The sequence below is a fragment of the Cetorhinus maximus genome, chromosome 17 (genome assembly GCF_964194155.1).
Source record: "Cetorhinus maximus chromosome 17, sCetMax3.hap1.1, whole genome shotgun sequence".
NCBI classification, from domain to species: Eukaryota; Metazoa; Chordata; class Chondrichthyes; order Lamniformes; family Cetorhinidae; genus Cetorhinus; species Cetorhinus maximus.
In genome coordinates this window covers 156,417-300,595 of record NC_135895.1, presented here as the reverse complement: position 1 = coordinate 300,595, position 144,179 = coordinate 156,417, and the positions used below count along the sequence as shown (strand labels likewise).

General features: G+C 43.8%; 1 protein-coding gene across 1 annotated transcript; it reads right to left on the bottom strand.

Moving 5' to 3' along the window:
- Positions 1–31,440: 31,440 nt before the first annotated feature.
- Positions 31,441–136,270, bottom strand: henmt1 (HEN methyltransferase 1). Its single transcript, XM_078560632.1, has 7 exons — positions 136,224–136,270; positions 127,357–127,475; positions 103,488–103,600; positions 100,562–100,696; positions 83,381–83,563; positions 38,305–38,476; positions 31,441–32,192 (listed from the first exon to the last, which is right to left on the bottom strand). The coding sequence occupies exons 2-7, from the start codon at positions 127,441–127,443 to the stop codon at positions 31,773–31,775; spliced, it is 1,110 nt and encodes a 369-aa protein (XP_078416758.1). The 5' UTR covers positions 127,444–127,475; positions 136,224–136,270; the 3' UTR covers positions 31,441–31,772.
- Between the last annotated feature and the right edge of the window lie 7,909 nt (positions 136,271–144,179).

The window sequence follows — 144,179 nt, the reverse complement described above, 5'->3', positions numbered from 1 at the left end:
CAGTGCATCTTGTAGATGGTATGCAGTCACGCGATAATGCCAAAAATTAAAAGGCCTGTTCGGGTCATTAAATAATCAATCAAGTTAAATTTTTCACTGCCTGTCCAACAACACATTCGGTGGGCAGGAAAAAATGTTAAACCGCCTTTGCATTTTTTTGGAAACCTCATCCACGGATGAACTCCTGCAATGGCAGCTCTGTACCTCAGGGAGATTCTAAAGCGCACATTCACCCTGCTCGCCTTCCTCCTCCCACCCCCACAGGCAGCGCTCAGCGCTGCCACTCTCGTTTCACACTGAGTAGGCCTGGATTGGCCCAGCCAACATGAAATCGCCTTCTGGCCTCGGTCACCTACCCGACTGCCCCACCGAGCCCGCCCAACATGATCTAAATTCTGCCCGAGGTCAGGAGCTGAGTGGCCCTGGCAGAACCCAAACTGGGCATCAGTGAGCAGGTTATTACTAAGCAAGTGCCGCTTGATAGCACTGTTGATGACCCCTTCCATTACTTTACTGACGACGGAGAGTAGACTGATGGGGCGGTAATTGGCTGGGTTGGATTTGTCCTGCTTTTTGTGCACAGGACAAACCTGGGCAATTTTCCACATAGCCGGATAGATGCCAGTGTTGTAGCTGTACTGGAACAGCTTGACTAGGGGTGGGGCAAGTTCTGGGGCACAAGTCTTCTGTACTATTGCTGGAATATTGTCAGGGCCCATAGCCTTTGCAGTATCCAGTGCCTTCAGCAGTTTCTTGATATAATGGGGAGTGAATCAAATTCATTGAAGGCTGCCATGTGTGATGCTGGGGACCTCCGGAAGAGGCCGAGATGGGTCATCCACTCATTACTTCTGGCTGAAGATTGTTACAAATGCTTCAGCCTTATCTTTTGCACTGATGTGCTGGGATCCCCCATCATATGACCGTAAGACATAGGAGCAGAAATTAGGCCAATCGGCCCATCGAGTCTGCTCCGCCATTCAATCATGGCTGATAAGTTTCTCAACCCCATTCTCCGCCTTCTCCCCGTAACCTTTGAAGATGATTGAGGATGGGGATATTTGTGCAGCCACCTGCTCCAGTGAGATGTTTAATTGTCCACCACCATTCACAACTGGATGTGGCAGGACTGCAGAGCTTAGATCTGATCTGATCCATTGGTCGTTGGATCATTCAGCTCTGTATATCACTTGCTGCTTATGCTGTTTGACACACAAGTAGTCCTGTGATATAGCTTCACCAGGTTGACACCTCATTTTTAGGTATGCCTGGTGCTGCTCCTGGCATGCCCTCCTTCACTTTTCATTGAACCAGGGTTGATCCCCTGGCTTGATGGTAATGGTAGAGTGGGGGATATGCTGGGCCATGAGGTTACAGATTGTGTTTGAGTTCAATTCTGCTGCTGCTGATGGCCCACAGCACCTCATAGATGCCCAGTCTTGAGTTGCTAGATCTGTTTGAAATCTATGCCATTTAGCACGGTGGTAGTGCCACACAACACAATGGAGGGTATCCTCAATGTGAAGATGGGATTTTGCCTCCACAATGACTGTGCGGTGGTCACTCCTACCGATACTGTCATGGACAGATGCATTTGTGGCAGGCAGGTTGGTGAGGATGAGGTCAAGTTTGTTTTTTCCTCTTATTGGTTCCCTCACCACCTGCCACAGACCCAGTCTAGCAGCTATGTCCTTTAGGACTCGGCCAGCTCGGTCAGTAGTGGTGCTACTGAGCCACTCTTGGTGATGGACATTGAAGTCCCCCACCCAGAGTACATTCTGTGCCCTTTGCCACCCTCAATGCTTCCTCCAAGTGGTGTTCAACATGGAGGGGCACTGATTCACCAGCTGAGGGAGGGCAGCACATGGTAATCAGCAGGAGGTTTCCTTACCCATGTTTGACCTGATGCTATGAGACTTCATGGGGTCTGGAGTCGATGTTGAGGACTCCCAGAGCAACTCCCTCCCGACTGTATACCACTGTGCTGCCAGCTCTGTCCTGCCGATGGGACAGGACATACCCAGGGATGGTGATGGTGGTGTCTGGGACATTATCTGTAAGGTATGATTCTGTGAGGATGATTACGTCAGTCTGTTGCTTGACTAGTCTGTGCGACAGCTCTCCCAATTTTGGCACTAGCCCCCAGATGTTAGTAAGGAGGACTTTGCAGGGTCGACAGGGCTGAGATTTCCATTGTCGTTTCTGATGCCTAGGTCGATGCCGGGTGGTCCGTCTGGTTTCATTCCTTCTTTGTGACTTTTTAGCAGTTTGTTACGACTGAGTGGCCTTGCTGGGTCATTTCAGAGTCAACCACATTCCTACATCTGCAAAAAGTGTCACCAGTTGCAGAAAGTTGAGCTCTGGGTTGTGGGGCTTGAGCAGTGGCTGGAATCACTGGACACAGCGCGTTTAGGGAGGTGGTCACACTACAGCTAAGAAGTACACAGGCAGAGAGGGAATGGGTGACTGCCAGAGTATCTAAGAGAAACAAGCAGGTCGTGCAGGAATCCCCTGAGGCTATCTCGCTCTCTAACCACTTATCCATTTTGGATACTGGTGAGCAAGATGGTTCCTTAGAGAACTGTAGCAAGAGCCAAGCTTGTGGAACCACAGGTGGCTCAGCTACACAGGAGGGGTGGAGGAAATGTGGAAGTGCTATACTGGTAGGGCTGGACTGGGTGTTAAATATTCCTAGATACAAGGTGTTTAGGAGAGACAGGAAAGCAAAAAAAGGTGGGGGGAGTGGCAGCATTGATTCAAGATGGCATTACAGAGAGGATGTTCCAGAGGGGTCATGGACAAAATCTCTCTGGCTATAGGTAAGGAATGAAAAAGGTGCAATAACATTGATAGGTGTTGTATCTGGACCAACAGCTAGCTGAAGGGACTCAAGAAGCTCGATACTGTCCTGGACAAAGCAACTGCTTGATTGTCCCCCCCATCCACAAACATTCACTCTCTCCACCACTGACGCACAGTAGCGGCACTGTGTGTACCATCTACAAGATGCACTGCATGAATTCACCAAGACTCCTTAGGCAGCACCTTCCAAACCCACAACCACTACCACCTAGAAGGACAAGGGCAGCAGATAGACAGGAACACCACCACCTGGAAGTTCCCCTTCGAGTCACTCAGCTTCCTGACTTGGAAATATATCGCCGTTCCTTCACTGTCGCTGGGTCAAAATCCTGGAGCTCTCTTCCTAACAGCACTGTGGGTGTACCTACACCACATGGACTGCAGCGGTTCAAGAAGGCAGCTCACCACCACCTTCTCAAGGGCAACTAGGGATGGGCAAAAAATGCTGGCCCAGCCAGTGACACCCACATCCTGTGAATGAATTAAAAAAAACAAATTTGCAAAGAAATTAGAGAAGTGCAAGAATTATAATCATGATGGGGGACTTCAATTATCCAGATATAGACAGGGATAGAAATAGTAGAAAGGGACAAGAGGGGTGAGAGTTCCTGGAATGTGTTTAAGATAATTTTCTGCAGCAGTGTTTCCAGTCCAACGAGAGGGCAGGCACTGATGGACCTGGTTCTGGGGAATGCATTGGCCCAAGTGGGTCAAATATTAATGGGAGAGCATTTATGGGTCAATGGTCATTGTATCTTAAGGTTTAGGTTGGCCATGCAAAAGGACAGGGACAATGCAGAACAGGGATAATTAATTGGGGGAAAGCCAACTTCGATGGGATGAGAATGCATCCGAGTCGAGTGAGTTGGAATCAAATGTTGGCAGAAAATATGGCGGCTGAACAATGGGCCACCTTCAAAGAGAAAGCATTGCAGGCAATGCCAAGGTACATTCCCTTGAAGAGGAAAGTTAAGACAAATAAATCCAGAGCACCCTGGATGACGAGAGAGATGGAGGTAAAGATGAAAAGGAAGAAGTGTGCATATGACAGATGTCAGGTAGAAAATACAATGGAGAATCAGGCTGAATATAGAAGGACCAGAGGGGAAGTGAAGAAACTAATAAGGAAAGCAAGGAGGCAGCATGAAAAGAGACTGGCAGCGAACATAAAAGGGAATCCCCAGGTCTTCTATAAGCATGTAAATAATAAAAGGGTGGTAAAAGAAAGAGTAGGGCCAATTTGAGATTTAAAAAGGGGGCTTGCATATGGAGGAGAAACAATGGAGGTATTAAACAGGTACTTTGCATCTGACTTTACAAAGGAAAAAAAGATGCTCCCAGGCCAAAGTGAGAGAGGGGGTAACTGGTACACGAGAAGGGAGAGGGAGGATCCAGTAGTCGTGGTCCATGAAGGTACCAACGACATAGGCAGGATGAGGAAGGATGCTCTGCATAGTCAATATAAGGAGCTAGGCAGCAAATTAAGAAGCAGAACCTCAAAGGTCATAATTTCTTGACAATTACCTGAGCCATGTGAAAATTGGCATAGGACAAATAAGATTAGAGAAATGAATGCGTGGCTCAAAGACTGGTGTGGAAGAAGTGGGCTCTGGTTTGTGGGGCACTGGCACCAGTAACTGGGGAAAGTGGGATCTGTACCATTGGGACAGTCTGCACCTGAGCTGTGATGGAGCTGATGTCCTTGCGAGCCACCTAACTAGGAAAGTAGAGAGGATTTTAAACTGAATATTGGGGCAAGGGATCAAATTTGGGAAGATGTGGTAAACCAAAGAGTAGAGACAAGACAAGAGAGACAGGTATTAATATGGGAAATGGTAAACAGACTGTGACACGAAGGGACAGAGAGTATAATTCTAAGAGTAAATCAGCAGATAAGGCTAAATGCTACAAAAATAATAAAAAGATAAAACTAAAGACTCTGTATCTAAACACATGTAGCACTTGAAACAAAACAGATGAATTGATTGTGGAAATAGAAATAAATAAGTATGATCTGATAGCCATTACAGAGACATGGATAGAGGATGACATAGATTGGGACCTGAATATTGAAGGGTATGTGACATTTAGGAAGGACAGGAAGTTAGGAAAAGGTGGAGGGGTGGCTCTGTTAATTAATGATGGTATTAGCACATTAGAGAGGGTGACCTAAGTTCAGGAAGCCAGGAGGTAGAAACACTTTGGGTTGAGATGAGGAATGATAAAGGCGAGAAGTCACTTGTGGGAGTGGTGCACAGGCCCCCTAATCTTAACTACACAATAGGACAGAGGACAAAAAAAGAGATAATGGGAGTTTGCCAGAAAAATACAGCAATAATCATGGGGGATTGTAATCTACATATAGACTGGAAAAATCAGATAGGCAAAGGTAGCGTAGATGAGAAGTTCATAGAATATTTTCGGGATAGCTTCTTAGAACAGCACATTCTGGAGCCAACCAGAGGGCAGGCTATACTAGGCCTGGTATTGAGCAACAAGATAGGGTTAATTTATAACCTCCTAGTGAAGGCACCACCAGGTAGCAGTGATCATAATGTGATGAATTTTACATTTGTTTTGAGGGAGAAACAAGTCCGTCCAAGGCTAGTATTTTAAACTCAAATTAGGGCAATTGTATGGGCATGAAAGCAGAGCCAGCTAAAGTGAACTGGCAAATGGGGTTAGGGGATATGTCAATAGAAGTTTAATGACAGACATTTATAGGGATATTTCAGAATACATAGAATATATACATTCCACTGAGAAAGAAAAATTCCAAGGGGAGGGCCCACCATCCATGGTTAACTAAAAAAAGTTAAAGACAGTATCAAACTTAAAGAAAAAGCACAAAGACTGGTGGCAGGTCAGAAGATTGGGAAGAACATAAAGAACAGCAAAGAATGACGAAAAGATTAATAAGGAGGGAAAAATTAGAGAATGAGAGAAAGCTAGCTAGTAACATAAAGGCAGGTAGTAAGAGTTTCAATAGATATTTAAACAAGAAGAGAGTTAACAAAGTGAGCATTGGTCCTATAGAGAGTGCGTCTAGGGAATTGATAATGGAAACTAGGGAGATGACAGATGAATTAAACAGGTATTTTGCTTCGGTCTTCACTATAGAGGGACACAAATAACATCCCGGAAATAGCTGTAAATCAGGAAATGGAAGGGAGGGAGGAACTAGAGAAAATTACAATCACCAGGGAAGTAAATGGTATTGAGCAAATTGTTGGGGCTGTGAGCTGACAAATCCCCAGGTCTGGATGAACTTCATCCCAGGATCTTAAAAGAAGCGGCTGGTGAGATACTTGACGCATTGGTTTTAATTTTCCAAAATTCCCTAGATTTGGGGAAGGTTCCATTAGATTGGAAATAACAAATGTAAATCCATTATTCAAAAAGGGAGAGAGACAGAAACCAGGAAACTATAGGCCAGTTAGCCTAATATCTGTCATAGGAAAATGTTAGCAGCTATTATTAAAGATGTTATAACAGGGCACTTAGAAAAATTCAAGGCAATCAGGTGAAGTCAACATGGTTTTTTAAAAGGGAAATCATGTTTAACCAGTTTATTGGAGTTCTTTGAAGGAGTCACATGTGCTGTGGATAAAGGGGAACTGGTGGATGTTCTGAACTTAGATTTCCAGAAGGTATTTGATAAAGTGCCACATCAAAGATTATTGCGGAAAATAAAAGCTCCTGGTATAGGGGGTAACATATTGGCATGGATAGAGGATTGGCTGGCTAACAGGAAACAGAGAGTAGGCATAAATGGGTCTTTTTCTGGTTGGCAGGATGTGATGAGTGGTGTGCCAAAGGGGTCAGCGCTGGGGTCTCAACTTTTTATAATTTATATAAATGATTTGGATGGAGGGACCGAAGGAATGGTGGCTAAAAATGGTACAAAGATAAGTAGGAAAGCAAATTGTGAAGAGGACGTAAAGAGGCTACAGAGTGACATAGATAGGTGAAGGGTAGATAGGTGAAGGGTAGATAGGTGAAGTGTAGATAGGTGAAGGGTAGATAGGTGAAGTGTAGATAGGTGAAGGGTAGATAGGTGAAGTGTAGATAGGTGAAGGGTAGATAGGTGAAGTGTAGATAGGTGAAGTGTAGATAGGTGAAGTGTAGATAGGTGAAGGGTAGATAGGTGAAGTGTAGATAGGTGAAGTGTAGATAGGTTAAGTGAGTGGGTAAAGATCTGGCAAATGGAGTATAATGTGGGTAAATATGAAATTGTTCATTTTGACAGAAAGAATAAAAAGTATATTATCTAAATGGTGAGAGATTGCAGAGCTCTGAGATTCAGAGGGATCGGGTGTCCTAGTGCACGAATCTCAAAAGGTTAGTATGCAGGTACAGCAGGTAATTAGGAAAGCTAATAGAATATTATCATTTATTGGGAGGGGAATTGATTACAAAAGTCGGGAGTTTATGCTTCAGTTGTATAGACATTGGTGAGATGACATCTGGAGTATTGTGTACAGTGCTGGTCTCCTTATTTAAATAAAGATGTAAATGCATAAGAAGTAGTTCAGAGAGGGTTTACCAGACTAATACCAGGAATGGGTGGGTTGTCTTATGGGGAAAGGTTGGACAGGTTAGGCTTGTGTCCACTTCAGTTTAGAAGAGTAAGAGGCACATTAATTGAAACCTTTAAGATCCTGAGGGGTCTTGACAGGGTGAATGTGGCAAGGAAATTTCCTCTTGTGCGAGAATCTAGAACTAGGGGCCACTGTTTAAAAATAAGGTATCGCTCACTTAAGACAGAGATGAGGAGAATTTTTTCTCTCAAAGGGTCGTGAGCCTTAGGAACTCTCTCCCTCAAAAGGCGGTGGAAGCAGAGTCTTTGAATATTTTTAAGGCAGAGCTAAATAGATTCTTGATTAACAAGGGGGTGAAAGGCAGGATTGTGGGGTTGAGGTTACATTCAGATCAGCCATGATCTTATTGAATGGCAGAGCAGGCTCAAGGGGGCCAAGTGGCCACTCCTGCTCCTAATTCATATGTATGTTTGTATGTTAGAAGAATTTACAATTGAGAAGGAGGAGGTGTTAGAAAGGCTATCCTCACTTAAAATAGAGAAGGTAGCAGGGCCAGGTGAGAAGCATCAAAGGGTACAGAAGAAACTGAGAGTGGAAATTGCAGAGGCAATAGTGATAATCTTTCAGTCTTCCTTAGACACAGGGGTGGTACCTGAGGACAGGAGAGTTGTGGGTGTTATACTCCTGTTCAAAAAGGGCTCCCAAGGATAAATCCGGCTTCAGTTTGACTTCAGTCGTAGGGAAACGTCTGGAAACTATAGTCTGAGCCAAAATCAAGTCATTTAGACAAGTGCAGGATAATTAATGAAAGCCAGCATGGATTCATTAAGGGAAAATCATGGTTAACTAACTTGCTGGAGTTTTTTCAGAATGTAATAGAGAAGGTTAATAAGGGGAAAGCTGTTGATGTGGTGTATATGGATTTTCAAAAGGAATTTGATACAGTGCCACACAACAGACTTGTGAGCAAAATTCTAGCTCATGTAATAAAAGGGAAAGTAGGCACTTGGATAAGAAATTGGTCGAGTGACAGGAAATGGACAGTGGTGATAAATGGGTGTTTTTAGATTGGAGTTTTTAGATTGGAGTAGGTTTGTAGTGGAGGTCCCAAGGGGTCAGTGTTGGGACACTTGCTCTTCCTGATTGATATCAATGGCCTAGACTGTGGTCTTCAGGACATGATTTCAAAATTCACAGATGATATGAAGATTGGAAACGTTGTCAACTGTGATGAGGATAGTCTTGAACTTCAAATGGACGTAGAAGTGTAGGTGGATTGGGCAGACAAGTTCAATGTAGAGAATTATGAGGTGATTCATTTTGGCAGGAAGACAGTATAAAAAAAGGGAGAAACTCTAAAGGAGGTGCAGGAACAGAGGGACCTCGGTGTATATGTTCATAAGTCATTGAAGATGGCAGGGCATGTTGAGAGAGCAGTTGATAAAGCATATAGTATCTTAAGCTTTAGTAATAGGGGCATTGAGTACAAGAGTAAGAAGGTCAAGTTGAACTTTTATGAGACACTAATTAGGCCTCATCTGGTGTACTGCGTCCAGTTATGGGTGTCATACATGAGGAAGCATTTGAGAGAGTACAGAGGAGATTCACAAGAATAATTCCCGGGATAAAGAACTGCAGTTATGAGGATAGATTGGAGAGATCAGGACTGTTTTCCTTGGAGAAAAGGAGGTTGAGAGGAGCCTTGATAGAGGTATTCAAAATCGCAAGGGGTATGGACAGGGTAAATAGTGATAAACTGTTCCCATTCAAGAGACCATCAAGGACTAGAAGCAACAGACTCAAAATAATTGGCAAAAGGAGTAGAAGTGAGGTGAGTAAAAAATGTTTCACTCAGAGGAGTGCGCAAAAGGAGGATCCTGGGACAGGCAGTAAACTGCACCTTGAGGATCTAGTCTGTCTAGAGGATCTAGTATCTAATCTATGCTAAAGTAGGAGTAAGGGTAAAATAAAAGCAAGGGTCCATATTCTATTTAATTCAGATATGTCTGGGGAGCTCAGTCCCATTATTTGCACATCCTGTGCTATGTGGGAAATCCTAGACACTCCTGATGGTCTGGGTGACCATGTGCGCAGGAGGTGCCTCCGACTGGAGCAACTCGAGCTCCAGGGTTTGGAGCTGAGCGACAGTTGGGGGCACCACAGAGCATTCACGAGGCTGAGAGGTTTGTGGATAACACCTTTCAGGATGTGGTCACCCCGCAGCTTAAGGAAGTGAAAGCAGAGAGGGAATGGGTGACCGCCAGACAGGAGAAGGGGACCAGGCAGGTAGTGAGGGAATCCCCCGAGTGCATCTCACTCGCAAATCGTTCTTTGGCCTTGGAAAACAGTGAGTGTGACGGTTCCTCTGTGGAGGCCAATCAGAGCCAAGGCCATGGCACTGTGGGTGGTCCAGCTGCTCAGTGGGGAGAGGAAGAAGTGTGGAAGGGCAATAGTGGTAGGGGAATTAGTGAGGGGAATAGACAGGTGCTTCTGTGCTGCAGACGTGACTCCTGGATGGTGAGTTGCCTCCTGGGTGCCAGGGTCAAGGGTGTCACGGAACAGCTGCAGGACATTCTGAAGGGGGAGGGTGAACAGTCAGAGGTCGGGGTCCATGTTGGGACCAATGACATAGGCAGAAAGAGAAATGAGGTCCTGCAAGCAGACTTTACAGAGTTAGACAGGAAATTGAAAAGCAGGACTTCAAAGGTAGTAATTTCCGGATTATTCCCGGTGCCAAGCAGTAGTGAGTATAGGAACAGAAGGATAAAGCAGATGAATGAGTGGCTGGAGAGATGGTGCAGGAGGGAGGGCTTTAGATTCCTGGGGCATTAGGACCATTTCTAGGGGAGGTGGGGTCTGTACAAGTTGGACGGGTTAGATCTGAACAGGAGCGAGACCAACATCCTCGCGGGGAGGTTTGCTAATGCTGCTGGGGCGGATTTAAACTAAATTGGCGGGGGGATGGGATCCTGAAAAGTAGTTCAGAGGGGAGAAAAGCTGAGATGAAATTAGAAATTAAAGCGCTAGTAAGTGAGTCTGGAAGGCAGAGGAAACATAGGTTAGATAGGAAAGAAGTGAGTTTAGCAAGGCTGAATGAAATATATTTTAATGTAAGGAGCCTGAGGAATAAGACAGACTCGCTGAGGGCACAGATAGGCATGTGGGAGCTTGATATCATAGGTATGACCGAGACTTGGCTAAAAGAAGGGCAGGATTTTTTGTTTTTATTCATTCATGGGCATGTGGGCATCTCTGGCTAGGCCAGCATTTATTGCCCATCCCTAATTGGCCTTGCTCAGAGGGCAGTTAAGAGTCAATCCCATTGCTGTGGGTCTGGTGTCACATGTAGGCCAGACCAGGTAAGGACAGCAGATTTCCTTCCCTAAAGGACATTAATGAACCAGATGGGTTCTTACAACAATGGACAATGGTTTCATGGTCATCATCAGACTTTTAATTCCAGATTTTTTTATTGAATTCAAATTTCACCATTTGCTGTGGTGGGATTCAAACCCCAGGTCCCCAGTGCATCACCCTGGGTCTCTGGAATACCAGTCCAGTGACAATATCTCTATGCCACTGCCTCCCCCAGCAGCTCAACATTCCTGGTTTTAGGGTATTCAGACGAGGTAGAGAGGGAGATAGAAGATGAGGGGGGGTCACAATATTGATCAAGGAATCAATTATAGCAGTGAGGAGGGATGATATCTTGGAAGGATCATCAAATGAGGCCATTTGGGTAGAAGTAAAAAAATACAAAAGGGGAAAACACGCTGTTGGGTGTGTACTGTAGGCCCCCAAATAGTCAGGGAGAGATAGAGGATCAAATATATAATCAAATTTCAGAGAAGTGTAACAATAATAAGGCAGTAATGGTAGGGGATTTTAACTACCCAAATATTAGCTGGGATAGTTTTAGTGTGCAAGGTAGGGAAGGAGTAAAATTCTTAAGTTGCATCCGGGATAATTTTTTTAGCCAGTACATAGAAAGCCTAACAAGGGAGGGGACAGATCTGGACCTAATATTCAGAAATGAGGCCGGGCAGGTGGAAGGTGTATCAGTAGGGGAGCATTTTGGAGATAGTGACCATAACTCAGTTAGATTTAGGATAGTTATGGAAAAGGATAAGGTTGGGCCAGGAATAAAAATTCTAAACTGGGGAAAGGCTAATTTTACTAAGATGAGATACAATTTGGCCCAAGTGGACTGGGGACAGCTACTTGCAGATAAAACTCTGTCAAAGCAGTGGGAGACATTCAAGGAGGAAATAGTGAGAGTACAGGGCAAATATGTTCCCATAAAGACAAAGGGGGGACTAAGTCCAGGGAACCCTGGGTGTCAAGGGACAAAAAGGTTAGGATTAAGTAAAAAAGAGAAGCTTATGGCAGATACTGAGGGTTCAATACAGCAGAATCCTTATAAGAGTATAAAAAATGCAGAGGGGAACTTAAAAAGGAAATTAGGAAAGCGAAGAGAGTGCATGAGGAAGCACTGGTGGGTAGAATAAAGGAAAACCCAAAGAGGTTTTCAAAAATATATAAAATGCAAAAGAATAACTCGGGAAAGAGTAGGGCCAGTTAGGGACTATAGAGGTAATCTGTGTTTGGATCCGGAAGACGTGGGTCCAGTCCCCAGTCCTCAATGAATACTTAGCGTCAGTCTTCACAAGGGAAAAGGATGACACAGATATAGACGTCAGGGTGGAGGACTGTGAAATATTAGAGGAAATTAACATAGAGAGAGAGGAGGTACTAGTGGGTTTAGCGGCCTTAAAAGTGGATAAATCCACAGGCCCGGATGAGATGTATCCCAGGCTGTTGAGAGAGGCAAGGGAAGAGATATCAGGGGCCCTGGCTGTAATTTTTAATTCCTCTTTGGCTACAGGTGAGGTGCCAGAGGACTGGAGGACTGCTAATATTGTCCTATTATTAAAAAAGGGAGGAAGGGGTAGACCAGGAAATTACAGACCAGTCAGTCTAACCTTGGTGGTGGGAAAGTTACTAGAAAGAATTCTGAGGGACCAAGACTGGCTCTGGCTGGTAAAAGTAGGGAAAATCCCAAGATATTCTATAAGTATATCAATGGGAAGAGGATAACCAGGGAAGGAGTAGAGCCTATAAGGGACCAAGGGGACAATCTATGGGTGGAGCCAGAGGACATCGCTAGACTGTTGAATGAATACTTCACATCTGTCTTCACCCAAAAGAATGAGGATGAAAGTATCGAACTCGGGGAGAGAGACTGCGAGGTTCTTGAGCAAATTGATAGAGGGAGTGACAAGGTATTGGAGGTGTTGGCAGGCTTAAAAGTGGACAAATCTCCAGGTCCAGATGATTTGTGTCCCAGACTGCTGAGGGAGGCAAAGGAGGAGATCGCAGGGGCTCTGACCCAAATTTTTAATTCCTCTCTGGCCACGGGGGAGGTGCCAGAGGACTGCAGAACAGCTAATGTGGTTCCGCTATTTAAGAAGGGTTGTAGAGATAAGCCCGGGAACTACAGGCCAGTGAGTCGCATGTCAGTGGTAGGGAAACTATTGGAGGAAGTTCTGAAGAAGAGAATCTAACTCCAGTTGGAGAGGCAAGGTTTGATCAGGGATAGTCAGCATGGCTTTGTTAGAGGGAGGTCATACCTATCAAATTTGATTGAATTTTTTGAGGAGGTGACCAGGTGTGTGAATGAGGGTAGTGCAGTTGATGTAGTTTATATGGATTTCAGCAAAGCCTTTGACAAGGTCCCACATGGGAGACTTATAAAGAAGGCAGATGCACATGGGATACAGGGTAATTTGATAAGGTGGATTCAAAATTGGCTTAGTTGTAGGAGACAGAGGGTGATGACAGACGGATAATTTAGTGACTGGAAGCCAGTGTCCAGTGGTGTACCACAGGGATCTGTGCTGGGTCCCCTATTATTCATCATTTATATAAACGACATAGATGACGATGTGGGGGGTAGGATTAGTAAGTTTGCGGAAGACACAAAGATTGACCGGGTGGTTAACAGTGAGGTTGAGTGTCTTGGGCTATAGGAAGATATAGACGGGATGGTCAAATGGGCAGATAAGTGGCAGATGGAATTTAACCCTGAAAAGTGTGAGGTGATACACTTTGGAAGGAGTAATTTGACAAGGAAGTATTCAATGAATGGCATAACACTAGGAAGTTCTGAGGAACAAAGGGACCTTGGCGTGTGTGTCCATAGATCTCTGAAGGCAGAGGGGCATGTTGGTGGGGTGGTGAAAAAGGCAAATGGGACACTTGCCTTTATCAATCGAGGCATAGATTACAAAAGTAGGGAGATCATGTTGGCGTTGTATAGAACCTTGGTGAGGCCACAGCTGGAGTACTGTGTGCAGTTCTGGTCGCCACATTATAGGAAGGATGTGATTGCACTGGATGGGGTGCAGAGGAGATTCACCAGGGATGAAACATTTAAGTTATGAAGAGAGGTTGGATAGACTTGGGTCGTTTTCGTTGGAGCAGAGAAGACTGAGGGGCCACCTGATCGAGGTGTACAAGATTATGAGGGGCATAGACAGGGTGGATAGGGAGCAGCTGTTCCCTTTAGTTGAAGGGTCAGTCACAAGGGGACATAAGTTCAAGGTGAGGGGCAGGAGGTTTAGGGGGGATGTGAGGAAAAACTTTTTTACCCAGAGGGTAGTGACAATCTGGAATGCACTGCCTGGGAGGGTGGTGGAGGCGGGTTGCCTCACATCCTTTAAAAAGTACCTGGATGAGCACTTGGCATGTCATAACATTCAAGGCTATGGGCCAAGTGCTGGTAAATGGGATTAGGTAGGTAGGTCAGGTGTTTCTCACGTGTTGGTGCAGACTCGATGGGCCAAAGGGCCTCTTCTGCACTGTGACATTCTGTGATTCTCTGTGATTCTGAGACACAGATTAATCGGGGATAGTCAGTATGGATTTCTTAAGGGAAGGTCGTGTTAGACAAACTTGATCGAATTATTTGAGGAGGTAACCAGGAGTGTTGATGAGGGTAATGCATTTGATGTGGTCCACATGGACTTTACCAAGGTTTTTGATCAGGTCCCTCATGGCAGACTGGTCAAGAAAGTAAGAGCCCATTGGATCCAAGGCAAAGTGACATGTTGGATCTAAAATTGGCTGAGAGGCAGGAAGCAGAGGGTGATGTTAGAGGGATGTTTCTGTGACTGGAAGTCTGTTTCCAATGGGGTTCCACAGGGCTCGGTGCTGGGGCCCTTGCTGTTTGTGGTGTACATAAATGATTTGGATTTAAATGTAGGGGGTATGATCAAGAAGTTCACAGATGACATGAAAATTGGTGGGTGGTAAATAGTGAGGAGGATAGCCGTAAACTGCAGGAGGATATTAGTGGACTGGTCAGGTGGGCAGAGCAGTGGCAAATGGAATTCAACTCGGATAAGTGTGAGGTAATGCACCTGGGGAGGGCTAACAAGGCAAGGGATTACACTAAAGGATAGGATCCTGGAAAATGCTGAAGATCAGAAGGACCTTGGTGTGCTTATCCACAGATCCCTGAAGGTAACAGGACAGGTAGATAAGTGGTTAAGAAGGAATATGGGATACTTGCCTTTATTAGCTGAGGCATAGAGTACAAGAGCATAGAGGTTATGCTGGAACTGTATAAAACACTGGTTAGGCCACAACTGGAGTACTGTATGCAGTTCTGGTCACAACATTATAGGAAGGATGTGATTGCACTGGAGAGGGTGCAGAGGAGATTTACCAGGATGCTGCCTGGGCTGGAGGGTCTGAGCTATGAGGAAAGATTGGATAGACTGGGGTTGTTTTCCTTGGAGCAGCGAAGGTTGAGAGGGGACCTGATTGAGGTGTATAAGATTATGAGGGGCATAGATAGGGTGGATAGGAAGGTGCTTTTTCCAATAGTAGAGGGGTCAATAATCAGGGGGCATAGATTTAAGGTAAGAGGTACTAGGCTAAGAGGGGAGTTGAGGAGAAATTTTTTCACTCAGAGGGTGTTGGGAGTCTGGAACTCACTGCCTGAAAGGGTGGTTGAGTTAGGAACTCTCATAACATTTAAGAAGTATTTAGATATTCACTTGCGTTGCCATGACCTCAACAGCTATGGGCCAAGCGATGAAAAATGGAATTAATGATCAGATCTTTGTTGACGATGGGCCGAATGCCTTCCTTCTGTGCTGTAGACATCTATGAGTCTATGGAGGTGGTTGGAATCTGGAGTAAACTTCCTGAAAGGGTGGTGGAGGCAGGTTTAATCAAGGTATTCAAAAGGGAGTTGGATTGCTACCTGAAAAGAAAGAATGTGCAAGGTTACTAGGATAAGACCGGGGCCTGGGACTAGATAGAATGCTCTTTCAGAGAGCCAGTGCAGCCTCGATGGGCTGAATGGCCTCCTTCTGCACTGTAAAGTTTCTGTGATTCTGTTAACTAATTAGGAAGGGAAATGACATCTGACATTTAATGCAAGGGAACTGGAATACAAGAATAAGGAAGTCATGTTTCAATTGAAAAAAGAACAAAGAAAAGTACAGCACAGGAACAGGCCCTTCGGCCCTCCAAGCCTGTGCCGATCATATTGCCCGTCAACTAAAACATTTTGCACTTTCAGGGTCCGTATCCCTCTATTCCCATCCTATTCATGTATTTGTCAAGCTGCCTCTTAAACACCACTATCATACCTGTTTCCACCACCTCCTCTGGCAGCGAATTCCAGACACTCACTACCCTCTGCGTAAAAAACTTGCCCCGCACATCTCCTCTATAGTTTTCTCCTCTCACCTTAAATCTATGTCCCCTAGTAACTGACTTTTTCACCCTGGGAAAAAGCTTCTGACTATCTACTCTGTCCATGCCACTCATAATTTTGTAAACTTCTATCAAGTCACCCCTCAATCTCCATCGCTCTAGTGAGAACAATCCGAGTTTCTCCAACCTCTCCTCATAGCTAATAACCTCCAGAGCAGGCAGCATCCTGGTAAACTTCCTTTGCATCCTCTCCAATGCCTCCATATCCTTCTGGTAATGTGACGACCAGAATTGCATGCAATATTCCAAGTGTGGCCTAACCAAGGTTCTATACAGCTGCAGCATGACTTCCCAGCTTTAATACTCAATACCCCTGCCAATGAAGGCAAGCATGCCATATGCCTTCCTGACTACCTTATCCACCTGTGTTGCCACTTTCAGTGACCTGTGGACCTGTACACCCAGATCCCTCTACCCATCAATGCACTTAAGGGTTCTGCCATTTATTGTATAATTCCTGCCTGTATTAGACCTTCCAAAATGCATTACCTCACATTTGTCCGGATTAAACTCCATCTGCCATTTCTCCGCCCAAGTCTCCAACCGATCTATATCCCGTTGTATCCTTTGACAATCCTCTTCACTATCTGCAACTCCTCCAACCTTAGTGTCGTCTGCAAACTTACTAATTAGCCCAGTTACATTTTCCTCCAAATCATTTATGTATACTACAAACAACAAAGGTCCCAGCACTGATCCCTGCAGAACTCCACTAGTCACAGCTCTCCATTCTAAAAAGCACCCTTCCACTGCTACCCTCTGTCTTCTATGACCAAGCCAATTCTGTATCCATCTTGCCAGCTCACCTCTAATCCCGTGCGACTTTACCTTCTGTACCAGTCTGTCATGAGGGACCTTGTCAAAGGCCTTACTGAAATCCATGTATATAACATCCACTGCCCTTCCATCGTCGATCATCTTTGTTACTTCCTCGAAAAACTCGATCAAGTTAGTGAGACACGACCTCCCTTTCACAAAACCATGCTGCCTCTCACTAATATGCCCATTTGCTTCCAAATGTAATAAATCCTGTCACGAAGAATCTTCTCCAATAATTTCCCTACCACTGACGTAAGGCTCACCGGCCTGTAATTTCCTGGATTATCCCTGCTACCCTTCTTAAACAATGGAACAACATTGGCCATTCTCCAGTCCTCTGGGACCTCACCCGTAGCCAGTGAGGATACAAAGATTTCTGTCAAAGACCCAGCAATCTCCTCCCTTGCCTCCCTCAGTACTCTGGGGTAGATCCCATCTGGCCCTGGGGACTTATCCACCTTAATAGTCTTCAAGACGCCTAACAACTCCTCTTTTTTGATCTCAACATGATCCAGGCTATCTACACACTCTTCCCTAGACAAATCGACCACTAAGTCCTTCTTTTTGGTGAATACTGATGAGAAGTATTCATTTAGTATCTCTCCCATTTCTTCTGGCTCCACACACAGATTCCCACCTCTGTCCCTGAGTGGGTCTACCCTTTCCCTGGCTACCCTCTTGCTTTTTACATATGTATAAAAGGCCTTGGGATTTTCCTTCATCCTGGTTGCCAGTGACTTTTCATGACCCCTTTTAGCCCTCCTGACTCCTTGCTTAAGTTTCTTTCTACTTTCTTTGTATCCTCCACGGGCTTCATCTGTTCCCAGCCTTCTAGCCCTTATGAATGCTTCCTTTTTCTTTTTGACTAATCTCACAATATCCTTCCTTATCCAAGGTTCCTGAAACTTGCCATGCTTATCCTTCATCCTAGCAGGAACATGCCGGTCCTGAATTCTTATCAACTGACGTTTGAAAGCCCCAAACATGTCAGTTGTTGATTTGCCCTCAAACATCCTCCTCCAGTCTAGATTCCTCAGTTCCTGCCTAATATTGTTATAATTAGCCTTCCCCCAATTAAGCACCTTAACCCGAGGACTCCTGTTATCCTTATCCACCAGTACCTTGAAACTTACTGAACTATGGTCATTTTTCCCGAAATGCTCCCCTACTGAAACTTTGACCACCTGGCCGGGTTCATTCCCTGATACCAGGTCCAGTATTGCCCCTTCCCTAGTTGGACTATCTACATATTGTCTCAGGAAGCCCTCCTGGATGTACCTTACAAATTCTGCACCATCCAGACCACTGGCACTAAGTGATTCCCAGTCAATATAGGGAAAGTTAAAATCACCCACTACAACAACCCTATTGCTTTTACATCTTTCCAAAATCTGCCTACATAACTCTTCCTCAATCTCCCGCCGGCAATTGGGAGGCCTACAGTAAACCCCCAACACTGTGACTGCACCCTTCCTATTCCGGAGCTCTACCCATATTGTCTCGCTGCATGAGCCCACCGAGGTGTCTTCCTGTCGTACAGCTGTGATATTCCCCTTAACCAGCAGTGCAACTCCCCCACCTCTTACTACATCCCTCTCTATCCTGCCTGAAACATCTAAATCCTGGAACGTTTATCTGCCAATCCTGTCCATCCTTCAACCAAGTCTCTATAATAGCAATAACATCACAGTCCCAAGTACTAATCCAAGCTCTAAGCTCATCTGCCTTGCCTGTTATACTCCTCGCATTGAAACAAATGCATTTCAGACCCCCAGTCCCACTGTGTTCAGTAATTTCTCCCTGTCTGCCCTTCCTCTTAGTCCTACTGGCCATATTCACTAGCTCCCAGTCCTTTATTTCACCTGCTAACCTAGTGCTCTGGTTCCCACCCCCTGCCATACTAGTTTAAACCCTCCCGAGTGACACTAGCAAACCTCGCAGCCAGGATATTGGTGCCCCTCCAGTTTAGATGCAACCCGTCATTCTTGTACAGGTCCCACCTGCCCCGGAAGAGATCCCAAGGATCCAGATATCAGAAACCCTCCCTCCTACACCACCTGTTCAGCCACGTGTTCAGCTGCACTATCTTCCTATTTCTAGCCTCACTGGCACGTGGCATAGGGAGTAATCCTGAGATTACAACCCTAGAGGTCCTGTTTTTTAACTTTCTGCCTAACTCCCTGAACTCCCGCTGCAGGACTTCGTCACTCTTCCTGCCTATGTCGTTAGTACCAATGTTACCACGACCTCTGGCTGTTCTCCCTCCCCCTTCAGAATGTCCCGTACCCGATCAGAGACATCCTGGACCCTGGCACCAGGAGGTAACATACCATCCTGGTGTCTCTTTCACAACCACAGAAGCGCCTATCTGAGCCCCTGACTATAGAGTCCCCCCTATGACAATTGCTCTTCTGTGCTTTGACCCCCCTGCTGAACAACAGAGACAGCCGTGCTGCCACTGCTCTGGCTACTGCTGTTGTTTTCCCCTGATAGGCCATCCCCCCCCAACAGTATCCAAAATGATATACCTGTTAGAGAGGGGGACAGCCACAGGGGATTTCTGCACTGACTACCTGCCCCTTCTATTGGGCACCCATCTATCTGTCTGTACCTTGGGTGTGACCATGTCTCCAAAACTCCTGTCAATGACGCTTTCCACCACCTGAACGCTCCTAAGTGCATCCAACTGCTGCTCAAACCGATCCATGCGGGTCTGTGAGGAGCTGCAATTGGGTACACTTCCTGCAGATGTAGTTGTCCGGGACACTTGAAGCGTCACAGATTTCCCACATCCCACAGGTGAAGCACTTCACCCCAGCAACTACCATTTCTAGAATTATTTAGTAAATTAATTTAAATCTAATAACTGCTTATTGACTCCTTATTAACTATACGTTCCCCAGGGCTAGATTTCTACTATAAATGCTAAATTCTAAGAACAGTAATCCCCTGATTCTGGTCTAGATACCTTCTACTTATTAATTAAGTGATTAATTTATTTGGTTTAATTAGTTTAACAATGTTTTAGTTTCAAATTCAGTGTAGATTCTCTACCAGCCAATCAGGTCCCAGATTTACCATGACGCCACTTTTAATTTTTTTTTAAGACCCGAGGTCCGCGAATCCCCGAGGTAAGGTTTTTATACTCACCTCTCTGGAACTCCGCCCTCCGACTCTGCTCCCCGGAACTCTGCCCCCTGGAACTCCGCCCTCCGACTCTGCTCCCTGGAACTAGCAATTGTATAAAGCTTTGGTAAGATCACATCTGGAGAATTGTGTAAATTTGGGTTTTGTATCTAAGGAAGGATACACTTCCCTTGGTGAGGGTGCACAAAAGGTTCACTAGACTGATTCCTGTGATGATAGGGATATCTTATAAGGAAAGGTTGAGTAGGATGGCCACATTCTATTGCGTTTAGAAGAATGAGAAGTAAAAATATTGAAACATATAAAATTTTGAGGTCTTGACAAGGTGGATGCTAAGAGATTGTCCCTGGCAATAGATTCGAGATGATGTCTGTGATCAGGGGCAGGAGGATGTGACTGCAGGTGAAGCAGGTTTGCGGACCCAGGGGTCAGCATTCGAGGAGCGTCGGACCCTGCAACAGGTTCTTGTGTGGATGAGAGCAGGGACTGCAGGGAGGATGAGTGAACTGACCACGACACCATGGTACAGGGAGTGATTCAAGTGAGTGGAGAATTGGGAGCGTAGTAGTGGTAGGGGACAGTATAATTAGGGGGATAGATACTGTTCTCTGCAGCCGTGAGCGTGAGTCCCGAAGGCTGTGTTGCCTGCTTAGTGCCAGGGTTAAGGGCATCTCCTCAGGGCTGGAGAGGAACCTGGGAGTGGGAGAGGAGGGATCCAGTTGCCGACTTCCACGTTGGTACCAGCGACATTGATAGGACTGGAAAGGAGGTTCTGCTGAGAGAATTTGAACAGTTGGGAGCTAAATTAAAAAGCAGGACCTCCAAGGTAATAATCTCAGGATTACTACCTGAGCCACGGGCAAACTGGCTTAGGGTAAATAAAGTCAAAGAGTTAAATGCATGGCTCAGAGATTAATGTGAGAGGAATGGGTTTCAGTTCATGGGGCACTGACACGAGTGCTGGGTGCTGGGGTAGAAGGGAGCTGTTCCAGTGGGACAGGCATCCCTTGAACCGAGCTGGGGCCAGTTTCCTGGTGAACCGAATAACTAAGGCTGTAGAGAGGGCTCTAAATAGAGGGGGGAGGGTTCTGGAGAGGGGATATGTAAGCTTACAAAGCAAAAGGACATGGCAGCCTTACAGAGCAGCTATTTAGGTAACAACACCCAGAGTGTGACAGGAAGGGACAGAGTGTACAAACATAAAAAAACAGCAAATAGAGTCAAAAGGGGAAAAAGGCAAAATTAATGGCTCTTTACTTAAATGCAAGTAGTATTCAGAACAAAATAAATGAATTAACAGCACAAATACAGGTTAATGGGTATGATCTTAAAGCCATTATGGAGACATGGTTACAAGGAGATCAAAGCTGGGAACTAAATATTCAGGGGTATGTGACTTTATGAAAGGACAGGCGGGAAGGAAAGGTGGTGGGGTAGCTTTGTTCGTACAAGATGGGATAACTACGATAGATGGATAGATCAGAAGATGTAGAATCCTTTGGGTGGAGGTAAAAAAATAACAAGGGGAAGAAGACACTGGTGGGAGTAGTCTATAGGCCCCCTGACAGTAGCTGTACTGTAGGACAGAGAATAAATCAGGACATAATGAAGGCATGTAAAAAGGCAGTACATTAATCATGGATGACTTTAATCTTCATGTAGTTTGGGAAAATCAAATTGTCAGAGGTAGACACGAGCAAGAATTCATAGAGTGTATTCGGGTCAGTTTCTTAGAACAATATGTTGTGAATCCAACCAGGGATCAGGCTATTTTGGATCTGGTAATGTGTAATGAGGCAGGTTTAACAAATGATCTCAGAGTAAAGGATTCCCTAGGAAACAGTGACCATAATATGGTGGAATTTAGCATTCAGTTTGAGAGTGAGAAACAACTGTGCTAAACTTAAATAAGGGTAATTCCAAAGGAATGAGGGCAGAGTTGGCTGGAGTCAACTGGGAAAGGAGTTCAGCAGAAAAGACAGTTGATGAACAATGGCAGATGTTTAACAAAATCGTTCATGACTCTCAACAAAGATATATCCCTGTGAGGAAGAAGGATTCAAGAAAGGGGCTAAACCAGCCATGGTTAAGCAAGGGAGTTAAGAACAGTATCAAATTGAAAGAGAAAACATGTGGCAAAGATTAGTAAGCCAGAGGATTGGGACAGTTTTAAAACCCATCAAATGATGACCAAAAAACAAAATAAAGCGGGATGAAATAAACTTTGAGGGTAAACTAGCAAATAATATAAAAACAGACAGTAAGAGCTTCTTTAAATATATAAAAAGGAAGAGAGAGAGCAAAGTGAACATAGGCCTCTTAGAGAATAAAGCTGGGGAAATACTAATGGGGAACCAAGAAATGGCAGAGGAGTTAAATAAATACTTTGCTTCAGTCTTCTGGAGAGTGATGTAGTTGATTCAGAGACTAGAGTCCTGAATCTTAATAAAGGAAACTACGATGGTATGAGGCGCGAGTTGGCTATGATGGATTGGGAAACGTTACTTAAAGGAATGACGGTGGATAGGCAATGGTAAACATTCAAAGAGCACATGGGTGAACTACAACAATTGTTTATTCCTGTCTGGCACAAAATTAAAACAGGAAAGATGGCCAAACCATGGCTTACAAGGGAAATTAGAGATAATATTAGATCCAAGGAAGAGGCATACAAATTGGCCAGAAAAAAATAACAGACCTGAGGATTGGGAGCTGTTTAGAATTCAGCAAAGGAGGACCAAGGGATTGATTAAGAAGGGGAAAATAGAGTACGAGAGTAAGCTTGCAGAGAACATAAAAACTGACTGTAATAGTTTCTATCGGTATGTGAAGAGAAAAAGATTGGTGAAGACAAATGTAGGTCCCTTACAGTCAGAAACAGGGGAATTTATAATGGGGAACAAAGAAATGGCTGACCAACTAAATACATACTTTGGTTCTGTCTTCACAAAGGAGGACACTAATAACTTACCAGAAATGTTGGGGAACACAGGGTTCAGTGAGAGGAAGGAACTGAAAGAAATCAGTATTAGTAGGGAAATGGTGTTGGGGAAATTGACAGGATTGAAGGCTGATAAATCCCCAGGGCCTGATAATCTACAGCCCAGAGTACTTAAGGAAGTGGCCCTAGAAATAGTGGATGCATTGGTGGTCATCTCCTGAGATTCTATAGACTCTGGAACAGTTCCTACAGATTGGAGGGTAGCTAATGTAACCCCACTATTTCAAAAGGGAGGTAGAGAGAAAATGGAATTATAGACCAGTCAGCCTGACGTCGGTAGTGGGGAAAATGCTAGAGTCCATTATAAAAGGTTTAATAGCTGAGCACTTGGAAAACAGTGGCAGAATCGGACAGAGTCAGCACGGAGAGCGTGGGGGAGGTCATTTGAAAAAGAGCGCAGAGATTGAAGGGAGGTCAGTGGAAAAAGAGCGCGGAGATTGAAAATAAAAGGAGGGGAAGCTGAAGAGGAGTGCCCAGTGTGTGAGCGGCCAGTGTGTGAGTAGCCCAGTGAAGGAGTGGAGCTTTGAGGCTTTGGCTCGAGAGGCTTAGGCGAGCAGAGGCTGAGGACGAGCTTGCTACCAGTGGGGTAGGGCCGGGTAAAGTCCTTGAAGTAAATGAGGAGTAGGTAATGGAGGCAGCAGTTGGGGCAGTCGAGTGCTCCGAATGCAGCATGTGGGAAGTCTGGGACAGCACAATTGTCCCTGGTGACTACACCTGCAAAAGGTGCATCCAGCTGCAGCTCCTGAGAAGCCGAGTTAGGGAGCTGGAGCAGGAGCTGGATGAACTTCGGATCATACGGGAGGCAGAGGCAGTAATAGACAGGAGTTTCAGGGAGACAGTCACCCCTAAAAGTCAGGAGGCAGGTAGCTGGGTGAATGTCAGGAGAGGGAAGGGGAATAGACAGAAAGAGCAGAGCACCCCTGTGGCCGTTCCCATCAACAATAGATTTACCGTTTTGGATACTGCCGGTGGGGACGACCTACCAGGGACAAGTTGTATTGGTCGCGTCTCTGGCACCGAGACTGGACCCTCAACTCAGAAAGGAGGGAGGGAAAAGAGGAGAGCAGTAGTGATAGGGGATTCGATAGTTAGGGGGACAGATAGGAGGTTCTGTGGGAGAGATGGAGAATCCCGGATGGTCTGTTGCCTCCCTGGTGCCAGGGTCCGCGATATCTCGGATCGAGTTCTCAGTATTCTCAGGAGGGAGGGTGAGCAGCCAGATGTCGTGGTCCATGTAGGGACCAATGACGTGGATAGGAAGGAGGAAGAGGTTCTGCAAAGGGAGTTTAGGGAGTTAGGTGCAAAGTTGAAGGACAGGACCTCCAGGGTTATGATCTCAGGAGTGCTACCCGTGCCACGTGCTGGTGAGGCTAGAAATAGGAGGATAATGCAGTTAAATACGTGGCTAAGGAGATGGTGCAGGAAGGAGGGCTTCATGTTTCTGGACAATTGGGCTTTGTTCCAGGGAAGGTGGGACCTGTTCCGACGGGACGGTTTGCACCTGAACTGGAGGGGGACTAACATCCTTGCGGGTAGGTTTGCTAGTGCTGCTCCGGGGCGTTTAAACTAGATTTGCAGGGGGAGGGTAACCAGAGTGTTAGAGCAGATAGTGAGGTGGAGGAGGATAAAGGTCAAGCGAGGAATGCACGTATAGACAGAAATCAAGGGTCCGTACGTGATAGAAATGTTCTCAGGTGCATCTATTTCAATGCAAGGAGTATTGTTGGAAAGGCAGATGAGCTGAGGGCGTGGATTGGCACGTGGGATTACGACATTATTGCTATTAGTGAGACTTGGTTGCAGGAGGGGCAGGACTGGCAGCTCAATGTTCCAGGGTTCCGTTGTTTCAGACGTGATAGAGGGGGAGGGATGAAAGGGGGAGGAGTGGCATTACTAGTCAGGGAAAATATCACAGCTGTGTGTAGACAGGACAGCCTGGAGGGCTCGTCTACAGAGGCCATGTGGGTGGAGCTGAGGAATGGAAAAGATGTGACCACACTAATAAGGTTGTATTATAGACCACCCAATAGTCAGAGAGAATTGGAGGAGCAAATCTGTAGAGAGATAGCAGACCGATGGAAGAAACAGAAAGTTATGATAGTAGGAGATTTTAACTTTCCGCAGTTTGACTGGGACTCCCATACTGTAAAAGGGCTGGATGGCTTGGAGTTTGTCAAATGTATTCAGGAAAGTTTTCTAAATCAATATATAGAGGTACCAACAAGAGAGGATGCAATACTTGATCTCCTATTAGGGAACCAGACAGGTCAGGTGACAGAAGTATGTGTAGGCGAACATTTTGGGTCCAGTGACCACAATGTCATTAGTTTTAAGCTAATTGTGGATAAGGATAGGTCTGGTCCTCGAGTTGAGATTCTAAATTGGAGAAAGGCCAATTTTGTGGAAATGAGAAAGGATCTAGGAAGAGTGGATTGGGATAAGTTGTTTTCTGGCAAGGATGTGTTCAGTAAGTGGAAGGCATTCAAAGGCGAAATTTTGAGAGTGCAGAGTTTGCACGTTTCTGTCAGGATTAAAGGCAAAGTTAACAGGCATAGGGAACCTTGGTTTTCAAGGGATATTGGCGATCTGGTTAAGAAGAAGAGAGAGGTGTATAGCAGGTATAGGCAACAAGGAGCAAATGAGATACTTGTAGAGTATAGAAAATGTAAGAAAATACTAAAGAAGGAAATCAGGAAGGCAAAAAGAAGACATGAGGTTGCTTTGGCAGATAATGTGAAGGTAAACCCGAAGGGTTTCTACAAGTATATTAAAAGTAAAAGGATAGTAAGGGACACAATTGCTCCCCTTGAAGATCAGAGTGGTCGTCTACGTGTGGAGCCTCACGAGATGGGGGAGATCTTAAACAGTTTTTTTGCATCAGTATTTACTCAGGAAACTGGCATAGTGTATAAGGAAGGAAGGGAAACAAGCAGTAGTGTCATGGAACATATAGAGATTAAAGAGGAGGAGGTGCTTGCTGCCTTACAGCGAATAAAGGTAGATAAATCCCCCGGGCCTGACATGATATTCCCTCGGACCTTGAGGGAGACTAGTGTAGAAATTGCAGGGGCCCTGGCAGAAATATTTAAAATGTCCTTAGCCACGGGTGAGGTGCCGGAGGATTGGAGGGTAGCTCATTTTCCGTTGTTTAAAAAAGGCTCCAAAAGTAAACCAGGTAATTACAGGCCAGTGAACCTGACGTCAGTAGTAGGTAAATTATTGGAAGGTGTTCTGAGAGATCGGATATGTAATTATTTGGACAGCCAAGGGCTGATTAAGGATAGTCAGCATGGCTTTGTGTGTGGCAGGTCGTATTTAACGAACCTTGTAGAGTTTTTCGAGGAGGTTACCAAGGAAGTAGATGAAGGAAAGGCTGTGGATGTTGTCTACGTGGACTTTAGTAAGGCCTTTGACAAGGTCCCACATGGGAGGTTAGTTCAGAAGGTTCAGACACTTGGTATCCATGGAGAGGTTGTAAACTGGATTCGAAATTGGCTGTGTGGGAGAAGACAGAGAGTGGTAGTGGATGATTGCTTCTCAGACTGGAGGTCTGTGACTAGTGGTGTGCCTCAGGGATCTGTGCTGGGACCATTGTTGTTTGTTGTCTATATCAATGATTTGGATGATAATGTGGTGAATTGGATCAGCAAGTTTGCTGATGACACTAAGATTGGAGGCGTTGTGGACAGCGAGGAAGGTTTTCAAAGCTTGCAGAGATCTGGACCAACTGAAAAAATGGGCCAGAAAATGGCAGATGGAATTTAATGCGGAAAAGTGTGAGGTGTTACATTTTGGAAGGTCAAACCAAGGTAGGACATACACAGTAAATGGTAGGGCACTGTGTTGTGCAGAGGAACAAAGGGATCTGGGAGTTCAGATACATAATTCCCTGAAAGTGGCGTCACAGGTAGTCAAGGTTGTAAAGAAAGCTTTTGGCATACTGGCCTTCATAAATCAAAGTATTGAGTATAGGAGTTGGGATGTTATGGTGAGGTTGTATAAGACATTGGTGAGGCCAACTTTGGAGTATTGTGGGCAGTTCTGGTCGCCTAACTACAGGAAGGATATCAGTAAGATTGAGAGAGTGCAGAGAAGATTTACTAGGATGTGGCCGGGTCTTAAGGAGTTGAGTTACAGGGAAAGATTAAACAGGTTAGGACTTTATTCCTTGGAGCGTAGAAGAATGAGGGGAGATTTGATAGAAGTTTACAAAATTGTGAGGGGTATAGACAGAGTAAATGCGAGTAGGCTCTTTCCACTTAGATTAGGAGAGATAAACATGAGAGGACATGGCTTTAGGGTGAAAGGGGAAAGGTTTAGGGGGAACATTAGGGGGAACTTCTTCACTCAGAGAGTGGTGAGAGTGTGGAACGAGCTACCATCTGACGTGGTAAATGCGGGCTCACTCTTAAGTTTTAAGAATTAATTGTATAGATACATGGATGGGAGAGGTCTGGAGGGTTATGGACTAGGTGCAGGTCAATGGGACGAGCGGAATAATATTTCGGCACAGACTAGAAGGGCTGAATGGCCTGTTTTCTGTGCTGTAGTGTTCTATGGTTCCATGGATTTATGAAAGGGAAACCATGCTTGACAAATTTACTGGAATTTTTCGAGACTGTAACTAGTCGAGTTGATGAGGGGGAGCCAGTGGATGTGGTTTATTTGGACTTTCAGAAGGCTTTCGACAAAGTCCCACATAAGAGATTGGTGCGTAAAATTAAAGTGCATGGGACTGGGGGTAGTGTATTGAGATGGATAGAAAACTGGCTGGCAGACAGGAAACAAAGAGTAGGAATAAACGGGTCTTTTTTCCGAATGGCAGGCAGTGACTAGTGGGGTACCGCAGGGATCGGTGCTGGGACCCCAGTTATTCACAATATATATCAATGATTTAGATGAGGGAGCTAAATGTAATATCTCCAAATTTGCAGATGACACAAAGCTGAGTGGGAGGGTGAGTTGTGAGGAGGATGCAGAGATGCTTCAGTGTGATTTGGACAAGCTGAGTGAGTGGGCAAATGCATGGCAGATGCAGTGTAATGTGGATAAATGTGAGGTTATCCATTTTGGTAGCAAAAACAGGAAGGCAGATTGTTATCTGAATGGCTATAAATTGAGAGAGGGGAATGTGCAACGAGACCTGGGTGTCCTCGTACACCAGTCGCTGAAGGTAAGCATGCAGGTGCAGCAGGCGGTAAAGAAGGCAAATGGTATGTTGGCCTTCATAACCAGAGGATTCGAGTACAGGAGCAGGGATGTCTTGCTGCAATTGTACAGGGCCTTGGTGAGACCACACCCGGAATATTGTGTACTGTTTTGGTCTCCTCATCCGAGGAAGGATGTACTTGCTATAGAGGGAGTGCAGCGAAGGTTTACCCGACTGATTCCTGGGATGGCGGGACTGACATATGAGGAGAGATTGAGTCGATTAGGATTATGTTCGCTGGAGTTCAAAAGGATGAGGGGGGATCTCATAGAAACCTATAAAATTCTAACAGGACTAGACAGGGTAGATGCAGGAGGGATGTTCCCGATGGTTGGGGAGTCCAGAACCAGGGGTCACAGTCTGAGGATACAGGGTAGATCATCTAGGACTGAGATGAGGAGAAATTTCTTCACCCAGAGAGTGGTGAACCTGTGAAATTCGCTACCACTGAAAGCAGTTGAGGCCAAAACATTGTATATTTTCAAGAAGGAGTTAGATATAGCTATTGGGGCAAAAGGGATCAAAGGATATCGGGAGAAAGCGTGAGCAGGCTATTGAGTTGGATGATCAGCCATGATCATAATGAATGGCGGAGCAGGCTCGAAGGGCCGAATGGCCTACTCCTGCTCCTAGTTTCTATGTTTCAAGATGGAAGATACTAATAGTATTCCAAAAATACTAAACAATCAAGGGGCCAAAGGAAGGGGGGGCGGGGGTGAAGAAATAAATACAATAACTATCACTAGAGAGAAAGTGCTCAGGAAACTAATGGGGCTAAAGGCTGAGAAGCCCCCTGGACCATATGGGTTGCATCCTAGGATAGTAAAGGAAGTAGCTACAGAAATAGTGGATGCACTGGCAGTAATCTTCCAAGAATCCTTAGATTCTGGAAATGTCCCAGAGGATTGGAGAATGGCCAATGTAATACCCTTATCAAAAAGGGAGGGAGACAAAAAACAGGTAACTACACGCCAGTTGGCTTAACTTCTGTCATTGGGAAAATGTTGGAGTCTATTATAAAGGATGTAATAGCAGAGCATTTAGAAATGCATAATATAATCAAGCAGAGTCAACATGGCTTCATGAAGGGGATATCATGGCTGACAAATTTATTAGGATTCTTTGAGGAGGTAACAAGCAGGATAGATAAAGGGGAACCAGTTGGCGTAATATATTTGGATTTCCAAATGGCGTTTGATAAGGTACCACACATAAGGCTACTTAATAAGATGAGCCCATGGTGTTGGGGGTAGTATATTAGCATGGATAGAGGATTGGCTAACTAATAGAAGACAGAGAGTTGGGATAAAGGGGGCATTTTCAGGATGGCAACCTGTAACTAGTGGAGAGACACAGGGATCAGTGCTGGGGCCACAATTATTTACAATATATATTAATGACTTAGATGAGGGAAGTGAATGTACTATCGCCAAGTTTGCGGGTGACACAAAAATAGGTGGGAAGACAAGTGGTGAGGATGACACACGGAGTCTACAGAGGGATATAGACAGGTTAAGTGAATGGGAAAAAACTTGGAGATGGAATATAATGTGGGAAAATTTGAGGTTATGCACTTTGGCAGGAAGAATAGAGGAGCTGAATATTATTTAAATGGAGAAAGACTGCAGAAAGCTGCAGCACAGAGGGATTTGGGGGTCCTTAAGCATGAACTCCAAAAAGCTAACATACAAGTTCAACAGATAATAGGGAAGACAAATGGAATGTTGGCCTTTATTTCAAAGGGAATGGAGTATAAAAATAGGGAAGTCTTGCTAAAAATATACAAGGCATTAATTAGTCCACACCTAGAATACTGTGAATAGTTTTGGTCCCATTATCTAAGGAAATATATACTGGCATTGGAGGCAGTCCAGAGAAGGTTCACTAGGTTGATTCCGGGTATGGAGGGATTTTCTTATGAGGACAGGTTGAGTAGGTTGGGCCTGTACTCATTGGAGTTTAGAAGAATGAGAGGCGACCTTATTGAAACATATAAGATTTTTAGAGGGCTTGACAGGGTAGATGCTGAGAGGTTGTTTCCCCTTGTGGGAGAGTCTAGGACCAGAGGGCATAATCTCAGAGTAAGGGAGCGCTCATTTAAAGCAGAGGTAAGGAGGAATTTCTTCTGTCAGAGGGCGGTCAATCTGTGGAATTCTTTACCGCAGAGGGCTGTAAAGGCTGGGTCATTAAGTATATTCAAGGCTGAGGTAGACATTTTTAATCAGTAAGAGAGTCAAGGGTTATGGGGAAAAGGCAGGAAAGTGGAGTTGAGGATTATCAGATCAGTCATGATCTCGTTGAATGGCGGAGCAGACTCGATGGGCTAAATGGCCTAATTCTGCTCCTTCATCTTATGGTCTTATAGAGAGCAAAGGTTATTTAGGACCATGGGATAAAATGAGAAACTTCTTCACTCAGAGAGTAGTGAATCTTTGGAATTCTCTACACCAGTCATTGAGTATTTTCATGGCTGAAATCAATAGATTTTTGGTCTCAGGAAATCAAGTGATATGGGGATTGGGTGGGAAAATGGAGTTAAGGATGAGCCATGATCGTACTGAATGAAAGAGCAGACTAGATGGGCCATATGCTCGTGCTCCTATTTCTTATGTTCTTAATCCACTGAGATCTCTATGCTCATCTAATTCTGACCTCTTGTGAATCCCCGACTGTCACTGCTCCATCACTGGTAGCCGTGCCTTCAGTTGTCTTAGCCCTAAATCTCTCCACCTCTTTCATCTTTTAAGACATTCCTTAAAACCTATCTTTTTAGCCAAACATTTGCCCATCTAATATGGTCTTTTGCTGCTTAGTGTCAAAGTTAGCTTTACAGCAATCCTGTGAAGCACCTGGGGACATTTTATTACATTAAAGACACTACAGAAATACTATTCTTGTTCAACCAATCCTGTCCCTGCCACTATAACCTTCCTCCAATCCCATCCCTGTTACTGTAACGCTCAACCAATCCAGTCCGTCTGTAACCTTCACCCAAACCACTTTTATTACTTTCCAAAGATATACATTTGAGAAAATGCATGTGGCTAAATTGGGACGGGTTTAGTTGCATCAACAGTGAGGTATCATTGCTGTTTTACTTTACTAGTTAACACAGTGAACCTTCATTGAAATAGTATTGGATAGACACAAACAAATCTTATCTCCAGGTTCCTTTAGAACAAACAAGTAATGGACAGATTTTACAAGAAGCCTATTTCGACAGAAAGTTATAAACTGAATAACTTGTTAATGTTTTTAATGACTGTCCAGATCCTTTGTTCAGCTGCTGTAACTGAGTATGTTCCTGCACTCTGCACATGCTCTGCACTTTGATTTGAATACGTTTATCATTTATTTTCATGATATCATTGACCTCTATTCACTGATAGTGAGACTCCATCAATTAGTCGTCATTGCCGTTGTCAAAGGCAGGATATAAGACTGAGGACCCACAGGCACTGAGCACCACTCGGTCAGTTGCCTGTAGGATCTCCTGCAGCCGCTGGAGGGAGCCACTGAGTTGCTGCACTTTGGGGACGGAGAATAAATTGATCACGGGAATATGAAGTTTACCATCAATTCTGCAAACTTTCAGTCTCTCATTATTTTTTGACTTAAAACGGGTTTCTGCAGGTTTGCCATCCTCAGTTTGCACAGATTTATTTTCATTCTGGCTGCAATTCTCAGCTTCCTGCCCCTTTTCATCACAATGACTGTTGATCAGATGCCTTCTGACACATTCTGCTGCGTAGATCACTTCATTAAGTACAATATCCTGTAAGATTTTCTTATCTTTCAGGCTTGGGTAAACAACTTCATATACCTTGGAAACAAAGGAAGGAAATTTATAAATGGGCACAGAATCTATAGCAGAATTATGCACAGTGTATTTCTATAAAGGCAGTTCTCAGGATCATTAATCTGAGGTTAAGGAAATTACTGTTTCTTCTGAACAGTTGGATTAATGAAGGATTTCGGAAACAGACCATAAATGAACAGTGGGAACAGTGTGTTGACTCTTCATTCATCTGAACCTCCCTGTTCTGGAATCCAGGTTGTTCTTGCTCGGGACTGATTAACTGAGCAAAGATAAACAGAATCACACAGTGCAGAAGAGGCCCTTCGGCCCATCGAGTCTGCACTGACACGTGAGAAACACCTGACCTACCTACCTAATCCCATTTATCAGCACTTGGCCCAGAGCCTTGAATGTTATGACTTGCCAAGTGCTCATCCAGGTATTTTTTAAAGGATGTGAGGCAACCCTCAAGGGATTGATTCATGTGGAATTGATGGCAGTTTGGGCGAGTAAGGGAGTCTTAATCTCTTTAGTAAAAATCTAATTTTGTTTGTAATTAACATTTAACTGAAATTTACTGTTTAAATTCCAGATTTCCCAGCCTGAAGCAGGGTTTTCGGGCTCCACTGGAAGAACAACTGAAGTTAGTTAATTACAGAAGCAGCTTGAACCAATTTTTCCATAATTGGGGTCAGCCAAGTCCTAAATTTCAAAAGGATATAATTACAGGCCTCTCGGTGCAACTTAGCACTGGTGTGCGACTTTGAACAGAGTGCTGGGAGTTGGGTGATTAAGGGAGTTAGGGTGTGCGACTTTGAACAGAGTGCTGGGAGTTGGGTGATTAAGGGAGTTAGGTGAGGAGGGAAAGGATGTTCTCCTTTGCTTTTACCTTTTATAACTTTTTCACTCTAGGAATTGGTTCTTACTCACCTACAGGGAAGAAACGAGCTGTTTGGTGAGTATCTGGTAAGTGGTTAAGGTCTATTTTATTCCCGAGTTTTAAAATAGAATACAAACTGGTGGTAAGGGCTGAAGAGGAACTTGCAGTGGGAGAGGGAGGATTGTCCATGTAGGTACCTAAGACACGGGCAGGACAAGCAAAGAGGTTCAGCATAGTCATTATGAAGACTGGCTATTGGTAGATTCTTGATTAACAAGTGGGTAAAATGTTATCGGGGTAGGCGGAAATGTGGAGGAGAGGTTACATTCAGATCAGCCAAGATCGGATCTTATTGAATGGTGGAGCAGGCTCGAAGGGCCGAGTGGCCTACTCCTGCTCCTGATTCGTATGTTTGTATAGATATGTTCTAGATTATTACCTGAGCTACATGCAAATTGATATAGGGCAAATAAAATTAGAGAAATGAATGCTTGGCTGAAAGACTGGTGTGGGAGAAGTGGGTTCCAGTTTGTGGGATTTTCTTCCCTAAAGGACATTAGTGAATCAGATGGATTTTTACGACAATTGGCAATGGTTCCATGGTCATCGTCAGACTTTTAACTCCAGATTTTTTTTCATTGAATTCAAACTTGAACCCAGGTCCCCAAAGCATTACACTGGGTCTCTCGATTACCAGTCCAGTGACAATACCACTATGCCACTGCCTCCCCTAGGTAGCAGCAGTCATTATATGATTGAATTTTACATTCAGTTTGAGGGAGAGAACATGGGGTCCAAGACTAGTATTTTAAACTTAAATTAATTATCAGGGCCTATAAGCAAAGTTGGCTAAAGTGAACTAGCAAAGGAAGTTAAGGGATAGGTCAATAGAGATGCAGTAGGGATATTTCAGAGTACACAGAACAGATACATTCCTACGAAAACGAAAAATTCAAAGGGGTAGACCCGTCTGTGGTTAACTAAAAAAGTTAAAGGTAGTGTCAATCTTAAAGAAAAAGCATATAATTGTGCAAAGATGGATGGCAGGTCAGAAAACTGGATAGAATATAAAGAACAGCAAAGAATGACTAAAAGATTAATAAGTAGGGAAACATTTTGGTATGAAAGAAAGCTAGCTAGAAACATAAAAACAGATAGTAAAAGTTTCTACAGATATTTACATTTAAAAAAAGAGTTAACAAAATGAGTTGGTCCTATAGAAAGTGAGTTTGGGGAATTAATAATAGAAAATAAGGAGATGGCGGTTGCATTGAACAGGTATTTTGCATTGTCTTCATTATAGAGGATACAAGTAACATCTCTGCAATAGCTGTAAATCATGAAATGGAAGGGAGGGGGGAAACTCAGGAAAATTACAGTCGCTGAAAAAAAGATTTTTTGTTGAAGCTTTTCGTCTTGCTTTCATCAGGATAATTTGCAAGAAAATGCCAATGTCTGGGGAAACAACAAATTTATACTTTACGGGAAGAGAGTGCTGATTGGTTGGCAAGTGGACTCTGATTGGTAGAGGCATTGCCATGGGAAATGCACCAGTTGATGGTGACTGACAGTTAACTGCCAAGTGTTATTTGACATTTAAACCAGGCAACTTGACTCTGATTGGTCAAGACATTGCCCTGAGGAATGAGCCAGCGAATAGCTGTCACTTATTTTGTTTAGCTGAAACAGGCACAATGTGTGTACATGTTATTTCTGTCTGCAAAGAACAGGGCCCTGTGTATTAAAAAGCTTCCAGTACACGATAAAGTGAGACGTAGCCCCATGATTGAGCAAGCATTTATGCCAGATGAGACTGAACAGATTGGTAACAGAGTTACTAACTTACACCGTGTCCTACACTGTGCTTGGTCTGAGGTACGCAAATTTATTCATTTTTCGATTTGATCTGTTTATGCCGCTTCATTGCTTCAATAGACACTGCACCATATACAGTACCCATTTGAAACATGTCCACACCATGTACTCACATAAGCGGAAGAGGTTTAATAACGCAGTTACCGCTAACCACATAACAAATCTCTCTGACCATGTACTCTTAGAAAGCGATGGGTGTGTTCTTGCACATGGTTTCAATTTTGGGGTGTCTTCATCAAACAGGAAGAGGCATTTGCTAAGTTCGAACTCCTCTACTCCCAACTATACCGCCATAAACCAGTGTCCACTGAAAGCACTAAATTCTTGACAGTACATCTAGCTGCTCTAGTTCATGCATGTTCCGGGATTCCAAATGACATGCAATGCGAGTGTCTTACGGTGTTGCGAAGCCTTAATGCTAACTTGGATGTATCAGTAAACCTGACATTGGCATTTTCTTGTGAATTGTCCTGATCAGTGCAAAATGCAACGCTTTGACAGAAAATGTGTCCCTTTTCAGCAATGCTCAAGTTCTGTACTACCAAATGACTATTTAAAATTATAATCACCAGGGAAGTGGTACTTAGCAATTAGTTGGAGCTGCGGGCTGACAAGTCCCCCGGTCCTGATGGACTTCTTCCTAGAGTCTTAAAAGAAGTGGCTAGTGAGATAGTTGATGCATTGGTTTTAATGTTTCAAATTTCCCTAGATTCGAGGAAGGTTCCATTAGATTGAAAAATAGCGAATATAACTCCTTTATTCAAAAACGAAGGGAGACAGAAAGCAGGAAACTACAGGGCAGTTAGCTTAACATCTGTCATAGAGAAAATATTAGAAGTTATTATTAAAGATGTTACAGCAGGGCATTTAGAAAAATTCAAGGCCATCAGGCAGAGTCAACACGGTTTGTGAAAGGGAAATCATGTTTAACCAATTCACTGGAGTTCCTTGAAGAAGTAAGGTGTGCTGTGGATAAAGGGGAACTGGTGAATGTACTGTACTTAGATTTCCAGAAGGCATTTGATAAGGTGCCACATCAAAAGCTATTGGAGAAAATAAAAGTTCATGGTATAGGGGTAGCATATTGGATAGATGATTGGCTAGCCAACAGGAAACAGAATAGGCATAAATGGGTATTTTTCTGGTTGGCAAGTGGTGTGCCACAGGGATCAGTGCTAGGGCCTTTTTCAAACTTATATAAATGACTTGGATGAAGGGACCAAAGGGATGCTTGCTAAATTTGCTGATGACACAAAGGTAGGAAGGTAAATTGTGAAGAGGATATAAGGAGGTTACAAACAGGTATAGAAGCATTAAGTGAATGGGCAAAGATCTGCTAAATGTAGTATAATGTCAGAAAATGTGAAATTGTCCATTTTAGCAGGAAGAATATAAAAGAAGCATATTATCTAAATGGTGAGAAATTGCAGAGCTCTGAGGTTCAGAGGGATCTGGATGTCCTAGTGCATTGAATCACAAAAGGCTAGTATGCAGGCACAGCAAGTAATCTGGAAAGCTGACAGAATGTTATAATTTATTGTGAAGGGAATTGATTACAAAATGAGGGAGGTTATGCTTCAGTTCCACAGGACACTGGTGAGATCACATCTGGAGACTGTGTACAGTATTGGTCTCCTTATTTAAGGAAGCATGTAAATGTGTTAGAAGCAGTTCGGACAAGGTTTACTAGACTAATACCTGGAATGGGTGGGTTCTCTTCAAAGGAAAGATTGGACAGGGATGGCTTGTATCCGCTGGAGTTTAGAAGAGTAAAAAATGACTTGATGGAAACATATAAGATGATGAGAGGTCTTGACAAGGTGGATGTGGAGAGGATGTTTCCTCTTGTGGGAGATTCTAGAACTAGGGATCACTGTAAAAATAAGGGGTTGCCCATTTAAGGCACAGATGAGGCAACATTTTTTCTCTCAGAGGGTCAGGAGTATTTGGAACTCTTCCTCACAAGGTGGTTGAAGCAGAGTCTGTGAATATTTTTAGGGTAGAGGTAGGTGGATTCTTGGCAAACAAGGGGGTGAAAGGGGGTGGGCAGGAATGTGGAATTGAGGCTGCAATCTGATCAGCCATGATCGTATTGAATGGCGGAGCAGGTTCGAGGGGACGAATGGCCTGCTCCTGCTCCTAATTCATATACAATTGATTAATGGGGATTGAGTATCACAGAATCACACAGTGCAGAAGAGGCCCTTCAGCCCATCGAGTCTGCACCGACACGTGAGAAGCACCTGACCTACCTACTTAATCCCATTTACCAGCACTTGGCCCATAGCCTTGAATGTTATGACGTGCCAAGTGCTCATCGAGGTACTTTTTAAAGGGTGTGAGGCAACCCGCCTCCACCACCCTCCCAGGCAGTACATTCCAAATTGTCACCACCCTCTGGGTAAAAGAGTTTTTCCTCACATCCCCCTTAAACTTCCTGCCCCTCACCTTGAACTTATGTCCCCTTGTGACTGACCCTTCAAGTAAGGGGAACAGCTGCTCCCTATCCACCATGTCCATGCCTCTCATAATCTTGTACACCCCGATCAGATTGCCCCTCAGTCTTCTCTGTTCCGATGAAAACAACCCAAGTCTATCTAACCTCTCTTCATAACTTAAATGTTTCATCTCAGGCAACATCCTGGTGAATCCCATCTGCACCCACTCCAGTGCAATCACATCCTTCCTATAATGTGGCGACCAGAACTGCACACAGTACTCCAGCTGTGGCCTCACCAATGTTCTATACAACTTCAACACAATCTCCCTACTTTTGTAATCTATGCCTCGATTGATAAAGGCAAGTGTCCCATATGCCTTTTTCACCACCCCATTAACATGCCCCTCTGCCTTCAGAGACCTATGGACACACACGCCAAGGTCCCTTTGTTTCTCAGAACTTCCTAGTGTCATGCCGTTCATTGAATATTTCCTTGTCAAATTACTCCTTCCAAAGTGTATCACCTCACACTTTTCAGGGTTAAATTCCATCTGCCACTTATCTGCCCATTTGACCATCCCGTCTATATCTTCCTGTAGCCTAAGACACTCAACCTCACTGTTAACCACCCGGCCAATCTTTGTGTCATCTGCAAACTTTAATCCTACCCCCCGCATAGTCATCTATGTTGTTTATATAAATGACGAATAATAGGGGACCCAGCACAGATCCCTGTGGTACGCCACTGGACACTGGCTTCCAGTCACAGGTGATTGCCTTGTTAATCAATTCGACATTAATCAATGAACCAGCATCATGTTATAAATAAAAATTCTATACAACAAATGATCTGTACACTGTCTGAAAGCAACTTTACATTAGGTAGAAAATTTGGAGACTGATTTCTCAATAATTTGATTTTTTTTAATGAGAACACTCACCAATTTATATACTGTCTCTGAATTTTTAGCCTCCCTGTGAGTTGTTTTTGAAAACTCTCTCAGAAATATCGATATTTGTGTGCAGAATCCAAATTGCTCAGTTCCTGGGAGCCCTTTTCCTACACCAGTGAATTCCACTCTGTAACCATATTTACTTCCTATCTTCAAAGACCTGAAAGTGAAACAAAGTTTCAATTATACCGTGTAACAAAAGATCTCATTTCGGTTCAGAGTTTAATTTCCAACATTATAATAATTAATTTTTATGATTATTAACCATAATCTTTGTAATGCACAAAATGCATGGGCGGGGAACATTCAGATCATACGCTGCTGTAAATCCTGTATTCCCTGCTCACTGTCACCTCCCACATGCACCCACTCCACCTCCGCTCTCCCCCATCACCACTGCACCTCTCACACCCACTGCTCACCAGCCCCCACTGCCCCCCAACACCAACTGCCCCCACACGGCCATTTACCCCCATGATCACTGCCTCCAGACACCCACTGCCCCCACAACCTCATCCCCAAACACCCTACACTCCAGCTGCACCCCCCCACCACTCATTGCCAACAGGCCTACCCACCAGCTCCCACACACCTGCATCCCCCCACACACCCAATGCCCACCCCCAGGCCACATTTTACTACAATAACAGAGACTTGAAAAAAGACGCAAGAGGGGAGAGACCAATGAGGATTGAAGAGGCCCAAGAGGGGCAAGACCAGTGACACTTGGAAAGAGGCGCTCGAGGGGAGAGAACAGCGAGACTTGAGGAGGTGTGAGAGAGGAGAGGCCAGTAAGACTTAGAAAGAGATACGAGAGGGGACAGGCTGCGAGAGTTGAAAAGAGGCTGGGTCAAGATTGTGGACCAACCATATTCTGAAAAGAAATTCAAAGACTGAAGTCACAGGGAAACATAAAATGATCGGTTGTTTGTCTTTCAAAACTCATGTAACTTATTAGTAATGGTAAGTTTTTATGAATAAAGTTTTCTAACAATAGTAAAGCTTATTGGGAGTAGTAGGGTTTATTAATAATAAATTAATTAACACAATAAAGATGGCAAGGCAGGCGATGTTTTGCAACTGCAGGATGTGGGATTCCTGAACACTAGTGTGATACAGGCCAAACACATCTGTAAACATAGAAACTAGGAGCAGGAGAAGGCCATTCGGCCCTTTGATCCTGCTCTGCCATTCAATATGATCATGGCTGATCCTCTATCTCCAGGCCATTTTCCCGCTTTCTTTCCATACTCCTTGATGCCCCTAATATCCAAAAAAGTATCAATTTATTTCTTGAATATACTCAGTGACCCGGCCTCCACAGCCTCTGTGGTAGAGAATTCCACAGGTTGACCACACTCTGAGTGAACAAATGTTTCCTCATCTCAGTCATAAATTAACTGCCCTGTATTCTGAGATTGTGGCCCCTGGTTCTAGACTCCCCAACCAGGGGAAACATCCTCCCTGCATCCAGTCTGTCCGGCCCTGTTAAAATTTTATACATTTCAATCAGATCCCCTCTCATTCTTCTAAACTCTAGTGAATACCGGCCCAGTCGAACCAATCTCTCCTCATACGACAGTCCTACCATCCCCGGCATCAGCCTAGTGAACCTTCGTTGCACTCCCTCTATGGCAAGTATATCCTTTCTTAGGTAGGGAGACCAAAACTGCACGCAATACTCCAGGTGTGGTCTCACCAAGACCCTGTATAACTGCAGTAAGACATCCCTACTTCTGAACTCAAATCCTCTTGCAATGAAGGCCAACATGCCATTTGCCTTCCTAATTGCTTGCTGCACCTGCCTGTTTACTTTCATTGACTGGTGTACAAGGACACCCAGATCCCTTTGTACATCCACATTTCCCAATATATCACCATTTAAATAATACTCTGCCTTTCTCTTTTTCACACTGAGGCATATAATTTCTCACTTATCCAAGTCATACTGCATCTGCCATGTGTTTGCCCACACACACAACTCACAACCCCGCCCAGTTTTCTGTCACCAGCAGATTTGGAAATATTGCATTTGTTTCACTCATCCAAGTCATTTATATATATCATGAATAGCTGGGGCCCAAGCACTGATCCCTGTGGTACACCACTAGTCACCGCCTGCCACCCGGAAAAAGACCCATTTATTCCCACTCTGTTTCCAGTCTGTCAACCAATTCTCAATCCATGCCAGTATATTACCCCCAATCCCATGTGCTTTAATTTTGCCCACTAGCCTCTTATGTGGGACCTTATCAAAAGCCTTCTTGAAATCCAAATACACCACATCCACTGGTTCTCCCTTATCTATTCTACTAGTTACATCCTCAAAAAACTCCAGTAGATTAGTTAAGCATGATTTCCTTTTCCTAAATGAATGCTGGCTTTGTCTAGTTCCGTTAATGCTTTCCAAGTGTTCTGTTACTATGTATTTTATAATAGACTCTCGCATTTTCCCCACTATTGTTGTTAGGTTAACTGGTCTGTAATTCTCTGTTTTTTCTCTCCCCCCTTTTTTAAATAGTGAGGTTACATTTGCCACCCTCCAATCTGTAGGAACTTCTCCAGAGTTCATAGAATTTTGGAAGATGACCACCAATGCATCCAATATTTCCAGGGCCACTTCCTGTAGTGAGTGTCAGCGGCTTGTGGAGCTTTAGCTCAGAGTTATTGAGCTGGAGGCCGAGCTGCAGACACAGCGATGCATCAGGGGGACAGAAAGTTACCTGGACACTTTGTTCCAGAAGACAGTCACAGCCCTTAGGATAGAGTCTTCTGATTTGGTCAGGAACAATGACTGAAAATGAGGCAGGTATGGGGACCCAGAAGTTAGAAGTCGAAGAGCCTCAGCACTTGTAATTGTCCAACAGGTTCAAGCTTCTTATAGTCGGTATGGATGAAAGCGAGAACTTCAGGGTGGATGAGCAAACTGACATGGCACCATGGTACAGGAAGTCATTCAAGAGAGCGAAGTTAATAGGAATGTAGTGGTGGTTGGGGACAGTATAGTCAGAGGGATAGACACAGTTCTCTGCAGCCGAGGTTGGTTGGAGAGGAACGTGCAGTGGGAGGGTGAGAATCCCGTTGTCATGGTCCATGTGGGTACCAATGACTTAGGTAGGACGAGGAAAGAGGTTCTGTCTAGGGATAATGAGCAGCTAAGGGCTAAATTAAGAAGCAGAACCTTAAAGGCAATACTCTTTGGATTATTACCTGAGTCACAAGGAATTGCCATAGGGTAAATAAGAGTAAAGAGACAAATATGTGGCTCAAAGACTGGTGTGGGAAAAATGGGTTTCGATTCATGGGGCAATGGCACCAGTACTGGGCAGTTGTACCTCTGGGACTGTCTTCACCTGAACCATGCTGGGACCAGCATTCTGGCGAGTTGCACAATTAGGGTGGTAGATAGGGCTTTACACTAAATGGTGGGGGAGAAGGAATCTTGTAAGAGGAGATGTAGTAAATCAAAAGGAAAACAAAAACAGGTAAATGAGCAAGGTAGCGGTTCGGGTAAAAATAATCAGAGTGTGGCCAGAAGGGACAGAGAGTACAAGGATGCAACAGTAGATAAGGCCAGAGATTGCAAAAATGGTAAAAAAAGACAGATTTAAATTTTTAGAATTTTTAATTCTTCTATGGTCACAGGGGAAGTGCCAGAGGACTGGAGAACAGCTAATGTGGTTCTGCTATTTAAGAAGGGTTGAAGAGATAAGCCAGGGAACTACAGGCCAGTGAGTCTCACGTCAATGGTAGGGAAGCTATTGGAGAAAATTCTGAAGGAGAGAATCTAACTCCAGTTGGAGAGGCAAGGTTTGATCAGGGATAGTCAGCATGGCTTTGTCAGAGGGAGGTCATGCCTAACAAATTTGATTGAATGTTTTGAGGAGGTGACCAGGTGTGTAGATGAGGGTAGTGCAGTTGATGTAGTTTATATAGATTTCAGCAAATCCACAAGGTCCCACATGGGAGACTTATAAAGAAGGCAAAGGCACATGGGATACAGGGTAATTTGATAAGGTGGATTCAAAATTGGCTTAGTTGTAGGAGACAGAGGGCGATGACAGAAGGATGCTTTAGTGACTGGAAGCCAGTGTCCAGTAGTGTACCACAGGGATCTGTGCTGGGTCCCCTATTATTCATCATTTATATAAACAACATAGATGACGATGTGGGGGGAAGGATTAGTAAGTTTGTGGATGACACAGATTGGCCGGGTGGTTAATAGTGAGGTTGAGTGTCTTGGGCTACAGGAAGATATAGACAGGATGGTCAAATGGGAAGATAAGTGGCAGATGGAATTTAACCCTGAAAAGTGTGAGGTGATACACTTTGGAAGGAGTAATTTGACAAGGAAGTATTCAATGAACGGCATAACACTAGGAAGTTCTGAGGAACAAAGGGACCTTGGCGTGTGTGTCCATAGATCTCTGAAGGTGGAGGGGCATGTTAGTGGGGTGGTGAAAAAGGCATATGGGACACTTGCCTTTATCAATTGAGGCATAAATTACAAAAGTAGGGAGGTCATGTTGGAGTTGTATAGAACATTGGTGAGGCCACAGCTGGAGTACTGTGTGCAGTTCTGGTCACCACATTATAGGAAGGATGTGATTGCACTGGAGGGGATGCAGAGGAGATTCACCAGGATGTTGCCTGGGATGAAATGTTTAAGTTATGAAGAGAGGTTGGATTGACTTGGGTTGTTTTCGTTGGAGCAGAGAAGACTGAGGGGTGACCTGATCGAGGTGTACAAGATTATGAGGGGCATGGCAGGGTGGATAGGGAGCAGCTGTTCCCCTTAGTTGAAGGGTCAGTCACGAGGGGGCATAAGTTCAAGGTGAGGGGCAGGAGGTTTAGGGGGGAATGTGAGGAAAAACCTTTTAACCCAGAGGGTGGTGACGGTCTGGAATGCACTGCCTGGGAGGGTGGTGGAGGCGGGTTGCCTCACATCCTTTAAAAAGTACCTGGATGAGTACTTGGCATGTCATAACATTCAAGGCTACGGGCCAAGTGCTGGTAAATGGGATTAGGTAGGTAGGTCAGGTGTTTCTCATGTGTCGGCACAGACTCAATGGGCCGAAGGGCCTCTTCTGCACTGTGTGATTCTGTGATTCTGTAAAGCCTTTGTATTGGAATGTGTGTAGCATTTGTAACAAATTGGATGAATTATTGGCACAGTTTGAAATAAATATGTATGACTTGATAGCTATGACAGAGACATGGTTGCAGGGTTACCAAGGCTAGGACCTGCATATTGAAGGGTATTTGACATTTTAAAGATAGGAAGCTAGGAAAAGGTGTGGGGGGGTAGCTCTGTTAATTAAGAATGTCATTAATATAGTAGTGACAGATGACCTTGGCTTGCAAGACCAAGGTGTAGAATCAGTTTGGGGAGGTGATCGTGTAATGGTATTGTCTCTGGACTAATAATCCAGAGACCCAGGGTAATGCCCTGGGGACCCTGATTCAAATCCCGCCACAGCAGATGGTGGAATTTGAATTCAATAAAATCTGTAATTAAAAGTCTGATGATGACCATGAAACCATTGTTGATTGTTGTAAAAACCCATGTGGTTCACTAATGTCCTTTAGGGAAGGAAATCTGTTATCCTTATCTGGTTGGCCTACATATGACTCCAGACCCACAGCAATGTGCTTGACTCTTATATGCCCTCTGAAATGGCCTAGCAAGCCACTCAGTTGTACCAAACTGCTACAAAGTCACAAAAAAGGAATGAAACCGGACGGGCCACCCAGCATTGACCTAAGCACCGAAAACAACAATGGCAAACTCAGCCCTGTCGACCCTGCAAAGTCCTCCTTAATAACATCTAGGGGCCAGTGCCAAAATTGGGAGAGCTGTCTCACAGACTAGTCAAGCAACAGCTTGACATAGTCATCCTCACGGAATCATACCTTATACATAATGTCCCAGACACTACCATCACCATCCCTGGGTATGTCCTGTCCCACCGGCAGGACAGACCCAGCAGAGCTGGCAGCACAGTGGTATACAGTCGGGAGGGAGTTGCCCTGGGAGTCCTCAACTTCGACTCCGGACCCCATGAAGCCTCATGGCATCAGGTCAAACATGGGGAAGGAAACCTCCTGCTGATTACCACGTAGCGCCCTCCCTCAGTTGGTGAATCAGTGCTCCTCCATGTTGAACATCACTTGGAGGAAGCACTGAGGGTAGCAAAGGCGCAGAGTGTACTCTGGGTGGGGGACTTCAATGTCCATCACCAAGAGTGGCTCGGTAGCACCACTACTAACCGAGTTGGCCGAGTTCTAAAGGACAAAGCTGCTAGATTGGGTCTACAGCAAGTGGTGAAGGAACCATCTGTTTATGACAGTATTGGTAGGAGCTCCTGACCTCATTACAGCCTTGTTGCAAACTTGGACCCAAAGAGCTGAACTCCCGAGATGAGGTGAGAGTGACTGCCCTTTAAATCAAGGCTGCATTTGACCGAGAGTGGCATCAAGGAGCCCTAGCAAAACTGGAATCAATGAGAATCAGGGGGGAAACTCGCCGCTGGTTGGAGTCATACCTAGCACAAAGTAAGGAGGCTGTGGTTGTTGGAGGTCAGTCATCTCAGCTCCAGGACATCACTGCAGGAGTTCCTCAGGGTAGTGTCCTCACCCCAACCATCATCAGCTGCTTCATCAATGACTTTCCTTCCATCATAAGGTCAGAAGTGGGGATGTTTACTGATGATTGCACAATGTTCAGCACCATTCGCGGCACCTCAGATACTGAAGCAGTCCATGTCCAAATGCAGCATGACCTGGACAATATCCAGGCTTGGGCTGACAAGTGGCAAGTAACATTTGCGCCAAGCAAGTGTCAGGCAATGACCATCTCCAACAAGAGAGGATTCAACCATCACTCCTTGACGTTCAATGGCATTACCATCACTGAATCCCCCTCGATCAACATCCTGGGGGCTACCATTGACCAGAAACTGAACTGGACTAGCCATATAAATACTGTGGCTACATGAGCAGGTAAAAGGCTAGAAATCGTGCGACAAGTAACTCACCTCCTGACTCCCCAAAGCCTGTCCACCTTCTACAAGGCACAAGTCAGGAGTTTGATGGAATTCTCCCCACTTGCCTGGATGAGTGCAGCTCCCACAACACTCAAGAAGCTTGACATCATCCAGGACAAAGCAGCCCACTTGACTGGCACCACATCCACAAACATTCACTCCCTCCACCACCGACGCACAGTAGCAGCAGTGTGTACCATCTACAAGATGCACTGCAGAAATTCACCAAGGCTTCTTCAACAGCACCTTCCAAACCCAGGACCACTACCATCTAGAAGGATAAGGGCAGCAGATAGACGGGAACACCACCAGCTGGAAGGTCCCCTCCAAGTCACTCACCATCCTGACTTGGAAATATATCGCTGTTCCTTCACTGTCGCTTGGTCAAAATCCTGGAACTCCCTTCCTAACAGCACTGTGGGTGTACCTACACCACATGGACTGCAGCGGTTCAAGAAGGCAGCTCACTACCACCTTCTCAAGGGCAACTAGGGATGGGCAATAAATGCTGGCCCAGCCAGCGAAGCCCACATCCTGTGAATGAATTAAAAAAAGAAATAATAAAGTCATTTGTGGGAGTAGTTCATAGACCCTCTAACAGTCCCTCTACATGGTGGAATAGATTATACAGGAATAAATAAATGGGGCATATAAGAAAGGTACCACAATAACCATGGGTGACTTTAATCTACATTTAGGCTGGGTGAATCAGATTGGCAAAGGTAGCCTGGAAAATGAGTTCATAGAGTGTATTTGGGACAATTTCTTAGAGAAATAGGTTCAGTGAGCAGGCTTTTCTGGACCTGGTAATGAGCAATGAGACAGGGTTAATCAATAAAAGCAAAATATTGCACATGCTGGAAATCTGATACCAAAGCAGAAACTGTTGAAAAACTCCACAAGCCTGGCAGCATCTGAATCTTCGAAGGAGAGTCACCTTGCACTTGAAACATGAACTCTGTTTCTCTATCCACAAATGCTGCAGACTCACTGCGCCCATAGCCAAGCCGTTCCAGTACAGCTGCAACACTGGCATCTGCCTGGCTTTGTGGCAAATTGCCCAAATATGTCTTGTACACAGAAAACAGGGTAAATTCAACTCAGCCAATTACTGTCCCATCAGTCTACTCTCCATCATCAGTAAAGTCATGGAAAGGGTCACTAACAGTGCTATCAAGCGGCACTTGCTTAGCAATAACTTGCTTACTGATGCCCGGTTTGGGTTCCACCAGGGCCACTCAGCTCCTGACATTCATTACAGCCTTGGTTCAAACATGGACAAAACAGCAAACTCCCAAGGTGAGGTGAGAGTGACTGCCCTTGACATCAAGGCAGCATTTGACAGAGTGTGGCATCAAGGAGCCCTAGCAAAACTGGAGTCAATGGGAGTCAGGGGGAAAACTCTCTGCTGGTTGGAGCCATACCTAGCACAAAGGAAGATGGTTGTGGTTGTTGGAGGTCAGTCCTCTCAGCTCCAGGGCATCGCTGCAGGAGTTCCTTAGGGTAGTGGCCTCAGCCCAACCATCTTCAGCTTCTTCATCAATGACCTTCCTTCCATCATAATGTCAGAAATGGGGATGTTCGCTGATGATTGCACCATTCACAGCTCCTCAGATAGTGAAGTAGTCCATGTCCAAATGCAGCAAGGTCTGGACAATATTCAGGTTTGGGCTGACAAGTGCCAAGTGACATTCATGCATATCAGGCAATGACCATCTCCAACAAGAGAGAATCCAACTATTGCCCCTTGACATTCAATGGCATTACCATCACTGAATCCCCCAATATCAAAATCCTGGGGGGTTACCATTGACCAGAAACTGAACTGGACTAGCCATATAAATACTGCGGCTTACAAGAGCAGGTCAGAGGCTAGAAATATTGTGACCAGTAACTCACCTCCTGACTCCCCACAAGGCACATGTCAGGACTGTGATGGGATACTCCCCACTTGCCTGGATGAATGCAGCTCCCACAACACTCAGGAAGCTTGACACCATCCAGGACAAAGCAGCCCACTTGATTGGCACCAGATCCACAAACATTCACTCCCTTCACCGACGCACAGCAGCAGCAGTGTGTACCATCTACAAGATGCACTGCAGGTAGCACCTTCCAAACCCATGACCACTACCATCTAGAAGTATAAGGGCAGCAGGTACATGGGAACACCACCACCTAGAATTTGCCCTCCAAGTCACTCACCATCCTGACTTGGAAATATATCGCTTTTCCTTCACTGTCACTAGGTCAAAATCCTGGAACTTCCTTCCTAACAGCACTGTGGGTGTACCTGTATCACATGGACTGCAGCGGTTCAAGAAGGCAGCTCACTACCACCTTCTCAAGGGCAACTAGGGATGCAATAAATGCTGGCCCAGCCAGCGAAGCCCACATTTCATGAATGAATTTTTAAAAAATCCATAACCTCATAGTAAAGGAGCCTCTAGGCAACAGCGATCATAACATGGTGGAATTTCACATTCGTTTTGAAGGGGATAAATGTGGCTCTAAGACTAGTGTTTTAAACCTGTATAAAGGGTATCATAGCAGATCTTTCTAAAGTGAATTGGGAAACTAACTAGGTTAAAGGGTAGGATATAAGGACATAAGAAATAAGAGGAGTAGGCCATTCGGCCCCTCAAGCCTGCCCCCATTCAATAAGATCATGGCTGATCTGCCCCGGGCCTTAATCTCTCTTTCATGCCAGCTCCTCATAGCCCTCAACTCCCCAGTATTTCAAAAATATAACTACCTCCTCTTTAAACACTTTCAGTGATCTAGCCTCCACAACTTTCTGAAGTAGAGAATTCCAGACATTCACTACCCTCAGAGAAGAAATTTCTTCGCATCTCACTTTTAAATGAGTGTCCCCTTATTCTGTAACTATGTCCCCGAGTTCGAGATTCCCCACTAGTGGAAGCATCCTCTCAACATCTACCCTGTCAAGCCCCCTCAGACTCTTGTAGGTTACAATAAGACCACCCCTCATTCTTCTAAACTATAATGATCAAAGGCCAAATCTGTTTAGCCGTAATTGATAAGTCATCCCCTTCATCCCAGGAATCAGCCTAGTGAATCTCTTTTGAGCTGCCTCCAATGCCAGTATATCCTTTCTTAAATACGGGAACCAAAACTGTACACAGTGCTCCAGGTGAAGCCTCACCAACACCCTGTATGGTTGTAACAAGATTTCCCTATTTTTAAACTCCAACCCCCTAGCTATTCAGGCCAAAATTCCATTTACCTTCTTAATTACTTGCTGCACCTGCATGCTAACCTTTTGTGTTTCATGCACTAGAACACCCAGGTCCCTCTGTGCTGCACTTTTTTGGATTCTCTCTCTATTTAAATAATAGTCTGGCCTTTGATTCTTCCGACCAAAGTGCATGACCTTACACATTCCCACATTAAACTCCATCTGCCAAGTTTTTGCCCACTCACTCAACCTGTCTATATCTCCTTGCAGATTCCTTATGTCCTCATCACAACATGCCCTCCCACCTATTTTTGTATCATCAGCAAATTTGGATACATTACACTCTGTCCCCTCCTCCAAGTCATTAATATAGATAATAAATAATTGAGGCCCTAGGACTGATCCTTGTGGCACTCTACTAGTTACGTCTTTCCAACCTGAAAAAGACCCATTAATCCTGAATCTCTGTCTTCTGTGTGTTAACCAATCCTCAATCCATGCTAATACATTACACCCAATACCGTGAGCTCTTATCTTGTGCAATATCCTTTAATGTGGCACCTTATCGAATGCCTTCTGGAAATCCAAATGCACAACATCTACCAGTTCCCCTTTATCAACTCTGCTTGTTATATCCTCAAAGAACTCTAGCAAATTTGTCAAACATGATTTCCCTTTCACAAAACTATGTTGACTCTGTTTAATTGCGTTAAGCTTTTCTAAATGTCCTGATATTTCTTCCTCAATAATGGACTCTATCATTTTCCCAATGACAGGTGTTAGGCTGACTGACTTATAGTTTCCTGCTTTTTGTCTCCCACCCTTCTTTAACAGGGGCGTCACATTTACTATCTACAAGGCACAAGTCAGGAATGTGATGGAATACTCCTCACTTGCCTGGATGAGTACAGCTGCCACAACACTCAAGAAGCTTGACACTGTCCAGGACAAAGCAGCCTGTTTCATTGGCACCACATCCACAAATATTCACTCCCTCCACCACCGAGGCACAGTGGCAGCAGCGTGCACCATCTACAAGATGCACTGCAGGAATTCACCAAGGCTCCTTCGACAGCACCTTCCAAACCCATGACCACTATCATCTAGAAGGACAAGGGCAGCAAATAGATGGGAACACCACCACCTGGAGGTTCCCCTCCAAGTCACTCACCATCCTGACTTGGAAATATATCACCATTCCTTCAAGGTCGCTGGGTCAAAATCTTGGAACTACCTTCCTAACAGCACTGTAGGTGTACCTACACCACATGGACTGCAGCGGTTCAAGAAGGCAGCTCACCACCACCTTCTCAAGGGCAACTAGGTGTGGGCAATAAATGCAGTCCCAGCCAGCGAAGCCCACATCCCATGAATGAATTTTTTAAAAACTTAGCAGTTTTCCAATCCGCTGAAACCCTCCCGGAATCCAGTGACTTCTGGAATATTTCGACCAATCCCTCCACTATCTCTGCAGCCACTTTCTTTAAAATCATTGGATGCAGACCATCAGGTCCTGGCGGCTTGTCTGCGTATAGTCCATTAGTTTCTCAAATACTTTGTCCCTTGTGATAGAGACTGTTACAAGATCTTTCCTCCCATTAGCTCCTTGCCTATCTGATATCTTTGGGATGTTTATAGTGTCCTCCACCGTGAAGACCGATGCAAAATATTGGTTTAAATTATCTGCCATTTCTCTGTTCCCCATTTTCAATTCTCCAAGTTGCATCCTCCAAGGTCCCACACTCACTTTAGCTACTCTCTTTTTATATACCTGTAGAAACTCTGGCTCTTTGTTTTTCTATTTCTTGCCAATTTGCTTTCATAATCAGTTTTCTCCCCCTTTATTCACTTTTTAGTCTCCACTGCTCATTCCTAAAAAAATTTAAATCCACTGGCCTACCACTAGTTTTTGCCAATTTGTAAGCCTTAGTCTTTGATTGGGTACTCTCCTTGACCTTGTGCAGTTGATGTAGTTTATATGGATTTCAGCAAAGCCTTTGACAAAGTCCCATATGGGAGACTTATAAAGAAGGCAAATGCACATGGGATACAGAGTAATTTGATAAGGTGGATTCAAAATTGGCTTAGTTGTAGGAGGCAGAGGGTGATGACAGAAGGATGCTTTAGTGACTGGAAGCCCCTCTCCATTGGCGTACCACAGGGATCTGTGCTGGGCCCCTTATTATTTGTCATTTATATAAACAACATAGATGACTATGTGGGGGGTAGGATTAGTAAGTTTGCGGATGACACAAAGATTGGCCGGGTGGTTAATAGTGAGGTTGAGTGTCTTGGGCTACAGGAAGATATAGACAGGATAGTCAAATGGGCAGATAAGTGGCAGATGGAATTTAACCCTGAAAAGTGTGAGGTGATACACTTTGGAAGGAGTAATTTGAGAAGGTAGTATTCAATGAACGGCATGACACTAGGAAGTTCTGAGGAACAAAGGGACCTTGGTGTGTGTGTTCATAGATCTCTGAAGGCAGAGGGGGTTGTTATTGGGGTGGTGAAAAAGGCATATGGGACACTTGCCTTTATCAATCGAGGCATAGATTACAAAAGTAGGGAGGTCATGTTGGAGTTGTATAGAACCTTGGTGAGGCCACAGCTGGAGTACTGTGTGCAGTTCTGGTCACCACATTATAGGAAGGATGTGATTGCATTGGAGGGGGTGCAGAGGAGATTCACCAGGATGTTGCCTGGGATGAAACATTTAAGTTATGAAGTGAGGTTGAATAGACTTGGGTTGTTTTTGTTGGAGCAGAGAAGACTGAGGGGCAATCTGATCAAGGCATACAAGATTATGAGGGGCATGGACAGGGTGGATAGGGAGCAGCTGTTCCCCTTAGTTGAAGGGTCAGTCACAAGGGGACAGAAGTTCAAGGTGAGGGGCAGGAGGTTTAGGGGGGATGTGAGGAAAACCATTTTTACCCAGAGGGTGGTGACAGTCTGGAATGTGCTGCCTGGGAGGGTGGTGAAGGCGGGTTGCCTCACATCCTTTAAAAAGTACCTGGATGAGCACTTGGCACGTCATAACATTCAAGGCTACGGGCCAAGTGCTGGTAAATGGGATTAGGTAGTTAGGTCAGGTGTTTCTCACGTGTCGGTGCAGATTCGATGGGCCGAAGGGCCTCTTCTGCACTGGGTGATTCTGTGACCGCATTTGTTAACCACAGGTGGTTCATCCTTCTCATTGAGTCTTTCTTTTTGACCTGGATATGTTTTTGCTCAGTGCTATGAAATATCTGCTCGATTGTCTGCAACTGCTCATCCGCTGACCTTTCCCTTATCTATTTTCCCAGCCCGCTTTAGACAACTCTTTCTTCATACCTCTGTAATTGCCCTTATTTAAGTTGAGGGCACTGGTTTGAGACCCAAGTTGCTCACCCTCAAACTGAATTTGAAATTCTACCATGTTGTGATTGCTACCCCCTAGAGGATCCTTAACCACGAGATCTCTTATTAATCCCACCTCATTACACATTACTAGATCTAAAATAGCCTATTCCCGGGTAGGTTCTACAACTTATTGCTCTAAGAAACAATCCCTGATGCACTCTTACAAATTCATCTTTCATGTTATCCCTGCCAATCTGATTTGTCCAGTCAATATGCAAATTAAAATCACCCACTATAATTGTAGCGCCCTTCTTACACGCCTCCATTATTTCCCGGTTTATACTTTGTCCTACACCGAGGCAACTCTTCAGGGGTTTGTAGACGACTCCCACCCATGACTTCTTCCCCTTGCTTTTCCACATTTCTACCCAAACAGATTCCACATCATGATCTATTGCACCTATATCACTACTCACTATCGCACTGATGCCTTTCTTTATTAACAAAGCTATCCCACCTCCTTCCTTTTTGCCTAATTTTCCAGAACCTCGAATATCCTTGAATGTTGAGTTCCCAGTCTTGGTCACCCTGCTACCATGTCTCTGTAATAGCTATCAAGGCATATCCATTTATTTCTATTTGTGCCGTCAACTCATCTATCTTGTTACAAATGCTGCATGCATTCAGATAAAGAGCCTGAAGCTTTGACCTTTTACCATTATTACTCATTCTGGTTCTAATTTCTGTTGCACTCTTCTGCTTATATTTTCTGCCCTTTCCTGTCACACTTTGATTATCATTCGCCTCTTCACTACCCTGTACCTCCGCTCTCTCATTTATTTTTGATTTTCTCAACTTCCCTTCAATTGAACCTCCCCCCGCACCTAATTAGTTTAAAGCCATATCAGTAGAGATGCAGTGGCAGATGCTTAAGGAGATATTTATTAACCTTCAGAAAAGATTTATCCCAGTGAGAAAGAAAGATTCTTTGAGAAGGATGCATCATCCATGGCTGAATTAGGAAGTTAAGGATAGTATCAAATTGAAAGAAACACTGTACAAAACTGAAAAGATTAGTTCCGAAGAAGAGTTATATTGGACTTGAAACATTAGCTCTGTTTTTCTCTCCACAGATGCTGCCAAACCCGCTGAGTTTTTCCTGCATTTTCTGTTTTTATTGCAAAGGTTAGAGGTAATTCAGGAGATTGAGTGTACAACCTCAACAGAGCAAGAGAGTTTGGTGAGTTAAGGGAGACTTATATACCTTTCTAAAAATATAATTTTGTTTGTATTTAACATTTAACTGCAAGTACTGTTTAAATTCTAAGTCTCATCCAGGGGCATAAGCAGGGAGATCGAAGCTATCCACTGGTAGCAGCTGAAATAATTAATGAAGGAAACTAGCTTGAACTGGTTTTGCTGTACTTGGGCTCAGCTAGTCCCTTTGTTTAAAACATATAAATTCAGACTTCACAGTGCAACCAGCGCTAAGTGTGCAACCTCAACAGAATATGAGAGTTTGTTGAGCTAAGGGAGTTCGCTGAAGAGGGGAGAGAGGTGATTCTTTGCTTTTTCTAACTTTTTCACCCTGTAGGAACTGATTCTTGCTCTACTACAGAGAAAGAAGCTAGCTTAAAAGCAAAATACTGCGGATGCTGGAAATCTGAAACAAAAACAAAAATTGCTGGAAAAACTCAGCAGGTCTGACAGCATCTGTGGAGTGGAAGACAGAGTTAACGCTTCGAGTCCATATGACTCTTCATCAGAACTAAAGAGAAAAAGAAAAGAGGTGAAATATAAGCTGTTTGAGGGGGGTGGGACAGGTAGAGCTGGATAGAGAGCCAGTGATAGGTGGAGTCAAAGAAGAGATTGCCAAAGATGTCATAATCAAAAGGTCAAAGGGGTGTTGACGGTGGTGATATTAGCTAAAAGATGTGCTAATGGTGACATTAAGGGTAGAAAGCAGGATGAGCAAGTGACAGATAGCCCTAGTTGGGTAGGGGGAAGGGATCGAAATAGGCTAAAAAGTGGAGATAAAGCAATAGGTGGAAATAAATTTTTAAAATAGTAATAGAACTAGGTGGGAAAAGAAAAATGTATATATAAAAAAAATAATAATTATTAGAAAAAAGGGGATCAAAAAGTGGGTGAGGATGGAGGAGAGAGTTCATGATCTGAAGTTGTTGAACTTAATGTTACGTCCGGAAGGCTGTAAGGTGCCTAGTCGGAAGATGAGGTGCTGTTCCTCCAGTTTGCGTTGAGCTTCACTGGAACATTGCAGCAGGCCAAGGACGGACATGTGGGCATGAGAGCAGGGTGGTATGTTGAAATGGCAAGCGACAAGGAGGTCTAGGTCATGCTTGCGGACAGACCAAAGGTGTTCTGCAAAGCGGTCACCAGTCTGTGTTTGGTCTCTCCAATGTAGAAGAAACCGCATTGGGAGCAGCGAATGCAGTAGACTAAATTGAGGGAAGTGCAAATGAAGTGCTGCTTCACTTGAAAGGAGTGTTTGGGCCCTTGGACGGTGAGGAGGGGGGAAGTAAAGGGGCAGGTGTTGTATCTTCTGCGGTTGCATGGGAAGGTGCCGTGGGAGGGGGTTGAGGTGTATGGGGTGATGGAGGAGTGGACCAGGGTGTCCTGGAGGGAACGGTCCCTATGGAATGCCGACGGGGGGGGGTGAAGGGAAGATGTGTTTGGTGGGGGCATCATGCTGGAGTTGGCGGAAATGACGGAGGATGATCCTTTGAATGCAGAGGCTGGTGAGGTGGTAAGTGAGGACAAGGGGGACCCTATCATGGTTGTGGGAGGGAGAGGAAGGTGTGAGGGCTGATGCGCGGGAGATGGGCCGGACACGGTTGAGTGCGCTGTCAACCACCGTGGTTGGAAAACTTCGGTTAAGGAAGAAGGAAGACATGTCAGAAGAACTGTTTTTGAAAGTGTCATCATCAGAACAGATGCGACGGAGGCGAAGGAACTGGGAGAATGGGATGGAGTCCTTACAGGAAGAAGGGTCATGAGGAGCTGTAGTCGAGGTAGCTGTGGGAGTTGGGCTTGTAATGAATATGGGTGGATAGTCTGTCACCAGAAATTGAGATAGAGAGGTCAAGGAAGGGAAGGGGAGTGTCAGTGGTGGACCATGTGAAAGTGATGGAGGGTGGAAATTGGAAGCAAAATTAATAAATTTTTCCAGGTCCAGACGAGAGCATGAAACAGCACCAAAGTAATCATCGATGTACCGGAGAAACAGTTGTGGGAGGGGGCCTGAGTAGGACTGGAACAAGGAATATGCCACATACCCCATAAAGAGACAGGCATAACTGGGGCCCATGTGGGTACCCATAGCCACACCTTTTATTTGGAGGAAGTGAGAGGAATTTAAGGAGAAATTGTTCAGTGAGAGAACAAGTTCAGCCAGATAGAGGAGAGAAGTGGTGGATGGGGATTGTTCGGGCCTCTGTTCAAGGAAGAAGCGGAGAGCCCTCAGACCACCCTGGTGGGGGATGGTGGTGTAGAGGGATTGGACATCCGTGGTGAAGAGGAGGCGGTTGGGGCCAGGGAACTGGAAATTGTTGATATGATGTAGGGTGTCAGAGGAATTGTGGATGTAGGTGGGAATAGACTGGACAAGGGGAGAGAGAACGGAGTCAAGATAGCAAGAAATGAGTTCTGTGGGGCAGGAACAGGCTGACACGATCGATCTGCCGGGACAGTCCTGTTTGTGGATTTTGGGTAGGATGTAGAAGCGGGCCGTCCGAGGTTGGGAGACTATGAGGTTGAAAGCTGTGGAGGGAAGATCTCCAGAAGAGATGAGGTCAGTGACAGTCCTGGAAACAATGGCTTGATGTTCAGTGGTGGGGTCATGGTCCAGGGGAAAGTAGGAGGAAGTGTCTGCGAGTTGACGTTCAGCCTCTGCGAGGTAGAGGTCAGTGCGCCAGACAACAACAGCACCACCCTTGTCAGCAGGTGTGATGACAAAGTCAGGGTTGGACCAGAGAGAACGGAGTGCGGTAAGTTCAGAAAGAGACAGGTTAGAGTGGGTGAGAGGAGCAGAGAAATTGAGACGACTGATGTCACACCAACAGTTCTCAATGAAACAATCAAGAGCAGGTAAGAGGCCAGAGGGAGGGGTCCAGGTGGAGGGAGAATATTGGAGGCGGGTAAAAGGATCCATGGAACGGGGAGAGGACTCCTGCCCAAAGAAGTGAGCATGGAGATGAAGGCGGCAGAAGAAGAGTTCAGCATCGTGCCGTGCCTGGAATTCATTGAGGTGAGGGCATAGGGGTATGAAACTGAGTCCTTTGCTGAGCACAGAACTTGCAGTATCGGAGAGGGGAAGATCAGGGGGTATGGTGAATACACAGCTGGGGCTGGGATTAGAAGGCGGGACGGGGTCAGAGGGATGGGCAGGGGTGGAGAGTCCTGGATGGGCGTTGGTCTTGATGAGTAGTTGCAGCTTGCGTTCCTTAGAACGTGAAAGAAAGAGACAAAGTTTCTTGTTAAGGCATCAGGTGAGACAAAGAATTAAATGAAACTCGGGGCAAGGACAGCTTAGAGATAGGGTGCATCGGTGCTGCTAGAGGGAGAGGTTGAGTGTGGATCTCAGGATGCGATGAGAACAGCAACCCAAGGAGTGTTGTATGTCGTGGAGATACCTGTAATCCTGGGTGGGTTCGAAACATGAGGGATGGAACTTCAGTTGGAATCCACATGGGGTAAGTCAGAGACGGAGACAGTCACTGAAAAATGAAAGAAGCTAGCTGTTTGGTGAGTATCTGGTAAGTAGCCAAGGTCTATTCTATTCCTAAGATTTAAAATAGTACAGGAATTTGTGATAAGATTAATAAATCTATAGAAGAAAATAAATAACTGAATAAAATAATTAAATAATTAATTAAAGCACATAAGTATGGCAGGACAGGTGATGTGTCAAGGCTGCGGCAGGTGGGAGCTCCTCAATGCCAATGTGATCCAGGGCAAACACTTTTGCACTAAGTGTCTGCGGCTTGAGGAGCTTCGGCTCGGGGTAATCGAGCTGGAGGCTGAGCTGCAGACACTGTGACATATCATGGAGGGAAAGTTACCTGGAAGCTTTGTACCAAGAGGTCGTCACATCTGTTAAGATAGGATCTTCTGATTTGGAAGGTGTTCAGGGACAGGAGAGTGTAACTGCAGCTGAAGCAGGTGAGGTGACCCAGGGGGCATGAGTGCAGAAGTGTCAACCTTTATAATTGTCCAACACATTTGAAGTTTTTCAGCTTGTTTGGATGACAGTGGGGGCTGCAGGGTGGATAAGCTGACTGACCATAGCACTGCGGTGCGGGAAGTCATCCAAGTCAGGGGAGCACAAAGGAATGTAGTGGTAGTAGGGGACAGTATGGTAAGCCAGATTGACACTGTTCTCTGTAGCAAGGAGTGAGACTCCAGGTGGCTACGATGCCTGCACGGTGCCAAGGTTCAGGGCATTTACTCAGGGTTGGAGAGGAACTTGCCATCAGAGAGGGAGAATCCAGTGGTCGTGGCCCATGTAGGTACCAATGACATAGGCAGGATGAGGAAGGAGGTTCTGCATAGTCAGTATAAGGAGCTAGGTAGCAAATTAAGAAGCAGAACCTCAAAAGTAATAATTTCTGGATCATTACCTGAGCCGCATGCAAATTGGCATAGGACAAATAAGATTAGAGAAATTAATACTTGGCTCAAAGACTGATATGGGTTCTGGTTTGTGGGGCACTGGCACCAGTACTAGGGAAAGAGGGATCTGTACCGTTGGGACAATCTACGCCTGAACCATGCTAGGGCTGATGTCCTCACGAGTTGCCTAAGTAGGGAAGTAGAGAGGGGTTTAAACTGAATAGTGAGGGTAAGGGATCAAATTTGGGAAGACTTGGTAAACCAAAGAATAGAGACAAGGCAAGAAAGAAAGGTACTAATCTGGGAAATGCTGGACAGACTGCAACAGGAAGGGACAGAGAGTGCAAATCTAAGAGTAAATCAGCAGACAAGGCTAGACGTAACAAAAATAATAAAAGGACAAAACTAAAGGCTCTGTATCTAAACAACATAGCATTGAAATCAAAGCAGATGAACTGATAGCACAAATAGGAATATAGAAGTACAATATGATAGCCATTACAGAGGCATGACTACAGGGTGACATAGATTGGCACCTGAATATTGAAGGATACATGACATTTAGGAAGGAAAGGAAGTTAGGAAAAGGTGGAGTAGTGGCACTGGTAATTAATGATGGTATCAGCACATTGGAGAGGGATGACCTAAGTTCAGGAAACCAGGATGTAAAAGTGGTTTGGTTTGAGATGGGAAATGATAAAGGCAAGGGGTCACTCATAGGAGTGGTCTACAGGCTCCTGAATTGTAACTACACAGTAGGACAGAGTATAAGAGAAGAGGTAATGGGAGCTTGTCAGAAAGGTACAGCAATGACCATGGGACTTTTTAATCTATATATAGACTGGAAAAATTAGGTGGGCAAAGGTAGCCTAGATGAGGAATTCATTGGGCAAAATATTGCCATCGGTGTGAAGGCGTGCGTCCTGACATCATCGCGCGTCATTTCGAAATTTCGTTCAGCAGGCACACGCCAGAGGCAGCTGCTCGCCCGCTGAACTGTCCATGGCCTATTAAGGCCAGTAAAAAGTAACTAAAATTGTTAGCAATGCTGCCCTTTTAACCTTAAGGTCGGCGGGCAGGCGAAGAGGCCAAGCGGCCTTCCCGTTTTTCAGGAAACCTCATCCACAGGTGGGGTGAGGTTTCCTGAAGATTTTGTAAAATCACAGAATCACACAGTGCAGAAGAGACCCTTCGGCCCATCGAGTCTGCACCGACACATGAGAAACACCTGACCTACCTACCTAATCCCATTTACCAGCACTTGGCCCATAGCCTTGAATGTTCTGACATGCCAAGTGCTCATCCAGGTACTTTTTAAAGGATGTGAGGCAACCCACCTCTACCACCCTCCCAGGCAGTGCATTCCAGACCGTCACCACCCTCTGGGTAAAAAAGTTTTTCCTCACATCCCCCCTGAACCTCCTGCCCCTCACCTTGAGCTTATGCCCCCTTGTGACTGACCCTTCAACTAAGGGGAACAGCTGCTCCCTATCCACCCTGTCCATGCCCCTCATAATCTTGTACACCTCGATCAGGTTGTCCCTCAGTTAATTATTTTTTGCAAAATTCACAAACATGTCCCAGCTCATATGACACTGCCACATGAGGGGACATGTTTAAATAATTTTTTACTTTATTCATTAAAAAGTTTTATCAACTTAATCTCCCTGAGGCAGCTCCATACCTCAGAGAGATTGCTGTGCTCTTTCGCGTGCACGTGCAAAACAGCACAGGCCCCGACTCTCCCTCCCCCCCTGCCCACCCAGGTAGCGCTGAGCGCTCCCAGCTGCGCATTACACTGGGTTGGCTTAATTGGACCGCCCGCATAAAATGGCAGCACGCAGCCGATCACGGGTGGCAATCAGCTCCGCGCCCTCTCCCCAACAGCCATAGGAAAAATTCACCCCATAGAATATTTTTGGGAGTTTCTTAGAAAAGCACATTCTGGAGCCAACCAGAGAACAGGCCATACTAGACCTGGTACTGAGGAACAAGATAGGATTAATTGATAACCTTTTAGTGAAGACATCCCGAGGTAATATTTTGAGGGAGAAACAAGTGCATCCAAGACTAGTATTTTAAACGTAAGGGCAAATATGGGGGCATGAAATCAGACCTAACTAAAGTGAACTGGCAAATGAGGTTAAGGGATAGGTCAATAGAGGTTCAGTGGCAGATATTTAAAGGGATATTTCAGAACACACAGAATAGATACATTCCAATGAGAAATAAAAATTCCAACGGGAGGGCCCACCATCTATGATTAACTAAAAAAGTTAAAGATAGTATCAAACTTAAAGAAAAAGCATATAATTACGCAAAGAACAAGAAAGAATGACGAAATATTACTAAGGAGGGAAAAATTAGAGCACGAGAGAAAGCTAGCTAGTAATACAAAGACAGATTGTAAGAGTTTCTATAGATATTTAAATAAGAGAGTTAACAGAGTGAGCATTGGTCCTATAGAGTGCATCTAGTGAATTAATAATGGAAACTAGGGAGATGGCAGATGAAATAAACAAGTATTTTGTGTCGGTCTTTACTATTGAGGACACAAGTAACATCCCAGAAATAGCTGTGAATCAGGAAATCAAAAGGAGGGAGGAACTCAGGAAAATTACAACCACCAGGGAAATGGTGTCGAGCAAATTGTTCAGGCTGCGGGCTGACAAATCCCCAGGTCCGGAGGGACTTCATCCTAAGATCGTGAAAGAAGTGGCTGGTGAGATACTTGATGCATTGGTTTTAATTTTCCAAAATTCCCGAGATTTGGGGAAGGTTCCATTAGATTGGATAATAGCAAATGTAACTCCTTTATTCAAAAAGGGAGGGAGACAGAAAGCAGGAAACTACAGGCCAGTTAGCTTAACATCTGTCACAGGGAAAATGTTAGAAGCTATTAAAATTATAAGCTATTATTAAAGGCATAATAGCACTTAGAAAAATCCAAGGCAATCAGGCAAAGTCAATATGTTTCTGTGAAAAGGAAATCATGTTTAACCAATTTATTGGAGTTCTTTGAAGGAGTCACTCCTTGCTGTGGATAAAGGGGAACCAATGGATGTACTGTACTTAGATTTCCAGAAGGCATTTGATAAAGTACCACATCAAAGGTCATTATGAAAATAGAAGGTCATGGTGTAGGAGGTAATATACTGGCATGGATAGAAGATTGGCTGGCTAACAGGAAGCAGAGAGTTGGCATAAATGGGTCTTTTTCTGGTTGGCAGGATGTGACGAGTAATGTGCCAAAGGGATCAGCGCTGGGGTCTCAACTTTTTACAATTTATATAAATGACTTTGATGAAGGGGCTGAAGGAATGGTTGCTAAATTTTCTGACGATACAAAGATAGGTAGAGAAGTAAAATGCGAAGAGGACATAAGGAGACTACAAAGAATCATAGACAGGTTAAGCGAGTGTGCAAAGATCTGGCAAATGGAGTACAATGTGGGCAAATGTGAAATTGACCATTTTGGCAGGAAGAATAAAAAGAAGCTCGTTATCTAAATGGTGAGAGATTACAGAGCTCTGAGATTCAGAATGATCTGGGTGTCCTCGTGGATGAATCACAAATGGCTAGTATGCAGGCACAGCAGGTAATTAGGAAAGCTAATAGAATATTATTGTTTATTGTGAGGACAATTGATTACAGAAGGATGGAGGCTATGCTTGAGTTGTACAGGGCATGGTGAGACGACATCTGGAGTATTGTGTACGGTATTGGTCTCCTTATTTAAGGAAAGATGTAAGTGCTTTAGGAGCAGTGCAGAGACGCTTGCTAGACTAATATCTGGATTGGGCAGGTTGTCTTATTAGGGAAGGTTGGATAAGGTTAGGCTTGTATCCACTGGAGTTTAGAAGAGTAAGAGGCGACTTAATTGAAACCTTTAAGATCCTGAAGGGCCTTGACAGGGTGGAAGTGGAGAGGGTGTTTCCTCTTGTGGGAGAATCTAGAACTAGGGGTCACTGTTTAAAAATAAGGGGTCGCCCATTTTAGACAGAGATGAGGCAAATTTCTTTTCTTTCAGAAGGTCATGAATCTGTCTCTTCCTCAAAAGGCCGTGGAAGCAGAATCTTTGAATATTTTTAAGGCTGAGCTATACAGATTCTTGATTAACAAGGGGATGAAAGGTTATCGGGGGTAGGCAGGAATGTGGGGTTGAGGTTACAATCAGATCAGCCATAGTATTATTAAATGGCATGGCTGGCTAGAGGGTCCAAGCGGCCTACTCCTGCTCCTAATTCGTATGTTCATATTGGTCAAATTTTAAGAACCAACAAAGAATGACTAAGAAAATAAGGAAGTGGGAGAAAGAAGAGCATGCTATCTGGTAACATAAAAGCAGGTAGTAAGAGTTTCTCCAAATATTTAAATAGAAAAGGTGTAACTAAAGCTAGTGTTGGTCCTCTAGAGAGAGAGTCTGGGGAATTAATAATGAAAAACAAGGAAACGGTGGAGGCATTGAACAGGTATTTTGTGTTGGTCTTCACTGTAGAAGACTTAGAGAACTCGCCAAAGATACTTGAAAGTGAAGAGGTGAACAGGAGGGAGGAACTTAAAACAATCACCATCACTAGGGAAAAGGTGCTGGGAAAACTTTTAGCCCTAAAAGCTGACAAGTCCCTAGGACTTGCACCTTAGGGCCTTAAAAAAGTGGCTACAAAGATAATAGGTGCATTGGTTATAATCTTCCAAAATTCCTTAGATTCTGGGAGGGTCCCAGTAGATTGGAAAATAGCTAATATAATACCTTTATTCAGGAAAGGACAAGACAGAAAGCAGAAAACTACAGGCCAGTTAGCCTAACATCTGCCATCGGGAAGTGACTAGATTCCATTAATAAGGAGGTAAAAGCAGGATGCGTAGAAAATAATAATTTGATCAGGCAGATTCAACATGGGTTTGTTACAGGGAAATTGTGTTTAACCAATTGTTATGACCACAGCAGATGTTGTTTGCTGAGCAAGCCAGGTCCCAGAGGGAATCCTGTCTTACTGATCATAAACCTTTTTTTTAAAATGAGGAGGAAAATCTACTGACTCCAAATGCATAGGGCTCCAGTAACACCTTTAAGATTTTAAACAGAAAAAGATTTATTAAAAAGAGAAAAAAAAGATTAAGCACATAACATTAAAGTTACACAGTTAAAACAGTCTTCCAGAACAACCCCTCAAAAAACCCACTTGGCCAAAACACACAAGTAAATTACCTTCTTGGCAACAACGCCCTTACAGATTTTAACTACAAAAATCCAGTAATATTACCCAAGGCAAAGAATTGTCATCACATTAATAAAGGTATACCACTCAACTCCTCAAATACTGCCACTCAGATGTGGAAATCCAAAGAAAGGTTCAGCAACAAACTGCTTTCTGAAAACAAAGACTTTTCTGGCTTGAAATTGTGTCGCTTTCTTCAATTCAAATCCTTCACAGCTTTTTAGCACTCCAACACACAGAAGCTGTCTTCAGTGGGTTCTCCCCCACAGCCACTCAGCTCAGCTACACATCTTTCCTTAAATATCTTTTTCCCTTTCATCCCAATTCCATTATCCTCTTTGAACTCAACCTCTCCAAATATAAAAATCTGTTATGTTTTCCTAAAAGCAAAATACTGCAGATGCTGGAAATCTGCAACAAAAACAGAAAACGCTGGAAAAACTCAGCAGGTCTAGCAGCATCAGTGGAGAGAGAAACAGAGTTACCGTTTTGAGTCCATATGACCCTTCTTCAGAGCTTCTTCTCTCTCCACAGATTCTGCTAGACCTGCTGAGTTTTTCCAGCATTTTCTGTTTTTGTTATGTTTTCCCATTGCCTGTACTTTCGGGTCAATACAATTTAATATAGCTTCCCCTGTTTACCTATAAAACCTTTGTAAGTTGAAAAAGTTCCATGTCACTTTTAAACACCCCTTTGAAATTCAACAGCTGAAAAATCAAGTCCCTACTTACCACATAATGCAAATTTCAAACCCAACCTATTAATTTGTAAATCTAACCTCAGCATAACCTCTCATTACAAATGCATGAACCTAACACCTTTACCTTTCATCTCTCAGTTCCCACAGACAAGCTGTCTTTACTGACCTTCACCCAATTTAATTAATCATGGATGCACGTGCATGAACACACACATACACACACACAAACAGCCTTCTTTACAGAATACCACCATATTCCCAAAAACATTTTTTTTTAAAATCCATCATCAGACTAATTTAATGGAGTTCTTTGAAGGAGTAAGAAGCAAAGTGGATGAAGGGGAACCTATAGGTGTGGTGTTCTGGATTTCCAGAAATCATTTGATAAGGTGCCACATCAAAGGTCACTGCACAAGTTAAGATTAAGATGGGTAGAGGATTGGTTAGCTAACAGGAAGCAGGGAGTAGGGGAAAATGGGACTTTTTGGGTTGGCAGGCTGTAACTAATGGAGTGCCACAGGGATCAGCACTGGGGCCTCAAATATTTACAATCCGCATCAATGATTTGGATGGTATGTATAGTCGCTAAATTTGCTGATGACACAAAGATAGGTAGGAAAGTAAGTTTTCAAGTGGAGGTAGAGAGTCTGCAAAGGGATACAGAGATTAAGTCAGTGGGAAAAGATTTGGCACATGGAGTATAATGGTGGGAAATGTGAACTTTTCCGCTTTGGCAGGAAAATAAGAAAAGCAGCATAGTATTTAAATAGAAAGAGATTGCAGAACTCGGTGGTACAGAGGGATCTGGGTGTCCTGGTATGTGAATCACAAAAAAGTTTGTTTGCAAGTACAGCAAGTGATTAGGAAGGCAAATGGAATGTTGCATTTATTGCAAGGGGAATGGAATACAAAAGTAGGGAAGTTTTACTGCAGCTGTACAGGACCTTGGAGAGACCACATCTGGGTACAGTTTTGGTCTCCTCATTTGAAAAAAGATATAATTGTATTAGAAGCAGCACAGAGAACTTGACTCATTCCTGGGATGAGAGCTTATGAAGAAAGGTTGAACAGGTTGGGCCTATACCCATTTGAGTTTTGAAGAATGAGCGGTGATCCTATTGAAACATATAAGATCCTGAGGTATTTGATAAGGTAGGTACCAGGAGGATGTTTCCACTTGTAGGGGAGATGGGAACTGGGGACACAGTTTAAGAATAAGAGGTCTACCGTTTAAGATGGAGATGAGGAGAATTTATTTTTCTCTCAGAGGGTTGTTAGTCTGTGGAATTCTCTTCCCCAAGAAAGCAATGTAGATTGGGACATTGAATTTATTCAAGGTACACTTAGACAGATTCTAGAAAGACAAGGGTGTCAAGAGTTATGGTGAGGCAGACGGTGAAGTGGAGTTGAGACCATAACCAGGTCAGCCATGATCTTATTGAATGGCAGAGCAGGCTCAAAGGGCTGAATGGCCCACTCCCATTCCTAAGTCCTATGTTACTTGTATTTCTATTGCACGTTTCAGATAATAAAACGTGTATTGCTGAAAAAGGACACATGTTGTCAAAGTAAGGTGCCCTGTCTACCTCAGACTACCATGGAAGAGTAAGGTAGCTCAAAGATTTGAGAAACCGGTGAAGCTAGCTGCTCCACGCTGTTACTGTACAGTAGCAACATAGGTTGTGTTCACCATGAACAGGATGCTGTCATCAAGCCAAAAAGACGCTCAGCCTTCCACACAAATAAGTGATATGGTATATGAATTTCAGTGCCGGTGTGATGCTAGGTATGAAGACCGTATGTCATAAAGACTGGTGGATCGTACCAAAAGACCTTCACTGTCGCTGGGTCAAAATCCTGGAACTCCTTCCCCAACAGCACTGTGGGTGTACCTACACCACATGGACTGCAGCGGTTCAAGAAGGCAGCTCACCATCACCTTCTAAACGGAAATTAGGGCTGGGCAATAAATGCTGGCCTAGCCAGCAAAACCCACATCCCATGAATGAATTAAAAATAGCATGTCCCTTCAGTTGTTCGCAACAGGCAAGGTACCAACATACCCAACCAGCCCATGCTTGCGTAACTCTAAACAGTGTCCAACATTAGATGTAATTCCACAATTGGACAACATTTGCAAAACAATTCTGAGTGTGTTGAATTACACTGACAACCAATTTAAGATTCATCAGTTGGGCTCACAGTGTAGCTCACTTACACATGCTAGAAGCTCCATATATTAATACACAGAGCCCTGTTCTTTGCAGACGGAAAGAACATATACACACATTGCGCCTGTTTCAGTTGAATAAAATAGGCGACAGCCATTCTCTGGTTCATTCCTCAGCTCAATGCCTTGACTAGTCAACCTGCCTGGTTTGAGTTTAAACAAAGCTTGGCAGTTAACTGTCAGTCATCAGTTAACTGGTACATTCTCTATGACAATGCCTCTATCAATCAGAGTCTACTTGCTAACCAATAAGCACTCCCTTCGCATGATGTAAAAATTGCCGTTCCCTTTACATTTGGTATTCTTGTGTGTTGTCCTGATGAGTGCAAGGTGAAAAGCTTCGACAAAATGTCTTTTTTCAGCAATACTCAAGTTCCGTACTACCAAATGACCATTTGAAAAACAAAATGTTCCAAAGCGGTACACAGGAGTATTATTAGGACCGGTAACCAAAAGCTTCGTCAAAGCGGTATGTTCTAAGGATGTCTTAAAGTAGGAGGGAGAGGTAAGGTTGAAGAGGTTTGGGGAAGGAATTCCAGAGCTTAGGACCCTGGAAACTGAAGGCGAGGCCGCCAAGATTGGAGAGATTAAAATCAGGGATGTGCAAGAGACCAGAATTAGAGGAGCACAAGTATCTCGGAGGTTAATAGGGTTGGAGGAGATGACAGAGAATGAGTGAGTCCATGGGGGGATTTGAAAACAAGAATGAGAATTTTAAAATTGAGGTGTTGCTTAACTGGAAGCCAATGTCAGTGGGGGAACAAGGGAGTCAAGGGTTATGGAGGCTGGCAGGAAAGTGAAGTTAAGGCCACAATCAGATCTGCCATGATCTTATTGAATGGTGAGGTAGGCTCAAGGGGCCAAATACCTCCTCTTGCTCCTATTTCTTGTGTTCCTATGTATTTATGAACGGGATTTAGTGTATGTTAGAAATTGGGCCACAGTGTTTTGATTAAGCTCAAGTTTACAGAGGGTAGAATGTGGGAGACGAGTCTGGATTGTATTGGAATAGTCAAATTGAGAGGTATCAATGTACGTTTCAGCAGCAGATGAGCAGAGGCGGGTGCAAATTCGAGTAATGTTACCAAGGTGGAAACTGGCACTCTTAGTGACAGTATGCATATGTGGTCAGAAGCTCATCTGGGGATCAATTGTGACACCATGTTATAATCCAGAAACCCAATTGGTGAAGGATGATACTGGAGCCAATCTTTACACAGTCCGATATTTATTTACAGTATCATGAAAATATAATAATTTTCAAAATATTATTGTGATTTATTGTAAAGGTAGGTTAATGGTGGGGTTTGGATTAGTTTTTCTGTGGATGTGTGGGGGGTGGATGTAATTGAATTGCAGACAGCTATTCTGGGGCTCTGAAGTTGTCAAAAGGGAAACTGGGTTCGATATGCTAAATACGTAAACATGGCTGAAGTTTTAGAATGTGAAGTGTGAGGAAAATTTGCATTTTTAGATAAACCAGAGTAGGTTGAATTTCAAAGAGATGGTAAGGTGTTACATCTAGCCCATATGAAGCTAAGTCAAACCGTGTGTTTATTTTTCTCAAAAGTTACTGATAATATGAGTACTATGAAAGATTTATATTATGCAAGAAGTAAAGTTGAAAAGACATATTGGAACAGTGGAATTTACATTAAAAAGGGGGAAACATGTATAAAGGAGATGAGGTTATGTGTAAGGAGAAGGCATTCTAAGGTCTAACAAGTATGAAAAGCCTCCAGCCTCTATGCATCAAGTTCCTGTCTACAGGAACCGAAGCTAAGAAAATTCATGTTGAATATCACTGTTCAGGGTATTGTGTGCTTTGCCTGGGTCTGTTAAAATCTATTTTTCGAGGGGAGGCGATGGCGTAGTGGTATTATCACTGGATGAGCAACCCTTGACCCAGGGTCATGCTCTGGGAACCTGGGATCAAATCCCGCCAAGGCAGGTGGAATTTGAATTCAATAAAAATCTGGAATTAAAAGTCTAATGATTACCATAGAACCATTGCTGATTGTGTAAAAACCCATCTGGTTCACTAATGTCCTTTAGGGAATCTGTCATCTTACCTGGTCTGGCCTACACATGACTCCAGAACCACAGCAATGTGGCTGACTCTTAAATGCCCTCTGAAATGGCCTGGCAAGCCCCTCAGTTGCTACAAAGTCACAGAAAAGGAATGAAACCGGATGGAGCACCCGGCATCGACCGGGGCACTGGAAATGACAACAGCAAACTCAGCCTCGGCTACCCTGCAAAGTCCTCCTTACTAACATCTGGGGGCTAGTGCCAAAATTGGGAGAGCTGGCGCACAGACTAGACAAGCAACAGCCTGACAGTCATGCTCACAGAATCATACCTTAGAGATAATGTCCCAGACACCACCATCACCATCCCTGGGAATGTCCTGTCCGACCAGCAGGACGGAACCAGCAGAGGTGGTGGCACAGTGGTATACAGTCGGGAGGGAGTTGCCCTGGGAGTCCTTAACATCGATTCCATACCCCATGAAGTCTCACCGTATCAGGTCAAACATGGACAAGGAAACCTCCTGCTGATTACCATGTACTGATGAATCAGTGATCCTCCATGTTGAGCACCACTTGGAGGAAGCACTGAGAATGGCAAGGGGGCAGAATTGTACTCTGGATGGGGACTTCAATGTCCATCACTAAGAGTGGCTCGGTAGCACCACTATTCACTGAGCTGGCCAAGTCCTAAATGACATAGCTGCTAGACTGGGTCTGCGGCAGGTGGTGAGGGAACTGTCATGAAACAATTAATGTATATATTACTCTGAAATATCCCCACTGCATCTCTATTGACCTATCCCTTAACTTCCTTTGCTAGTTCACTTTAGCCAACTTTGCTTTTAGGCCCTCATAATCAATTTAAGTTTAAAATACTAATCTTGGACCCAATGTTTTCTCCCTCAAACTGAATGTAAAATTCAATCATGTTATGATTGCTGCTACCTATGGGAGGAGGTGGCATAGTGGTATTGACACTGGACTGGTAATCGAGAGACCCAGTGTAATGCTTCGGGGACCTGGGTTCAAGTTTGAATTCAATGAAAAAAAATCTGGAGTTAAAAGTCTGACGATGACCATGGAACCATTGCCAATTGTCGTAAAAATCCATCTGATTCACTAATGTCCTTTAAGGAAGAAAATCCCACAAACCGGAACCCACTTCTCCCACACCAGTCTTTCAGCCAAGCATTCATTTCTCTAATCTTATTTGCCCTATATCAATTTGCATGTAGCTCAGGTAATAATCTAGAACATATCTATACAAACATACGAATCAGGAGCAGGAGTAGGCCACTCGGCCCTTCGAGCCTGCTCCGCCATTCAATAAGATCCGATCTTGGCTGATCTAAATGTAACCTCTCCTCCGCATTTCCGCCTACCCCGATAACCTTTCACCCACTTGTTAATCAAGAATCTATCAATAGCCAGTCTTCATAATGACTATGCTGAACCTCTTTGCTTGTCCTGCCCGTGTCTTAGGTACCTACATGGACAACTACTGAATCCTCCCTCTCCCATTGCAAGTTCCTCTTCAGCCCTTACCACCAGTTTGTATTCTATTTTAAATCTTGGGAATAAAATAGACCTTAACCACTTACCAGATACTCACCAAACAGCTCGTTTCTTCCCTGTAGGTGAGTAAGAACCAATTCCTAGAGTGAAAGAGTTAGAAAAGGCAAAAGCAAAGGAGAACATCCTTTCCCTCCTCACCTAACTCCCTTAATCACCCAACTCCCAGCACTCTGTTCAAAGTCGCACACCCTAACTCCCTTAATCACCCAACTCCCAGCACTCTATTCAAAGTCGCACACCCTAACTCCCTTAATCACCCAACTCCCAGCACTCTGTTCAAAGTCGCACACCCTAACTCCCTTAATCACCCAACTCCCAGCACTCTGTTCAAAGTCGCACACCCTAACTCCCTTAATCACCCAACTCCCAGCACTCTATTCAAAGTCGCACACCCTAACTCCCTTAATCACCCAACTCCCAGCATTCTGTTCAAAGTCGCACACCCTAACTCCCTTAATCACCCAACTCCCAGCACTCTATTCAAAGTCGCACACCCTAACTCCCTTAATCACCCAACTCTCAGCACTCTATTCAAAGTCGCACACCAGTGCTAAGTTGCACCGAGAGGCCTGTACTTATATCCTTTTGAAATTTAGGACTTGGCTGACCCCAATTATGGAAAAATTGGTTCAAGCTGCTTCCGTAATTAACTAACTTCAGTTGTTCTTCCAGTGGAGCCCGAAAACCCTGCTTAAGGCTGGGAAATCTGGAATTTAAACAGTAAATTTCAGTTAAATGTTAATTACAAACAAAATTAGATTTTTACAAAAGAGATTAAGACTCCCTTACTCGCCCAAACTGCCATCAATTCCACATGAATCAATCCCTTGAGGGTTGCCTCACATCCTTTAAAAAGTACCTGGATGAGCACTTGGCACGACATAACATTCAAGGCTCTGGGCCAAGTGCTGGTAAATGGGATTAGGTAGGTAGATCAGGTGTTTCTCACGTGTCGGTGCAGACTCGATGGACCAAAGGGCCTCTTCTGCGCTGTGTGATTCTGTATATAATATTTTGGAAAATAATTTTCTTTTAAAATAGAGGTTTAGTTTGCGGGTGTTTGGATTAAATTGGATTAAAGCCAGCTTCTCTGGGTGCTTTGATGTGTACTAGTTTTGACATGTAAGAGAGATAGCGTGCATTTGCATTTTTTGAATAGAGCATTCAAGAAGTTTGATGAAAACTGACGCCTTTCTAGCAGCTACCAAGCCATATGTTTACATTACTAATAAAATTGGTACTTTGAAAGGCGTCTCACTGTTAAAAGATGGAGTTCAAAGAGGTTGTTGATACAATGAAAATTAACATTCAATGGGGCTGGTAGGTATAATTTCAGCAGTTTTCAGGTGTGCAGGGCAGAGGCAATGTGAGATCAAAAGGCAGTGGCGACCCATCAACTGGCTCCACAATGAAAAGAACCTCATTTTTAATTTGTAAGGTGAAAATGCTTTGCCTGGTGTTTGGTTAAGTCTATGGATTGCTGTTGCCTTAATGGAGATTAGTTTGGGAATTTGTTAAAAGTTATGACAGTAGCAATTTGTATATATATACATATTTCTTTTTAACCTGTGTAAAATAATAAAATGTTTCAGTTAGTTTAATGTAAAACTTTGAGAACTGGTGGTCTGATTCCTGAATTTAGAGTCGCATCTCAAACATAACATTTAAAATTATAGGTTAGGACAATTGTTTAAAGTTTCCCTCTGGGAATTTTAAATAACTCCACTTAACTAACTGCATTGGTCATAACAATTGGGGGCTGTGCCGGGATAACTTATATTTCTAATTCCTCAACTGGTTAGGAATTGGTGAATCTTAAGCTTATGAGTACAAGAGGCACTTTGAATTCAGGAGTTGGTGAGGTATTTTATAAGTGGTGAGACTGCAAGGTGGCTTTGGCAATTGCTAAGACTTGTCTGGGAGTAGAAGAGATAACTCTGAGTGGGCTAGAAAAAATAACCAAAAGTAAGTTAAAAGAATTGGCAGGTAAGTTAAAATTGGGGTTAGCTGCGGCAGCTAGGAAATCAGATATAGTTAAAAGTATAGCACAGCATCTATAGTTGGAAGTGAAACCTGACACTAGTGAGTCACAGCTGGAGGTAGTGAGACTCCAGTTGCAAATGAAGAAGCTTTAAGAAATATTACAACTAAGAAAATTGTGGTGGAGTTAATTAAATTTTTTTACAAGATATGGTTTACCTAACGAAATACAATCAAATCAGGGGTCAAATTTCATGTCACAGCTGTTTAAGGAAATAATGAACGGTTTGGGGATAAAACAGTTTAAGTCACAGCTTATCATCCAGAGTCACAAGGAGCTTTGGAAAGATGGCATCAAACTTTAAAAACTACGATAAGAGCACACTCTCATGGTTATGCACAGGATTGGGATACAGGAATTCCATTTTTGTTATTTGCTATTAGAGATGCTCCTAATGCATCGATTGGTTTTTCCCTTTTGAACAAGTTTATGGTCATGAGGTAAGGGGACCTCTGAAATTGATTCAGGAGAAATTGGTGTGTCAAAATTCAAAAACCACTCTCCTGGATTACGTATCAAATTTCAGGGAAAGATTGAACAGAGCATGTGAATTGGCTAGGGGACATTTAAAGATCTCACAGCAAGTGATGAAAGTGAAATCAGGTAAGAAGGCTAAAATTTGCGGTTTTGTTTTTGGAGAGAAAGTACTTGTTACCAGTACTAGGGGATTCCTTAAATGCAAGATTTAGTGGGCTTTACAGGATTGAAAATAAATTAAGTGAAGTAAATTTTTTAATAAATACTCCAGATAGAGGAAAAAAGCAGAGGGTGTGTCATGTAAATATGCTTAAAAATACTTTGACAGGAAGAGGAACAAAAAGAGGTGTTAGTGATGGTGGATGTTGAGAAAGGGGTAGAAGTTCAGGACTCTGAAATTGATTTTCCTCTAATCAAATTGGATAATGAGGGGGTACTTGAAAAATTAAAAGCAATATTGAGTTATCTTCTAAGCAAGTGTCAAAGTGATTTGGAAAAGCTATTGCAGTCACACAAACCCATTTGTGGAAAGAAGTTGGGAAAGACACATTTAGCTTTACATGATGTATGTATGAAAATATCATCTTCAATAAGGCAACAACTTTATAGATTAAATCTTGCAAAGTTATCGCAAGTAGAAAAAGAAATTGTATCCATGCTTCAAAATGATATCATTGAGTCTAGTTGCAGTAACTGGAGTTCACCTATTGTACTGGTACCGAAACTGGATGGAACACAAAGACTGTGTGTGGTTCATTGAAAGGTGAATGTGGTGACAAAAGCGGGTTCATATCCCATACCACAGTTGGAGGATTGCATTGAGAAAGTGGGACAACAGAAATTTATCACAAAGATTGACTTGCTAAAAGGATATTGGCAGGTACCGTTGTCGGAGAGAGCAAAGGAGAAATCAGCTTTTGTAATGTCAAATGGACTATATCAGTTTAAAGTAATGCCGTTTGGTATGAAGAATGCGCTTGCGACATTTCAAAGACTGACAAACAGAGTAATTGTGGGTCTGAGCAATTGTGCTGTTTATATTGATGAACTAATCGTTTTCAGTCAGACGTGGGAGGAGCATTTACAGCATCTGGAAGAATTATTTACTCAACTACAAGAAGCTAATTTGGTGATGAGCTTGGCTAAAAGTGAATTTGCAAAAGCGCAAGTTACATATCCAGGCCATACCATTGGACATGGTAAGGTGGCTCTGAGAGATGCGAAAGTGAAGGCTATCGTGGATTTCCCAGTGCCTACAACAAAACAAGAAGATTTGAGATTTCTGGGCATGAGTGGGTTTTGCCGGAAATTTGTACCAAATTTTAGCCAAGTGGTTGCTCTGCTGACTGAACTATGAAAAAAGAACAAGTAGTTCCAATGGACACTGGAGTGTCAGAAGTCATTCGATAGATTGAAAACCAGTGTTGGCAGTACCCAATTATGCTAAGTAATTCAAGTTGGCCATTGACGCAAGCGATATAGGCATTGGGGCTGTTACAAGATGATGATACTGGGATTGAAAAATCAATAGGGTATTTTTTATGGAAGCTGAATATACAACAGAGAAGATATTCAACAATCGAGAAAGAGACTTGGGGCAGTATTTTGCCGTCAGCAAGCAGGGGACGGGGCCCGCTCACCGACACATAAAATGACACGGGATGACGTCGGGCAGAACCCCCAATGTCATCCCGGCCCATTTAAATTTTCAGGAAGGTGGGGACACAGCAAAATCAGCTGCGGGCCTGCCGACCTGTCAATGGCCAATTGAGGCCATCGACAGGATCAATTATACAATTAAAGGACCTGCCCGTCCAACCTTAAGGTTGTTGGGTCGGCCAGGAACCCCGGCAGCAAATAGAAAAAACATGAAACCTCATCCACCGGCGGGATGAGGTTTCATGTAGGGATTTAAAAAGTTTAATAAAGTTATTACGTAAATTATGAACATGCCCCATCTCATGTGACATTGTCACATGAGGGGGACATGCTAGGGAATTTTTTTTTCTATTTTTCATATTTTTCAACGTGTAAGCGATCTCCCTGAGGCTGCACTTAGCCTCAGGGAGATATGTGCTCTTTCGTGCGCATGCGTGAAAGAGCACACTCTTGCTTTTGGGGAATACCCCCTGCCCTCACAGGAAGCGCATAGTGCTTCCCGCCAGATGTCACACTGGCGGCGGGGCCTGCTTCTCCGGCGGGGATCGGCTCCCCGCCCACCGTAGACTGGGTCGGGCCCGCCCGCCCGATAGGCAGAAAATTCTGCCCTTTGAGTTTGGTCTTAGCATTGCAGCATTTTGAAATTTATGTTGCAAACAATTCATCACAGAATCACACAGTGCAGAAGAGGCCCTTCGGCCCATCAAGTCTGCACCAACATGTGAGAAACACCTGACCTACCTACCTAATACCATTTACCAGCACTTGGCCCACAGGCTTGAATATTATGATGTGCCAAGTGCTCATCCAGGTACTTTTTAAAGGATGTGAGGCAACCCGCCTCCACCACCCTCCCAGGCAGTGCATTCCAGACCATCACCACCCTCTGGGTAAAAAAACTTTTCCTCACATCCCCCCCAAACCTCCTGTCCCTCACCTTGAACTTATGTCCCCTTGTGACTGACCCTTCAACTAAAGGGAACAGCTGCTCCCTATCCACCCTGTCCATGCCCCTCATAATCTTGTACACCTCGATCAGGTCGCCCCTCAGTCTTCTCTGCTCCAACAAAAACAACCCAAGTCTATCCAACCTCTCTTCATAACTTAAATGTTTCATCCCAGGCAACATACTGGTGAATCTCTTCTGCAAACCCTCCAGCAATCACATCCTTCCTATAATGTGGCGACCAAAACTGCACACAGTACTCCAGCTGTGGCCCCACCAAAGTTCTATACAACTCCAACATGACCTCCCTACTTTTGTAATCTATGCCTCGATTGATAAAGTCCCATAAGCCTTTTTCACCACCCTACTAACGTGCCCCTCTGCCTTCAGAGATCTATGGACACACACGCCAAGGTCCCTTTGTTCCTCAGAACTTCCTAGACGTTCATTGAATACTTCCTTGTCAAATTACTCCTTCCAAAGTGTATCACCTCACACTTTTTAGGGTTAAATTCCATCTGCCACATATCTGCCTATTTGACCATCCTGTCTATATCTTCCTGTAGCCCAAGACACTCAACCTCACTGTTAACCACCCGACCAATCTTTGTGTCATCCGCAAACTTACTAATCCTGGACTCTATTATTACAACCATATAATCTACGTATTATACATACTGCTGATAGAGGAGATCTATTCACAGATGCGTTATCAAGAACTTGAAGCTTAAAGGAAATTGGGAAATTTAAAAAAAACCTGGACACTGAACTGCTCTGATTTCTGTTGATACCAAGGACTTGTATACATATATTGTTATTATAATGCATGCATCTGGTAATGTAAGAGTTTAATAAGTATTGGAGATAGTGTGAAATGGGTTATTAAAATGAAGCCGTCTTTTAAAATTATGATGGTTCCTTTTTCAATAAGGAGGGGGATGTCATGAAGTTATTAATGTATATAATATTTTGGAAAATATTTTTCTTTTAAAATAGAGGTTTAATCTGCGGGTGTGTCCTAATTGGATTAAAGCCAGCTTCTCTGGGTGCTTTGATGTGTACTAGTTTTGATATGTAAGAGAGATAGCGTGCATTTGCATTTTTTGAATAGAGCATTCAAGAAGTTCGATGAATACTGACGCCTTTCTAGCAGCTACCAAGCCATATGTTTATATTACTAATAAAATTGGTACTTTGAAAGGCGCCTCACTGTTAAATGGTGGAGTTCAAAGAGGTTGTTGATACAATGAGAATTAACATTCAATGGGGCTGGTAGGTATAATTTCAGTAGTTTTCAGGTGTGCAGGGCAGAGGCAATGCGAGATCAAAAGGCAGCTGTGAGCCTTCAACTGGCTCCACAATGAAAAGATCCACATTTTGAGTTTGTAAGGTGAAAATGCTTTGCCTGGTGTCTAGTTAAGTCTATGGGTTGCTGTTGCCTTAATGGAGATTAATTTGGGAATTTGTTAAAAGTTATGATAGTAGTAATTTGTAGCCATGTGTATCTATTTTTTAACCTGTGTAAATTAATAAAATGTTCCATTTAGTTTAATGTAAAACCTCGAGAACTAGTGGTCTGATTCCTGAATTTAGAGTCGCATCTCAAACGTAACACTTAACATTATAGATTATGACATTTGTTTAAAGTTTCCCTCTGGGAATTTTAAATAACTCCATTTTACCAACTGCATCAGTCATATTGGAACCAACAAGAGGGAAAAACATACTTGACCTCATCCTCACCAGCCTACCTGCCGCAGATGCATCTGTCCATGACAGTATCGGCAGGAGTGACCACTGCACAGTCATTGTGGAGACAAAATCTCGTCTTCACATTGAGGATACCCTCCATCGTGTTGCGTGGCACTACCACCGTGCTAAATGGGATAGATTTAGAACAGATCTAGCAACTCAAGACTGGGCAGCCACGAGGCACTGTGGGCCAACAGCAGCAACAGAACTGTACTTGAAAACAATCTGTAACCTCATGGCCTGGCATATCCCCCACTCTACCAATGCTAACAAGCCAGGGGTTCAGCCCTGGTTCAATGATGAGTACAGGAGGTCATGCCAGGAGCAGTACCAGGCATACCTAAAACTGACGTGTCAACCTGGTGAAGCTATAATACAAGACTATTTGCATGCCAAAAACCATGAGTAGCAAGTGATAAACAGAGCTAAGCAATCCCACAACCAACTGATCACATCTAAGCTCTGCAGTCCTGCCACATCCAGTCATGAATGGTGGTAGATAATTAAACAACTCACTGGAGTTGGAGACTCCAATAACATACCCATCCTCAATGATGGAGGAGTCCCGCACATCAGTGCAAAAGATAAGGCTGAAGCATTCGCAACAATCTTCAGCCAGAACTGCCGAGTTGATGATCCATCTTGGCCTCCTCCGGAGGTCCCCAGCATCACAGGTGCCAGTGTTGGCCAGGGGCTGCAGCTGAACTGCCAGACACAGGCAAAAGCAACTTTTGACCTGAACTAACCTGATCTCACTGGCTTCAGCAACTTGTGAAACCTGAGCTCAAGGTCTGAACTGGCTAGAACCAGTTCTGAAGTAGCGGAGTGTCTTGAAGACAAAGGAAATGTGATGAGTCCTTATTTAGAAAAGGAGGAACGAGGTGATACTCCAAGTCTTGGAACAGAGCCAATGGAGAAGATGCCACAGATCAGGCAAGCAGGCCTAAACCAACGGAAAGAGAGACAGCACAGCTTGAAGAGATACGATTCAGTATAATACTGAGAGGATTTCGGGCGTGGAGCAGCGAGACTCCGGAGACCAGCCATCGCAGAAGCAGAAGAACCTACGTCAGCAACGTAGAGACACAAGAGAGAGAGAACGGAACCCCTGGCCAGCATCAGCTCTTCTTCTCGGGTATTAGCTTTCATATTCTGTGGCCACTCAGGGAGTGTCAGAGAAACCTAGTGGGTGTGTGTTTAGATCCTAGTTTTGGGTATAAAACTGTATAACCTGCTGTACACTGCATGTCTATATTTAACCAGGCGTATAAGCTATATGTAGATGATCTAACGACATGAATAAAGCAAATTTAGAGTTAAGAGAGAATTGACTCTTCTCCTCTGTGTGCTAACCCAATAACCATTACTGGTGATCTCTGGCAACACCAGTCTTCAGCCAATTCGATTCATTCCATGTGATATCAAGAAACGGCTGAAGGCACTGGATATTGCAAAGGCTATGGGCCCTGACAATATTCCGGCAATAGTAGTGAAGATTTGTGCCCCAGTACTTGCCACGCCCCTAGCCAAGTTGTTCCAGTACAGCTACAACACTGGCATCTACCTGGCTATGTAGAAAATTGCCCAAGTATGTCCTGCACACAAAAAGCAGGTCAAATCCGCCCCAGCCAGTTACCGCCCCCATCAGTCTACTCTAGATCATCAGTAAAGTAATAGAAGGGGTCATCAACAGCGCTATAAAGTGGCACTTGCTTAGCAATAACCTGCTCACTGACGCCCAGTTTGGGTTCCGTCAGGGCCACTCAGCTCCTGACCTCATTACAACCTTGGTTCAAACATGGACAAAAGAGCTGACCTCCCAAGGTGAGGTGAGAGTGACTGCCCTTGACATCAATTCCGCATTTGACCGAGTGTGGCATCAAGGAGCCCAAGCAAACCTGGAGTCAATAGGAATCAGGGGGGGAAAGCTCTCCGCTGGTTGGCGTCATTCCTAACACGAAGGAAGATGGTTGTGGTTGTTGGAGATCAGTCAACTCAGCTCCATGGCATCACTGCAGGAGTTCCTCAGGGTAGTGTCCTCAGCCCAACCATCTTCAGCTACTTCATCAATGACCTTCCTTCCATCATAAGATCAGAAGTGGGGATGTTCGCTGATGACTGCACAATGTTCAGCACCATTCGCGACTCCTCAGACACTGAAGCAGTCCATGTCCAAATGCAGCAACACCTGGACAGTATTCAGGCTTGGATTGACATGTGGCAAGTAATATTCGTGCCACGCAAGTGTCAAGCAATGACTATCTCCAACAAGAGAGAATCCAGCCATCGCCCCTTGATGTTCAATGGCATTACCATCACTGAATCCCCCAGTATCAACATCCTGGGGGTTACCATTGGCCAGAAACTGAACAGGGCTAGCCATATAAATACTGTGACTACAATAGCAGGTCAGGGGCTAGAAATTGTGTGACAAGTAGCTCACTTCCGGACTCCCCAAAGCCTGTCCACCATCTACAAGGCACAAGTCAGGAGTGTGGTGGAATACTTTCCACTTGCCTGGATGAGCGCAGTTCCAACAACACTCAAGAAGCTTGACATCATCCAGGACAAGGCATCCCACTTGATTGGTCCCCCTTCCACAAACATTCACTCCTTTCACCACTAACGCACAGTAGCAGCAGTGTGTACCATCTACAAGGTGCACTGCAGGAATTCATTCAGGCTCTTTTGAGAGCACCTTCCAAACCCATGACTACTACCATCTAGAAGGACAAGGGCAGCAGATGTATGGGAACACCACCACCTGGAAGTTCTACTTCAAGTCACTCACCATTCTGACTTGGAAATATATCGCTGTTCCTTCACTGTCGCTGGGTCAAAATCTTGGAACTCCCTTACTAACAGCATTGTGGATGTACCTACACCACATGGACTGCAGTGGGTCAAGAAGGCAGCTCACCGCCACCCTCTCAAGGGTAACTAGGGACAGGCAATAAACGCTGGCCCAGCCAGGGAAGCCCACATCCCGTGAATGAATAAAAAACAATAATAATTTTTGTTTTAGTGTCGCCTTAGCGGAGGTGTAACTGGGAGCTAGATTAATTAGGAGAGTTAGGAGTTATTATAGTGGTAATTTGTAGACCTATCTATGTGCTTAAAATCTTTTCTTCTATTAAATGTTTAATTTAGTTTTGTAAAACCCTCTAAGTGTCATTGGATTTATTACTACCGAATTCAAGGCACACATCTCAAAATAAATTACATGTTTCAAAACAGTTGTGGCAGCTGTTTCAAATTTCCCTCTGGGATTTAAGTAGCTCGGCATTTACCATCCGTTGTGCTGTACCACAGAGTGAAACCTTACAAACATACACCTCCTAACTCAACCACCCACAGAGGACGGAATTTGATGGGGCTCTCGGGAGCAAGTTGAGAGGCAGGGACAGGGAATCTGGAGGGAAGGCAGAGGGTAGATTAACCTGTCACCTTCCCAACACCGTGGAATTCTATCAGCAGCGAGGAAGGTCAAGGATGGCCTTCCCACCTCGGGGCAACTGAAGCCCTTAAGTGGTCCCTAAAAACAGCCGAGGCACGGTTGCCCCCAGTTTTCTGGCCCGCCACCTGGGATATCAGCACCCCAAGAAAATTCAGCTTGCAGTTTCAGCAAGTGTCTCTTTTTATATATGTTCAAGTGAAACCCAATTAATGCTGTCCACCTGCATATAATTAAACACAACTGATATACAATTAACAAACATCAGCGAACAGATTGGCTTAGTCTCAGGCTGTTGCCAGGGAGAGCAATTGAGTCGGTAGCTAGGGAATGCAGTTCAGGGCAGGGACTGAAGGCAATGGCTTCAGTCTTCCCAATATTTAGTTGGAACAAGCTGCTGCTCATCCAGAACAGGAGGATGCCAGATTAACAGTCTGATAGTTTAGCAGTGGAGGAGTTGAGAGAAGTGGAGGTTAGGTAGAGGTATTGTCAGCATACATGTGAAAACTAACGCCTTGTTTTAGGATGCTGTTACCTCAGGCGGCATGTATGTGGAAAATTGGAGGGGGGAGGGGCGCAAGGATAGATCCTTGGGGGAAACCAGAGGTACTTTAGAAAAAGTGCTATATAAATGTGAGTTGTGTGTCTGTGCCCTCTGGTTACTGACCCTCCTCCCAGTGGAAACAGTTTTACCTTATCTACCCTATCAAAACCCTGCATAATTGTTAATGTTAATTGAATCTCCCCATAACCATTTCTGCCTTAAAGAGAATAATCCCAGCTTCTCCAGTCTCTCCACATAACTGGTGCCCTTCCTCCATGGCAAATTCCAGTAAATCTCTTCTGCCCCCTCTCCCAGGCTTTGACATCTTTTCTAAATTGTGGTGCCCAGAATTCAACACAATACTCCAGTTAAGACCTCAAGGTGATGTATTTTGGGAGGGCTAACACAGCAAGGGAATACACAATGAATGGTAGGACCCTAGGAAGTACAGAAGATCAGAGGGACCTTGGTGTACATGTTCATAGATCCCTGAAGGCAGCAGGGGAGATAGATAAGGTGGTTAAAAAGGCATAGGGGATACTTGCCTTTATTAGCCGAGGCATAGAATATAAGAGAAGGGAGGTTATGTGGGAGCTGTATAAAACGCTAGTTAGGCCACAGCTGGAGTACTGTGTGCAGTTCTGTTCTCCACACTATAGGAAGGATGTGATTGCACTGGAGAGGATGCAGAGGAGATTCACAAGGATGTTGCCTGGGCTGGAGCATTTCAGCTAGAAGAGAGACTAGATAGGCTGGGGTTGTTTTCCTTAGAGCAGAGAAGGCTGAGGGAGGGTTGATAGAGGTATACAAAATTATAAGGGGCATAGATAGGGTAGATAGGAAGAAACCTTTCCCCTTAGAGGAGATATCAATAACCAGGGGACATAGATTTAAGGTGAGTGGCAAGAGGTTTAGAGGGGATTTGAGGGAACATTTTTTCACCCAGAGGGTGGTTGGAATCTGGAACACACTGCCTGAGGGGGTGGTAGAGGCAGGAACCCTCACAACATTTAAGAAGTATTTAGATGAGCACTTGAAACACCACAGCATACAGGGCTACGGGCCAAGTCCTGAAAAATGGGATTAGAATAGATAGGGGCTTGATGGCCAGCATGGACACAATGGGTCAAAGGGCCTGTTTCTGTGCTGTATAACCCTATGACTCATAACTTCCTTCCTTTTGGAAATTGCAGAGGTTCTCCCACAATATTCTAATCCTCCTTAGATATGGAAGCAGTACGCAGGATGAAGGATTGTAAATGCATAACAAAAGCAAAATACTGTGGATGCTGGAAATCTGAATTATAAACAGAAAATGCTAGAAATACTCAGCAGGTCAAGCAGCATCTGTGGAGAGAAAAACAGAATTAAGGGTTCAGGTCTGTGACCTTTCATGATGACAGAGGGAGGTGCGCAACTGAGGTTGTATTTAGGGACTTTCAACAAACATTTGATAAAGTACCAGATGATAGGCTTGTTAGCAAAATTAAAACCAATGGGATTAAAGGGGCTGTGGCAGTATGGGAATTGGTGAAGGGATAGAAAACAGTAGTGGTGTTAAGTTGATTAAACTACATAGAACCATAGAAAAGTTACAGCACAGAAGGAGGCCATTCGGCCCATCTTGTCCATGCCAGCCCGAGGGCCCCCAGGTGCCCTTTCTAATTCCACCTTCCTGCACCCGGCCCATAGCCCTGCAGCTTACAGCACTTTAGATGCAGATCCAGGTACTTTTTAAAAGAGTTTAAAGTTTCTGCCTCTACCACCAACTTGGGCAGCGGATTCCAGACACTCACGACCCTCTGCGTAAAAAAGTTCTTCCTCATGTCCCCCTACACCTTCTGCCACTTATCTTGAATCTATGTCCCCTGGTTCTAGAATTCTCCACCAAGGGAAGCAATTTTATCCTGTCCACTCTATTTAAACCCTCATAATTTTGTACACCTCAATCAAGTCACCTCTCAGCCTTCTTTGTTCTAAGGAAAATACCCCCAACCTATCCAATCTCTCCTCGTAGCTACACTTTTCTAACCCTGGCAACATTCTTGTAAACCTCCTCTGCACTCTCTCCAGAGCTATTACATCCTTCCTGTAATGTGGTTACCAGAACTGCACACAATACTCCAGTTGTGGCCTCACCAGTGTTTTATACAATTCCAACATTATATCCTTACTTTTATATTCTATACCTCTGCCAATGAAGGAGAGCATTCCATATGCCTTCTTTACAACCTTGTCTACTTGAACTGCTGCCTTCAGGGACCTGTGTACTTGTACGCCAAGATCTCTCACTTCATCTACCCCTCTTAGTATATTCCCATTTATTGTGTAGTCCCTGTAACTGTTTGACCTCCCTAAATGTATGACCTCACACTTCTCTATGTTAAAATCCATCTGCCACTTTACCGCCCACTCCACCAATCCATCTATATTGTTTTGGAGATTATGGCTATTCTCTACACTATCCACTACTCGGACAATCTTTGTGTCATCTGCAAATTTCCCAATCGTGCCCCCCACGTTCACGTCCAAATTGCTAATATATAACACAAACAGCAAGTGTCCCAACACCGAGCTCTGTGGAACACCACTTGAGACAACTTTCCATTCGCAAGGGCATCCATCGACCATTACCCTTTGTTTCCTGTTACAAAGCCAACCTTTTATCCAGTTTGCGACATTATCCTGAATCCCATGGGCTTTTACTTTCCTGACCAATCTGCCATGTGGGACATAAAAAGGATCCTGGGCTTTATAAATAAAGACACAGAGCCTCTGAAATTTCAAGCCTTAATTTCATCAGCAACCTAGAATGCATATCATCCAGACCAAGTGACTTTTTGAAGTACCTTTGCTTCAACTTGTTTTATCCTACCCAATACTGTCACTGCTTCCTCCTTTACTGCAACATTGGCAGTATCCTCTTCTCTCATGAAACAGATCCAAGGTAGTCAATTAATACCTCAGCCATGCCCTCTGCCTTCACAAGATAGTCTCCTAATTGGTCTTTCATTGCTCCATCCTTTCTTTGACTACCCTTTTAATATTAGCGTGTTTATAAAAGAGTTAATGCTTTCTAGAGCTTTTATGTCAGCTGCTGATTTATTCACATACTCTATCTCTTTGCCTCTCTTATTCCCTTTATAGATTTCCTCTGCAGGTTCTGCCCAATTCTCTACTTTTTAATCTACAATAATAGTCCTCTGCACTTACCAAGTTTGGAATTCTGCTCTGCTCCATTCAAACCTATGGTCCCAGTGCCTGAATTGCATTATTCCTGGAAGTAAGGGATTGAAATCTGCATTTGGAGTTGTAATTACAACAACTGCTGGATTCATGTATCCAAACACCACCTCTGGAAACCTCTCGAGTTCAGGTTGGTCTAGATGTTCTATTCTGAAATAGAAACAGGAAATGAACAAAGTCAGACTAATAGAATCTGCTTAACATAAACAGTTATGCAGAAATGCATTTTTTATTCCTTCATGGGATGTGAACATTACTATCAAAACCAACATCTGTTGCTCATCCCTCATTGTCCTTGAGAAGGTGGTGGTGAGCTGCCTTCTTGAACCGCTGCAGTCCATGTGGTGTAGGTACACCCACAGTGCTGTTAGGAAGGGAGTTCCAGGATTTTGACCCAGCGACAGTGAAGGAACAGCGATATATTTCCAAGTCAGGACGGTGAGTGGCTTGGAGGGGAACTTGCAGATGATGGTGTTCTCATGCATCTGCAGTTCTTGTCCTTCTAGGTGGTAGAGGTTTGGAAGGTGCTGTTGAAGGAGACTGCATGAGTTGCTGCAGTGCATCTTGTAGATGGTGCACACTGTGCCAGTGGTGGAGAGAGTGAATGTTTAAGGTGGTGTTGATCAACTGGACTGCTTTGTGCCGGATTGTTGAGTCTGAGCGTTGTTGGAGCTGCATCCAGGCAAGTGGATAGTATTTCATCAAATTCCTGATTTGTGCCTGGTCAATGATTGTAAAGCTTTGCACACAAATGTGTCTTTCCATGCTGTATAATGAATACTCCCGCAAAAGCTCCTTCTAAAGTAATGGTTAAACTTGGGAGAGTGATAGTAATTGCAAAGAGATAATGGGGTTTTCCGTTAGAAACTATTTGGGAAATGATAGATGCATAACCAGCCTGAGGTCTACCACACAGATATGCTCATTGTGAACTGAAGAAAGACACATGTGGCATATATTGGAAATAATGAGCTTCAATGAACCTGAAACCGCACTGGAGTTAATACGGATCAAACTCTGAACTCTGACCACCCCTTTCCAATGGACATGGAATACTTTGGTTGAAGCAAACCAAACAACATAGATTTCACTAGATTCCAGAAACATACTTGCTCTCTAACCACTGCTTTAAACCAAAACCTAAAAAGTAAATGTGAGTAGTTTAGTAATTAGTTATCATCGACAAAGGACCCTCTATTAGAGAGAGACAACTGGTTAGACATAGTTTGAGAGGCACCACTCAGCAAGCATGGGGCAAGGTGAGAAGATAAGCCTCCATGAACAACCACATGGGGGTTCGATTAGCTCAGTTGGCTGGAGTGTGGCGCAGAATGACGCCAATGGCTCGGGTTCAGTCCCCTTACCAGCCGAGGGCACAGATTTAAGATAATTGGAAAAATAAGGAATAGAGACATGAGGAGAAACTTGTTCATGCAGCTATTTTGTTGCCCACTCACTTAACCTGTCTACACTCTTTGCAGCCTCTCTGTATCCTCCCCACAGCTTACCTTCCCACCGAGCTTGGTATCATCAACAAACTGATACATTATTCTCTGTCTTTTTATCTAAGTCTTGGAGTCATTGAGGTCTACAGCACAGAAAAAGGCCCTTCAGCCCATCGAGTCTGCACCGATCAACAAGTACCTAACTTTTCTAATCCCATTTTCCAGCACTGGGCCCATAGTCTTGTATGCCATGGCATCTCAAGTGCACATCAAAATACTTCTTAAATGTTATGAGGATTTCTGCCTCTACCACCCTTTCAGACAGTGAGTTCCAGATTCACACCACCCCCTGGGTGAAACAATTCTTCTTCACATCTGCTCTAAACCTCCTGCCCTTTACCTTAAATCTATGCCCCCTGGTTATTGAACCCTCCATCAAGGGGAAAAGTTCCTTCCTGTCTACCCTATCTATGCCCCTCATCATTTTATACACCTCAATCATGTCCCCCCCTCAATCTCCTCTGCTCCAGGGAAAATAACCCCAGTCTATCCAATCTCTCCTCATAACTAAAACACTCCAGCCCAGGCAACATCCTGGTAAATCTCCTCTGCACTCTCTCCAGTGCAATTACATCCTTCCTATAATGCGGATTCCAGAACTGCACGCAATACTCTAGCTGTGGCCTAACCAGTGTTTTATACAGTTCCAGCCAAACCTCCCTGCTCTTATATTCTATGCCTTGGATAATAAAGGCAAGTATCCCATATGCCTTCTTAACCACCTTATCTGCCTGTCCCGCTACCTTAAGGGACCTTTGGACATGCACAACAAGGTCCCTCTGATCCTCGGTACTTCCCAGGGTCCTACCATTCATCGTGTATTCCCATGCCTTGTTTGTCCTGCCCCAGTGCATCGCCTCACACTTATCCGGAGTAAATTCCATTTGCCACTGATCAGCCAATCTGACCTGCCCATCTATATCCTCCTGTAATCTAAGGCTATCCTCCTCACTATTTAACACCCCACCAATTTTCCTGTCATCCGCGAGCTTACTGATCAACCTTCCTACATTCAAGTCTAAAGCGTTTATATATACCACAAACAGGAAGGGACCCAACACCGATCCCTGTGGAACCCCAGTGGACACAGGCATCCAGTCACAAAAACACCCCTCGACCATCACCCTCTGCTTCCTGCCACTCAGCCTATTCTGGATCCAATTTGCCAAATTGCCTTGGATCCCATGGGCTCTTACCTTCGTTATCAGTCTCCCATGCGGGACCTTATCAAAAGCCTTGCTGAAGTCCAAGTAGACTATGTCAAATGCATTGCCCTCATCTACACACCTGGTCACCTCTTCGAAAAATTCAATCAAATTGGCCAGACATGACCTCCCTTTAACAAAACCATGCTGACTGTCCTTGATTAATCCCTGCCTCTCCAAGTGTGGATTAATTCTGTCCCTCAGAATTACTTCCAATAGTTTCCCCACCACTGAGGTTAGACTGACTGGCCTGTAGTTCCCTGGTTTATCCCTTCCTTGCTTCTTGAATAACGGTACCACATTGGCTGTCCTCCAGTCCTCTGGCACCTCTCCTGTGGCCAGAGAGGTATTGAAAATTATTGCCAGTGCCCCACTATCTCCTCCCTTGCCTCACTCAACAACCTGGGATACATTTCATCTGGGCCTGGAGATATTTCTACTTATAAGCCTGCCAGACCACTTAGAGCCTCCTCCCTTTCTATGTTAATTTATTTAATTATATCACAGTCCTTTTGCCTCATTTCCATACCCACGTCGTCCCTCTCACTTGCAAACACCAACACAAAGTATTCTTTTAGAACCCTACCTGTCTTCCGGTTCCACACACAAATTACCACTATGGTCCTTAATGGGGCCTACTCTTTCCCAAGTTATCCTCTTACTCTTAATGTACTTGTAAAATAACTTTGGATTTTCCTTCATTTTACCTGCCAATGTTTTTTCATGCCCCCTTTTTGCTCTCCTAATTTCCTTTTTAAGTTCCCCCCTACACATTCTATACTCCTCTAGGGCTGTTTTGAGCCCTCGGTATCTGCCATAAGCCTCCCTTTTTCTCTTTATCCAATCCTGTATATCCCTCGACATCCAGGGTTCCCTGGATTTGTTGGTCCCACCCTTTGTCTTTACTTTACTATGTTGACCCTGTACTCTCCCTATTTCCTTCTTGAATGAGTCCCACTGCTCTGACGCAGATTTACCTAAAGGTAGCTGCTCCCAGTCCACTCTGGCCAAATCATATCTGATTTTATTAGAATCGGCCTTCCCACAATTTATAACTCTGATTTCTGGCCCATCCTTGTCCTTTTCCATAACAACCTTGAATCTAACGGAGTTATGATCACTATCTGCAAAACGCTTACCCACTGATACCTCTACCACTTGCCTGGCTTCATTTCCTAAAATTAAGTCATTAATGTAGATTCTAAATAGCTGATCCTTGCAGCACTCCACTTTTCACTGCTTGCCAACTTGAAAAAACTCCGCTTATGTCCACTGTCTGATTTCAATCCATTATCCAATTATCTACCCATGCTAATGTATTACCCCCAACACCATGAGCCCTCATCTTCCCAATTAACCTTTCGTGTGGCACCTTATTGAATGCCTTTTGTATATCCAGTATACTACATCTATTGGTTCTCCTTTATCTACCCTACTAGTTAAATCCTCAAAAAACTCCAATAAATTTGTCAAACAGGATTTCCCCTGAGTTTCCCCTTTTCTCTTACTGTCTGAGAATGTGGTGGAGGCAGGTTCATTCGAGTCATTCAAAAGGATTGTTATCTGAAAAAGAAGAATTTGCAGGGCTACTGGGAGGAAGCATGAGAATGGCACTAGGTGAATTGCTCCTTCAGAGAACCAGCAGACACGATGGGTCAAATGGTTTCCCTTCTGTGCTGTAACCATTCTCTGATTCTTTCACAGTTTTAGTCAATGATAAACAAGCTATCTGCTAGCAGCAACTGCAGTTATTTCGGTTATTAGTTCAAACTGGTTATCTGGTCAGCTGGGGCTGACTTACTTGTATAAAAAGAGGAGGTTTTTGATAACGTATGAAGTAGCACAGATGTAAGGTCAACAGAGCAGAAATTTGGCAGAGTATTAAACTTGGGAATTTGGTGACTAAAGGAATTCAGCACAATGAGGGAAGAGGTGCTCTCCTAGTCTTTTATAAGACAAGGAGTGGACTGAGAGAAGGAGCGAGAGACAACAAGACCTGAGAGCTAATATCGCGAGGCATAAATTAGGTGAGCAGGTAGGTGATTGGTTGGTGAGTTTTATGTTTTTCTTTCCCTAAGATGCAGCTGTAGTTTAAACTACTACTGAAGAGATATAAGTACTGTATTAATTTGATAGTTTAACTGGTTAAACCATTTAATATAACAACAAATAATCACTGAGTGAGTTAGTTAAACAAAAATAGAAATGGCAGGGCAGGTAATGTGTCATAGCTCTAGCATGGCAGAGCTAATGGACATCAATGTGATCCACAGTAACCACATCTGCAATAAGTGTCTGCAGTTCAACGAGCTTCGGTTCAGAGCTGATGAACTGGAGTTCAATTTTCGAACGCTGATGCATCATGGAGGAAGAAAGTTGTCTGGACACTTTGTTCCAGGAAGCAGTCACACCCCTTCTTGGCCTGTGGTCAGGGACAGGAGGGTAAGCTGGAATGGTGATTCAGAAGGTAGCAATAAAGGAGACAGAGCCATAGTACTTATTCAACAGATTGAGGCTCTTGCAGCCTGGGCAGACAAGAGCAGGGACTGCAAGAAGGCTGAACAAACTGACCATAGCACCATGGTTTGATGGGGGGGGGGGGGGAGAGAGATGGGGAGGGAGGCATTCAAGTTGTGGGAGTAAAAAAGAATGAGGAAATAGCAGTAGGGTACAGTCTATTAAGAGGGCATATACTGTTCTCTGCAGCCAAGGGTGAGTCTCAAAGGCTGTGTTGCCTGCCTAGTGCCAAAGTGGACAAGTTCACATTTTCCCACATTATGCTCCATCTGCCAAATTTTTGCCCACTCACTTAAGTTATTTTTGTCCCTTTTCAGAATCCTTATGTCCTCTTCACAACTTACTTTCCTACCTACCTTTGTGTCATTAAAAAATTTAGCAACCATACATTCAGTCCCTTCATCCAAGCCATTGTTATAAATTGTAAACAGTTGAGGCCCCAGCACTGATTCCTGTCATCACATCTTGCCAACCCGAAAATGACTCATTTATGCCTAATCTCTGTTTCCTGTTAGCCAACCAACCCTTTATCCATGCTAATACGTTAACCTCTACACCATGAGCTCTAATATTGTATAGTAACCTTTGACATGGCACCTTGTCAAATGCCTTCTGGAAATCTAAGTACAGCACATCCTCAGGTTCCCCTTTATCCATGGTACTTGTTACTTCCTCAAAGAACTCCAATAAATTAGTCAAACACGATTTCCCTTTCACAAAACCATGTTGACTCTGCCTGATTGCACTGCGATTTTCTAAGTGCCCTATGATAACCTCCTTAATAATAGATTCCAGCAATTTCCCTATGACAGATTTTAGGCTAATTGGCTTGCAGTTTCATGCTTTCCGTCTCCATCCTTTCTTGAATAGAGGAGTCACAGTCACTTTTTCCAATTGATGGGAATCTGGGGAATTCTGAAAAATTGAAACCAATGCATCTGCTGTCTCAGCAGCCACCTTTTTTAAGGTTCTGGGATGAAGTCCATCAGGAGCTGGGGACTTGTCTGCTTTTAGTTCTAATATTTTTCTCAGTAGCATTCCCCTGGTGATTGTAATTGTTTAAGTTCTTCCCTCCCTTTCACCTCCTGATTCACAATCATCTCTGGGATGTTATTTGTATCCTCTACTGTGAAGACAGATGCAAATTATCGGTTCAATTCATCAGCCATTTCCTTATTTTCCATTATTAATTCGCCAGACACTCTCTAGAGGACCAACACTCACTTTACTTACTATTCCTTATCAAATAACAGTAGAAACTCTTACTAACAGTATTTATATTTCTAGCTAGCTTTCCCTTGTACTCTTAATTTCTCCCACCATATTAATTTTTGAGTCATTCTTTATATCCTGTCCAATCTTCTGACCTGCCACTCATCTTAACAGAATTATATGCTTTTTCTTTCAATTTCTGACTATTCTGAAATATCTCCGTAAATGCCTGCCACTGCATCTCTACTAACTTATCCCTTAACCTTAGCCAGCTCTGTATTCATGCCCTCACAATTGCTCTTATTTAAGTTTAAAACACTAGTCTTAGGTCCACTCCTCTCTCCCTCAAATTGAATGTTAAATTCTACCATATTATAATCACTGCTGCCTAGGTGTGCCTTCACTATGTCATTAATTAATCTTGTCTCATTTCCCAGAATCATAACCAGATCTAGTACAGCCTGTTCTCTGGTTGGTGCTATGACATGCTGCTCTAAGTAAATTGTCGTGGTTTTAGCTTCACCAATTGGCTTGGATCCCATTAACACTGGGGCGTATTGTGAAAGAGTTAATTGGCTTCCTGATTATGACATCATTAGGTTCCAAGAAATGTCCATGTGTCCTGGGGTTGCCATATGGATGAAGAGCTAAGAAGCAAAGGGTAAACGGAGTGCAGCTGAGGTAACTGAGTGAAGACTTGGAGTTTGGACAGAGAGGAAATTGGGCAAGGCGGGAGTGAGGTGTTCGTTTCCTCTTTTTATCTTTCTCACCCTGTAGGAATTGGTTTTTACTCTACTATAGAGAAAGGAGCTAGCAGTTTGGTGAGTATCTGGTAAGTGGGCAAGTTCTATTCTATCCCTAATGTTTAAAATAGTATACAAATTGATGGCAAAGTTAATAAAATATATAAAAAAGCAACATAAATAAGTGATTAATATAATTAAGCAATTATTTAAAACACATTAAGGATGGCAGGACAGGTGAGGTGTCAAAGCTGCAGTATGTGGGAACCTCTGCGTGTAGCATTCATAACAAAGTAATCAAATTGATAGCGCACATTGAAGTAAATAAATGTGATCTGATACCTATTATGGAGACCTGGCTATAAGATGAGAAGGATTGGGTCCTGAATATTGAGGGGTATTTGACCTTCAAGAAGAATAGGAAGTTAGGTAAAGGTGGTGGGGTAGCATTGTTAATCAATGATAGCATTTGAACAACAGTTCGAGGTTTGTAGATCAGAAACAGAATTGTACTCGAGCATAATCTGTAACCTCATGGTCTGGCATATCCCCCACTCTACCATTACCATCAAGCCAGGGGATCAACCCTTGTTCAATGAAGAGTGCAGGAAGGCATGCCAGGAACCATACCAGGCATATCTAAAAATAAGGTGTAAACCTGATGAAGCTATAACACAGGACTACTTGCGTGCCAAACAGCATAAGCAGCAAGTGATAGACAGAGCTAAGCAATCCAGCAACCAAGGGATCAGACCTAAGCTCTACAGCCCTGCCACATCCAGTCATGAATGGTGGTGGACAATTAAACAACTCACTGGAGGAGGAGGCTACACAAATATTCCCATCCTCAATGATGGGCGAACCCAGCACATCAGTGCAAAAGATAAGGCTGAAGCATTTGCTACAATCTTCAGCCTGAAGTGCTGAGTTGATGATCCATCTCGGCCTCCTCTGGAGGTCCCCAGCATCATAGATGCCAGTCTTCAGCCAATTTGATTCACTCCATGTGATATCAAGAAACGGCTGAAGGCAAAGGCCACGGGCCTTGACAATATTCCAGTAACTGTACTGAAGACTTGCGCTCCAGAACTTGCTACACCCCTAGCCAAGCTGTTGCAGTATAGCTACAACATTGACATCTACCCAGCTATGTGGAATATTGCCCAGGTATGTCATGTGCACAAAAAGCAGGACAAATCCAACCCGCCCAATTACCGCCCCATCAGTCTACTCTCGATCATCAGTAAAGTAATGGAAGGGATCATCAACAGTGCTATCAAGCGGCATTTGCTTAGCCCACTGACACCCAATTTGGGTTCCGCCAGGGCCACTCAGCTCCTGACCTCATTACGGCCTTGGTTCAAACATGGACAAAAGAGCTGAACTCCTGAGGTGAGGTGAGAGTGACTGCCCACTCACTCAACTTATCTATATCCATCTGCAAACTCATGTCTTCTCCACAACATACTTTCCTACTTATCTGTGAGTCATCTGCAAATTTAGCTACCATGCCTTCGTTCCCCTCAACTAAGTCATTGATGTAAATTGTAAAAATTTGAGGCCCCAGCACAAACCCCTGTGGGACTCCACCCATCACATCCTGCCAATCAGGCAAAGACATATTTATGCATACTCGCTGTTTTATGCCAGCCAGCCAATCTTCTATCCAGGCTAATAAGTTACCCACCTATACCATGAGCTTTTATTTTCTGTAATAGCCTTTGATGTGGCACCTTATCAAATGCTTTCTGGAAATCCAAGTACAGTACATCTACAGGTTCCGTCTATCCACCTCCTTCAAAGAACTCTAATAAATACGTTAAACGTGATTTCCCTTTCATAAAACCATCCGGACACTTCCCGATTGCTTTGAGCTTTTCTAAGTGGCCAGCTATAACCTCTTTAATAATCGACTCTGACACCTTCCCCATGACAGACATCAAGCTAACTGGCCTATAGTTTCCTGTTTTCTGCCTCCCTCCCTTCTTGAATTGCTTCTTTCCGGTCTGATGGAACCTTTCCAGAATCTAGGGAAATTTGGAAAATTAACACCCACGCATCTATGACCTCATTAGCCACCTCTTTTAAGACCCTAGGATGAAGTCCATCTGGACCTGGAGACTTGTCAGCCCGCAGCTCCATCAGTTTGCTCAGCACTGCTTCCCTCATGATTGTAATTTCACCAAGTTCCTCTCTCCCCTCCACCTCCTGGTTTACAGCTATTACTGGAATGTTTTTTGTATCCTCTATAGTGAAGACAGAAGCAAAATATTTGTTCATTTCATCCACCATTTCCTTATTATCTACTACTAACTCCCCATTCTCACTCTCTAGATGACCAACACTCACTTCACTTACTCTTTTCCTGTTTAAATACCTTAGAAACTGTTGCTATCCATTTTTACATTTCTAGCTAGCTTCCTCTCATACTCTAAATTCTTCCTCCTGATTCACCTTTTAGTCATTCTCTGCCATTCTTTATATTCTGACCAATCATCTGACCTGCCATTCATCTTTGCGCAGTTATATGCTTTTTCTTCAAGGTAGATGCTTTTCCTAACTTTGTTAGTTAACCACAAATGGTGGGTCCTCCCTTTAGAATTTTTCTTTATAGTAGGAATATTCCTATTCTGAAATATCCCCTTAAATGTCTGCCACTGATTCTCTGTTGATCTATCCCCTAGCCTAGTATCCCTGTTCACTTCAGCCAGATCAGCTTTCATGTCCACAAAGTTACCCTTATTAAAGTTTAAAATATTAGTCTTAGACCTACTCTTCTCCCTTCCAAAGTGGATGTAAAATTCAATTATATTGTGGTCGCTACTGCCTAGGGTTGCCTTTACTTTGAGGTCGTTAATTAATCCTGTCACATTACACAATACCAAGTCGAAAAATACCTGCTCTCTGGTTGGTTCCAAAAACTACCTCGAAAGAATTCTATGAACTCCTCATCCAGCCGACTGCTGCCAATCTGATTTTTCCAGTTTATATGTAGATTAAAGTCACCCATGATTATTGCAGTCCCTTTATCACAAGCACCCAATATTTCTGCTTGTATACTTTGTCCTACATTGTCGTTATTGTTAAGGGGCCTGTAGACCACTCCCACTTGTGACTTCTTTCCCCTAATATTCCTCATCTCCACCCAAACCGATTCTATATCCTGATCTCCTGAACCAAGGTCATCTTTATTTTTTATTCATTCACGAGATGTGGGCTTCACTGGCTGGGCCAGCATTTATTGGCCATCCCTAGTTGCCCTTGAGAAGGTGGTGGTGAGCTGCCTTCTTGAACTGCTGTAGTCCATGTGATGTAGGTACACCCACAGTACTGTTTGGAAAGGATTTCCAGGATTTTGACCCAGCGACAGTGAAGGAACAGCGATATATTTCCAAGTCAGGATGGTGTGTGACTTTCAGGAGAACTTCCAGGTGATGGTGTTCCCATCCATCTGCTGTCCTTGTCCTTCTAGATGGTAGTGGTCATGGGTTTGGAAGGTGCTGTCGAAGAAGCCTTGGTGAATTCCTGCAGTGCATCTTGTAGATGGTACACACTGCTGCTACTGTGCGTCGATGATGGTGGAAGTGACTGTTTGTGGATGTGGTGCCAATCAAGTGGGCTGCTTTGTCCAGGACAGTGTAAAGCTTCTTGAGTGTTGTGGGAGCTGCATTCATCCAGGCAAATTGAGAGTATTCCATTATATTCCTGAATTGTGCCTTGTAGAGGGTGGACAGGCTTTGGGGAATCAGGAGGTGAGTTACTCATCACAGGATCCCTAGCCTCTGATCTGCTCTTGTAGTCACAGTATTTATATGGCTAGGCCAGTTCAGTTTCTGGTCAATGGTAACCCCCAGGATGTTGATAGTGGGGGATTCAATGATGGTAGCGCCATTGAATGTCAAGGGGGGATGGTAGGATTCTCTCTTGTTGGAGATGGTCATTGCCTAGCAGTTGTGTGGCGCGAATGTTACTTACCACTTGTCAGCCCAAGCCTGGATATCGTCCAGGTCTTGCTGCATTTGGACATGGACTGCATCAGTATCTGAGGAATCACGAATGGTGCTGAACATTGTGCAATCATCAGCGAACATCCCCACTTCTGACCTTATGATGGAAAGAAGCTCATTGATGAAGCAGCTGAAGATGTTTGGGCCTAGGGCACTACCCTGAGAAACTCCTGCAGTGATGTCCTAGAGAGGAGATGACTGACCTCCAACAATCACAATCATCTTCCTTTGTGGTAGATGTGACTCCAGCCATTGCAGAATTTTCCCCCCGATTCCCATTGACTCCAGGTTTGCTAGGGCTCCTTGATGTCACACTCAGAGTGCTCTGAAGAAGGGTTATAAAGATTTGAAATGTTAACTCGGTTTCTCTCTCCACAGATGCTACTATGCTTGCTGAGTTTTTCCAGCATTTTCTGAAAAGCCTTTGTGCCAAGCTAGCGGTAATTATTCACTGGTATGTGTGTCTGTAAAGATATTGCTGGCAGAAAGGAATAGTGAGAATTTGAACCATTTGTCTGTGTTTGTATTGTCTGGTGTAATATGGTTCATTCTTCTTGTTTAATGAATATTTGATTCTTTGAGTTAAAAGTTCATCAACAGACTCCTGTGAATTTGTTCAGTAACTTTCTCCACATTTTCTAAAAAGAGGTTAGAATCTATCATGCTCGGTTTCACTCTGGGATCTGACTTGTCCAGTATTAACATCAGCTGGGATCCTCACAATACAGCTGACGGTGAATGCAACTCATGGTCTGAAACGATTGGATGGGAATCAAGGGATTCTACAAAACAAAGGCAGAGTTGGAAAAACTGTAAGGTTGCAGGTAGTCCCACATGTGTGCAGGAAGTAACGCAAGTGCTTGTAATGACATGAGGCATATCTTTATTGCATCAACTGTTTAAAGTGAGATTTACTTTTGTATTTGAAATATTCTTCACCAGTTAATTAATATTTGAATTATGTTGACTTTAGTTGGTATGTTACAGTAAAAGTTTTAAAGTGAAATCGTATCCAGCAATTTTCTTTCTGATGGCATTCTGAGGATTGCTTCATTTTAAAAAGAGTTATCAGTCTCTAGGAAGATAGTAAAAATAAAAAGGAAGAGAGTAGCTAAGTAGGGATGTCTTACTGCAGTTATACAGGGCCTTAGTGAGACCACACCTGGAGTATTGTGTGCAGTTTTGTTCTCCCTACCTAAGGAAGGATATACTTGCCATAGAGGGAGTGCAGTGAAGGTTCACTAGGCTGACACCAGGGACAGCAGGACTGTCGTATGAGGAGAGATTGGTTTGACTGGGCCTGTATTCACTAGAGTTTAGAAGAATGAGAGGGGATCTGATTGAAACATATAAAATTCAAACAGGGCTATACCGATTAGATGCAGAGAGGATGTTTCCCCTGGTTGGGGAATCTGGAACCAGGAGCCACAGTCTCAGGATATGGGACAGGCCATTTAGAACTGAGATGAGAAAAAATTTCTTCACTCAGAGGGTGGTCGACCTGTGGAATTCTCTACCATAGAAGCTGTGGAGGCCGGGTCACTGAGTATATTCAAGAAATAAATTGATAATTTTTTGGATATTAGGGGAATCAAGGGGTATGGAGAGAAAGCAAGAATATGGCGTTGAGATAGAGGATCAGCCATGATCATATTGAATGGTGGAGCAGGCTCGAAGGGCCGAATGGCCTCCTCCTGCTCATATTTCTACAGTAAATGTTGGTCAATTAGAGGATGAGTCTGGGGAAATGGCAGAAAATTCAAACAAGTATTTTGTACGTTCTTCATGGTAAAAGGCACTAAAAGCATCCCAAGAATAGTAGAAATTCAAGGGATAAAAGGCAGAAAGGAACATAAAACAATCACTCTGGGCCGTAACTTCCTCGGAGTGACAATCAGCACTCCGTGCCCACTTGCCGGCGGCAAATTTCTTCCATGCCTGTCTCGCCCAACCTTCCAACTCAGGCCGGGCGAGATCCAAGCAGCTCCGCTGGCTCTGAAGTCCAGCGTCGGAGTCCGGCGTCGGAGTCCAGCACTGTCGAATTGAAGGAGATCACGCCCCATTTTTTATGGCAGTAGTTGCTGTAAAGCAGGTAAGTTTAAAGGTCCCATTGAAATTGACAGGCCAAGGAGAAGGTAAGTGAAAAGGATCAGCACATAATTAAAAGGCCAACCTGCCAGGCTCCTGGACCGCGGCCGTATCATTCGTCCATGTTGGCAGGAAAGCATGCCAACGTGTTTCTCAACAGCACTTGGCAGCCTTCACTTTGGGGGAACTGAGGTGAGTGACCAGCAGCGTTCTCCACAGCTCACCTGCTGTTTATAAGCCTCAGGAGGGCTGGGGGGAACTGATGCCTGGCCCCGGAGGCGACTGCTATGGGGGGGTGTCCGGGGGCAAGTGCTGGCCAGCCTCAGAGGTGAACGTTATCGGTGTGTGTGGGGAACGAGGAGGGGGGGGGTGGGGAGGCATGGTCAAGTGCTGCCCTGGCGCTGCATCCCGGGCACAGGCAATCGAGGTGGGGGCAGGATAAGCGAGGGAAATGGCCACATATTAGGGACGCCTGTATAAACTGACCATGTCTTTGCCACTGAGACAGATCAGGCGCAGCCACAGTGATATGATTGGGGTCGGTCTCCTAGCCTGCCCACCCATGCAAGCAACGCAGAGGCACCAAAGGGCCACCGAGCGCTCCAGACCTTACCCCCACCCCAATCCCCCAGCCCAGGCTTTGAGTCACTACCACTACCACTGCCACCACTTTACTGGACTGCGGAGCAGTTGGGCTGCACACGTTGTACAATCTCCTCGACAACGCTGGCCGTGTAACAGTCACTGCTGGAGACGCTCACAGCTCCATTGCAATCTCACCATCCTGGTTTGGACCAGTATCCCCCATGTCGCAGGTTGACAGGGCAGCCATGCAGCGCACTCATCTCTGGCCATCCGAGGGGTGACCAGCACTCTCTGGGAAGTGTGAAGGGGCAGTCACACAGGGTCAGGAAAGGTGCTAAGTACACGCTTGATAACCATGTCTCTCTCTCTCTCTTTCATGCTGCAGGAGGACCATGTCAGGACCATGGGTCCTGGTGACCGAGCTGTGTGCCTGATGGCCTACAGAGACTGTAGAAGACGGAGGAGAGAGCGACTGAGGCTCCCGGTTGTGCAAAGGCAGGAGCAGCAACAACCTCATGAAGAAGGGGCAGCAGGGGCTCCCACACACAATGCCCAGGAGCGACAGTGAGCCGTGGCTGGTCAGCATCTAGCGACACCCAGGGTCTATAGACGCCGCCTGCCATTCCTGCAGATGACTGAGAACCAGTGTCGCTGACGATTGCGCGTGTCTAGGGACCTGGTGTTTCACATCTGCCACTTACTGCAGGACTTGGTGCCAAGGGGACATGGAGGGCATCCACTGCCAGTGGCTGTGAAAGTGACCATGGTGCTCAATTTCTATGCCAGTGGCTCCTTTCAAGGCTCCACAGGCGACCTCTGTGGGATTTCACAATCCGCCACCCACAAATGCATCCATGAAGTCACAGATCCATCTTCTCCATGGCAACAACTTTGCGCATTTCGCCCGGGACCGGGACAGCCAGGATACAAGGGCCATAGGATTCGCTCGGATCTCGGGATTCCCACAGGTGCAGGGTGCGATTGACTGCACTCATGTGGTGCTCAGGTCTCCATCGCTACACTCAGTGACTTCATCAACCGCAAGGGCTTCCACTCACCGAACGTGCAGCTGGTGTGCGACCACCAGAAACACATCCTGCAGGTGTGCGCACGGTTTCCAGGGAGCGTGCACGACACCTTCTTCCTGAGTCGCTCGCAGATTCCTGCAGCCTTCCAGGGTCCACAGAGGCTGCAGGGATGGCTCCTTGGGGACATGGACTACCTGCAGAGGCCGTGGCTGATGACACCTGTGCGGCGGCCTCAGACTGCAGCAGAGCGACGCTATAATGAGGCTCATGCTGCAGCTCACAACTTGGTGGAGGTGACCATCGGGATGCTGAAGATGCGGTTCCAGTGCCTGGACTGGTCTGGTGGAGCCCTGCAATACAGTCCACAGAGGGTGTCACGCATCGTCGTCGTCTGCTGCGCCTTTTACAACCTGGCGCTGCAACAGGGAAATGAGGAGGCTAAGGAGGAGATGGAGGAGCTGTACCTCAGCCCTATGGACACACACACACCAAGGTCCCTTTGTTCCTCAGAACTTTCTAGTGTCATGCCGTTCATTGAATACTTCCTTGTCAAATTACTCCTTCCAAAGTGTATCACCTCACACTTTTCAGGCTTAAATTCCATCTGCCACTTATCTGCCCATTTGACCATCCCGTCTATATCTTCCTGTAGCCCAAGACACTCAACCTCACTGTTAACCACAACCGCAAACTTACTAATCCTATCACCCACATAGTCATCTATGTCGTTTATATAAATGACAAATAATAGGGGACCAAGCACAGATCCCTGTGGTACGCCACTGGACACTGGCTTCCAGTCACTAAAGCATCCTTCTGTCATCACCCTCTGCCTCCTACAACTAAGCCAATTTTGAATCCACCTTATCTGATTACCCTGTATCCCATGTGCATTTGCCTTCGTTATAAGTCTCCCATGTGGGACCTTGTCAAAGGCTTTGCTGAAATCCATATAAACTACATCAACTGCACTACCTTCATCTACACACCTGGTCACCTCCTCAAAAAATTCAATCAAATTTGATTGGCATGACCTCCCTCTGACAAAGCCGTGCTGACTATCCCTGATCAAACCTTGCCTCTCCAAGTGGAGATAGATACTCTCCTTCAAAATTTCTCCAATAGTTTCCTTACCACTGACGTGAGACTCACTGGCCTGTAGTTCCCTGGCTTATCTCTACAATCCTTCTTAAATAGCGGAACCACATTAGCTGTTCTCCAGTCCTCTGGCACCTCCCCCGTGGCCAGAGAGAAATTAAAAATGTGGGTCAGAGCCCCTGCGATCTCCTCCCTTGCCTCTCTCAGCAGTCTGGGACACAAATCATCCAGACCTGGAGATTTGTCCACTTTTAAGCCTGCCAACACCTCCAATACCTTGTCACTCGCTGTATCAATTTGCTTAAGAACCTCACAGACTCTCTCATTTATTGGGAGGGGAATTTATTACAGAAGCAGGGAGGTTATGCTTCAGTTGTACAGACATTGGTGGGATTACATCTGGAGTATTGTGTACAGTACTGGTCTCCACATTTAAAGAAAGGTGCAAATGCGTTAGGAGCAGTTCAGAAAAGGTTTACTAGTCCAACACCAGGAATGGGCAGGTTGTCTTATGAGGAAAGGCTGGACAGGTTATCCACTGCAATTTAGAGTAAGAGGTGACTTAATTGAAACCTTTAAGATCATGAGGTGTGTTTAAGTTTTTTTTTCATTTGTTAATAAATGTTTTAATTTAATATTTAAGATCTCAAATTGGCAATGGACTCTTTACTTCTGACTTCAGGGCACATACCTTTGTATAACAAAAATACAAATTGCAAATCATTGTGATAGCTTGGCCAAGTTTTTCTTTGGGTTTGGCCAGTCCGGCAATTACCACCTGCTATATCATAACGCTATTTGTCTTTGCTTTCAGGTCAATAAAATATACCCCTCCCTTCTATTTACTTATTGAATTCCTGCAAGATGCAAACATGTTTCTTGTTACCTCTGACTCCCCTTTGATATTCTTATAAATTCTCAACTTATCTAAAAATGCAAATGTTAGATCTAACCTATTTACTTGTACCTCAAACCTCACACCTCTGTCCTTTTCATGTTTCAACCTCCCCAGACAACTTGTCTCCTATTAATCTCAGCTCAGCTTAATCATATCATACACACACACTCACAGATACACATAGCCTTTTCCACAGAATAACACAATATTCTCCCAAAAAACTTTGAAAAACACATCCATTTCTCACAAAATAAATACTTACAATTCAATGCATGAAACAAAGTCACAATCCAACATACGAGAGTCCTTCACAGTTGCTGATCCATGGTACAACCTCACTGTTAACATGGAAGCCCTGGGCTGGAGATACTCGCATGGAAGGGGAGAAAGGCGATACCTGCCAGGTACAGAAATGCAAGGTGAATCGCAGTTATTCATGTTTCAGGAGCACAACAATATTGGTGCAGCAAAAGTGAAAGATAACATCCCATTTTTAAACAAATAAGTTTGTTCTGCTATTACAAATGAATCATTTTTTTAACCCCAGAGAGCTGTAGATGCTTAATTGTTCAGTATATTCAAGACAGAGCTCAATAGAAACCTGGCCAGGAATTTTTAAATGGGTCAGTGCCAAAATGAGAGGCGGGCTGGCGTGCAATTTGCCATCACCAGCCTCCGTGGCAGTTCCTGCTACTATCCCAACCGCGATAAAAGCAAAAAACTGCGGATGCTGGAAATACAAAACAAAAACACCTGGAAAAATTCAGCAGGTCTGGCAGCATCTGCGGAGAGGAGCACAGTTAACGTTTCGAGTCCGAATAACCCTTCATCAGAACTGTTCTGTTGAAGGGTCATGCGGACTCGAAACGTTACACTGTATTCCTCTCTGCAGATGCTGCCAGACCTGCTGAGTTTTTCCAGGTATTTTTGTTTTTATCCCAACCGCAAGTTATTTTCAAAGAAGGCAGCTCGGGGTCAGGTTGGCTGTTCCCGCTTCCCAGCAGGCAGTCAATTAAAACCAATTATAGGTAATTACAGAGTCTCTTAAGGCCCTCTGCTCCTGAGCTGAATGGAATTACCAATCGGGGATGTGGGCAGCCCACATTGGCATGGATCACGCGGTGGGCTCAGGTGGGAGGGGGCACAATAAATCATGGGAGGGACCCATCCCAACAGGATTCATAACAGCTGCAGGATCACAGCTGCGGCTGCTAACCATCAGCTTGACAGCTTGTTCCTCCAGCATCACGGGCAGTCTGCCTGTGGTTTTTAAAAAAATAAAACCAACTTATCTTCACTTCTCTTTCTCCATGTTCACAACAGCAGTTCCTACCTTGGACAGTAGGGCTGCCAATGTCTGAGTGCTGGAGGGCCTCCATCGGCCTTCCAGCATCAGGAGCCTGCCCACCATAACTAATTGGTCAATGAGCCCTGTCCTTGCCATTAATTGGCCCTGTCCTTTAAAAATCTGGGTCGGTGTGTTAATTACTTGCCATGCAAGGTCTGGACCTGGATATGACAGAATCACAAAATTTTAACAGCACAGGAGGAGACCTTTGGGTCCATTGTGTCTGCACCGGCTCTCCAACGAACTGGGGGCCAGGTCCCCAACCCAGAATTGGAAATTCCTTGGACTCTTAAGTGAATCAAGGAAAATGGGGATAGTGAGGGAAAGTGGAGTTGAAGTAGATCAGCCATGATCCTGCTGAATGGAAGCGCAGGCTCAAGGAGAGCTCCTATTTCTTATGAAGAAAGAAAATTAATGTTGAGCAGCACCACCAGTGTCACAATCTGAAGGAAATGTAAAGAAATTTAGTAGCTAAGGGAAGTAGGCTTCCCTAAGGTACTCTCAGCAGGAAGTCTGGACCCTAAAGCAACTGTTGTTATGATGTCTGTAGAGACCAATAACTTTTCAAGATAAATTTGAACTTGTGGTTAACAGCTGAAAGAATGACATATCAAGGCTTCACATTTTCAAACTTCTACTGTAATAAATGACTAAAAAATCTATTGACTAACCACTATTTTCTTTATAGGCAACTTGTACTTTAAACTACAGAAATAAACTGTTCCTTGTTACTTATCACACATTCGCACTCTTCACAGAATTACAGTTCTTATCGCAAACAGTTCACTAGTGCTCCCACCTTCCAATAGGTCACTGCCTTTTTACTTTCCCAGCCAGCTAGCTTCTAACCTCAGGACTCTCTCTCACTGAGAGTTACACTGTAGATTTCTTCCTCGAGCTCCAAATTGGGCAAATCATTCATCCTCCTTCAACTCCTCACAAACTCAGTCTTCAATCTTGAATGTGAGCTCCCACCCACATTCTGTATTGTGAACAATAGAGTCAGCATTTTCTCTGCTTAACCTGTCTGTTTCTACCTTTTGCTCTTTTCACCTCTCAGCTGGCTGCAGACCACACAAGACAAAAACTGCAACTGCTGTCTGTGATATTCCTAGGTTTATAGGGAAGCCTGTAACTTGATCCCAAAATGGCTTCCTCTACTCTCTTCCCCTTGGCAATGGGAAACAAATTAGCTTTGTATCTAAGTAGGAATGCTAATCCTTGATCCCAACTTCCTTTCATCTTAGAAGTAAATGGATCGTTTACAGTATAACTGTTTACAACTTGACACCTATAACACCTTTCTGGGGCTTTGGGAGACTCGGGGACTGCTCATTGTAGACTTAGAAACTGTTGTTGCTGTCTCTAAGCATAAATACCTTGCATTTCCCTCTCAATAAACAATCTAAGTTTCCTCTGATCTCTAACAATTAAACCATCCAGACTTATCATCAGGCAACCCGCAGCACAGGTCACGTGAGACCTGTCATTACCCTACATTTAAAGTTACAGTCCCATTGAAGGTGGTTGGGTCAGAGCGAGGTCCTTTTCATCATTCTGACACAATACTCATTATTTACCACTCCCTACAAAGTTGCTTACTGAATAAATCATTCACTAAAACTAAAACATCCACCCCTTTAAATAACTTGCACAGTTCAAGTTTAAGAAGTTATATAAATCATTTTCCAAATAGGTCAAAGGGAATTAACAGAATAACTATCCTATCATAGAATCACAGGATTGTTACAGTGCAGAATGAGGCCATTTAGCCCATTGTGTCTGCACTAGCTCTCTGTTGTTGGAAACTTTAGATCAGCATTTATCAAGAAGACATTACATTTTTTCCTTCAGCAGTTCCAAGTCTGTATCCACTCCAACAAGAACTTCAATGCAGCTGCAGAATTTTAAGCGTGTCAGCAGTGTGCATTCAGCACATCCCAAATCTGCTACCTGAAAATAATAAATAACCAGTTTATTCATTAACTTCCCATAATTGGAATTTTACAGAACAAGCAAACTGTTAGATCAATCACTTCACCCAAATACCCTAAAAAGACAACACTAGTTCTCCTGTCATAGTTATTTTGCTACATTAGAGGTACTATATGAATGCAAGATGTTGTTACAGATGCAATTTAAAGATAGGTTGTTATATCTGAATTTGCCCCAGGACCTGTCTATATATGTCTCTCTCAATTGTTACACACTGGAAGAGGGATACAAGGTTTGCATCTTCTTGCCGCAGGGCCCACCTTTCAATGGTTTCAAAGGAACAGCTGTTACTCGCTTCCTGAATACTTGCTTCTGGACAGCAAAGTATCAGTGAAAACAGGGACAGGAAACATGCATCAAAACTATAACAGATCTGAAAATGGACCAATCACATGGACCTCATTAATAAAAAGGTGGGCATCCTCTAAAGAGCTTTATCATTCCAAGCGCCTCAGTTCTGACACAGATTAGTAGCTAAAATACAGATCCCATCCTACGTGCAGAAAATCTCTAAATGAAAACATTTGGAAACAGAATTCAGTCATATCGCCTAGAAGCTGAAAAGTTCAAACCTAATTCCATTAAATCAGCTCAGGTTAGCCAAGGCAGCATTCGGGAAAGAGCAGGGGAGTGAGATTAATTGCATAGCCACCACAAGCAAGATGGGCTGAATGGTCTCCTTCTGTGCTGTATCTATGATACTTCAAAGCAAGAAATGAAGAAAAAGCTTCCACTCCTCAATCATACCTTAGGAATTCTGTTTGAAAACACAGATGCATTGTGGATCAGTCTTAGCCATAAACTCTTTTGAGAGTCAAATAGCCAAAAATAGGCACTGCTTCTGTCGCAGACAGAGTTTGTGTGTTTCCTTTTCCTGCCCATGATCAGTATGTTTGAATGTAAGAGGTGAATGTTTTCTTACCCTCAGAGTTAGTGCCCCAACTAAATAATTCCAGAAGCAAGCTTTCTGTGAGTTTAAAACTAAAGGTTATTTATTATCACACACACAAATTTAATGCAAAGTTTCACTCATTCATCTCACTCACACTTTTACACACATGATTCCTGCAATGAAGAACTGTAGCTATGAGGATAGATTAGAAAGGTTGGAGCTCTTTTCCTTGGAGAAAAGGCGGCTGATAGAGAGGTATTAAAGATCCTGAGGTGTATGGACAGGGTAAATACTGAGAAACTGTTCCCACTCAAGAGAACATCAAGAACTAGATGGCACAGATTCAAAATTGTTGGCAAAAGGAGTAAATTTGGTGAGGAATTTTTTTTTCACTCAGAGGATGGTTGGAGTCTGGAACAAACTTCCATTGCTTAACACTGAGGTAGAAGCTAAAAAACAAAAGTATAGAGTAGTACTGTACAAGTATAATTAGTCAAAAAACAAGGTTTCTAGCTAACATAAATAAGGCCCTGAGCTAGCATTTTTTTTAAGGGAGTAACTAGCTAAATTGAGAGGGACATCATGACAGGGGATCTCAGACCCGTGATATGCTCCTCCTGCAGGATGTGGGAAATGAGGGATGCTTCCAGTGTCCCTGTTGACCATGTGTGCAGAAGGTGTGTCCAAATGCAGTTTCAAGCTAACTGGATTTCAGAGCTGGGGCTGCAGGTGGACTCATTGTGGAGCATCCGCGATGCTGAGCAAGTCGTGGATAGCACGTTTAGTGAGGTGGTCACACCGCAGGTGAAGATTACACAGGCAGAAAGGGAATGGGTGACCATCAGGAACAGTAAAAGACTCAGGAAGGTAGTGCAGGAGTCCCCTGTGGTCATCCCCCTCTCTAACAGATATACCGCTTTGGATACTGTCGGGGGGGGAATGGCCTCTCAGGGGAAAGCAGCAACAGCCAAGTTCACAGCACCGTGGGTGGCTCTGCTGCTCAGAGGGGCGGGAGGAAAACAAGTGGCAGGGCTATAGTGATAGGGAATTCAATAGTTAGGGACACAGACAGACGCTTCTGTGGCCGCAAACATGAATGTTGCCTCCCTGGTGCCAGGGTCCGCGATGTCATGCAGCGGCTGCAGGACATTCTGGGGAGGGAAGGTAAACAGCCAGTGGGCGTGGTACACATTGGTACCAATGACATAGGTAAACTAAGGGATGAGGACCTGCAAGCTCAGTACAGGGAGTTAGGAGATAAATTAAAATGCAGGACCTCAAATGTAGTAATCTCAGGATTACTCCCAGTTCCACGTGCTAGTGAGAGCAGGAATAAGAGGATAGACCAAATGAACACGTGGCTGGAGAGATGGTGCAGCCGGGAGGGATTCAGATTCTTGAGGCACTGGGACCGGTTCTGGGGAAGGTGGGACCTGTACAAACCGGACGGGCTGCACCCAGGCAGAGCTGGGACCAGTGTCCTTGCGAGGGCTTTTGCTAGTTCTGTTGGGGAGTATTTAAACTAGTGTGGCAGGGGGATGGAATCCCAGGAGTAGGATCAGATAGGTCAGGTTCAGATCAGAAAAATGGAGGTAGAACATTAGCTAGGGACGTTGTGACAGACATGGAGTTACAGGAGAAGCAAAGTTTACAAAGTGTCCAGCAAGGGAAATTGACGGGGTTAAACTGTTTATACTTCAATGCAAGGAGTATTACAAACAAGGTAGATGAGTTAAGGGCACAGGTAGACACATGGCAGCAGAATGTCATTGCTATAACGGAGACCTGGCTAAAGGAGGGACAAAACTAGCAGCTTAATATCCCTGGTTATAGAGTCTTCAGACATGATAGAGTAGGAGATAAGAAAGGAGGGGGGGTAGCACTAATGGTTAAAGAATCAATTCCAGTTGTGAGAAGGGATTATATACTAAATGGGTCAACAAACGAGGCTTTATGGATTGAGCTTAGAAATAAAAAAGGGGCAGTCTTGGGGAATGAAGAAGGGCAAGTGGGTGAAGTGACAGTTGGTGACCACATTGGGGACAGTGATCACAATTCAGTTAGATTTAGCATTACCATGGAAAAGGACAGAGATAAGGCAGGAGTAAAAGTCTTGAACTGGGGGAAGGCAAATTTTGCAGAAATGAGAAGAGACTTGGCTGAGGTGGACTGGACAGCACTGCTGGAGGATAAAACCGTGGAAAACCAGTGGGAAGCACTAAAAAGCGAGACCCTAATTGTACAAAGTAGACATGTCCCCGACAAAAGTAAGAGTGGTACTGCCAAATCTAGACCCCCTGGTTGTCTAGAGGAATACAGGGGAAGATCAAACAGAAAAAGAAAAAGTACGATAGGCACAAAGAACTAAGCACTGCAGATAGGCTAGACGAATGTAGGAAGTGCAGGGACAAAGTTAAAAAGGAAATAAGGAAATCAAAGAGAGGGCATGAAAAAAGATTAGCAAGTAAAGTTAAAGATAACCCAAAGATGTTTTACCAATACATTAATGCTAAAAGGTTAGTTAAGGAAAAAGTGGGACCTATCAGAGATGAAAATGGAAACTTGTGTGTAGATGCAGAAGCTATGGGAAGGGTTTTGAATGAATATTTTGTCTCCATGTTTACAAAGGAAAGGGAGGATGTAGATATAGTAGTTCAGGAGGAACACTGCGAGATATTGGACGGGATAATCATAAAGAGAGAGGAAGTACTCGAAGGGTTGAAATCCTTGAAAGCTGATAAGTCACCAGGGCCAGATGGATTGTTTCCGAGGCTGCTGAAGGAAGTCAGGGAGGAAATAGCAGATGCTCTGAGGATGATTTTACAATCTTCACTAGATGCAGGGGAGGTACCGGAGGACTGGAGAAATGCAAACGTAGTTCCATTGTTTAAAAAGGGATCAAAGGAAATGCCAAACAATTATAGGCCAGTTAGTCTTACATCGGTGGTGAGCAAATTAGTAGAATCAACCCTGAGAGATAGGATTAACTGTCATGTGGAAAGGTATGGACTAGTCAGGGATGGTCAGCATGGATTTGTTAAAGGAAGGTCTTGCCTCACAAATTTGATTGAATTCTTCGAGGAAGTGACAAGAAGGGTTGATGAAGGTAGTGCAGTGGATGTTGTGTACATGGATTTTAGCGAGGCATTTGACAAGGTCCCACATGGAAGATTGGTCAGGAAAGTAAAAGCCCATGGGATTCAGGGTGGTGTGGCAAACTGGATAAAAGGTTGGCTTTGTAACAGGAAACAAAGGGTAATGGTCGATGGATGCCCTTGCGAATGGAAAGTTATCTCAAGTGGTGTTCCACAGGGTTCAGTGTTGGGACCCTTGCTGTTTGTGTTATATATTAACGATTTGGACGTGAACGTGGGGAGCACGATTGGGAAATTTGCAGATGACACAAAGATTGGCCGAGTAGTGGATAGTGTAGAGGATAGCCATAATCTCCAAAACGATATAGATGGGTTGGTGGAGTGGGCAGTAAAGTGGCAGATGGATTTTAACATAGAGAAGTGTGAGGTCATACATTTAGGGAGGTCAAACAGTTACAGGGACTACACAATAAATGGGAATATACTAAGAGGGGTAGATGAACTTGGTGTACAAGTAACAAAGGTCCCTGAAGGCAGCAGTTCAAGTAGACAAGGTTGTAAAGAAGGCATATGGAATGCTCTCCTTCATTGGCAGAGGTATAGAATGTAAAAGTAAGGATATAATGTTGGAATTGTATAAAACACTGGTGAGGCCACAACTGGAGTATTGTGCAGAGTTCTGGTCACCACATTACAGGAAGGATGTAATAGCTCTGGAGAGAGTGCAGAGGAGGTTTACAAGAATGTTGCTAGGATTAGAAAAGCTATGAGGAGAGATTGGATAGGTTGGGGTTATTTTCCTTAGAACTAAGAAGGCTGAGAGGTAACTTGATTGAGGTGCACAAAATTATGAGGGGAATAGATAGAGTGGACAGGATCAAATTGTTTCCCTTGGTGGAGAATTCTAGAACCAGGGGACATAGATTCAAGATACGTGGCAGAAGGTGTAGGGGGGACATGAGGAAGAACTTTTTTTACACAGAGGGTATTGGGTGTCTGGAATTCGCTGCCAAAGTTGATGGTAGAGGCAGAAACTTTAAACTCTTTTAAAAAGTACCTGGATCTGCACCTAAAGTGCTGTAAGCTGCAGGGCTATGGGCCGGGTGCAGGAAGGTGGGATTAGAAAGGGCACCTGGGTGTCCTCAGGCTGGCATGGACAAGATGGGATGAATGGCCTCCTTCTGTGCTGTAACTTTTCTATGGTTCTATGGTTCTAAGTGTGGTGGAGGCAGGTTCGATCAAGGTATTCAAAAGGGAATTGGATTGCATTCTGAAAAGGGAGAATGTGCAAGGTTACAGGGATAATGTAGGGGAGTGGGACTAGGTAGAATACTCTTTCAGAGAGCCAGTGTAGACTTGATGGGCCAAATGGCCTCCTTATGCACTGTCAAGATACTGTGATACACATAACGATTAGATACAGATGAAGATAATATATTGTTACATTTTCTAATTATCTGAGTCTCTTTCATGGCAGGCCTGTGGTTTCTTAGATGAAGTCAATTAAGTTGAAGTGAAAGTCTTGTGAAGGCTGTGAGGTTTCTTGTAGTTGAATTTACAGGAGGTTGATTCTCAGATGAACTCAAAGTTGGAACAAGCTGGGGGAGCCTTTCTCTTGGGATTCCCCGCTTATGAGGTATTGCTGTTGATTACCTTGGATGCTGGATGGTTTGCAGCTAATTCGCTGGCTTTCAGTGGAACTCTGTCTCCAAACAGCTTCTTACTGGTTTTAAAAGCAGACAACAAAATGATTCCCTCATCATTTTGTTGGCCAGGGGCTGCAGCTGAACTGCTGACACAGGCAAAAGCAACTTTTGGCCTGAAGGAACCTGATCTCAGTTAGTGGCCTGAGCAACTTTTGAAACCTTAGCTCCATTCACTGGTCTCAGCTGGTTAGAACTGGTTCTGAAATAGCTGAGTGTCTTGAAGACAAAGGAAATGTGATGAGTCCTTATTTAGAAAAGGAGGAACGAGGTGATACTGCAAGTCTTGGAACAGAGCCAATGAGAATATGCCACAGATCAGGCAAGCAGACCTAAACCAACAGGAGAGAGACAGCACAGCTTGAAGAGATAAGATTCAGTATAAGACTGAAAGGATTTCGGGCGTGGGGCAGCGAGACTCCGGAGACCAACCATCACAGAAGCAGAAGAACCTACATCAGCAATGTAGAGACACAAGAGAGTGAGAGAACGGAACGTTTGGCCAGTGACAGCTCTCTTTTTCGGGTATTAGCTTTTATATTCTGTGGCCACTCAGGGAGTGTCAGAGAAACCTAGTGGGTGTGTGTTTAGAATCTAGTTTTGGGTATAAAACTGTATAACCTGCTATAAACTGCATGTCTATATTTAACCAGCCATATAAGCTATATGTAGATGATCTAACGATGTGAATAAAGCGAATTCAGAGTTAAGAGAGAATTGACTCTTCTCCTCTTTGTACTAAGCCAATAACCGTTACCGGTGACCTCCGGCAACAATTTGACTTCCACAAGTTCAAAGTCCTCCAAACAAAGGGTGGTGTGGCTGTATTGATTCTAATCATCCTGTGTTGTCTTTTGATACCTTGAAATTCATCCAGTCTAGTTTGGATGAGGGAAACAATCTATCATGATACAAAAGAAGGTTGATATAATTCAATTACATCCATCTTACATACTTTGAGCTTCAATGTTCTCTTTTGTCCAGAGTGAATCAGAGGATCAGGTTGGCGAGAATTCTATAGTGCTGTTTTGTTGATCCATCCTTAAACAAAGGGATGTGTGAATTCCCTAGATGGCTGTGAATGTCCATATTCACTTGAGTCATAGGACTGTCTGAAGCTCAAATGCCAATGGTCACACAGCATAGCAAAATAGCAGCAACTATTTTAATAGTCTGTCCAGTTTTTAGAAGTATTGACTGAAAGTTCATAATATACTGCCACGTGACATTCTATTCACTTGAATGATCATAAAGCAAAAAAGGGAGACACCAGATAACTAGCAACAAGTCAAGCTAATATACAACAGAAAAGTTTATAGAGCCTAAAACACGTCACAAAGTGAATACCCACCTTGAAAGATATGAGTTCATTTTAACAGCAATCAGGCTATCATTTATAAAAGCAAATTCCATAAACTTTATGTAGGAAATAATGCTAAATATTGCAGTGGATGTTATGTATATGAGTTTTCAAAAGGTAAAATGCCACAAGGGAGCCTTGTAGGTAAAAATACAGAAGTTGCTGCAGTGCCTTCAATTATTTCTTGATATAATGTGGAGTGAATCAAATTGACTGAAGGTTGGCAGCTGTGATGTGTTGGATCTCAGGAGGAGGTTGAGATGGAGCGTCCGCTCGGCACTTCTGGTGAAAATGGTTGTCAATGCTACAGGTTTGTTTTGTGCACTGTCATGATGAGCCCAGCCATCATTGAGGATGGGAATATTTGTGGAGGCTCCTCCCCATCTCATTAATTGTTTAATCGTCCACCACTTTTCACAACTAGATGTGGTAGGATTGCAGAGCTTTGATCCGGTCTGTTGATTGCTGCTTCTGCTGTTTAGTATGCATGCATGTACTCCTGTAGAATAGCTTCACCAGGTTGGGACCATATTTTTGGTAACAGCATTTGGGATGCTGCTGCTGGCAGGCTCACCTGCACTCATCATTGAACCAGAGTTTGTCCCTTGGCTTGATGGTAATGATAGAGTGAAGGATATGCTGGGCCATGAGGTTACAGGTTTTGCTCAGTACAATTCTGCTGCTCCTGATGGCCCACAGTGCCTCATGGAAACCATCCACCATCCATGATATGTTGCTCTTGTGTTAGCAGACTGTGTTTGGATTGGAAGAAAATTTACACCAACAATCTCTGTATAGTTTACACAGAGAGATTAATAACCAGGAGGCATCACTTTTAAAATAATTGGTGGAAGTACTCTACAGGAGTTCAAGAGGAACGTTTTCACCCAAAGGGTCTGGAACTCACAGCCTGAAAGGCTGGTGGAGGCAGAAACCCTTATCACATTTTAAACAGCATTGGATACACAAACAAGCTGCGTGCAGGGCTACGGACCAATGCCTGGAAGATGGCAGCAGACTGGGTAGCTTTTTCTTGGCCAGCAAGGACATGATGGGCCAAATGGCCTCTTTCTATACCATAAATATTTCTATGTTTCTGTAAAATATAGGGGCCAATGTCAACATTTACTGAAAACACTGTATGTGCCCCTGTTAATTGTGAAGAGGCCTCCAAGCAAGTTTAGGAGGAAAATGGGATGGGCTGAATGGCATCCTTCTATCAATCTACAAAATAAACTGGGCCTTAATTGACAATTGATAATAAAATGCAAAGAGAAATATAAAGATAGTGGGTAGGGGGGAAAATGAGCAAGAAACATTAAGCAAAATTCAAAATAATCAGTTATGGACATTTTCAGTTTTTTTTGACAAAATGGGACAATAAATATTATAAATAAGTAATCTTTAAAAAAACAAGGCTTTACACAGACTTGACAGCTGTGTAAGAATAATGAAGGAGCAGGAAAAACATCCACAGCACAGTGAGTGACACTAAATCAGCATTTCCTCAGTGTTCGCATAGGGAGAGAAACTAGGATTACATAAACTGGTGGACATGTGTGTAGAATAGCTAGTCAAAGCAAACAGGAGGCGATGCCAAATAAATTACTCAAACTCGACAGATAAATCACCTGCTGGCCTGAGCAATGTTTAAATATCTATAGAAACTCTTTATATTTCCAGCTAGCTTTCTCTCATACTCTCACGTTTTCTCCTTATTAATCTTTTTGTCATTCTTTGCTGATCTTTATATTCTGTCCTGATCTTTATATTCTGTCCAGTCTTCTGACCTGTCATCCAACTTTGTGTAATTATATGATTTTTCTTTAAGTTTGATACTGTCTTTAACTTTTTTAGTTAACCACGGATGCTGGGTCTCCACGACCCCACCGCCCCCCACCCGGATTTTTTTCCTTTCTCATTGGAAGTTTTTAAAAATTCATTCACGGGATGTGGGCTTCCCAGGCTGGGCCAGCATTTATTGCCCATTCCTAGTTGCCCTTGAGAAGGTGGTGGTGAGTTGCCTTCTTGAACCGCTGCAGTTCATGTGGTGTAGGTACACCCACAGTGCTGTTAGGGAGGGAGTTCCAGGATATTGACCCAGTGACAGTGAAGGAACGGCGATATATTTCCAAGCCAGGATGGTGAGTGACTTGGAGGGGAACTTCCAGGTGGTGGTGTTCCCATCTATTTGCTGCCCTTGTCCTTCTAGATGGTAGTGCATTTGGAAGGTGCTGCCTAAGGAGCCTTGGTGAGTTCCTGCAATGCATCTTGTACATGGTACACACTGCTGCTACTGTGCGTCAGTGGTGGAGGGAGTGAATGTTTGTGAATGTGGTGCCAATCAAGCAGACTGCTTTGTCTTGGACGGTGTCAAACTTCATGAGTGTTGTGGGAGCTGCACTCATCCAGGCAAGTGGGGAGTATTCCATCACACTCCTGACTTGTGCCTTGTAGATGGTGGACAGGCTTTGGGGAGTCAGGAAGTGGGTTACACGCCACAGGATTCCCAGCCTCTGACCTGCTCTTGTAGCCACCAGTCAGCGAAGCCCGCATCCCAAAAATTAATAAAAAAAGAACCTTGGTTAGACTGCATCTGGAGTAGTGTGTGCAGTTTTGGTCCCCTCACCTTTGGGAGGGTATTATTTCCATAGAGGGAGTGCAACCAAAGTTCACCAGACTTGTTCTCGGAATGGCGGCACTGTCCTATGAAGACAGATTGTGGAAACTGGGCCTGTATTCGAAGAATGAAAGGTGATCTCATTGAAGCCTACAAAATACTTAAAGGGATAGACAGGGTAGATGCAGGTAAGATGTTTCCCCTGGTTGGGGAGCCTGGAACTAGGGAACACGATTAAAAAATAAAGGGGAAGACATTTAGGACGAAGATGAGGACTGTTTAAAGCAGAGATTGACAGATTTCTAATTATTAATGACATGAAGGGAAATGGGGATAGTGTGGGGAAAAGGCATCGAAGTGGATGACCAGTCATGGTCATATTCAATGGAGGAGCAGGCTCGATGGGCTGAATGGTTTACTCCTGCTCCTATGTTTCTGTGTTCCTAATTAACGGAGCCATCCCTCCCCACCTTTTCCTAGCTTCCTGTCCTTCCGAAATGTCATGTACACTTCAATATTTAGGTCCAAATCTATGTCATTCTGCAGCCATGTGTCTGTAATGGCTATCAGGTTGTACTCAGTTATTTCTATTTCAGCTATCAGTTCATCTGTTTTGTTTCCATGCATTCAGATACAGAGCCTTTAGTTTTGTTCTTTTATTATTTTTGTAACTCAAGCCTTATCTGATTTACTCTTAAATTTATACTCTATCCCTTCCTGTCACCGTCTGTTTATCATTTCCCATATTAGTACCTTTCTCTCTTGCCTTGTCTCTACACTTTGATTTACCACATCTTCCCAAATTTGATCTCAGAGGGTCGTGAATATTTTGAATTCTCTACCCCAGACAGGTGTGGAGGCTGAGTCATTGAATATATTCAAGGCCAGATAGTCAGTTTCTTGAACTATAGGAGAGTAAAGGGTTAAGGGGGCAGGTAGGAAGCTGAAATTGAAGCCATGATCAGATTAGCCAGGATCTTATTTAACAGCTTAAACTTCTCATGGGGCCTTATGGCCTACTTCTGCTCCAATTTTGATGAGGTACAGAGAGGATTAATGATAGTAATGCATTTATGTGGTGTACATGGACTTCGAAAATTTGATAAAGTGCCACACATTAGGTTTGAAGGCAAAGTTTAAGCCCATGGAATAAAAGGGACAGCAGCAGCATAGATTTGAAATTGGCTGAATGGCAGGAAACAGGGAACATCACCACCTGGAAGTTCCCCTCCAAGTCACTCACCATCTTGACTTGGAAATATATCGGCCGTTCCTTCACTGTCGCTGGGTCAAAATCCTGGAACTCCCTTCCTAACAGCACTGTAGGAGTACCTACACCACATGGACTGCAGCGGTTCAAGAAGGCAGCTCACCACCACCTTCTCAAGGGCAACTAGGGATGGACAATAAATGCTGGCCCAGCCAGTGACACCCACATCCCGTGAATTAATTTTTAAAAAGTTGTAAATGGTTGTTTTTTGAACTGAAGGATGGTATATAATGGGGTTCTCCAAAGGTCAGTGTTAGGACCCCCATTTTTCTTGATACATTTTAATGAGTTAGACTTGGGAGTACAGGGCACAATTTCAAAATTTGCACACGACATAAAACTTGGAAGTATTGAGAACTGTGGGGAGGATAGTTTTTTTTTATTCTTTCATGGGATAGGGGCATCACTGCATTTATTGACCATCCGTAATTGTCCTTGAGATGGTGGTGGTGAGCCACCTCCTTGAACCGCTGCATCCATTTGGTGTAGGTACACCCACAGTGCTGTTAGGAAGGGAGTTCCAAGGTTTTGAGCCAGTGACAGTTCCAAATCAGGATGGTGAGTCGCTTGGAGGGGAAATTACAGGTGGTGGTGCTCCCATGCATCGGCTGCCCTTGTCCTTCTAGATGGTAGAGGTTTCAGGTTTGGAAGGTGCTGTTGAAGAAGCCTTAGAGAGTTGCTGTAGTGCATCTTTTAGACGGTACATGCTGCTGCATTTGTGCATTGGTGGTGGAGGAAGTGATGCTGAAAGTGCTGGATGGGTGCCAATCAAGTGGGCTGCTCTGTCCCGGATGCTGTTGAGCTTCTTGGATGTTGTTGGAGCTGCACTCATCTAGGCAAGTGGAGAATATTCCAACAGATTCCTGACTTGTGCCTTGTACATGGTGGACAGGCTTTGGGAAGTCAGGAGGTGAGTTACTCGCAGCAGGATTCTTAGCGTCTGACCTGCTATTGTAGCCACAGTATTTATTATGGCTAGTCCAGTTCAGTTTCTGGTCAATAGTAATCCCCAGGATGTTGATACTGAGGGATTCAGTGATGGTAATGGCATTGAATGTCAAGAGGAGATGGTTGGATTCTCTCTTGTTGGAGATTGACATTGTCTGGCACTTGTGCAGCATGAATGTTACTTGCCACTTATCAGCCCAAGCCTGAATGTCATCCAGGTCTTGCTCCATATTGGGCACAGACTGGTTCAGTGTCTGAGGAATTACGAATGGTGATGAACATTGTGCAATCATCAGTGAACATCCCCACTTCAGTCCTTATGATGCAGGGAAGGTCATTGATCAAGCAGCTGAAGATGGTTGGACCTAGGAACTCCTGCAGTGATGTCCTGGAACTAAGAGAATTGGCCTCCACAACCACAACTATCTCCCTTTGTGTTAGGTATGACTCCAGCCAGCAGAGAGTTTCCCCCCCTTATTCCCAATGCCTCCAGTTTTGCTAGGGCTCCTTGATGCCACACTCGATCAAATGCTGCCTTGATGTCAAGGGCAGTCACTCTCACCTCACCTCTTGAATTCAGCTCTTTTGTCCATGTTTGGACCAAGGCTGTAATGAGGTCAGGAGCAAATTGGTGCTGGCAGAACCCAGACTGAGCGTCAGTGAGCAGTGTACATAAATAGTAAGTGGGTGGTAAGAGGAGAAGTAGGGCCAATTAGGGACCAAAATGGGGAGTTACACATGGAGGCAGGGGCATGGCTGAGGTGTGAAATGGATACTTTGCATCTGTCTTTACCTACGAGGTAGATGCTGCCCAGGCCATGGTGACAGTGGAGGAAACTCTGTCACTAGAAGGGTTCAAAATTGATAAGAAGGAAGAGTTGGAGAAACTGTCAGTACTTAAGGTTGACAAAACACCAGGACCAGATGAGATGCATCCAAGGATACTGAAGGAAGTAAAGCTGGAAATTACACTCCATAATTTTTCAGTCTTCCCTAGACTCAGGGGAGGTGCCAGAGGACTGGAGAATTGCAAACATTACACCCTTGTTCAAAAATGGTTGTAAGGATAAGCCCAGCAATTACAGACCAGTCAGTTTAACTTCAGTGCTGGGCAAGATTCTAGAAACAATCATTCAGGATAGAATTAGTAGTCACATGGAAAAAGGTTGATTGATTGGGAAGAGCCAGCATGGATTTTTAAAGGGGAAATCATGTTTAACTAACTTGCTGGAGTTTTTTGAAGAGGTAACAGAAGGGGTAGATGAGGGTAATGCTGTTGATGTGATGTACATGGACTTTCAAAAGACATTCGATACAGTGCCACACAATAGACTTGTGAGAAAAGTTATAGCTCATGGAATAAAAGGGACAGTAACAATGTGGATACAAAATTGGCTGAGTAATAGGAAATAGAGGGTCATGGTCAATGGATATCCTTCGGGCTGGAGGAAGGTTTGTAGTGGAGTTCCCCAGGGGTCAGTATTGGGAACCTTGCTTTTCCTGTATATATTATAATGATCTAGATCTTGGTGTGCAGGGGACAATTTCAAAGTTTGTGGATAATACAAAACTTGGAAGCACTGTAAACTGTGAGGAGGACAATATAGAACTTCAAAAGAACATGGACGAGTTGGTGGAGTGGACAGATAGGTGACAGATGAAGTTCAATGCGGAGAAGTGTGAGGTGATGCATTTTGGTCAGAAGAACATGGACAGGCAATATAAAATAAGGGATACATTTGTTAAAGGGGTGCAAGAGCAGAGGGGGCCTGGGTGTATATGTGCATAGATCATTGAAGGTGGCAGGACAGACGGAGAGAGCAGTTAATAAAACATACACTATTCTGGGCTTTATCATAGGGGCATAGAGGACAAAAGCAGGGACATTATGCTGATTTTATATAAGACACTAGTTAGACCTCAGCTAGAGTATTGTGTACAGTTCTGGGCACCACACTATCAGGAAGATGTGAACACATTGGAGAGAGTGCAGAAGAGGTTTACAAGGATTGTTCCAGGGATGAGAAACATCAGTTATGAAGATAGATTGGAGAGGTTGGGACTGTTCTCCTTGGAGAGAAGGTTCAGAGGAGATTTGATCGAGGTGTTCAAAATCATGCGGGGGCTGGATAGAACAGACAGGGAGAAACTGTTCCCGTTCGTAAATAGATTGAGAACGAGAGGGCATAGATTTAAAATGATTTGCAAAAGAAGCAAATGTGACGTGAGAAAAAAATTTTCACACTACGAGCGGATCTGGAATGCACTCCCTGGAAGCATGGTAGAGACAGGTTCAATCGAAGCATTCAAGAGCGCACTAGATAATTATTTGAATAGAAACAATATGCAAGGATACAAGGAAAAGGCAGGAGACTGGCACTAAGTCATAATGCTCATCTGGAGAGCCGGTGCAGACACAATGGGCCAAATGGCCTCCTCCTGCACCATAACAATTCTGTGATTCTGTTATTGCTGAGTACGTGCTGCTTGATAACTCTGTTGAAGACCCCTTCCATCATTTTCCTGATCGAGAGTATACTGATGGGGCAATAATTGATCGGATTGGATTTTTCTTGCTTTTTGTGTCTATTTCAATGTGTGCTACATATAAGTTTTCCTCAGGGTCACATATGCTTGTCATCTTAAAGGGGGCAGCATGTGAGAGGCCTGAGTGGCACTCTCATGACGGCCATGCAGCCACGCACATGCACTGTTTAATGGCAGCACTGATGATCAGTCACATCTCGGGGTAGGGAGGAAAATCGGTGATATGGGAAATATTTGGTGCATCTATTTCAATGCAAGGAGTATTGTCGGAAAGGCAGATGAGCTGAGGGCGTGGATTGGCATGTGGGATTACGACATTATTGCCATTAGTGAGACTTGGTTGCAGGAGGGGCAGGACTGGCAGCTCAATGTTCCGGGGTTCCGTTGTTTCAGACATGATAGAGGGGGAGGGATGAAAGGGGAAGGAGTGACATTACTAGTCAGGGAAAATATCACAGCTGTGCATAAGCAGGACAGACTGGAGGGCTCGTCTACAGAGGCCATATGGGTGGAGCTGAGGAATGGGAAAGGTGTGACCACACTAATAGGGTTGTATTATAGACCACCCAATAGTCAGAGAGAATTGGAGGAGCAAATCTGTAGAGAGATAGCAGACCGATGTAAGAATCAGAAAGTTGTGAAAGTAGGAGATTTTAACTTTCCACATATTGACTGGGACTCCCATACTGTAAAAGGGCTGGATGGCTTGGAGTTTGTCAAATGTGTTCTGGAAAGTTTTCTAAATCAATACATAGAGGAACCAACGAGAGAGGATGCAATACTTGATCTCCTATTAGGGAACCAGACAGGTCAGGTGACAGAAGTATGTGTAGGCAAACATTTTGGGTCCAATGACCACAATGTCATTAGTTTCAAGTTAATTATGGATAAGGATAGGTCTGGTCCTCGAGTTGAGATTCTAAATTGGAGAAAGGCCAATTTTGTGGAAATGAGAAAGGATCTAGGAAGAGTGGATTGGGATAAGTTGTTTTCTGGCAAGGATGTGTTCAGTAAGTGGAAGGCATTCAAATGCGAAATTTTGATAGTGCAGAGTTTGCATGTTCCTGTCAGGATTAAAGGCAAAGTTAACAGGCATAGGGAACCTTGGTTTTCAAGGGATATTGGCGATCTGGTTAAGAAGAAGAGAGAGGTGTATAGCAGGTATAGGCAACATGGAGCAAATGAGGTACTTGTAGAGTATAGAAAATGTAAGAAAATACTAAAGAAGGAAATCAGGAAGGCAAAAAGAAGATATGAAGTTGTTTTGACAGATAATGTGAAGATAAACCCGAAGGGTTTCTACAAGTATATTAAAAGTAAAAGGATAGAAAGGGACACAATTGCTCCCCTTGAAAATCAGAGTGGTCGTCTACGTGTGGAGCCTCACGAGATGGGGGAGATCTTAAACAGTTTTTTTGCATCAGTATTTACTCAGGAAACTGGCATAGTGTATAAGGAAGGAAGGGAAACAAGCAGTAGTGTCATGGAACATATAGAGATTGAAGAGGTGGAGGTGTTTGCTGCCTTACAGCGAATGAAGGTAGATAAATCCCCCGGGCCTGACATGATATTCCCTCGGACCTTGAGGGAGACTAGTGTAGAAATTGCAGGGGCCCTGGCAGGAATATTTAAAATGTCCTTAGCCACAGGTGAGGTGCCGGAGGATTGGAGGGTAGCTCATGTTGTTCCGTTGTTTAAAAAAGGCTCCAAAAATAAACCAGGTAATTACAGGCCAGTGAGCCTGACGTCAGTAGTAGGTAAATTATCGGAAGGTGTTCTGAGAGATCGGATATACAATTATTTGGACAGCCAAGGGCTGATTAAGGATAGTCAGCATGGCTTTGTGCGTGGTAGGTCGTGTTTAACGAACATTGTAGAGTTTTTCGAGGAGGTTACCAAGAAAGTAGATAAAGGAAAGGCTGTGGATGTTGTCTACATGGACTTTAGTAAGGCCTTTGACAAGGTCCCACATGGGAGGTTAGTTCAGAAGGTTCAGACACTTGGTATCCATGGAGAGGTTGTAAACTGGATTCGAAATTGGCTGTGTGGGAGAAGACATAGAGTGGTAGTGGATGATTGCTTCTCAGACTGGAGGTCTGTGACTAGTGGTGTGCCTCAGGGATCTGTGCTGGGACCATTGTTGTTTGTTGTCTATATCAATGATTTGGATGATAATGTGGTAAATTGGATCAGCAAGTTTGCTGATGACACTACGATTGGAGGCAAAACTGGAAAAACTCAGCAGCTGTGGCATCATCAGCGGAGAAGAGCAAAGTTGACGTTTCGAGTCCTCATGACCCTTCAACACAACTAAGTAGAAATGGGAAAGGGGTGAAATATAAGCTGGTTTAAGGCGGGGGGCTGTTGAGACAAGCAAGCAGTGATAGGTGGAGATAACCAAAAGATGTCACAGACAAAAGACCAAAGAGGTGTTGAGGTGGTGATATTATCTAAAAGAATGTGCTAATTAAGAGTGGAGAGCAGGACAAGCAAGGTAGCTCTACTGGAGGTGGGGTGAAATAAACGATTGGTGGAATACATTTAAAAATAATGGAAATAGGTGGGAAAAGAAAAATCTATATAAATTATTGGAAAAAACAAAAGGGAGGGGGAAGAAATGGAAAGGGGGTGGGGATGGAGGAGGGAGTTTAAGATCGAAAGTTGTTGAACTCAATATTCAGTCCGGAAGACTGCAAAGTGCCTAGTCGGAAGATGAGGTGCTGTTCCTCCAGTTTGCGTTGAGCTTCACTGGAACAATGAAGCAAGCCAAGGGCAGACATGTGGGCAAGAGAGCAGGGTGGATTGTTAAAATGGTAAGCGACAGGGAGGTCTGGGTAATGCTTGCGGACAGACCGAAGGTGTTCTGCAAAGCGGTCATCCAGTCTGCGTTTGGTCTCTCCAATGTAGAGGAAACTGCATTGGGAGCAACGAATGCAGTAGACTAAGTTGGGGGAAATGCAAGTGAAATGCTGCTTCACTTGAAAGGAGTGTTTGGGCCCTTGGACGGTGAGAGGAGAGGAAGTGAAGGGGCAGGTGTTGCATATTTTGCGTTTGCATGGGGAGGTGATGTAGATGGGGGTTAAGGAGTAGGGGGTGATGGAGGAGTGGACCAGGGTGTCACGGAGGGAACGATCCCTACGGAATGCCGACGGGGGGGTGGTGAAGGGAAGATGTGTTTGGTGGTAGCATCATGCTGGAGTTGGCGGAAATGGCGGAAATGATCCTTTGAATGCGGAGGCTGGTGGGGTAATAAGTGAGGACAAGGGGGACCCTATCATGTTTCTGGGAGGGAGGAGAAGGCGTGAGGGCGGATGCGCGGGAGATGGGTCGGACACGGTTGAGGGCCCTGTCAACTACCGTGGGTGGAAAACCTCGGTTAAGGAAGAAGGAGGACATGTCAGAGGAACCGTTTTTGAAGGTAGCATCATCAGAACAGATGCGACGGAGGCGAAGGAACTGAGAGAATGGGATGGAGTCCTTACAGGAAGCGGGGTGTGAGGAGCTGTAGTTGAGGTAGCTGTGGGAGTCGGTAGGCTTGTAATGGATATTGGTGGACAGTCTATCACCAGAAATTGAGACAGAGAGGTCAAGGAAGGGAAGGGAAGTGTCAGAGATGGGCTATGTGAAAATGATGGAGGGGTGGAGATTGGAAGCAAAATTAATAAATTTTTCCAGGTCCTGACGAGAGCATGAAGCAGCACCGAAGTAATCATCAATGTACCGGAGTAAGAGTTGTGGGAGGGGGCCGGAGTAGGACTGGAACAAGGAATGTTCCACATACCCCATAAAGAAACAGGCATAGCTGGGGCCCTTGCGGGTACCCACAGCCACACCTTTTATTTGGAGGAAGTGAGAGGAGTTAAAGAAGAAATTGTTCAGTGTGAGAACAAGTTCAGCTAGACGGAGGAGAGTAGTGGTGGATGGGGATTGTTCGGGCCTCTGTTCGAGGAAGAAGTTGAGAGCCCTCAGACCATCCCGGTGGGGGATGGAGGTGTAGAGGGATTGGACGTCCATGGTGAAGAGGAGGCGGTTGGGGCCAGGGAACTGGAAATTGTTGATGTGACGTAAGGTGTCAGAGGAATCACGGATGTAGGTGGGAAGGGACTGGACAAGGGGAGAGAGAAGGGAGTCAAGATAGCAAGAAATGAGTTCCGTGGGGCAGGAACAGGCTGACACGATCGGTCTGCCGGGACAGTCCTGTTTGTGGATTTTGGGCAGGAGGTAGAAACGGGCCATCCGAGGTTGGGCGACTATCAGGTTGGAAGCTGTGGAAGGAAGATCTCCAGAGGAGATGAGGTCAGTGACAGTCCTGGAAACAATGGCTTGATGTTCAGTGGTGGGGTCATGGTCCAGGGAGAGGTAGGAGGAAGTGTTTGCGAGTTGACGCTCAGCCTCCGCGAGGTAGAGGTCAGTGCGCCAGACAACAACAGCACGACCCTTGTCAGCGGGTTTGATGACAATGTTAGGGTTGGACCTGAGAGAACGGAGTGCAGTAAGTTCAGAGAGAGACAGGTTAGAATGGGTGAGAGGAGCAGAGAAATTGAGATGACTAATGTCACGCCGACAGTTCTCAATGAAAAGATCAAGAGAAGGTAAGAATCCAGAGAGGGGGGTCCAGGTGGAGGGAGAATATTGGATGTGGATTGTAAGATTGGAGGCGTTGTGGACAGCGAGGAAGGCTTTCAAAGCTTGCAGAGGGATCTGGACCAACTGGAAAAATGGGACAGAAAATGGCAGATGGAATTTAATGCAGAAAAGTGTGAGGTGTTGCATTTTGGAAGGACAAACCAAGGTAGGACATACAAAGTAAATGGTAGGGCACTGAGGTGTGCGGAGGAACAAAGGGATCTGGGAGTTCAGATACATAATTCCCTGAAAGTGGCGTCACAGGTAGACAGGGTTGTAAAGAAAGCTTTTGGCATACTGGCCTTCATAAATCAAAGTATTGAGTATAGGAGTTGGGATGTTATGGTGAGGTTGTATAAGACATTGGTGAGGCCAACTTTGGAGTATTGTGTGCAGTTCTGGTCGCCTAACTACAGGAAGGATATCAGTAAGATTGAAAGAGTGCAGAGAAGATTTACTAGGATGTTGCCGGGTCTTCAGGAGTTGAGTTACAGGGAAAGATTAAACAGGTTAGGACTTTATTCCTTGGAGTGTAGAAGGATGAGGGGAGATTTGATAGAAGTTTACAAAATTATGAGGGGTATAGACAGAGTAAATGCGAGTAGGCTCTTTCCATTAGATTAGGAGAGATAAACACGAGAGGACAAGGCTTTAGGGTGAAAGGGGAAAGGTTTAGGGGGAACATTAGGGGGAACTTCTTCACTCAGAGTGGTTAGACTGAAACGAGCTGCCATCTAATGTGGTAAATGCGGGCTCACTCTTAAGTTTTAAGAATAAATTGGATAGATACATGGATGGGAGAGGTCTGGAGGGTTATGGACTAGGTGCAGGTCAATGGGATTAGCGGAATAATATTTCAGCACAGACTAGAAAGGCCGAATGGCCTGTTTTCTGTGCTGTAGTGTTCTATGGTTCTATTTTCAGCACAGTTGGGAGAATTGAAGGGTGGTACCAGTCCTTATGATTAGACAGATGCTGGGTCATAATCCTGGAACTCCTTCTCTAACAGCACTGTGGGTGTACCTACACCACAGGGACTGCAGCGGTTCAAGAAGGCAGCTCACCACCACCTTCTCCAAGGCAATTAGGGATGGGCAATAAATGCTGGCCCAGCCAGTGATGCCCACATCCCGTAAAATAAATTTTAAAAAGGGTGAAAATATTAGATTGTTTTGGCTTCATTCGGACTCGGCTAGTTTAGCGTGGGTACAATTGGAGGCAGCCTACTGTCAATCCACATCTCTGCCTGCTCTGTTGTACTCCTCCATTCCTTTCTCAGCCAGTCACTTTTCTTCAAAACCTATTGTTAGTCACTTAAGATTTGGACCCAGTTCAGAACTTTGGGCTGCATTCTCTCTCTTTATACAGCCCTATTAATGCAAACCATTTATTTCTGCCTTCATTAGGAGATTCTGTCTTTCAAGTCTGGCACGAGAGGTGTTAAAACCATTGCTAAGTTATACATTGATAATATTTTTGCTTCTTTTGACTCTCTCTCTCGGAAATATGATCTGCCCCACACACGCTTCTTTCACTATTTACAAATCAGACACTCAAAAAAAATCACCCAGTTTCCTTTATTGCCCCTGAAATCACCGATTGATATTATGACAGAATTAAATCCTTTTGTTGGGGGTTCACTTCCAAATTATAATCTCTAATTTTTTCACTACATTGCCCTTCGCTCTCTCCCTTAAAAACTCTTTGGAAGCAAGGTTTTGACTCAGACGTATCAGAAGATAACTGGAAGTCTTATCTCTCTCGTGCACATTCCTCATCTATATGTGCAAGATATGGGTTACTACAATTTAAAATCTTACATCGTATCCATCTATCCAAGGTGAAATTATCTAAGAGGATTGTCAAAGGATACAACTGGATATAGATCGGTTGGAGACTTGGGTGGAGAAATGGCAGATGGAGTTTAATCTGGACAAATGTGAGGTAATGCATTTTGGAAAGTCTAATACAGGCAGGAATTATACAGTAAATGGCAGAACCCTTAAGTGCATTGACAGGCAGAGGGATCTGGGTGTACAGGTCCACAGGTACAGAAAGTGGCAAGGCAGGTGGATAAGGTAGTCAGGAAGGCATATGGTATGCTTGCCTTCATTGGCAGGGGTATTAAGTATAAAAGCTGGGAAGTCATGCTGCAGTTGTATAGAACCTTGGTTAGGCCACACTTGGAATATTGAGTGCAATTCTGGTCGCCACATTACCAGAAGGATATGGAGGCGTTGGAGAGGGTGCACAGGAGGTTTACCAGGATGCTGCCTGGTCTGGAGGTTATTAGCTATGAGGAGAGGTTGGAGAAACTCGGATTGTTCTCACTAGAGCGACGGAGATTGAGGGGCGACTCGATAGAAGTTTACAAAATTATGAGTGGCATGGACAGAACAGATAGTCAGAAGCTTTTTCCCAGGGTGGAAGAGTCAATTACTTGGGGACATAGATGTAAGGTGAGAGGAGAAAACCTTAGAGGAGATGTGCGGGGCAAGTTTTTTAAGCAGAGGGTAGTGAGTGTCTGGAATTCGCTGCCAGAGGAGGTGGTGGAAGCAGGTACAATAGCGGTGTTTAAGAGGCAGCTTGACAAGTACATGAATAGGATGGGAATAGAGGGATACGGACCCCGGAAGTGCAAAGTGTTTTAGTTGACAGGCAATATGATCGGCGCAGGCTTGGAGGGCCGAAGGGCCTGTTCCTGTGCTGTACTTTTCTTTGTTCTAAGATTTAACCTGTGATAAATAACATAGTGCTCTGACCTCTCTAATTCACATGCATGGGTCATGTCCCAAATTGGCTTTGTTTTGGACAAAAACTTTTGGATCACTCTCACATATTTTCAGTGGCAACATGGAACCCTCTCCTATTATAGCACTCTTTGGAGTGGAACCAAACAGCATCCCTCTTACAAAAATTCAGATAAATGCACTTGCCTTTTCCACAATATTGGCTGGACATATTATTCTATTAAATTGGAAACAGTTTGCCCTACCTTCTTTTACTAATCGGATACGTGATCTTATGCAGAATCTTCAACTTGAGAAAATAAAGTACACTTTAAGAGGCCACTGATGAATTTTGTATGGCTTGGCAACCTTTCTTAGATTACTTTGAGGAACTACAGCTCTCTACTTTCATATAACTGACCCTAGTTAGGTTGTATGTATTATATCAGGTGAAACTATATATCTGACCTATAATTGTTCTTCATTTTCTTATTATTTATTTTTTGGGGGTTGGGGAGGGTTTTTTTCTCCTACTCTTTTCCTTTCTTTCGCTTCCAAATATAAGTGTATTGAATTCTTGCTGCACTATAAGCTTTTTTTTGTACAGTTAAAATTTTTTTTAAATGATAGATTGTTTCTGTTGGGTGGAAGGAGGCAGCAATTTTACCTAAATAACAAATTTTTCTCCAAAAAAAAAGGAAAAAGGAGGTTTGAAAACATTTTTTTGATAGAGGCAAACAGAAGTTGAAACCACTTCAACAAACTGCTGCTGAAACATAGTCCATTAATTCTTTAAAAAGCAAACAGAGGAATGTTAAAGAGCAGCAGAAGTGGGGGAGGTGGTTGCATAGTGGTATTGTCACTGGACTAGTATTCCAGAAACCAGGGGTAGTGCTCTGGGTACCCACCACAGCAGATGGTGAAATCTGAATTCAATACAAATCTGGAATTAAAAATCTGATGATGCCCACAAAGCCATTGCCGATTGTTGTAAAAACCCATCTGGTTCACTCACGTCCTTTAGGGAAGGAAATCTGCCATCCTTACCTGGTCTGGCCTACATGTGATTCCAGACCCACAGCAATGTGGTTAACTCTTAAAAAAATACCATCTGAACAAGGGCAATTAGAGATGGGCAATGAATGCTGGCCTAGCCAGCAACGCCCATATCCCATGAATGAATAAAAAAAGTGATGAAGAAAGTGGGGTTAGAATAGTTGGGATATTAAAGGGTACAAGGAGTGAGCAGGATTAGACTGAGTGGGATACTAATGGATACTAGGAGAGTGGGATTACACTAGGTGGGATATTAAAGGATAGGAGTTGGATAAGACTGGGTGGAATATTAAAGGGTATGGGAGTAAGGGGTTGGATAAGTAAAAGATAGCTTTGTATATATATATAGCAGTTTTAACAACCTCAGGACACCTCAAAACACTTTACAATCATTTAAGTACTTTTGAAATGTCACGGCTGTCAGGTTTCTTACAACAATTTTGCACACAGCATGATCCTCGAAACAGCACTGAGTAGTTGACCAGATCATGCAACAGCATAGAACAAACTGTGTGCACTCTTCATTCCTGAATCATGTTGCATTTCTCATTCTCTGTTTCTCACCCCACAGATGCCTTCTGATCTGCTGAGTATTTCCAGTATTTTCTGGTTTTATTTCACATTTTTCAAAGTCCTCAAAACATCTCTGGGATAAATTAAAATACCAACTTGCCATGGTAAGGTAACATAACTTATCCCAATTACAAGTATTAAAACATTATTAGCCTCTTGTCTTTAACTGAAGCACACTGCACTTTGTATCCTGCTGCATTTAACCAGAATTTATAACTAATACAATCAATATAACCCTTTGATGCATGTTATTTTGATATTAAGTAGTCCCCACATTATGTGGTTATCTACTTACTTTCCTTGCTTTATATTTCTCCACCAGTTCCAACACCAGCTGGTATCTCTGCTTATACAATGGTGGTGTGAAGGTTATGGTCTCCATTGCTTCTGCTTGTTTCAGCAGCTTTTGAAAACCTGTTCAATCACACAAGCCAAACACCCAAATGTAAATTAGACTCAGTCATTACGACACAGAAGAAAATCATTCGGCCCATCAAGTCTATGCCAGATTTCTGTAGAACAATCCAGTCAGTCCTATCCACCCCCCTCTCCACCCACCCCGCCCCCCCCCACCCCTGGTCTATCCCCGCAGTCTTGCAAGTGCCAATCCAATTTTCTTCTGAAACCATTTATCATCTCTGCTTCCACTACCCTCGCAGGCAGTAACATTATCAATGCTGAAAAGAATTCTTCCTCACATCCATATACAATGCATGTATTTTGAAAAAGACTTACATTTCTATAGTGCCTTTCACACCAAACGTCCGAAAGCACTTTACAGCCAATCAAGTACTTTTGAAGTGTCACTATTGTAATGTAGGAAGTGCTGCAACCAATTTGTTCATAGCAAGATCCCACAAACAGCAGTGTAAGAATGACCAGATGATCTGTTTTTTGTGATGTTGATCGAGGGGCAAATATTGGCCAGGACACCAGGGATAACTCCCCTGCTCTTCTTCAAAACAATGCTCATATGGTCTTTTACATCCATCTGAGAGGGTCTTTTTAACATCTCATCTGAAAGGCAGCACCTCTGACAGTTCAGTTCTCCCTCAGTACTGACCTACAGTGTCCGCTTAGATTTTTGTTCTCAAAAGTTGGAGTGGGACTTGAGCCCATGACTTTCCAACTCAAGAAGCTAGAGTACTACCCACTGAACCACAACTGTTTTTAAAACATTTCTGTCACAGATTTTATCTCCCCAGAGGTGCTGTAAGAGATAACGACAGCCCTATTTCCCAAAGGCTTCTAAAATCTTTATTTCTCAAATATCTGAGGAAAAGGTGGATCGAGGTCAAAGATCAACCAAGATCTTATTGAATGGTGGAGCAAGCTTGACGGACCATTTGTCCTACTCCTGCTCTTATTTCTTATGTTTTTAATCTATTCACTTCCTAGATGTCAATGCCTTGGAGAGGGTACAAAAATTTACTAGAATGGTATCAGGGATGAGGGACTTCAGTTGCGTGGAGAGCTTGGAGAAGCTGGGATCGTTCTCCTTAGAGCAGAGAAGATTAAGAGTAGGTTTAATATGGGTGTTCAAATTCACAAAGGGTTTTGATAGACTAAAAACGGAGAAGAAATAGAATATACTTCAGGGCACCACCTACGATACCAGACTCTCCACATATGGGAAGCAAGAGTGGAAAAATGCTGAATGGTTCAAGGCTAACACCATTGTGATGGAACCTGTCATTGAAGCCAAATGGTCCTCTCTCATCAATTACAAAAATGATCCAAACAAGAAAACTCTGAATACACTAAGAGCCACTTGGAGGAAAGTCCAACAGATTGCTAAGCAATGTGCCAACTGGTTGCAACTTTGCCAGAATTTCCAGATGACCTTCAACACAGGGATTTTTTTTTAAATTCTTTCATTCGGAACTCGGGCGTTGCTGTCAAGGTCAGCATTTGTTACTCATCACTAGTTGCCCTTGGACTGAGTGGTTTACGAGGCCATTTCAGAGGCAGGCAAGAGTCAACCACTTTCCTGTGGACCTGAAGACACATCTAAGCAACACCAGATAAGGATAGCAGATATATGAAAGGATCAAAAAGGCAACAGGTTCATCAGCAAAGAAAACAATTCCATTGAAAACAAAGGTAGAGGAGGTCATCACCAACAGTAATAGTTGGAGAGATGGGTGAAACACTACCTTGAGTTGAACTCTAGGGAGAACACTGTCATCCAGGCAAGTGGGGAGTATTCCATCACACTCCTGACTTGTGCCTTTTAGATAGTGGACAGGCTCTGTGGAGTCAGGAGGTGAGTTACTCGTCGCAGGATTCCGACCCTCTGACCTGTTCTTGTAGCCACTGTATTTATGTGGCTAGTCCGGTTCAGTTTCTGGTCAATGGTAACCCCTAGGATGTTGATAGTCGGGAATTCAATGACAGTAATCCCATTGAAAGTCATGGGGCAATGGTTAGATTCTCTCTTGTTGGAGATGGTCACTGCCTGACACTTGTGTGGCACAAATGTTAACTTGCCACTTGTCATCCCAAGCCTGCATGTTGTCCAGGTCTTGCTCCATTTGGACATGGACTACTTCAGTGCCTGAGGAGTTGTGAATGGTGCTGAACATTATGCAATCATCTACGGACATCCCCACTTCTGACCTTACGATGGAAGGAAGGTAATTAATGAAGCAGCTGAAGATGGTTGGGCCAAGGACACTACCCTGAGGAACTCCTGCAGTGATGTCCTGGAACTGACACGACTGACCTCCAACATCCACAACCAACTTCCCTTGTGCTAGGTATGACTCCAACCAACAGAGAGTTTGCTCCCTGATTCCCTTTGATCGAGTCTTGCTAGGGCTCCTTGATGCCACACTTGTTCAAATGTGGCCTTGATGTCTAGGGCAGTCACTCTCACCTCACCTCGGGAGGTCAGCTCTTTTGTCCATGTTTGAACCAATGCTGTAATGAGGTCAGGAGCTGAGTGGTCCTGGCAGAACCCAAACTGGGCATCAGTGAGCATGTTATTGCTAAGCAAGTGCCGCTTGATAGCACCGTTGATGACCCGTTCCATTACTTTGCTGATAATCGAGAATAGGCTGATGGGGCAGTAATTGGCCGGGTTGGATTTGTCCTGCTTTTTGTGTACAGGACATACTTGGGCAATTTTCCACATAGCCGGGTAGATTTTGGAACAGCTTGACTAGGGATGCGGCAAGTTCTGGAGCACAAGTCTTCAGTACTATTGCCGGAATATTGTCAGGGCCCATAGCCTTTGCAGTGTCCAGTACCTTCAGCAGTTTCTTGATATCACGTGGAGTGAATTGAATTGGCTAAAGACTGGCATCTGTGATGCTGGGGATCTCCAGAGGAGGCAGAGATGGATCATCCACTTGGCACATCTGGCTGAAGATTGTAGTAAATGCCTTATCTTTTGCACTGATATGCTGGGCTCCCCCTTCATTGAGGATGGGGATATTTGTGGAGCCTCCTCTTCCAGTGAGTTGTTTAATTTTCCCCACCATTCACAACTGGATGTGGCAGGACTGCAGAGCTTAGATCTGATCTGTTGGTTATGGGATTGCTTAGCTCTATAACTTGCTGCTTATGCTGTTTGGCACGCAAGCAGTCCTGTGTTATAGCTTCACCAGGTTGACACCTCATTTTTAGGTATGCCTGGTGCCGCTCCTGGTGCCGCTCCTGTCATGCCCTTCTGCACTCTTCATTGAACCAGGGTCGACCCCCAGCTTGATGGTAATGGTAGAACATGGGATATGTTGGGCCATGAGGTTACAGATTGTGTTAGAGTACAATTCTGCTGCTGACGGCCCACAGCGCCTCATGAATGCCCAGTCTTGAGTTGCTAGATCTGTTCAAAATCTATCCATTTAGCACAGTGGTAGTGCCACACAACATGATGAAGAGTATCCTCAATGTGAAAGTGGGACTTCGTCTTCACGACAACTTTGTGGTAGTCACTCCTACCGACACTGTCATGGACAGATGCATCTGCGGCAGGCAGGTTGGTGAGGGTGAGGTCAAGTATGGTTTTTCATCTTGTTGGTTCCCTCACCACCTGCCGCAGACCCAGTCTAGCAGTTATGTTCTTTATGACTCAGCCAGCTCGGTCAGTAGTAGTGCTACTGAGCCACTCTTGGCGATTGACATTGAAGTCCCTCACCCAGAGTACATTCTGCACCCTCAGTGCTTCCTCCAAGTGGTGTTCAACATGGAGGGCATTTAAGAGTCAACCATAAAGGACATTAGTGAACCAGATGGGTTTTTACAACAATCGACAATGGTTTCATGGTCATCATTAGACTTTTAATTCCAGATTTTTACTGAATTCAAATTCCACCATCTGCTGTGGCAGGATTCGAACCCAAGTCCCCAGAGCAATACTCTGGGTCTCTAGATTACTAGCCCAGTGACAGTACCACAACACCATTGACCCCACCACAGTGAAAACCATCGTCTATGACTCGAAAAGCTTCCACCGCAAAATCATGAAGGGTTTTGATGGAGTGCACAACGGGAATCTGTTTCCGGTGGCAGGAAGGTCAATAACTAGGGGGCACTAATTGGCAGGAGAATCAGAGGGGAGTTGAGGTCAGTCTGATTCATACAAAACCAATTGCCTTGATCTGGAATTCACTGTATGAAAGCAGGGTGGAGTTTAATTTCCCTCCAAGCCACATACCCTGACTTGGAATTAGATCACCTCAAAGGTAATAATTTCTGGATTATTACCTGAGACACGTGCAAATTTGCATAGGACAAATAAGATTAGAAAAATGAATGCGCGGCTCAAAGACTGGTGTGGGAGAAGTGGGTTCAGGTTCATGGGGCACTGGCATCAGTATTGGGGAAAGAGGGATCTATATCGTTACGACAGTCTACGCCTGTGACCATGCTACGGCTGGTGTCCTCACGAGCTGCCTAACTAGGGAAGTAGAGAGGATTTTAAACAGAATAGTTGGGGCAAGGGATCAAATTTGGGAAGATGTGATAAACCAAAGAGTAGAGACAAGGCAAGAGAGGCAAGTATTAATATAAACAGAGAGATAAAAACAAAAAGCTAATAGACTGACAGGGAAGGACAGAGAGTACAAATCGAAGAGTAAATCAGCAGATAAGGCTAGACGCTACAAAAATAATAAAATGACAAAATTAAAGTTCTGTATATAAACACACGCAGCATTTGAAACAAAACAGATGAACTGATAGCACAAATAAAAATAAGCAAGTATGATCTGATAGCCATTACAGAGACAAGGCTGCAGGATGACATGGTTTGGGACCTGAATATTGAAGGGTATGTGACATTTAGGAAGGACAAGAGGTTAGGAAAAGATGGAGGGGTGGCTCTGTTAATTAATGATGGTATTAGCACATTAGAGAGGGATGAACCAAGTTCAGGAAACCAGGATATAGAAGCAGTTTGGGTTGAGATGAGGAATGATAAAGGCAAGAAGTCACTTGTGGGAGTGGTGTACAGGCCCCCTAATCTGAACTACACAGTTGGACAGAGTATATAAGAAGAGATAATGGGAGCTTGTCAGAAAGATCCAGTAATAATCATGGGGGATTTTAATCTACATATAGACTGGAAAAATCAGAGTGACAAAGGTAGCGTAGATGAAGAGTTCATAGAATGTTTTCAGGATAGTTTCTTAGAACAGCAAGTTTTGGAGCCAACCAGAGGGCAGGCTATACTAGACCTGGTATTGAGCAACGAGATAGAGTTAATTGATGATCTCCACGTGAAAGAACCCCCTAGGTAGCAGCGATCATAATATGATTGAATTTTAAATTCCATTTGAAGGAGAAACGAGTGCATCCAAGGCTAGTATTTTAAACTTAAATAAGGGCAATTGTATGGGCATGAAAGCAGAGCCAGCTAAAGTGAACTGGCAAATGAGGTTAAGGGGTATGTCAATAGAAGTTTAGTGACAGACATTTATAGGGATATTTCAGAATACATAGAATATATACATTCCACTGAGAAAGAAAAATTCCAAGGGGAATTCCAAGGTTAACTAAAAAAGTTAACCTTGGAAAGTTAAAGACAGTATCAAACTTAAAGAAAAAGCACAAAGACTGGTGGCAGGTCAGAAGATTGGGAAGAACATAAAGAACAGCAAAGAATGACGAAAAGATTAATAAGGAGGGAAAAATTAGAGGATGAGAGAAAGCTAGCTAGTAACATAAAGGCAGGTAGTAAGAGTTTCAATAGGTACTTAAAGAAGAAGAGTTAACAAAGTGAGCATTGGTCCTATAGAGAGTGTGTCTAGGGAATTGATAATGGAAATTAGGGAGATTGTGGATGAATTAAACAGGTACTTTGCTTCGGTCTTCATTACAGAGGACACAAATAACATCCCGGAAATAGGTGTAAATCAGGAAATGGAAGGGAGAGAGGAACTAGAGAAAATTACAATTAACCAATTTATTCGAGTTCTTTGAGGGAGTCACATGTGCTGCGGATAAATGGGGAGCCACTGGATGTACTGTACTTAGATTTCCAGATGGCATTTGATAAAGTGCCACATCAAAGGTTATTGCAGAAAAGAAAAGCTCATGGTGTAGCAGGTAACATATTGGCACAGGTGAACATTTGGCTCGCTCACAGGATGCAGAGTTGGCATAAATGGGCCTTTTTCTGGTTGACAGGATGTGATGAGTGATGTGGCACAGGGATCAGTGCTGGGGCCTCAATCTTCTACAATTTATATAAATGACTTGGATGAAGGGACCAAAGGAATGGTTGCTAAAGTTGCTGACGAGGCAAACATAGGTAGGAAAGTAGATTGTGAAGAGGACATAAGGAGGCTACAAAGTGACATAGATAGGTTGTGAGTGGGCAAAGGTCTGTCAAATGGAGTATAATGTGGGCAAATGTGAAATTGTTCATTTTGACAGAAAGAATAAAAAGCTTATTATCTAAATGGTGAGAGATTGCAGAGCTCTGAGATTCAGAGGGATCTGGGTGTCCTAGTGCATGAATCACAAAAGGTTAGTATGCAGGTACAGCAGGTAATTAGGAAAGCTAATAGAATATTAACATTTATTGGGAGGGGAATTGATTACAGAAGTAGGAAGGTTATGCTTCAGTCGTACAGACATTGGTGAGACCACATCTGGAGTATTGTGTACAGTGCTGACCTCCTTATTTAAAGAAGGATGTAAATGCATTAGAAGCAGTTCAGGTTTACTAGGAATAGGCAGGTTGTCTTATGAGGAAAGGCTGGACAGGTTAGGCTTGTATCCACTAGAGTTTAGAAGAGTAAGAGGCAATTTAATTGAAACCTTTAAGATACTGAAGGGTCTTGACAGGGTGGATGCTGAGAGGATATTTCCTGTTATGGGAGAATTTAGAACCAGGGGTCATTGGTTAAATATAAGGGGTCACTCATTTAAGACAGAGTCTTAACTTAACTTAAAGGAGAATTTTTTTTCTCTCAGCGGGTTGAGCGTCTTTGGAACTCTTATCCTCAAAAGGCAGTGGAAGCAGAGTCTTTGAATATTATCAAGCAGAGCTAGATAGATTCTTGATTAACACGGGAGTGAAAGGTTATCAGGGTAGGCAGGAATGTGGGTTGAGGTTACACAGACCAGCCATGATCTTACTGAATGGCAGAGCAGGTTCAAGGGGCTGAGTGGCCTACTGCTGCTCCTAATTCGTATGTACGTATGTTCATAGCAAATCCTGTAACTCTCTCCGTAACAGTATTGCGGGCGTATCTGCACCAGACATCCTGCAGCCGCTCAAGAAGCCAACTCACTACCACCTTCTCAAGGAGAATTAGGGACGGAAAATAAATGCTGGACTTGCCAGTGGCGCTTGTATCCCATGAATTCATTTTTCTAAAAACTCAAGTAACATCCCTGTCCCCTTCAAATCTACTGTCATCACTACCCTCATTCAAAAACTCCCACTTGACCCTTTGGCCATTGCAAACTAACACCCCAACTCCAACCTCCTTTAACAGGCTATCACCTCATGTCACAGCCCATTTATAATGTAATCCCATGTTTAAACCCTTCCAGTCAGGTTTCCACCCATGTCAGTTTGAAACATCTCTCATCAAAGGCACAGTGTTAGTTTTCACATGTACACTGACAATATCCAGCTCTACCTCACCACCACCTCTACCAACCCCTTCACTGTTACCAAATAATCAGATAGCTTATCCAACATTCAGCACTGGATGAACAGGTATTGCCGCCCGGGTCGACAGTTGAGGTCCGGAGTCGGTGTTTAAGAGTTCCAGGGCCTAGGTTTTGGGAGGTATTTGATCCTCAGCTTTTGAGGGTTACAGCCTGAGTTTCAGGGGTTTAGTTCCTGGATTTGAAGGGGGGGGCGGGGGGTAGTTAGGTTCCAGGGTTCTGGGGATTCAAGGCCCTTGTCGGGGGTTCAGTTTCTGGGTTTTGGTGGTTTCGGAAACGGATTTAAGGCGGTTCAGGTCCCATGTTTTGGGGAGGTCCAGGGACTGGGTTTTGGGGCCGAAATTTTGGGGCGGGGGGGGGGGGGGGGGGCAGAGGTTGGGGGCTTGGGATTTGAGGGTAATTGGGACCCTGGGTTTCAGGGGTTGGGGGCCAGGGTTTTGGGCGAGTTTGGGAGGTCCAGCGCCCAGACTTTGGGAGCGGGTGCCCGCATTTTGAGAGTTTGGCACCCAATTTTGTGGGGGGGCGGTGGTTAAGAGTAGGTTTTGAGTGATTCGAGGTTAGGTTGGGGGGTTCAGGCCCTGGGTTTTGGGGGTTCACATACTGGCTTTTTTCGGGTTCAGGCCCGGGGTTTTGGTGGGAGTTCGGGGCCCAGGTTTTCTGAAAGGGGTTTGGAGCCAGGGTTTTGGGGGGCAATTTGGGGCCCAGGGTTTGAGGCCGTTTGGGGCCTGGATTTGGTGGGGGGAGTGGGGTTTCAGGGCCCAGGATTTTAGGGGGGGTTCGGGGCCCGAGTTTTTTGGGGGAGGGTCGGAGTTTGGGTTTTTTTTGGGGTGGTTCGGAGTTCGGGGCCCGGGTTTTGGGTTGGGGGGGCAGATTGGGGCTCGGGGCCCGGGGTTTTTTTTTTGGGGGGGGTCGGGACCCGGGTTTTGTTGGGGGGGGGTCGGGACGGGGTTTTTGGGGGGTTTCGGGGTCACTTCGGCTTTAGCGCATTTTCCGCTTTCGGGGATTCGGAATTTTCGAGCTCCGCTCACTCACCCTTTGACCCCGCGCAGCTCCTCCAATCACAGCCCGAATACGTCAGACACTTTTATTGACGTCACCAAATTCCCCAGCATCCCCATGGAAACCAGGGTCTGAGAATCAGGGGGATTAGTGCTGGGGGTTTACAGTCCGGATATATCAATCAGGCAGAAGTATTACTTTCCTGGTTACTAGAGTTAGGGTATTAGAGTCTGGTATTAGTGTCAGGGTAATTACTTTCAGGTTATTCGAGTTAGTGTATTAGTGTGAGGGGTATTAGTGTGAGGGGTATTAGTGTGAAGGTATTAGTGTCAGGGTATTAGTGTGAGGGGTATTAGTGTGAGGGGTATTAGTGTGAGGGTGTCATGAAGCTATTAATATATGTAATACTATTGGATTTTTTTGTTTCGTTATTTTTGCCCTAGTGAAGATTAATTTAGGAATTTGTTAAAAGTTATGATAGTAGTAATTTGTAGCCATTTGTATATGTTTAATTTGTTGTAAATTAATAAATGTCTCATGTATTTTGATATAAAAGCCTCTCGAGAACCTTTGGTCTTATTCCTGAATTTAGAGTTGTGTCTCAAACATACTACTTGAAAATATAGGTTTTGACAGTTATTTAAATTTTCCCTCTGAGAACTGGAATAACAGCCTTTACCAACTTCGGTCTGTCCGCAAGCATGACCCAGAACTCCCTGTCGCTTGCCATTTCAACACTCCACCCTGTTCTCTTGCCCACATGTCCGTCCTTGGCTTGCTGCATTGTTCCAGTAAAGCTTAACGCAAACTGGACGAACAGCACCTCATCTTCCGACTAGGTACTTTACAGCCTTCCGGACTGAATATTGAGTTCAACAATTTTAGATCATGAACTGTCTCCTCCATCCCCACCCCCTTTCCGATCTCCCCCTTTTTTCTTTTTTTCCAATAATTTATATAGATTTTTCTTTTCCCACCTATTTACATTATTTTTAAATGTATTTCCATCCATTGTTTTATCTCTACCTTTTAGCCTATTTTGATCCCTTCCCCCCCACCCCACCCCCACTAGGGCCATCTGTACCTTGCTCGCCCTGCTTTCTACCCTTAATTAGCACATTCCTTAGATAATATCACCACCTTCAACACCTCTTTGTCCTTTTGTCTATGACATCTTTTGGCAATCTCCACCTATCACTGGCCCTCTATCCAGCTCTACTTGTCCCACCCCCCCTTAAACCAGCTTATATTTCACCTCTCTTCTATTTTTCCTTGGTTCTGTTGAAGGGCCATTCGGACTCGAAACGTTAACTGTGCTCCTCTCCGCAGATGCTGCCAGACCTGCTGAGTTTTTCCAGGTATTTTTATTTTTATTTTTGTTTTGGATTTCCAGTATCCTCAGTTTTTTGCTTTTAGCCTTTACCAACTGCTGTGCCATAACAATTGGGGTTTCTTGGCGGGATACAATTTATAATTCCTTGATTGGGTTGGAATTGGTGAATCTTAAGGTTACAAGTACGAGAAGCACTTTGAATTCAGGAGTTGGTGAGGTATTTAAGAAGTGTGAGACTGCAAGAGGCTTTGGCAATTGCTAAGCCTTGCACATCTACAGTTGGATGCAAAACCTGACACCAGTGAGTTACAGCTGGAGTTACAGTGAGCAGTGAGTTACACTGAGACTTCAGTTACAAATGAAGACGTTTGAATTTGAACAAGCAAAGGAACTGAGAAAAACTTGAATTAGAAGCAAAGGACAGTGAAATGGCTTTTAAAAGGGAACAGGTAGAAAGGCAGCAGAGAGAAAGAAAACAGGAAAGGGAATTAGAACTTGTGATGATAGAGAAGGAGAGAAGAGAAAGAGAGAGAGAGAATTCCAACTGAAAATGTTGGCAGTTAAAAACGAGATGCCAGCAGGTGAGTAAGGACTTATCTCCAGAGTAGAACCCAGTGGAGAGATGTTTAAATTTGTACAAGCTCTTCCAGAGTTTGAGGAAAAAGATATTGAAGAATTCTTTATTTCATTTGTGAAGCTAGCTAAACAGATAAAATGGCCACAGGAAAATTGGACATTATGATTACAGTCCAAGTCAGTGGGTAGGGCACATGAGGTATATGCTGCGCTATCAGAAGAAATGTCGGTGAATTATGATGTGGTGAAAAAAGCTATTTTGAGTGCATATGAGTTGGTTCCTGAAGCTTACAGGCAGAAATTTAGGAAGATGAGAAAACAGCCTAGGCAAACTTATACTGAGTTTGAAAAAGTAAAACAAAGTAATTTTGACTGGTGGATACGGGTGTTTAAAATAGAAACAACTCATGCAGCTCTGAGGGAAGTAATTCTTTTGGAATAATTTAAAGATTCAATCCCTTTGGTAGTGCGAACTCGTGGAGGAACAGAGGATAGACTCAGTAAGACAAGCAGCAGAGATAGCTGATGATTATGAGTTAGTTCATAGAGCTAAACCTTTTTTCATCACCCTTTCAAATGGGAAGGTAGAAGGAAGTTAGGTAGTCAGGGAAGAGAAGGAGTAGCTGGAAGTTCCCAGGAAGTTTTCTCTCAGAAGAAAAAGGAAGGTGCTGAAGGTAGAAGTGACATTCGAAAACTGAGGTGTTTTCATTGTAATAAAGTGTGGCACACGAAGTCAGTGTGTTGGAAATTGCAGGAAAATCTTTTGGAATTACTGGGGTACAGAAATGCTCTGGAAGTAAAAGTACTGTGGGTTATGAGGTTCAGGCACAGAAGAAACCAGTGGTTTGTGTACAGGTGAAACAGGGTGAATCAGTGATAGGTGAAAAAGTGGGAATGTGTTCACAGTTTACTCAAGAGAATTCTGAGGAGCAGGTTGCAGAAATGTTTAAGGATTTTGTGTGTGAAGGGAAAGTCTTTCCACGTGTATAGGGTGGAGTAGGTAACGATGTTAACATTTTAAGAGTCAAGGTCTAGTCAATCCAATGTGAGATAGTGATATTTGTTGTTCAAAGGGAGTATTGAAGGAGCAGGTAATAATAAGTTGGGGTTCATGGAGATGCTAAATCTATTCCATTGTGGAAGGTAAATTTAAAGAGCAAATGGAAGACACTGGAGTTTAGTTGGAGCGGTGGAAAAATTGCCCATTGCAGGAGTTTAATTTATCTGGGTAATGATATTGCTGGATCACAAATGTAGGTGATGCCTATGGTAGTTGAGCAGCCTGTAGAAGTGTTTTCAACAGAAGTGCTACAGAAGGAACATCCTGGATTATTTCCTGATTGTGTTGTAATGAGATCAAAGGCTCATCAGGAAGAACAAGTAAAACAAAAAAGGCAGGCAGTTCAAAGGCAAGAAGGAGGTGTCAAAATCCAATTAGCTGGCACTGTGTTTGATAACATTGTTTAGGAGGAAAGAATACAGGACATTTCAGCTGAAGTGTTTAACTCAAGGAGGTTAGTGGAGTTACAGAAAATGATTTTCAATTGAAGTAGTTATATCAGAAAGCTTATTCAGAAACAGAAACAAAATGTATTCCAGTAAGTTATTACCTACAGAGAGATATTTTAATGAGAAAGTGGAGGTCGGATCATGTCTCAGCAAATGAAAACTGGAGGGAGGTGCATCAGATTGTTATCCCATTGGGGTAAAGAAATCAGATTCTGAGAATTGCTTATGAAATTCCAGTGGGGGACATTTAGGATTTAGGGAAACATGGGAAAAGATACAGAGGTACTTATTTTTGGCCAGGATTGCATGTAGAACCTGTCATAAATATCAAATAACAGGAAAAACACAAGCAGTGATTAAACCAGCACCTTTAATCCCAATTCCAGCATTTGATGAACCTTTTACCAGGGTCATGATTGATTGTGTAGGAACCCTCCCTAAGACTAAAAGTGGAAATAAGTATTTACTGACAATAATGAATGTGTCTACCAGGTTTCCTGAAGCAATACTTTTAAGAAATATGACAACTCAGAAGATTGTAGAGGAGTTAAATAAATGTTTTACAAGATATGGTTTACCCAAGGAAATCCAATCAGATTAGGGGTCAGATTTCATGTCACAGCTATTTAAGGAAGTAATGAACAGTTTGGGGATAAGACAGTTTAAATCAACAGCTTATCATCCGGAGTCACAAGGAGCTTTGGAAAGATGGCATCAAACTTTAAAAACTATGATGAGAGCGTGCTGTCAGGACTACCCACAGGATTGGGATGCGGGAATTCCATTTTTGTTATTTGCTATTAGAGACACTCCTAATGCATCGATTGGGTTTAGCCCTTTTGAACAAATTTATGGTCATGAGGTAAGGGGACCATTGAAATTGATTCATGAGAAATTGGTGGGTCCAGATTCAAAAACTACTCCTGGGTTACGTATCAAATTTCATGGAAAGATTTAACAGGGCATGTGTGTTGGCTAGGGAACATTTAAAGTTATCACAGCAAGTGAAGAAAGTGAAGCCAGATAAGAAAGCTAAAACTCGCAGTTTTGTTTCTGGAGAGAAAGTACTAGTTTTGTTACCAGTACTAGGTGATTCATTAAATGCAAGATTTAGTGGGCCTTACAGGGTTGAAAAGAAATTGTATGAAGTAAATTATTTAATAAATACTCCAGATAGAAGAAAGAAGCAGAGGGTGTGTCATGTAAATTTGCTTAAAAGGTACTTTGGGGGAAGAGGAAGAAAAAGAGGTGTTAGTGATGGTGGATGATGAGAGAGAGGTAGAAGTGCAGGATTCTGAAATTGATTTTCCTCTAATCAAATTGGATAATGAGAGGGTGCTTGAAAATTTAAATTAAATATTGAGTTACCTTCCAAGCAAGTGTCAAAGTGATTTGGAAAAGCTATAGCAGTCACACAAACCCATTTGTGGAAATAAATTGGGAAAGACACATTTAGCTTTACATGATGTATGCATAGAAATATCATCCTCAGTGAGGCAACAACCTTATAAGTTAAATCCTGTGAAGTTATCACAAGTACAAAAAGAATTTGATTTTGTGCTTCAAAACAATACCATTGAGCCTAGTTGCAGGATTTGGAGTTCACCTATTGTACTGGTACCGAAACTGGATGGAACACAAAGACTGTGTGTGGACTATTGCAAAGTGACTGCGGTGACAAAAGTGGAATCATATCCTATACCATGGTTGGAAGATTGCATTGAGAAAGTGGGGCAATTGAAATTTATCCTTGCTAAAAGGATATTGGCAGATACTGTTGTCGGAGAGAGCAAAGAAGATATCGGCTTTTGTAATGCCAAGTTTAAAGTCTTGACATTTGGTATGAAGAATGCACCTGTGACATTTCAAAGACTGACAAACAAAGTAATTGCAGGTCTAAGCAATTGTGCTGTTTATATTGATGATCTAATCGTTTTCAGGCATACATGGGAGGAGCACTTACAGCATCTGGAAGAATTATTTACTTGACTGCAAGAAACTAATTTGGTGATGAACTTGACTAAAAGTGAATTTGCAAAAGCGGAATGTATCTAGGCCAAACCATTGGACATGGAAAGGTGGCTCCAAGAGATACGAAAGTTAAGGCTATCGTGGATTTCCCATTGCCTACAACAAAACGAGAAGTTTTGAGATTTAAGGGCATGAGTAGGTTTTACCGGAAATTTGTACCAAATTTTAGCCGAGTGATTGCTCCACTGACTGAACTATTAAAAAAGAACAAGAAGCTTCAATGGATACTGAAGTGTCAGAAGTCATTCGATAGTTTGAAAACTGCATTAACTACGACAGCAGTTTTGGCCCAATTATGCCAAGCAATTTGAGTTGGCCATTGACACAAGCGACATAGGTATTGGGGCTGTACTGTTAGAAGCAGGTGATACTGGAATTGAAAAACTGATAGGGTATTTTTCACGGAAGCTGAATGTACAACAGAGAAGATATGTAACAAATGAAAAAGAGACTTTGGATTTGGTGTCAGCATTGCAGCATTTTCAAATTTATGTTGCAAACAATTCATCAGAAACAATTGTTTATACAGACCATAATCCTTTGAAATTTTTGGACAAATTTTGAGACAAAAGTGCAAGGCTTTTCAGATGGGGTCTTATTGCAACCATTTAATCTACAGATTATACATGTTGCTGGAAGAAAAAATCTGTTCATAGATGCATTATCAAGAGTTTGAAGCTTAATGGAAAATTGGACATTTTTAAAATCTGGACACTGAGCTAGAGTAATTTCTGTTGACACCAAGGATTTGTATATATATATTGTTATGTTAATGTATGCATCTGGTATTGTAGTAGTGTAATAAGTATAGGAAATAGTGTGAAGATGGGTCATTAAAAATGAAGCCGTCTTTTAGAATTATGACAGTTCATTTTTCGATAGGGGGGATGTCATGATGCTGTTAATGTGGATGATGTTATTGGAAATTATTTTTTTTAAATAGAGGTTTAGTCTGTGTGTATGTCTGTGTTTTAATTTGATTAAAGACAGTTAATCTGGGTGCTTTGATGTATAGTGGTTTTGAGATGTAAACAGAGGTAAAGCGTACCTTTGCATTTTGTTGAATAGAATTCAGGAAGGGGAGTGAAATCTTGCACCTAGCTAGGAGACACCAAGCAATGTTTATATTACTAATAAAATTGGTACTATGAAAGAGGTTTTATTGTTAGACAAGGTAGAGTTCAAAGGGCCTGGTGATACAATGAGAATTTGCATTCAGAGGGCAGGCTGCGTATAACCTGAGAGGAGTTTGTGTGTGCAAAGCAGAGGCAATGTAAGATCAAAGCCTGTAAGCCTACAACTGTCTGCAAAGGAACCAAATTGAACGGAAGCTTATTTTGAATTCGTAAGATGCAAATGCTTGGCCCGGTGTCTGGTTAAGTCTGTTGATTATTGTTGCCTTAGTGGAGATTAATTTGGGAATTTGTTAAAAGTTATGATAGTAGTAATTTGTAGCCATGTGTATATGTTTAATTTGTTGCAAATTAATAAATGTATCATTTAGTTTGATTTAAAAACCTCTCAAGAACTGGTGGTCTTATTACTGAATTTAGAGCTGCATCTCGAACATACCACTTGAAAATATAGGTTATGACAGTTGTTTAAAGTTTTCCTCTGGGATTTTAAATAACAACCTTTACCAACTGCTGTGTCATAACACAGAGGTATTAGTATTGAGGGTCTTAGAGTCAGGGTATTAGTTCCAGGTTACTAGAGTCAGGGTATTAGTACTGAGGGTATTAGAGTCAGGAGTATTAATGACAGGGGTATTAGTATTGAGGATATTTGAGTCAAGGATATTAGTGCCAGGTTATTAGAATCAGGGGTATTACTTTCAGTTTGTTAGTGTCAGGGTATCAGAGTCAAGGGTATTAGTTTCAGGTTATTAGTGTCAAGGGTGTTAGTGTCAAGGGTTTTAGAGTCAAGGATATTAGAGTTGGGGGTATTCGTTTCTGGTTATTAGTGTTGGGGGTATTCGAGCCAAGGGTATTAAGGTCAGGGGTATTAGAGCTAGAGGTATTAGAGCGAGGGTATTAGTCTCAGGGTATAAGTGTCAGGGGTATTAGTGTCTCTGATAATAGAATCGGTATAAGTGTCAGGGATATTAGTGTCATTGATAATAGAATCAGGGTATAAGTGTGAGGGGTATTAGAGTCAGGTTATTAGTATCAGGGGTTAGGGCTGGTAACAGTCCTAACTTCTCCAATCTATCTTCACAGCTGAAGTTCCTCATCCCTGCAACCATTCTCATTAATCTTTTCTGCACTCTGTCCAATGCCTTCACATCTTTCCTAAATTGCGCCCAGAACTGGATGCAATACTCCAGCTGAGGCTGAACTAGTATCATATACAAGTTCAACATAACCTTCTTTCTTTTGTACTCTATGCCCCTATTAATAAAGCCTAGGACACTGTACGCTTTATTACGTGCACTCTCAACTTGTCCTGCCACCTTCAATGACATGCACATATACCCCTAGGTGCCTGTGCTCCTGCACCCCCTTTAGTGTTGCACCCTTTATTTTGCATTGTCTCTCCAT

What these genes read in the sequence shown, in the direction of transcription:
- henmt1 (XM_078560632.1), bottom strand. Translation starts at nt 127,443, where the DNA reads ATGGAGACCATAACCTTCACACCACCATTGTATAAGCAGAGATACCAG. An exon ending in AGAAATATAAAGCAAGGAAA is followed by an intron (nt 103,601 to 127,356) that starts GTAAGTAGATAA and finishes TATTATTTTCAG; the next exon opens with GTAGCAGATTTGGGATGTGC. An exon ending in AGAGCAGAATTCCAAACTTG is followed by an intron (nt 38,477 to 83,380) that starts GTAAGTGCAGAG and finishes TTTCACTTTCAG; the next exon opens with GTCTTTGAAGATAGGAAGTA.